The sequence below is a fragment of the Balaenoptera physalus genome (genome assembly GCF_965194825.1).
Source record: "Balaenoptera physalus genome assembly, chromosome: X".
NCBI lineage: Eukaryota > Metazoa > Chordata > Mammalia > Artiodactyla > Balaenopteridae > Balaenoptera > Balaenoptera physalus.
In genome coordinates, this window is record NC_138903.1 from 21,397,905 (window position 1) to 21,542,083 (window position 144,179).

At 39.0% G+C, this 144,179-nt stretch overlaps 1 protein-coding gene, 2 long non-coding RNA genes and 4 pseudogenes across 15 annotated transcripts in view; 2 read left to right on the forward strand and 5 right to left on the reverse strand.

The window, feature by feature from the left end:
- Positions 1-18,431: 18,431 nt before the first annotated feature.
- LOC309652951 (glycine cleavage system H protein, mitochondrial pseudogene) lies at positions 18,432-20,126 on the reverse strand (annotated as a pseudogene). Its single transcript has one exon. The product of its transcript is annotated as a glycine cleavage system H protein, mitochondrial pseudogene (transcript).
- Positions 20,127-21,327: 1,201 nt separating this feature from the next.
- On the forward strand, positions 21,328-100,617 carry ZFX (zinc finger protein X-linked). 9 transcript variants are annotated; one of them, XM_082447037.1, is made up of 8 exons: positions 21,328-22,140; positions 64,571-64,659; positions 67,408-67,977; positions 93,923-94,072; positions 94,293-94,436; positions 94,906-95,058; positions 95,600-95,740; positions 96,600-100,617. In XM_082447037.1, exons 2-8 carry the CDS (start codon positions 64,599-64,601, stop codon positions 97,781-97,783), a joined length of 2,403 nt encoding a protein of 800 aa, XP_082303163.1. In that variant the 5' UTR covers positions 21,328-22,140; positions 64,571-64,598; the 3' UTR covers positions 97,784-100,617. The 9 variants fall into 9 exon arrangements, with proteins under 9 accessions (XP_082303163.1, XP_082303170.1, XP_082303168.1 ...); XM_082447036.1 differs by lacking the exon at positions 21,328-22,140 and adding an exon at positions 25,388-29,801; XM_082447038.1 differs by lacking the exon at positions 21,328-22,140 and adding an exon at positions 25,388-29,252.
- Positions 35,773-38,523, reverse strand: LOC309652943 (protein tyrosine phosphatase type IVA 1 pseudogene; annotated as a pseudogene). Its single transcript has one exon. The product of its transcript is annotated as a protein tyrosine phosphatase type IVA 1 pseudogene (transcript).
- On the reverse strand, positions 38,876-39,010 carry LOC309652972 (annotated as a pseudogene). The gene has a single exon. The product of its transcript is annotated as an uncharacterized misc_RNA (transcript).
- Positions 70,837-76,060, forward strand: LOC309653006. Its single transcript, XR_014258971.1, has 2 exons — positions 70,837-71,291; positions 71,323-76,060. It is a non-coding gene; the product is annotated as an uncharacterized lncRNA (long non-coding RNA).
- Positions 100,618-112,411: 11,794 nt separating the features above from the next.
- On the reverse strand, positions 112,412-138,327 carry LOC309652942 (ferritin light chain pseudogene; annotated as a pseudogene). The gene is made up of 2 exons (XR_014268749.1): positions 137,159-138,327; positions 112,412-136,971 (listed from the first exon to the last, which is right to left on the reverse strand). The product of XR_014268749.1 is annotated as a ferritin light chain pseudogene (transcript).
- The window catches only part of LOC309653016, a 633,104-nt gene continuing 601,336 nt past the window's right edge, over positions 112,412-144,179 (reverse strand). The window contains exon 2 of the long non-coding RNA XR_014258981.1: positions 112,412-133,055. This is a non-coding gene — a long non-coding RNA (uncharacterized lncRNA). The remainder of the gene's footprint in view (positions 133,056-144,179) is intronic.

The following is a 144,179-nucleotide window of genomic DNA, read 5'->3' on the forward strand; positions in this document are numbered from 1 at the left end:
AAAAATTTATTAGAGAAACTTATACATGAACAAATTTGTTTTAAACCATGAAGTACTATATTAACAGGAAATATTACAGTTTGTAATAACAATTTAAAGGAATCCTAGGGCTAAAAGTATTATGAAGTGATTTCATAGACTTAGTTTACTTAAATGAGCAAGGCTATAAGAGAAAACAATATGAATGAATAAATGTTCCCATTCAAAGAGAGGAAGAATGGAAAAATAGAAAGGAGAGGAGATCCCTCATTTTCAGTTTTTCATTCACAATTTGGTGTGCAGTCCTCCAGGGGATAGGACCAGTAGTTCCATTATTGGTAAAAATATTAGGATAAAATCCAAGAAACTGAAGAAAACATTGTAATATTAAAATGGAATTGAAAATATTCATGTAAATCCATCATTAAATAGTGTACTAGTTATCTATTGCTACATAGCAATATTTCCACACACTTAGAGGCTTAACACAAGACATTTATTATATCACACTTTCTGTGGGTCAGATGTCTGGGCATAGCTTAACTAGACGCTCTGCTTCAGGGACTAACAAAGCTTCAGTCGAGGTATCAGCCGAGGCTGTGGTCACATCTGCTTCCAAGCTCACATGGTTGTTGGCAGGTTTATTCATTCCTTGCAGGCTGCTGAATTGAAGGCCTCAGTTTCTTGCTGGCTGTCAGCCAGAGGCTGCTCTTAGTTCCTTGCCAAATGGCCTTCTCCATAGGCAGCTTACAACATGGCAGTTGTCTTCTTTAAAGCCAGCAAGGGAGATAGTCTCCTCGTAAGGCTGGCATTAATCATACATACTATAATCATATATATTTGTGTGTGTGTGTGTGTATGTGTGTAATCATGTGCATCCTGTCACCTTTGGCATATACTACTGACTAGAAGAAAGTCATAGTTCTTCCCACTTTCAGGAGGAGGGGAGCACACAAAAGTATGAACACCAGAAGACAGGGCTCATGGGGGCCACCCTAAAGTCTGTCTGCCACAATATGTGTATTTTTTTTTAGCTCTGTCCATTGAAATGACCTAAAAGCAACGTCACCTCAGTAATAACGAACACCCCCTCGTGCTCAGGTTGTGGCTTCTGAAAAGCCATTCTGCCTTAAAGGGAAGCTGGGTGCTTTTGGAGAAATAGTTTATTCCAGGGCTGGAACACGGAAAGTACAAGGAGAGCTAGGGACATTTTGTTGTGCTAGAAATCCATAAAGTTCTTGAAGATCAATGGGGTTATGTTCCACTGGCCACAGCCATGACATTTAGAACATTGTAAAGACTAATGGTGGCAATTAATTGAAACAAACGGATTCTATGAAAACCCGTGATTTGATAATGATGTTCAAAATAGAGAAAGTCTGAAAAATTTTATTTGTCACCATTTGAGGCAGCTATTAAATCAACTGCTTAGTATGAAAATTGGTAGTTAATAGTAAAGAAGTAAGCATCTTATCCTGCCTTTTCAGTAGAATCTGTGTTTCAGGTAACCATATATCTCCAGTTGATGAGGGAAGCTCTACTTCACAGATGAATGCCAATTAGTAAATGTAGACGAGATGATAGATTTTTTTTTTTTTGAGATGATAGGTTTTGAAAAACATCACAAACTTTAATGAAATTATCAGGATCACTATCATCATCATAATGGTTATCAACTGGTGTTAAAATGAATGGATGGCATTGGATGTTTTTAAAATGCAAAAGTGAAATGGTCACTTCCTAGTTTCAGGGCAAAAATATAATTGTAAAATGGAGGGATTACGCAGTCATCACTTTAATCGAGTAATCAATCTTAAGATTATTAATGGATTAACCATATATTATGTGTTTCCTCTGATGCAATTCAATATGAATACCCATCACCTATAAAATATTCTAGCCAAAAATGTTTAATAAGACTGTTACAGAAAATAACAAATAGAAGAACAAACTAAATAGCACCAAGAGGTAGCAACTAAACAAACCCAGAAGGTGGTATATCCTCAGAACAACTGTAGGACCATCTCTCCAATAGTCAACACTATAACAAAAGGTACCTAATAATTATATGCTATGGGTGGTCCTTGAACAGATCATGATTGGACCAAACAACTGATAAGGACATTTTTGTGTTATTTGGGAAATTTTTAATATAGTCTAGGTATTTGATGAAATGGAAAGACAGAGTTTGTTGACTTAAAAAAAGCAGGTTATAAAATAGCATGTACACTGTGATCCATTCTTGTAAAAAATACATACACACACACATATAATAGTATAGGAAAAGATCTCGAAGTACAGGTACTAAGGTGTTAACAATGGTGGATCTCTGTTTTGGTTGGCGGGGGAGGGGTTGTTTATGAATTTCCTATTGTTGCTGAAACAAATTACCACAGATGAGTAGCTTAAAACAATACAAATTTATTCTCTCACAGGTTTGGAGGCCAGAAGTATAAAATGAGTCTTATGGGACTAAAATCAAGGTGTCTGCAAGGCTGGTTCCTTTTGGAGTCTCAAGGGGAGAATCCATTCCTTGCCTCTTCCAGCTTCTAGAGGCTCCTAGAATTCCGTGGCTCTGACTGCACATCACTCAGTATCTGTTTCTATCATCACATCACCTTCTCTGCCTTCTGATCCTCCTGCTTCCCTTTTATAAGAACCCTTGTGATTACATGGATCATCCAGGATCATCTCTCCATCAAGATCCTTCACTTAGGGACTTCCCTGGTGGCACTCAGTGCGGGGGGCCCGGGTTTGATCCCTGGTCAGGGAAATAGATCCCACATGCATGCTGCAACTAAGAGTTTGCATGCCACATCTAAGGAGCCCACGAGCCACAACTAAGGAGCCCATCTGCTGCAACTAAGATCTGGTGCAACCAAATGATAAATAAATAAATTAATAAATTAATAATAATAATAAAAAAAGATCGGAACTTCCCTGGTGGCGCAGTGGTTAAGAATCCATCTGCCAATGCAGGGGACACAGGTTCGATCCCTGGACCGGGAAGATCCCACATGCCACGGAGCAACTAAGCCCATGTGCCACAACTACTGAGCCTGCGCTCTAGAGCACGCAAGCCACAACTACTGAGGCTGCGTGCCACAACTACTGAAGCCCGTGTGCCCTAGAGCCAATGCACTGCAACTACTGAGCCTGCATGTTGCAACTACTGAAGCCTGCATGTCTAGAGCCCGTGTTCTGCAACAAGAGAAGCCACCACAATGAGAAGCCCGCACACCGGGCTGCACCCAACACAGCGAAAAAGAAAGAAATAAAATATACATAAATTTATTTTAAAAAATTTATAAAAAGATCCTTCACTTAATCACATCTTTAAAGATTTATTGGAGGGAGGAACCAAGATGGCAGAGTAGAAGGACGTGCTCTCACTCCCTCTTGTGAGAACACCAGAATCACAACTAGCTGCTGGACAATCATCGACAGGAAGACACTGGAACTCACCGAAAAAGGTACCCCACATCCAAAGACAAAGGAGAAGCCACAATGAGATGGTAGGAGGGGCGCAGTCACAGTAAAATCAAATCCCATACCTGCTGGGTGGGTGACTCACAGACTGGAGAACACTTATACCACAGAAGTCCACCCACTGGCGTGAAGGTTCTGAGCCCCACATAGGGCTTCCCAACCTGGGGGTCCAGCAATGGGAGGAGGAATTCCTAGAGAATCAGACTTTGAAGGCTAGTGGGATTTGATTGCAGGACTTGGACAGGACTGGGGGAAACAGAGACTCCACTCTTGGAGGGCACACACAAAGTAGTGTGTGCATTGGGACCCAGGGGAAGGAGCGGTGACCCCAGGGGAGACTGAACTAGACCTACCTGCTAGTGTTGGAGGGTCTCCTGCAGAGGTGGGGGGTGGCTCTGTTTCACCATGGGGACAAGGACACTGGCAGCAGAAGTTCTGGGAAGTACTCCTTGGTGTGAGCCCTCCCAGAGTCTGCCATCAGCCTCACCAAAGAGCCCGGGTAGGCTCCAGTGTTGGGTCGCCTCAGGCCAAACAACCAACAGGGAGGGAACGCAGCCCCACCCATCAGCAGACAAGCGGATTAAAGTTTTACTGAGCTCTGCCCACCAGAGCAACACCCAGCTCTACCCACCACCAGTCCCTCCCATCAGGAAACTTACACAAGCCTCTTAGATAGCCTCATCCACCAGAGGGCAGACAGCAGAAGCAAGAAGAACTACAATCTTGCAGCCTGTGGAACAAAAACCACATTCACAGAAAGATAGACAAGATGAAAAGGCAGAGGGCTATGTACCAGATGAAGGAACAAGATAAAACCCCAGAAAAACTAAATGAGGTGGAGATAGGCGATCTTCCAGAAAAAGAATTCAGAATAATGATAGTGAAGATGATCCAGGACCTCGGAAAAAGAATGGAGGCAAAGATCGAGAAGATGCAAGAAATGTTTAACAAAGACCTAGAAGAATTAAAGAACAAACAGAGATGAAAAATACAATAACTGAAATGAAAACTACACTAGAAGGAATCAATAGCAGAATAACTGAGGCAGAAGAACGGATAAGTGACCTGGAAGACAGAATGGTGGAATTCACTGCTGTGGAACAGAATAAAGAAAAAAGAATGAAAAGAAATGAAGACAGCCTAAGAGACCTCTGGGACAACATGAAACGCAACAACATTCGCATTATAGGGGTCCCAGAAGGAGAAGAGAGAGAGAGGACCAGAGAAAATATTTGAAGAGATTATAGTCAAAAACTTCCCTAACACGGGAAAGGAAATAGCCACCCAAGTCCAGGAAGCGCAGCGAGTCCCATACAGGATAAACACAAGGAGAAACATGCCGAGACACATAATCAAATTGGCAAAAATTAAAGACAAAGAAAATTTATTGAAAGCAGCAAGGGAAAAACAACAAATAACATACAAGGAAACTCCCATGAGGTTAACAGCTGATTTCTCAGCAGAAACTCTACAAGCCAGAGGGAGTGTCATGATATACTTAAAGTGATGAAAGGGAAGAACCTACAACCAAGATGACTCTAGCCAGCAAGGATCTCATTCAGATTCGATGGAGAAATCAAAAGCTTTACAGACAAGCAAAAGCTAAGAGAATTCAGCACCACCAAACCAGCTCTACAACAAATGCTAAAGGAACTTCTCTAAGTGGGAAACACAAGAGAAGAAAAGAACCTACAAAAACAAACCCCCAAAAAAAGAAAAAGAAAAAAAAAACCCCAAAAAAACCAAAACAAATACAATTAAGAAAATGGTCATAGGAACATACATATCGATAATTACCTTAAACGTGAATGGATTAAATGCTCCAACCAAAAGACACAGGCTTGCTGAATGGATACAAAAATAAGACCCATATATATGCTGTCTACAAGAGACCCACTTCAGACCTAGGGACACATACAGACTGAAAGTAAGGGGATGGAAAAAGATATTCCATGCAAATGGAAATCAAAAGAAAGCTGGAGTAGCAATACTCATATCAGATAAAATAAACCTTAAAATAAAGAATGTTACAAGGACAAGGAAGGACACTACATAATGATCGAGGGATCAATCCAAGAAGAAGGTATAACAATTATAAATATATATGCACCCAACAGGAGCACCTCAATACATAAGGCAACTGCTAACAGCTATAAAAGAGGAAATCGACAGTATCACAATAATAGTGGGGGACTTTAACACCTCACTTACACCAATGGACAGATCATCCAAACAGAAAATTAATAAGGAAACAGAAGCTTTAAATGACACAATAGACCAGATAGATTTAATTGATATTTATAGGACAATCCATCCAAAAACAGCAGATTACACTTTCTTCTCAAGTGCGCATGGAACATTCTCCAGGATAGATCACATCTTGGGTCACAAATCAAGCCTCAGTAAATTTAAGAAAATTGAAATCATATCAAGCATCTTTTCTGACCACAACACTATGAGATTAGAAATGAATTACAGGGAAAAAAACTTAAAAAACACAAACACATGGAGGCTAAACAATACGTTACTAAATCACCAAGAGGTCACTGAAGAAATCAAAGAGGAAATCAAAAAATACCTAGAGACAAATGACAATGAAAACACGATGATCCAAAACCTATGGGATGCAGCAAAAGGAGTTCTAAGAGGGAAGTTTATAGCTTTACAAGCCTACCTCAAGAAACTAGAAAAATCTCAAACAATCTAACCTTACACCTAAAGGAACTAGAGAAAGAAGAACAAACAAAACCCAAAGTTAGCAGAAGGAAAGAAATCATAACGATCAGAGCAGAAATAAATGAAATAGAAACAAAGAAAACAATAGCAAAGATCAATAAAACTAAAAGCTGGTTCTTTGAGAAGATAAATAAAATTGATAAACCATTAGCTAGACTTGTCAAGAAAAAGAGGGAGAGGACTCAAATCAATAAAATTAGAAAAGAAAAAGGAGAAGTTACAAGAGACACCGCAGAAATACAAAGCATCCTAAGAGACTATACTACAAGCAACTCTATGCCAATAAAATGGACAACCTGGAAGAAATGGACAAATTCTTAGAAAGGTATAACCTTCCAAGACTAAACCAGGAAGAAATAGAAAATATGAACAGAACAATCACAAATAATGAAATTGAAACTGTGATTAAAAATCTTCCAACAAACAAAAGTCCAGGACCAGATGGCTTCACAGGTGAATTCTATCAAACATTTAGAGAAGAGCTAACACCCATCCTTCTCAAACTCTACCAAAAAATTGTAGAGGAAGGAACACTCCCAAACTCATTCTATGAGGCCACCATCACCCTGATACGAAAACCAGACAAAGATACTACATAAAAAGAAAATTACAGACCAATATCACTCATGAATATAGATGCAAAAATCCTCAACAAAATACTAGCAAACAGAATCCAACAACACATTAGGAGGATCATACACCATGATCAAGTGGGATTTATCCCAGGGATGCAAGCATTCTTCAATATACGCAAATCAGTCAATGTGATACACCATATTAACAAATTGAAAAGGAAAAACCATATGATCATCTCAATAGATGCAGAAAAAGCTTTTGACAAAATTCAACACCCATTTATGACAAAAACTCTCCAGAAAGTTGGCATACAGGGAACCTACCTCAACATAATAAAGGCCATATACGACAAACCCACAGCAAACATCATTCTCAATGGTGAAAAACTGAAAGCATTTCCTCTAAGATCAGGAACAAGACAAGGATGTCCACTCTCACCACTATTATTCAACACAGTTTTGGAAGTCCTAGCCACGGCAATCAGAGAAGAAAAAGAAATAAAAGGAATACAAGTTGGAAAAGAAGAAGTAAAACTGTCACTGTTTGCAGATGACATGATACTATACATAGAGAATCCTAAAGATGCCACCAGAAAACTACTAGAGCTAATCAATGAATTTAGTAAAGTTGCAGGATACAAAATTAATGCACAGAAATCTCTTGCATTCCTATACACTAATGATGAAAAATCTGAAAGGGAAATTATGGAGACACTCCCATTTACCATTGCAACAAAAAGAATAAAATACCTAGGAATAAACCTACCTAGGGAGACAAAAGACCTGTATGCAGAAAACTATAAGACACTGATGAAAGAAATTAAAGATGACACAGATGGAGAGATATACCATGTTCTTGGATTGGAAGAATCAATTCTGTGAAAATGACTATACTACCCACAGCAACCTACAGATTCAATGCAATCCCTATCAAATTACCAATGGCACTTTTTACGGAACTAGAACGAAGAATCTTAAAATTTGTATGGAGACACAAAAGACCCCGAATAGCCAAAGCAGTCTTGAAGGAAAAAAACGGAGCTGGAGGAATCAGACTCCCTGACTTCAGAGTATACTACAAAGCTACAGTAGTCAAGGCAATATTGTACTGGCACAGAAACAGAAATATAGATCAATGGAACAGGATAGAAAGCCCAGAGATAAACCCATGCACCTATGGTCAACTAATCTATGACAAAGGAGGCAAGGATATACAATGGAGAAAAGACAGTCTCTTCAATAAGTGGTGCTGGGAAAACTGGACAGCTATATGTAAAAGAATGAAATTAGAACATTTCCTAACACCATACACAAAAATAAGCTCAAAATGGATTCGAGACCTAAATGTAAGACTGGACACTATCAAACTCTTAGAGGAAAACATAGGAAGAACACTCTATGACATAAAGCACAGCAAGATCTTTTTTGATCCACCTCCTAGAGTAATGGAAATAAAAACAAAAATAAACAAATGGGACCTAATGAAACTTCAAAGCTTTTGCACAGCAAAGGAAACCATAAACAAGACGAAAAGACAACCCTCAGAATGGGAGAAAATATTTGCAAACAAATCAACAGACAAAGGATTAATCTCCAAAATATATAAACAGCTCATGCAGCTCAATATTAAAGAAACAAACAACCCAATCAAAAAGTGGGCAGAAGACCTAAATAGACATGTCTCCAAAGAAGACATACAGATGTCCAAGAAACACATGAAAAGCTGCTCAACATCACTAATTATTAGAGAAATGCAAATCAAAACTACAATGAGGTATCACCTCACACCAGTTAGAATGGGCATCATCAGAAAATCTACAAACAACAAATGCTGGAGAGGGTGTGGAGAAAAGGGAACCCTCTTGCACTGTTGGTGGGAATGTAAATTGATACAGCCACTATGGAGACCAGTATGGAGGTTCCTTAAAAAACTAAAAATAGCATTACCATATGATCCAGCAATCCCACTACTGGGCATATGCCCAGAGAAAACCATTATTCAAAAAGACACATGCACCCCAATGTTCATTGCAGCACTATTTACAGTAGCCAGGTCATGGAAGCAACCTAAATGCCCATTGACAGACGAACGGATTAAGAAGATGTGGTACATATATACAATGGAATATTACTCAGCCATAAAAAGGAACGAAATTGGGTCATTTGTTGAGACGTGGATGGATCTAGAGACTGTCATACAGAGTGAAGTAAGTCAGAAAGAGAAAAACAAATATCGTATATTAACGCATGTATGTGGCACCTAGAAAAACGGTACAGATGAACCGGTTTGCAGGGCAGAATTTGAGACACAGATGTAGAGAACAAACGTATGGACATCAAGGGGGGAAAGCCGCGGTGGGTTGGGGTTGGTGGTGTGATGAATTGGGCGATTTGGATTGAGATGTATACACTGATGTGTATAAAATTGAGACTAATAAGAACCTGCTGTATAAAAAAATAAATAAAATTCAAAAAAAAGATTAATTAATTAATTATTTTATTTCTTTTTGGCTGCGTTGGGTCTTTGTTGTGGCGCCCGAGATCTTCGTTGAGGCACGTGGGATCTTTCATTGTGGCACGTGGGCTCTTCGTTGTGGTGTGCGGGCTTCTCTCTAGTTGTGGCATGTGGGATTCTCTCTAGTTGTGGTGTGTGGGCTCTCTAGTTGTGGTGCATGGCTTCCAGAGCGCATGGGCTCTGTAGTTTGCGGCACGCGTGCTCTAGATGAGGCACAAGAGCTCAGTAGTTGTGGCGTGTGGGCTTAGTTGCCCCGCGGCATGTGGGAACTTAGTTTCCTCACCAGGGATAGAACACACATCCCCTGCGTTGGAAGGTGGATTCTTTACCACTGGACCACCGTGGGAGTCCCTAGTCACATCTTTAGAATCCCTTTTGCCATGTAAATGGTTCCAGGGATTAGGTCGTGGACATCTTTGAGGGGGGCCATTATTCTGTCTACCACAGAATATTATGTTTTTACTTTTTATTTTTGTGTCTATTTTATAATTTTATATAATGTGTATGTGTTACCTAAAATGTGTAAGTTAAAACTAGAAAAATGTTATAGTTTAATGTCAAGTGACATGAAATGTGGTTATTTATAAACTTTACCTGGCTCCATGTGAAGCTTGAGCTTCGCATCCAGTTATTTTCTTACTTTTTATTTATATTAAATCATAAAATTCAAATTCACAGTATGTTGCTAGAAATGGCAGCAAGTGTTTGGTAGCTGGGTCAGAGACTTTTGTATATTGGATTGAACAAGGACCCATGAATTGAAAAGTCATTTCTTCCATTTATTGTCTCCCCCAGCCGCTAAGGGGATGAAGTATCAGACTCAAATTCTGTAATGATGAATGTTTCACCTTAGGAGAGTGGGTCTCACTGGGGGCAGTACCACCAAGGGTATGCTTTGAAAACACGTGGGGCTATTTTTGTTGTTACAGTGATTGACAGGAATCCCCTGGCAGGAATCTCCTGGCAGGAATCTCCTGGCAGGAATCTCCTGGCAGTTAGAGGGCAGGGGCCAAGAATGTCATATGTTCTTCAATGCACGTGACATTCACAGGGATGAACTTTTCTACACCTTACATAATTTTCAAATGTCGCTCTAGCCAGTCGTGTGTATCAGAAACCTATCTGTGATTGTCTCAGCCTAAGCCTAACCTCATTTTACATGTAAAGTCAAAGTACTTTTTTCTTTTTCTAAAATTTACTTTTAAAAATATGAGATGCTTCCACAAATGTGCATGTCATTCTGGTTCAGGGGCCATGCTAATCTTCTCTGTATAATTCCAATTTTAGTATATTGCTGCTGAAGCGAGCATAACTCAAAGTATTTTCTGAACAGTTTTAATATCCTGGAATTTTCCAGGAACGGAACTACTGTGTAAATTGAAAGGAGTGTGTGTTGTTTTGTTTGGAATGTTACCAAGAATGGTTTAATGTTTTAGAAAATCACACCAATGACATCAATGCCATTTATGGGCTGTGCTGGATATCTTCCATTTGCCCTTCGAGATTCACTCCGCCCTCTCTACCTCCCCTGGCCCTGGGAAGGGATTGTATCAACAGGTTTCCTAGCCCTCTAGCTTCTGGGTGGGTTCACTCATTGGAAAGCATGAGCAGGAGATCTGGAAGGTAAAAGGAGAGCGAGGTATGCTACTTGAAATGACCGTCAGGAACTAGGTGTTATCTGATCCATGGAAACATAAAGTTGGATGTGACAGCGGTATTCTGTTTGAAAATGATAACGTTATATATACGATTGAGTCCAAGCTAGTCAGAAGGCACAAGTAAACTGCCTGAAGAGGTGTTTTCAACTCCTACGGTACTTGCTCCTACCGATTTACTTCTCACTTAATCCACATTTATGGCTTCCCAGAGAGTTCTCTATGACTGGTTAACAGAGAAAAAGCACAGGCCTGGATTTTGCACAGTTTGCTGGAACCAGCTAAAGGCAGGAGGTAGCTGCATTCTAGCCTCTATTTTACCACTGAAAAATAGTGGTAAAAGAAAATATTCTAGGGACAAAACTTTGGGCAGTACATCTTATTGTTCACTTCATGTGGAAGGAGAGATGGCCTCTTTTCTCTCTGGGTATAATATTATTGGGAGATACAATCTGACACAGCCCAGAGTGTCCCTGCTTGTTCTTGTTTTATATGCCAAGAATGCAAGGCCCTGACCACTTTACCTGGCTCATTTCTCGGGGCTGTGTTTGCAGGGAGCTGTCTTGAGGGATGAGGTGATATTTCCTTCTGGGATAAAGAGCAGGCTTGCTGTAAAAGATGTGAATTTCCCAAGGCCAATATCCTTCGGCTGCGATGCAGACGTGCATTGTGTACACCTGGCCCCTCTGCACGGCCCCCTGTTGGACCTGGGGGTGTGGGGAAGCCACAGAAATATGCTGATGGTGCTCGCACTGCTTACTGTGCTGCTGGCGTCCAGGACATAGTAACAGGCTAACTTGTGAGCTTGTAAGTAGGAGAAAATCCCATACGCTGACAAATATCTGTTACACACTTTGAGGTTGGTTTTACAAGCCTTTTGCATATTACATGACTTGAACCTGATTTCACATTGAGGGGTGCAACTCAGAGTTCTTCCTCTGTAGTTTTGGTCCCTTAAGGAAAAATATTGCCACTTTTATGTTTGAATGGCTTATTTTTTTTCTCTATTCAGGCAAAACTCCCCTGGCAGAAGTGTCACTGCATATCTGTTGGAAAAAACAGGTAAATTTTAATGACTTCATGAAACTATTTGACAAAGTTTCATAGCAAACAATACTAAGGACTAGGGGTGGGTAACATTACATGCTCCTATTCCAGTTGTTTGTAATTCTATTTTGCCCCTTTCCTTTCCATAGTAAGTTTTAATCTTCTTAGAACTGTCCTTATTTCTCACAGTTCTAAATAATGGAATTTCATCATTTAGTCTGAAAAACCACAGGCCCTTCCTAATTGCTGGTGTAAGAAATCCCAGCAACAGAATGAGAAGATGATATTCTGGTTTCTTAAAATGTCCTTGATAATGTTATTTCTAACAAAGGGGACTTGTAAGACATCTGGAACTGAGAACTTATGGCTTGTTCTGTGAATGTAACCTTGGCCTTAAAAAGCCTGTAATTCTTTTTGTTTCTATTATTTAGTAATATGTTTCCCTGGTAATGATATTTAAATCGGCATCTCCATGGCCTAAAAGCTATGAATACCTATGATTTGTCTTTTTAATATTTATTTTATTTATTTATTTTCCTTATGTTTTTGGCTGCGTCGGGTCTTAGTTGTGGCACACCGGATCTTTTTGTTACCGCGCAGTCTCTTCGTTGCAGTGCGCGGTCTTCTCTCTAGTTGTGGCGTGCAGGTTTTCTCTGTCTAGTGGCGAACGGGCTCCAGGGCGCATGGGCTCTATAGTTTGCGACACGCGGGCTCTCCCGTTGAGGCGTGCGACCTCAATAGTTGTGGCGCGCGGGCTTAGTTGCCCCGCGGCATGTGGGATCTTAGTTCTCCGGCCAGGGATCGAACCCACGTCCCTTGCGTTGGAAGGCGGATTCTTTACCACTGAACTACCAGGGAAGTCCCTTATGAGTTGTCTTTCATAGCCAAGTGAAATGAAAATTTATGTACACACAAAAACTTGTATGCAAATGTTTATAGAATCTTTATCAAAAACTGGAAACAACCAGATGTCCTTCAACAGGTGAGTGGATAAACAAACTGGTACATGCATACAATGGAATACTAGTCAGTCATAAGAAGGAAAGATCTATTGATTCACTCAATAACATGAATGAATCATTTTTTCAAGTAGTAAAATATGCATAACATAAGCATGGACGAATCTTAAATGCATTTTGCCAAGCGAAAAAAGCCAGACCCCAAAGACTCAAAAGTATTGTATGATTCTATTCATATGGCATTTTGAAAAAGGCAAGACTAAAGATATGTGTATTAGTTTCCTATTGCTGCTATTAAAAATTACCACAAGTTTATTCTCTTACAATTCTGGAGGCCAGAAATCTGAAATCAGTTTAACTAGGCCAAATAAAGTCAAGGTAGGGCTGGTTTCTTCTTGAACCTCTAGGGGAGAATTTATTTTCCATGACTTTTCTACCTTCTGGAGGCCACCTGTATTCCTTAGCTTGTGACTCCTTCCTCACATCACTCCAACCTCTTGCTTCCATCCTCATGTCTCGTACTACTTCCTTTGACTTTCTTGCTGCCCTCTTTAAGGACCCTTGTGATTACATTTAGGACCCACCTGGATAATCACATCTGCAAAATCCCCTTTGCCATATGATATAATATTCAACCGTTGTGGGGATTAGGACATGGCTATCTTTCCATATCACTATTTAGTTTACAACAGGACTAGGAAAGCAGATCAGTGGCTGCCAGGGATTGGGGGAGAGGGAAGGATTGAGTATGTAATGGGCTGCACAAGGGGTAGTGGATACATGACTCTACAATTGTCAAAACCTGTAGAATGGTACGCCACCAAGAATGAACTTTACTGTATGCAAATTTTTAAAAATCACTTTGGTTGTTAATGATCTCAGAGTGTGACAAAATAATTTAATTTTATTAAAAATGTATGACAACTTCACTAAAGAGGGTAGGGGGAAAAGTTGCTAAGAAACTGAAAAACAGTGTTTTCAAGCTCACGGATACAGAGGACAGACTGGTGGTTCCCAGAGGCGAGGGGTGAGGGAGGAGTGGGTGAAATGGGTGAAGGGGGTCAAAAGGTATAAACTTCCAGTTACAAATAAACAAGTCATGGAGATATAATGTACAGCATGGTGACATTTTTTTAAATTTCAAATTCTAGTAATGTATTTTCATCTTCGATTTCTTTTAATTTGCATTTGTTTTATATATTTCCACTTCATTTACATGAATCTTTTTGTTTCATTTTGTGCTTCATTTAATAATAGTTAATACTACTATATTGCATATTTGAAAGTTGCTAAGAGAGTAGATCTTAAAAGTTCTCATAACAAGAAAAAAATCTGTAACTTTGTATGGTGATGGATGTTAACTAGACTTATTGTGGGAATCATTTTGTAATATATACATATATCGAGTCATTATGTTATATACCTGAAACTAGTATAATGCTCTTTGTCTATTATACCCCAGTATATTAAAAAAAAAAAGAAAGAAAAGAAAGCCTGTGTTTTGACTAGGTAATGTAAGGCTACCAACAAAAAGAACTGTACATAAATACTGTACTCTAGTTGGTAAATAGATACAGAAATATAGGTATGTCTGTATATGTAGGGTGGTATACTTAGATATATTTCCAGCTCTGACTGCTGAAATGGCCTAGAAACAGTGGCACTCCAGCAGCAGTAAGCACACCTAGCATCCAAATCTTTGTTTCTAAATACCTTTCTCCCATAAATGGAATCAGGGCTCCTTGAAGAAATGGCTAATTCTAGCACTGGGGCAGGAAGATACAAGATGAGTACAGAATATCTTGTGGGACCAGAGGAAAAAAAACAATAGGCGCCTACACTTGGCCTTTCTAGACCCCTGCTATGAATCATATGCTGTGATGTATATTCTGACTTTCATACTCTTGCTATAGTGTGTCCTTTCCCTGTAATAAACTGTACATTTGTAAGTTTTGTCATTTTGGGTCCTGTGAGTCTTCTTTAGTAATTGAACCCTGTTTAAGTGCCACTGTTAGTGCAGTTGTATCCATGTATTCAATTTTTGTAAAGGTTGCATGGGCACTGAGGGGGAAAAAAAGGTATATTGTCTAGTATACATGTTTCTTTCCAGGGAGCTATTAAATAGCAAGACTTATTAATGATATTATTATTTTTTATTGAAGTATAGTTGATTTATAATATTGTGTTAGTTTCAGGTGTACAACAAAGTGACTCAGTTATTTTTTTTTCTGATTGTATTCCGTTATAAGTTATTACAAGGTATGGAATATGATTCCCTGTGCTATACAGTAAATCCTTGTTGTTTAGCTATTTTATGTATAGTAGTTTGTATCTGTTAATCTCATACCCCTATTTTGTCCCTCCCTCCCTCCCTCTCCCCTTTGGTAACCATAAGTTTGTTTTCTATGTCTGTGAGTCTGTTTCTGTTTTGTATATAGATTCATTTGTATTATTTTTAGATTCCACATATAAGTGATATCATATAGTGTTTGTCTTTTTCTGTCTGACTTACTCCACTGAATACAATATTCTCTAGGTACATCCATGTTGCTGCAAGTGGCAATATTTCATTCTTTTTTATGGCTGAGTTATATTCCATTGTCTATAAATACCACATCTTCTTAATCCAGTTGTCTGTTGGTGGGCACTTGGGTTGTTTCCATGTCTTGTATATTATAAATTGTGCTGCTGTGAACATTGGGGTGCATGTATCTTTTTGACTTAGAGTTTTCATTTTTTCCAGATATATACTCAGGAGTGGGATTGCTGGATCATATGGTAGCTCTATTTTTAGTTTTTTTAAGGAAACTCCATACTATTTTCTGTAGTGACTGCACCAGTTTACATTCCCACCAACAGTGTAGGAGGGTTCCTTTTTCTCTACACCCTCTCCAGCATTTATTATTTGTAGACTTTTTGATGATGGCTATTCTGACTGGTGTGAGGTGGTACCTCATTGTAGTTTTGATTTGCATTTCTCTAATGATTAGCGATGTTGAGCATCTTTTCATGTGCCCATTGGCCATCTCTATGTCTTTTTTGGAGAAATGTCTATTTAGGTCTTCTGCCCATTTTTTGATTGGGTTGATTTTTTTTTGATATTGAGATGTATGAGCTGTTTGTATATTTTAGATAGTTACCCCTTGTCAGATGCATTGTTTGCAAATATTTTCTCCCATTCCACAGGTTGCCTTTTCATTTTGTTGATGGTTTCCTTTGCTGTGCTAAAGCTTTTAAGTTTGATTAGGTCCCATTTGTTTATTTTTGCTTTTATTTCTTTTGCCTTGGGAGACAGATCTAAAAAAATACTGCTGTGATTTATGTCAGAGAATGTTTTGCCTATGTTCTCTTCTAGAAGTTTTGTGGAGTCATGTCTTATAGGTAGGTTTTTTTTTTAAAATAAATTTATTTTATTTATTTATTTTTGGCTGTGTTGGGTCTTTGTTGCTGCATGTGGGCTTTCTCTACTTGCAGCGAGTGGGGGCTACTCTTTGTTGGGGTGTGCAGGCTTCTCATTGCAGTGGCTTCTCTTGTTGCGAAGCACAGGCTCTAGGCGTGCGGGCTTCAGTAGTTGTGGCGCATGGGCTCAGTAGTTGTGGCTTGCAGGCTTAGTAGTTGTGGCTCACGGGCTTAGTTGCTCCGTGGCATGTGGGATCTTCCTGGGCCAGGGCTTGAACCTGTGTCCCCTGCATTGGCAGGCGGATTCTTAACCACTGCGCCACTAGGGAAACCCTTATATGTAGGTCTTTAAACCATTTTGAGTTTATATTTGTATATGGTATGAGGGAGTGCTCTAATTTCATTATTTACATGTAGCTGTCCAGCTTTCCCAACACCATTTGTTGAAGAGACTGTCTTTTCTCCATTGTATAGTCTTGCCTTCTTTGTCATAGATTAATTGACTGTAGGTGTGTAGGTTTATTTCTGGGCTCCCTATTCTATTCCATTGATTTACACGTCTGTTTTTGTTCCAAAACCACACTGTTTGATTACTGTAGCTTTGTAATATAGTCTGAAGTCTGGGAGGGTTATCCCTCCAGCTGTGTTCTTTTTCCTCAGGATTGCTTTGGCAATTCTGGGCCTTTTGTGGTTCTGTATAAATTTTAGGATTGTTTGTTCTAGTTCTGTGAAAAATGTCATGGGTATTTTGATAGGGATTGCATTAAATCTGTTAATTGCTTGGGGTAGTATGGCCATTTTAACAGTATTAATTCTTCCAATCCAAGAGCATGGGATATCTTTCCATTTCTTTGAATCACCTTCAATTTCCTTTATTAGTGTTTTATAGTTTTCAGTGTATAGGTCTTTCACCTCCTTGGTTAAGTTTATTCCTAGGTATTTTATTTTTTTGATGTGATTTTAAATGGGATTGTTTTTTACTTTCTCTTTGACATTTAATTATTAGTGTAAAGAAATGCAGCAGGTTTCTGTGTATTAATTTTGTGTCCTGCTGTCTTGCTGAATTCATTTATTAGTTCTAATAAATTTTGTGTGGAGACTTTAGGGTTCTCTCTGTGTATAGAGTATCATGAAATCTGCAAATAATGATAGTTTTACCTCTTCCCTTCCAATTTGGATAGGTTTAGTTTCTTTTTCTTGTCCTATTGTTGTGGCTAGGACTTCCAATACTATGTTGAATAGAAGCGGTAAGAGTGGGCATCCTTGTCTTGTTCCTGAACTTAGCAGGAAGGCTTTCAGCTTTTCACCATTGATTATTATGTTGGCTGTGGATTTGTCGTAAATGGCTTTTTTTATGTTGAGCTATGTTCCCTCTATACCCATTTTGGTGAGAGTTTTTATCATGAATGGATGCTGAATTTTGTCAAATGCTTTTTCTGCATCTATTGAGCTGATTATGTGGTTTTTGTCTTTCTTTTTGTTAATGTGCTGTATCACATTGACTGAGTTGCATATGTTGAACCATCCTTGTGATCCTGGAATGAATCCAACTTGATCATGGTGTGTGATTTTTTTTTTAAGAAGTTGAATATTTTATTATTAAACTGTTTCTTATTTTCCTGCAAGGCTGTTGCTTCACTGTATAAAAATAGCACCAGCAAACACAGTATATTGCAAAATTAAGATAGTAATGTTCTTCACTGGACACTATACAACTAACAAACTTTTCTCCACTGTCATTTCTTTCCAGTGGCAAGTTCATTGAGTATTTTGACCCAATTCCAGGGATGGCTGTAAGCAAGTTACAATATTATATAAGGTTAAAATAGCAATGTTATCCTTGAATTACATAATTTTTATAACTAGTTTTACCACAGATAATTTCAGGAATTCTGAGTATTATAACTGGAGACTAGCCTAAAAATCACAGGGTGTTGTGAAAAAGATGCATAGTGTTTATCTGAAATCATTAGGAAGTTAAGGGGTATTTTCTTCAGGCAACATTGTTTCAAGTAGTTTCTTTTGCTAAAAGTTGCTTTTTAAAAATCTATCCACCACTAATTTAAGACAACTATGCTAGATTAAGTTGTTTCAAACTAGTTTATTTAGGGGTTCCATTTTCACTCCTCAATAGATTTTATGTATTTCTCATATGCTTCTTCACTCATTAGTTCATCTAGTTCTGAAGGGTTGCTGAGTGTCATCTTGATCAGCCAACCATCTTCATAACAGGATTTGTTGACAAGTCCTGGATTTTCTGCTAGACCTTCATTAATTTCAGTTACTTCTCCTGATAGAGGAGAATAGAGTTCACTAGCAGCTTTCACACTTTCCAAAGCACCAAATTCCTCTTGTTTGTTCAATTTTGTCCCAACTTCAGGCAGACTACAGTAAACAACATCTCCCAAAGCTTCCTGTGCAAAATTGCTGATTCCCACTGTTCCAACACCGTTTTCTGTTGTTACCCATTCATGTTTGTCTGTGAATTTACGACCGGACAGCAGAGCGGGGCCGGTGCGCAGCGCTCGTACGGCGCCCGCCCGCAGTCCCCAGGGCCGCGGCGGGCAGAGCGCGTTGGGCGCAGAGACGGCGCGCAGGCTGCAGATCGCGGCCCGCACGCTGCACGCCACTTGCAGCGCCATGTTCCCAGGGGTGCAAAGGGTCTCCGCCTGTGTGATCCTTTTTATGTATTGTTGGATTCGTTTTGCTAATATTTGTGAGGAGTTTTGCATCTGTATTCATCAAAGATATTGGCCTGTAATTTTCTTTTTTTGTAGTGTCTTTGGTTTTGGTATCAGGGTAATAGTATCTTCATAGAATGAATTTGGGAGTGTTCCCTCCTCTTCAATTTTTTGGACTAGTTTAAGAAGGATAGGTATAAGTCATTCTTTGTATGTTTGGTAGAATTCTTCAATGAAGCTGTCTGGTCCTGGACTTTTATTTGCAGGGTATTAATCATAGTGTTAAGCGTTTTTCTATCCTTCTATGTATAAATTTCTTTATAAATTTCAATGTCTTTTTTTAATGTCAAACTCTACTAATGTAAGTATTTTCATATTTGATTTCTCTTAATTTGTATTTGTTTTATATGTTTCCTCTTCCTTTACATTAATCTTTTTGTTTCATTTTGTGCTTCATTTAAATAATATAAAATTGAATTTTAATCCAATTTGTGAATCTTAATTTTTAATAAGGGAGTAGATTCCATTTTTATTTATCATGATCACTAATACATTTGTTTTATTATTCATGTCATATTTTTCTATGCTATTTTAATGTTTCCTTATTTTTTATGTGCGTTATGATTTTTAAATTTATTTTTCTCTTTTGAGTATTTGATTTTATCTTCTTTGTTTCTTTGGAAGGCCTACATATTCCTTTTGATGCTGGTAACTATGACTTCTTTTTTTTTTTTAGCCACACTGCACAGCTGTGGGATCTTAGTTCCCCGACCAGGGAGTGAACCCCAGCCCTTGGCAGTGAGAGCATGGAGTTCTAACCGCTGGACCACCAGGGAGTTCCCTGGTAACTATGACTTTTAAGTTTTTCAAAAGCATTCTGTGGGTCTGTGGAAGGTCACATACATAGTATTTTATTTTATTTTTATAATTTATTTTATTTTTATTTATTTTTGGCTGTGTTGGGTCTTCGTTGCTGTGCATGGGGCTTTCTCTAGTTGCGGTGAGTGGGGGCTACTCTTCGTTGCAGTGCACGGGCTACTCATTGCGGTGGCTTCTCTTGTTGCGGAGCACGGGCTCTAGGTGTGCGGGCTTCAGTAGTTGTGGCTCGCGGGGTCTAGAGCGTAAGCTCAGTAGTTGTGACGCATGGGCTTAGATGCTCCGCGGCATGTGGGATCTTCCCAGACCAGGGCTCGAACCCGTGTCCCCTGCATTGGCAGGTGGATTCTTAACCACTGCGCCACCAGGGAAGCCCCATAGTATTTTAGTAGCAAGAAAGTTGTCCGTTACTGTTAGGGTCACTTCAGAAGGACTCTGGAGGCAACTTAAAGAAGTTCCCACTAGCCACAGTTGGGATAATTTGAACATCAATAAAAATAACTGCATTGGGGAATTCCCTGGCGGTCCAGTGATTAGGACTGCAAGCTTTCACTGCTGGGCCCAAGTTCAATCCCTGGTCAGGGAACTAAGATCCCGCAAGCCGCACAGCGCAGCCCCCCCCCAAAAAAAATTGCAGTGGGTCGAAACACATTGAATATGTTTGAATCATGAGTTTATAATACTACCAAACAAACTTATTTTTTGCCTTAAAAAAAAACCTGATTAAGGTAGCAGACTTTCAAAATGGTGGGGTAAGGAGGTTGGGAGATACTCTCCCCAGTGAAATAACCATTTAACTAGTGAAAATTATTCTAAAAACCCAATCATTTAAAGTCTCTGGAATTTGTTCTAAGGACATACAGTGAATAGAGAAACATGTATTCAAGAAAATCTACTACAAACCTTAGTAAGAACCATGGGAGTCTGTGGCATTTGAGCCAAGAACTGCTTTCCATCCCCAGCTCAGTGTGATGGAAGCTCTATTCTTGGAAAATGCAGTCAGAAAGGTGCGGCCCCGTTTCCTCACAGCTCCCGGTCTAGAGCTATGGTTTCACTCCGGGAAGGGCAGGCCATTACCATCTCTCATCACAGCCAGCTCTGTGTTGCAGAAGGTATATCCAGGCAGGTGCAGGGCAGAGGGCTGGAGCTCTCTCCCCCTGCCCAGCCTCCACTGTAGGACAGAAGTTCTACTACACGTGCGGGAGGCTGTGTAGTACTGGGCTGTGATCACTCCTGCTCCAGCTTGCTCACAGGGCAAAGGTTCCATAACAGGAGGAGCAAGATGAGAAGACCACGGGCTACTATCCCTGCCCACTTACCCTCTTCTAGAGCAGATGTGTCACTCTGGGAGAAGTGGGCCACCATCCTCCCCTCCCCCCAGCTCAGGTATAGTAGTGCAGAGGTCCCCTTAGAACTTAGACCTGTGCCTGCCACACAGGGTGTGTTTAATATCTGTTCCGTATTATTGTGAAAGACAATTTGGCAGAGCACGCAAATCTTTGGTTACAATCTTTTTCTCCACAAAGTCTAGCTGTTGCTCCATTTTCTTCTGAAAGCTGATGTTGCAGAGAAGCCTGAAACCAAACTGGTGTTGTTGCCTTATAGCAGAGTGGTTAAGAGCTCTGGTCAGACTGCCTCGGTTTGTGTCCTGGCTCTTCAACTTACCCTGGATGTGCGACCTTGGGCAAGTTACTCGACCTCTCTAATCCTTACTGTCGTCATCTGTAAAGTGGGGCAGCTCCTAGACCTCCCTGTCGTGGACCCGTTGGATTTGTTAGCCAAACCATCCTTCCTCTCTTTTATTTGTCTATTTTTTCTCACTCTAACCTGTTAGTTCTGGGACTTCTAATCAGAGTGCCCTCAGCCCCTGGCCAAGTATCTTCCTCCCTCCTCTTGGCCACCGTGGTGGATCCAAGGGCAAGCACAGAACATAAAGACAACCGGTGTCCTTCTGTGGTGAAACCAGAAGAGGGACCCTGCCTTTCTTCTGGGGTAACTGAGCTGGGACAACGTGAGCCCGGAGCTGCGTGTGCCGCTCTGGGGGAAGCCTGCCTGCTCCCACGCGGAATGAGAGAGCTGAGGCAGCTGGAGAGCACAGGGGTCCTGACAAGATCGTCCGAGTTTCTGAACCCAGTCCCCTTAAAGGCCAGCACCGCCACTTTCCTGGAACGCTATGAGGGTTAAACGAGAGCGTTCACGGAAAGCACCAAGTGGCGTGTGGAACTCAAGGTAAGCCCTCAATTAATGATGACTTGTTTTCTCCTGCCGTAATGATCGCAGGGTTTTTTCCCCCTTGTTAAAAGTTGTCGCCAAATGTGTCTGTGTGTAGGTAGTTCATTTTCCCTGAAGTGTGGCAAGTTCTTGCAGTCTGCAGATACAGATCTTCCTCAAGCTTAGGAAGCCCTTTTTCTCAAAGATCTTTCATCGCATGTCTTGGCTGGGAACAGCGAGTACCTGGGTGCTGGTGTTCCCTCTCTGTTCTCCGTGTCCATCGACCGTCTCTCTCGTCGTTCTCTCCTCCACCTGTGCCTGATGAGTTCCTGGGGGCGTGCACGTGGGTGACAGTGTGAATCCCAATAGCGCTTGACTCCTTCCTTGTTCTACCCCCAACCCTCCTGGGCCACAGAAGGCCTGGGAGGACGAAGCCCCTGGCTGCCATGAGGCAGCCCCTTTATCCGGAGGGGTCCCGGGGGGATGGGCTTCGGCCATTTCCCGGGCCAGGGCCTCTGTCTTTCTAGCAGCAGTGCTGGCAGGTACCTGCCATACACGACTTCTCAGTGACAGACTTCAGGCAGAGTCGGGGGAAGAGCGGCAGCTCTGCAGGATCCCACAGACCACTGCTGCACAGGCCTAGCCTGGGCGCTCAGAGGAAATGCAGAATCTCAGGCCCCATTCAGGACCCACTGCATCACAAGGAGCGTTTCTCACAACATCCCCAGGCGATTTGTGTGCCCGTTAACCTTTGAGAAGCTCTGCTCCAGAGCACAGGCCACTTTAACCCTTTTGTTCATAATCCTTTTTTTTTTTTTTTTTGGGTCTACTCACAAAGTCATTCTTTACAGCAAAAACCTTCCCAGACTTTATCACCAGACCAGATCATGTCATGTCCTCTTTATTGCTTACTTCAGCTTCATGTGAATTTTCCCTTAATGTAATGTTATTATCATAAAGTGGGGGCTCCATTGCCAGAGACTAGGAGTCTTACATGCACAGTCCACACTTCACTGAAACTTTAACTTTACTAGGTCAGATTCCTGCTGTGTCCTTGGCTCGCCTCACCTTTTGGAGAATTATGAAACTTTCCACATTTCTGCCAGATGCTTCTTCCTGTTTTGTTCTCAATTTGGGCTGTTTGTTTCTATTTGCTTGATGTCTGTATGCAAAAAACAATCAAAAAACATTTGTGGTTCATGTAAACACAGAGCACAATTCAAATTTGTTCCATATGAGATTCTCTAAAGAAGAATTCTTATGTCTGTAGTTGGTGAGAATATTTTTGCTTTAAACTTAAGGTTGAATGATCATTTCTTTTAGCATATTTATTTAATGTATTTTGGGGTGAAAAGTCATTATGTCATTAAAAAGGAGTCTTTGTTCAAAATGTGGAAGGTTTTTCAAGAGCTGCTTTAACAAACGTTGCTAGCTGAAAGGTCATCCTGTAAGATAGTTATGTTCTTGGCAAAAATTTAAAAGCATTAGCACATCAAGAGTTGGCGAAGGAATGGGGAACTGGGAATTCTCTTCTGCTGGAGGGAATGTATATTAGTACAGTCATTTTGGAAAGTAATATTGAAAATGTACCATATCCAGAAATTTTACTTCTTTATACTCAAAGAGAAAGTCTTATAAATGTGAGCAAAGAGGCATTTACCAGGATGTACTAGTATTTCTTAAAGCACTGTTGGTGTGTGGGCTTGGTTAAATTGCAGATTCCTCAGCCCTATACTGTACCTACTAAAAATCAGAATTTCTAGGAATTGAGGCCCAGGAATCTGCATCTTTAGCAAGGTGTTGTTCCCTTCCAAATTTGAAAAACATTGCTGTTTTCCTAATGTTGTTCTAATTTTATTTATTTTATTGCTTAATTATGCTAACTGTTTTGAAAATAAGTGGTGTTATATGGTCCACAGAAAAGTGAGAAAGGAAGCAACTAATATCTGTAATGCTCGCCTTACTCCAAAGATTCTTTGAAATTTGAAGATAATCTTTTCTTTGTATGTTTATTTGTGTTTGGTTTTTAAACTTGCTATGGAAAATTTCAAATATATACACAAAGAGAATAATGCATCAAGCCCCCATGTGCCCATCCTACAGCATCAACAACTGTCTGCTCAAGGGCAATCTTCTTTCATTTATATCCCCCACCCACTTAACCCTCAACCTCTTTCCCGCCCCCAGCCTCCCAGATTAGCTTGAAGGCCATCTCTCATAGCGTATCATTTTATCTGTAAATATTTTGATAATGTATCTCTAAAAGATAAGGGCTCAAAGATATAATCACACCATCTTTACACTTAAACCAGATTAACAATAATTTGTTTATATCAGCGTTTATCCAGTTAGTGTTGATAGCAATCCAGTCAGTGTTCCCATTTCTCTGATTGTCTCATATTTTTATACTTATCTGTTTGACTCAAGTTTAAAATAAAGTTCATATACTTCAATTGATTGATATATTTTTTATGTCTTTTCTCATCTGTTGGTTTTCCCTCCAGTGTTTTTTTCCTTATAATTTATTTGTTGAAGAAAGAAGATCCCATAGTGTTTCCCACCATCTAGATGTTGTCAATTACATTCCCTGTTGTTTCATTGATAAGTTTCTCTGTCCTTACATTTCTTGTAAATTGGCAAAGAGCTAGGGGGTTGATCAGGTTCAGGTTTGATTTTTTTGGCCAGTGCGTTGTGTACTTCAATTATGAGGCATATGTCTGGTTGTCACTCTGGTTAGCAGCTATTGATGATTGTTGCTTAGATCTGTTGATTTATTAGTGGTTGCAAAATGGTGATATTCTAATTCTATCCAGCCTTCTTCATGTATTAGTAGGAATACTTCTATTAAAAGAATATTCTTTTCATCAACTATTTGTTTAACCTGAGGTATAGTTCATACAGGATAAGTACTACTTGATCTTTTCCTTTACTAGTTTTCAAAATAATGGTTGGTTCTTTAGTATTCTCCAAAGGTGATCATTTTTTAGATATCAAGATATAATGCGGGGAGGTAGGGAGGTGGGAAGGGGGGCAAAAAAAAAAGATATAATGCACATGCTATAAAATTCACCCTTTTGAAGTATATGATTCACTAGTTTCTTGTATACTCACAAAGCCGTGCTACCATCACCACTAGTTGATCATTTTTATTTACTTATTTTTAAATTTTTATTATAGTTTTAAAATATTTATTTATTTAGGCTGCTCCAGGTCTTAGTTGTGGCACGCGTGAGGGATCTTTAGTTGCAGCCTGCATGCGGGATCTAGTTCCCCAACCAGGGATCAAACCTGGGCCCTCTGCACTGGGAGCGCAGAGTCTTATCCACTGTGCCACCAGGGAAGTCCCTAGTTGATCATTTTTAAAAGCCTCATTATAAACTCAGGAGCATACTTAATGTGTTTTGATCCATAGCAATTATTCTTTTAACATTCAAATTTTTTTCATCCTTAGCCAACTGGAGCCTCTTTAAACTGGCTCCTGAGACCTTTTGACACTTTTTCTTTTCTTTCTTTCTTTCTGTTATGAGGAGATATTCCTGGTTCATCTTGTACTTTTCTGCTCCAGCCCAGGAATCACAGGAACCCTGATTCCTTTAGTGGAAAATTGTGTATAGAGGTCCCAATCTGGGTGCCTGGGGTGCTCATTATTACTGGTTATTCTAGACCTCATATATTGATTTTCACCTCTTTAGTGGAGCTAATTTGTTTGCTGTGTCCTGTGATTTATAATCCATGAGGTAGAATTCAGCTATTGGTGATTTTCAGGAATTAAACAATGTCTTATTCAACTGATGATTCGTGTGAAAAGTACTGTTCAAAAACCACCTAATTGTCAGTCATTGTTTATTTTAAAATTATTTCCCTTGGGGAGTGTGTGTGGTTTAAAGACTCAGAGTAAAAATTCTTACTTGGCATTAATTATAGTCAGCTGAATTCCAACATGATGCAACTTGCTCATGTTAAGATAAGTATCAAGTACCAGATAAATGGTAAATTTTTATAGGGCATGCTTAGTTCAATAAAACTATGGTCTCTCTAGGGGAAAGTAAATATTTTTTTAACCTTTGGGATATAATGTAATGAATTACCACAACTTTATTCAAGAAGGTCTATATTTCTCATAAGCTAATAATTTATTGTTTCTTATTTGGATTTCCATCAGTCAGTGATGAGGAATGAAAAGCAACAGCTTCTTTTATTCTTTTTTTAACAGCTTCTTTTCTGAATAATCTTTTTCTGGAAAGATGATTGAAAGGTCTTGTATTATTCCTGGCTCAAGGACCTATAAACATGTCAGGGATTTTTAGTTAAGTTATTAAAACACTGTCAAAACCTTGAGTAGTTGCTTTTAACTATCTAATATACATTATCAGCTCTGAAGGAACAAATAAATTTTAGCACATAGCCAAAATCCCTTTGACTGCTTTGAAACCATCTATTTTGTATTCACAGCATATGCCTTTGAAATGTTCTGCTCTCAATCTCCCTAAATAAAATTTCACTTTATTGTGTGTTTATTTAGGTGACAAAATGAAAGCACTTAAGAATGCTTGTATTCAGCCATACACAGCCTCCTTATTCTGAGTTCCCCAAGGGCAAGCACCACATCTTTTTACTCCCTGTGCCCAGAATTTTCTAGGTCCCTAATACTAAAACAAGGAAGAAAAGTATCAATTCAAGAGAGGCTGCAGTAGGTCCTTTAAGTGCAAGGTGTCAGGTGCTTAACCACTTAGTGCTTGATTACCAAATGCTTTCAGTGATTTTAGGTGTCTTCAAGGTCCTACTGTGAATATTTTCACAACCTATATTGTGTTTTATTACATCGAACAATTCCTGATCTCTGCTGTTCACACTTCCTTTGAGCCTTCACTTTTATCACACGAGAATTTTATATTAAATGTAATTCCAGTAAAATGATTTTTATCATACTGTTTTTTACAGCCTTCCATAAATGGATTTGAAGTACAAATTATTTTCCCTTTTTTAAAAACGCAAAAAAAAAGTATAGCTGACCTCATCTGTACAGTCATCTATAGAATAATCTTTGTTGGACTCCAGTAATGGTTTATTTAATATAATTAGTAGAACTAGGCCATCCTTTCCTTTTTTCCCGTCAAAGTTAAGTCTCTTTATGGATGAAAAGTAATGGCAAGAGGCTCTTTAAAAGTATCGATACCTAAACTACTTCTGGTTTTGTAAATTGAGCAAACATCTTTTTCGTTTATGTTCCTTGACACTTTTTTCTTAAGTGCTGGTGGACTTAGAAGTATTTGATGGTAATTATGGAAGAACTAACAAGAATGCTGACATTAGGTTGTGTTCATGTTGCTTACAGTTACATGGTTGATGAGACCCCGTTCTTGACATGCCATAGCATTCAAAGGAGGCCCTTAGAAAGTACTTAAACGCTGGTTATCAATATTTTGAAATCACATTAGTGTAGGTATACAAGCTATTTCTCACTTTTTTTTTACTTGAAAAAAACATTAGTTTTATTTACCTTTCTGTGAATAGTCTATATCACAGCCCAGTGGAATTTTCTATAAATGATGAAGACATGTCAGTTATCATTTAATTGCTTGAAAAAAATCAAGGTTAAAGCCTTGAGAGGAAATTTACCATCAAGTACATTCTCAGAGATTACTTCTTTTTTACTACATTTTAAATTTTATTTATTTCTTTATTTTTGGCTGCATTGGGTCTTCGTTGCTGCGCGTGGGCATTCTTTAGTTGCGGCGAGCGGGGGCTACTCTTCGTTGTGGTGCGCGGGCTTCTCATTGCGGTGGCTTCTCTTGTTGTGGAGCACGGGCTCTAGGCGCGTGGGCTTCAGTAGTTGTGGCTCGCGGGCTTTAGAGCGCAGGCTCAGTAGTGGTGGCGCACGGGCCTAGTTGCTCCGCGGCATGTGGGATCTTCCCGGACCAGGGCTCAAACCCGTGTCCCCTGCATTGGCAGGCGGATTTTTAACCACTGCGCCACCAGGGAAGTCCCTCAGAGATTATCTTACTGTACCTTTGCTATTCCTTTTTGAAAGCAATTTTATAATTGTAAGAGGTCTGAGGGAAAGGACAACTTGCATTCTGGTAGTTTTAAAAAGTTATGACAGGAAAATAAAATACAAGGCCTCTGTATTTGAAGAGATTTCACACCAGTATGCTATTTGCCTTATAACTTTTGTTTTATTTACTGTTTAGAAGTATACTTAGTGGACTTCCCTGGCGGTCCAGTGGTTAAGACTCCGAGCTTCCAATGCAGGGGGTGTGGGTTTGATCCCTGATCGGGGAACTAAGATCCCACATGCCGCGCAGTGCGGCCAAAGAATTAAAAAAAAAAAATCAAAAAAATCTTTATCTAACATTTAGTGAATTGAACGAAGAAATAAAGCATATCAGATTCGGATTAATGTAAAAGCTACATCATTTAGCGTTTAACTAGTAAGTCTTAAACATAATTTGGGTTCCAAGTTCAGTATGGAAAGAGTATAAAAATTTCAGTAACGAAAATGCAAAATACACATTTTTGGAGTTGATAAATGTTTTATTTACTCAAATACATATTTTTCTTTCTCTCCTAATTCTTTTTAAACTTTGAAAGACTTAAGTAGTTTGTAAAAAACACCCAAATCCCAATTCTGCTCCTCTCTCTGTATTTTTTAAAGAATCTGAAAAATTCATTATTTATGAAACAATCACACGACATATTTCATAGACTCCCCAACTTTGAAACACGGATAGAGAGAAAATATACATTAAAAATTCATGTTCATTGCAATGTGCGAAACCAGTTTCAAAACGTAACCCTTATTTTTTCCGCCATAAACTAATAAAATCAATTAGATTCTCTGATTGAACGCTTATTTAGAAAAAAAATTAAACGGTTTGGTAGGTGCTCTAGGATAACCCTTCTCCCCCTCCTTTTGCCCACGCACCCATTTAGACTGGCAAGCCTATTTTCATTTTATTTCAAAGATTTTTTTTTTTTTTTAAAGCGAAGGCAGGGGACGGCGGGGGTTGCTACATTTATCTTCTTCTCCAGCCATGGGGATGAAGAAAACACATTTACTGCGGGCGGGGGTCTGAGGGCCTGCAAACAACTCGAGCAGGCGCTTCGGCCAGGACCGGCGCGGAGAGGCGGTAGGTCTCCGGGGAGGGCCCGGGGGGCGGCCGCGGCCCACAGGAGATGGTGGGGGGCGGCCGGGCCGGGTGCGGGCCGCCTGCCTCTCCGTGGGGTCGGCGGACCACGGCCCCGCGCGGGCTTTACGGCCGAGGCGGCGGCAGCGGCGCGTGTGTAGCGGCGGCGGCGGGCGGGAGCGCGGAGGAGGTGGAAAGAAGGGGGGCGCTGTCACGGAGACTTCGGCCGCCGGAGACCCCGCCGCAGCGAGGCCACTGGGCTCCCCGGTCGCAGGGCGTGAGCGCGCCAACCGGGACACCAGGGAGACACACCGGGCGAAGGAGGGGGCCTATGTACCCTTCCGCATTTTCCTGGGTCTCTCTCCCGGGCGGTGACGTGACGTGCTGACGGCGGGCCCGTGCCGGGGAGCTGGGCCGCTTTTTGTCAGCTCGGAGCTCGGCCCCTCCTCCCTCCCTCCGCCCGCCCCACCAGCCGGAGCCCGGCCCAGTGCTCCAGAGAAAGGCCGGCCTGCAGCACCCGCCACCGTCGCCGACCGCCCGCACGCCCGTCCGGTGAGTTCCGGGCGCCGGCGCGGCCGCGGGGCCTAGCACGCGCGCAGGGGCCTGGTCCCGGCCTGGTCGGCGGCCCGCGTGGCGCCCTTCCGCGCTAGGCCGGGCGGTGTGGCGCGCGGCGCCGAGCAGGCCCCAAGGAGGCCGCAGTTAGGCCCGGGGAGGAGCCCGGCTGCCCCGAGCGGCGGCGAAGCTGCGCTCCGCAAACGGGCGGGGGTTGGGGGAGGGTCGGCCGGTGGCCCGGGACGCGGCCGATGGGCCCCGGGTCGGTGCCGCGTCCGGCCCGGGGCACTGCGCGGGGGCGAGGCCTGGCAAGGAGGCGAAGGCTGCAGGCGTGAGGTGAAGGCCGCAGGCCGGCCGGGCCGATTTTCGCTATGTAAATATCGGTGAGGGGGGGAGGGATGGGGGACAAGATGGCGGCGGCTCGGCGCCTGCTGCAGGGGACGATTGAGGGGGTTGCTGGGAGGGGGAGCCGCCATCTTGAAGGCGGCGTCTGAAGAGAAAATTCCGCTACAGCCCGTAAGGGGGGGTCGGAGAGCGGGCGGCGGCGGTGGCGGCGGCTCCGGTGACGGGTCCCGGAGGCCCGGCACGGCAGCGTGTGCGCGCGGAGGGGGCGTGCTCGCTCCCCACAGCGGCCATTGCCCTCGCCGCCATGATGTGCGCTCGGGCTCTAGGCGCTCGGCGGCAGCGCCACCTTCCTGCCCTGCCTACCGCAGCCCCCGTGACTAGCTGCTGCTTCCGCTGCATTTTAGCCGAGCTGCCGCAGGCGGTCTTCGTCGGCGCCCAGGCGCTGGGGCCATCTCGTTCCTCAGCGTCCCCGGCCCCGCGCCTTTCCCCCGCCCTTGTACAGGTCACTTGAGGGTCCGCCCAGGCATGTGGACTCACCACGGCAAGTGGGACCCCAAGACATTTTATTTTTACCCCAGTGAAGTCACACGTGAATTAGAGTGCCTTAGATGCGGTTGTTTTCTAACAGTCACTGCCTTTTCGAGTAAAGAAAGAAAGGAATAAAATTTTTTAAAAAAATTGATAGGAAAGAAGTTCTCAGTCTTTCATGTAGTAAGGGGAAAAGTGCAAATTGCACAGCACGGAAACGGAGAAATAAAAATTTTACGGAGTCGTTTGAATTTCATTAATTTGGAAACAACTTTCTAGAAAAGGTGCATTTAAGCTATTAGCGATCTGTTGGTAGTATTTACTTTTTTTCAGGAGTAAGAGAAGGGCAGAAGGTTTTATTTTCTTATTGAAGGACAACGTAATGTGATGCAGTATTTATTGCTCCTGTACCTGGTATGGTATTTAGTTTCTCTGTTTGATTTGAAAAATTCTAAGGTGGAATTCCACTCCTTAAAGTAGTTTTGATTGCATACTACACTACTGTGAACTCGGTGCTAGGTGCTCTGAAAGATTCAAAAGGTTCTTTTAATGCAGACGGTGGCTCCAAGAAGTTCGTTGTTCAGAGGCAGATGAGATGAGGTGAAATGCACTGAAGTGCTGCCGGGAAGGTACAGCCAATTATTGGGGTTTCAGAGGAAAACGAGGTTAGGTGACATTTCTAGAAGGTTACTGAAGGATGGGTAGGACTTTGTTAGACTGAGGTGGGGGTGGGGAAAGGGCATTTCAAGGGTGAAGCTTCTTCAGAAAACAGCAAGTATGTGTAATTTGGCTGGAGTAGACGGTGTAGGTAGGGGAGTGGTGGCTAAATAAGGTAGATGGAGCTTGCTTTCCAGGTGGAGGGGCTTATACTCAATGGGGGAGGCCAGGGAGCCCTCAAGTAGTAGAGTGATGACGCACCTGAGCCCGGCTTTATAGTCACTTAGCCCTTCCATTGGCCTAGGAAGTTTCGAAGTTGAGAAATAGAGTAACAACCAGTGTTTCACTGCAGGAATGATTATCAAGAATGTTCAGAAGTTCAGATAATTTTGCTACTTTTTCAACAATTCATCTGTGGTAGGCAGCTGCTCCTTTTTTCTGTCCTAATTTCTCACTCCAAGTAACTTTTTGCTCAAGAGTTATTATAATCTCTGTAGTAAACAAATGGGGAGGGGTTTCTAGCTTTTCATTTACCGTGGTTGAAAATTACAGGACCAGTGCTGTGGGTTACTTTACGAAACTGAGGAATGAACCTGTAAGTATCCCCATGGTAATTTTTAAACAAGTCACAGTTTTGAAAAGTAGAAGAGCGATGATTAAAAAGGCAGCAGCCTTCAGGTGGTCTTTTTGGAATCCCTGTTCTTCCATCTGGTAAGAGGAGCCACTTTTTTGATTAAGAGGGTAATAACTAAGGCTGTTTGCTAAGCTAAGCCTTCTCATGTTTTGATTAATATTTGAACTATTCTCGATGCACATTTTGGGAATGTGTTTCCTAGAATTTTGATACGTAAATTTATAGGTAGCATAAGTATTCACCAGAAAGTTGTTTCAGTTTTTCCATTTTTCCTAAACTGCGACAGGTCAGAACAGTGATTGCTCCATGAGAGGAAGGGAAGGAACTGAATATTCTCATGTTTATCTTAGAGGGCTATGGTTTAGAAAAGTTTGAGACACAGTGCGTTCTAGGAGGCTGACTAGAAGCAAGTTGCTAAAGCAGTCTGTGGTCGTTGAGATGGTAAAGGTAAACATAAACTTGAAAGAACCAGTTGCTTTATATCTTGACAGCTGGGAAAGACATAGAATTCTGAAAGAGAATCATATTGCTGCACACGCAGTGCAGCAGCAGTACATGTTCCAGTACAGCAAGAGTGGATGATTAAGATTAAGAGCTGGACTTCAGTCATATAGTTAAGACAGGAGTGTAAGGTTTGGAAGGATTTCTGTCGGAAACAGTTAAAGTGCTTTTTGCCTGAAAGGGTGGTCTGGAAAACTGGTGGAACAACAACTATCTTGGATAAATGAGGTGTTGGTTTTTAATTTGTGTATCTTTCAGATAGATGCAAGTTTCCTTTTTTAAAAGCATGCTCACAATGCATTGAAGAAAAACTTTTTTCCACATTGCTTTTTGTAAATGCTTTGTCTCTCAACCTACCTGGACTTGTATCGCCACTTATGACCTTGTTTGTACTATTTGTGTTTATGCACACTGGCAGTTCCAGAGTTTTTCTTTTTTACTCTTAAACTCCTCAACCTGTCCTTGAAACCCCTCAGCCTCAGCAGAGATTACCTAATCTTTTACTTAAGCCAGAAAGATAGACAGCCATCTGATCTAAGCAATTGAATTTTCTTCCTTCCACTTCATATTCTTCCTTTGTCTCTCCCTAGGCTGTCCTCCTGTTCTTCACTTGTGGCAAGAATTGGCCTCCTTCAGGCCCAGATGCTCTGCCTGTGGGATCCACTGGTCCCAAAGGATGGAGCTCTGTCAGTGTGATTCTGCCACTTGCATCATTGCCCTCTAACTCTGCTGATGCCTTTCCCTCTCCTTATAAACATTCCTAGGTTTGCTCATCTTACAAAAACCTCAGCTGTCTTATCTCTCCTTTCACCAGCATTTTCATTTCTTTGCATTCCACTATTCCTAGATCCACTGTTTCCCAAATTGGGAAACTTCTACAGCATGTCAGTCAGCAGGTGTGTTATATAAAAGTGTTCTTTGTTTCAGAAACTCTATACCTTCTCTGCCTTCTGTTATGGGATTTTCCTCAAGGTCAGTTGTCTACCCTGTTCTCTTGAATCTTCTTGCGTGGTTTTGGTGCCCTTTACCATGCCCATCCTCTAGTTTCTCTAGCATTGCCTACTGACCACCTCCTTTCAGGTGTCTTACTGTCTCAACATGGCTGAAACCAAATTTATCTGGAACATAGTAGATGCCCAGTACTATTTATTGGGAAAAAAACTTTTTTTTAAACGCAGAGCCCCTAAAACAACTCCTGCTTCTAGCTTTCTTTCTGTTTATGGCACCATCATTTTTCCAGGCTCATTCTTCTGTGTCATATAGCAATGAATAGGTATGTTTTAATTTAGCATTTAACCTTTTATATTTTAGATCTGTATTTATATTTTTGTTATCTTTTCTAAACTCTGGATGTAGAGACAGGTTCTCATTTATCCTTGTCCCAGAGCATTACCTGGTACATGGTAATGACAGTTACCTAAAAGCAATTCTCTCAATTTTGGGGTGCAGAGAATTTTGTGTAGTTGAATCGTTTTCAACTATTCAAGCATCTGTCTAGTCACTGTATCCTTTGAGCAAGGGGTGTGCGCAGTAAGGCGTATGCCACATAAGCTGAGTAGCCCCCGCCCGCAGCACTTAAGCTTGGGGTTAGTATGGCCAGTGTATACTTAGTCCTGTCAAATTAGTTTTCCAAAGAAATTTTTATAAAATCCAGGAATCTTGTAACTATATTTTACTCAAAGGGAGGTAACATTTTAAGGAAGCTACGTGGCCTTGAAGAATACAGCCATTAGGATTGAAAAAATATTTAAAATTTTAAAATTATGAAATATTTCAGAATTACTGAAAGGCAGGTATCGCCTAGATTTAACAGATCTTAATATTTTATTACATATTTGCTTCATAACTTTTTGTGTGTTTAAAGAAAGAAAACCTCACAGATTGAAGAGTGCCTCCCTATCCCATTCCTGTCTTTTCTTTGCCAGAAATAACCACTGTCCTAATATGTATGTACCACAAACAATGTCAAGTACTGCTTTATGTGTTTTAACTTTACATAAATGGTATCATACTGTGTTTATCATTTTATATATATATTTTTTCACTTAGCAATGTGTTTTTGAGATTTATTTATGTTGTATGTAGATCTAGTTTAGCGGTTCTCAAGAGTGTGCTCCAGGAATTCCCAGGGATCCCTGAGATTCTTCCAGCCTCATTCTTTTGTACACTGCACAAGTACTGTACAGAGCCTCCACGAAACGTGATGTCATGATAGATTGAACACAGACGCAGTTATGGGAATCCAGCTGTCCTCTATTAAGCCTGTCCTTGAAGAGATTTGCAGACATGTAAAACAGTGCTACTCCTTTCACAATTTTTTGTTTTGAAAAATAGTTATTTAAAAATGTTCATGTTTATATACAGTGGGTTTATTTTTTATGAATACTTTTATGGTGTCTCAGATTTAATTTCTAATATAAACATCTCTAGATAGAACCCACATAAACAAAAACTCTTTGAGGTCCTCAGTTTTTGAGTGTAAAGAGGTCCTGAGTCCAAGAAGTTTGAAAACTACTGATCTGGTTCATTCATTTTACTTGTATTTTAATGTATAAATATACTGTGGTTTATTTATCTATTCTTAGGGAGGGGCCATTAGGTTGTTAGCAGTTTTCTGCAATCTCAAACAATGTTGTTGTGAGCATCCTTATATGGGGTTCTTCTCTCTTGGGATTATAGAAGTAGAGTTGCTACATTCAAGAGTCTGTGCATTTGTCAACTTTACTGGGAATTGCCAAATGTCAAATTGTGTTCCATTCGACACGCCCATCAGCTATGTATGAGCCTCTGTTTCTCCAGACCACTGCCAAAAGATTAGACTTTGCAGTTTTTTCCAATCTTTGAGGTATAAATGGTATCTCATTGCTGTTTTCATTTTGCATTTCTTAGATTACTCGTGTTGTTGAGCCTTTTTTTCCCACGTATTATTAGCCATTTGAGTTTTCTGTGACTTGCTTGTGCCTATCCTTGGTCCATTTTTTATTGGATTGTTGCCTTTTTCTCATTGGTTTATGGTTATTCTTTTTATATTCTGAATACTAATGGCTTGTAGTTTTATACACTGAAAATACCATTTCCTAGTCTGTGGCTTATTCTTTAGCTTTGTTTATGGAATATTTTTTTGTGTAGGACTTTTTAATGTGAAAGTAGTCAGTTTCCTCAGTTCTTTTTCATTTATGGTTTATGTTTTCTTGTATCTGCAAGAAATTCTTTCCCTGCCCCAAGGTCATAATGATACTGTGCTTTTTCATATTTAGGTCATTAATTCATCTGGAATTTTTTTCTCTATTGTGTGATATAGGGATCTGATTTTATCTTTTTAATATGAATTTGCCAAGTAGTTCAGCCTTTCTCCTCACTAATTTGTAATGCAACTTGTGAAGTTTATCGTATTCTCACATATATACATCTGTTTCTACTTTCTTCTGATTTCATGGGTCTGTTTGACTATATACCTATACCACTCTGATTTAACAATGATGGCTTTATAGTTAAATCTTAATAAGTGTTCTTTTTCTTCAGAGTTTTAAAGCTATTTTCCTTCCTTTGTTTATTTTTGGGTCAGTTTGTTGGTTTCTATGAAAAACTGTTGGATTTTTATTGTATTTGCATCAAATTTACAGAATAATATATAGATACATATAGATGTATGCTAAGTAGTGGAGCTGGGGTCTGAATCTGGGCATAGTCTACTGCTTTTCATAAAGCTCTTGCACAACTTTTGTTAGATTTTTTGCTAGAAAAAAATTTTGTATAATTTTTGTTATTGTGAATAGGATTTTCTTTTAGATACTGTTTCTGTATTGATCATGTAACCTTGCTGAACTTTCGTATTACCATATTTCATAGATTCTGAAGTACATCTCGCCCCCATTTTAATATGTCAGAGATTCATATAGATCTTCATTTGATGGTGTCCTATAATCACTGTTGTCCAGGTAGCAGTCATGATGTAGTTATTGTTTTTACATGCACATACTTGGTCAAGACTCTTCATTTTGTCATCACTTAAATGAGTATGTGCATTGTTGTGTTTTAATTTCACACCCAACAATACAACTGAAGGCAGAAGGAATTGTGAGGTGGGTGTCTTACTGGAAAGAAAATCACATAGATAATTATGGAGCATTTTAAGAAATGCTGCATCACCAGCACTCTTGTTGGTAGAGGACAATATTGTTAGGAAAGATTGAATAGCTATGAGTAGAAAAGCATTCCATAGTAGGACCCTGAATGTGAAGTTTTAGGAGTACTCTACCAATTTCTTTTTTTTTTTTTGCGTTTCATCATTTATTTAATGTTTAAGCTCTCACACTAGATTTTTACATGCTGGTGACCACTGACAAATTATTTCTCCCACAGAACTATAACCACATGTTCGCGGACAGTATAAATATATGGTTGAGCTAATGTTAATACACATCACCATTTTATTAATTATATAATAAAACAAATTGTCAAATATCCAAATATTAAGTTACACAGCTCAAAAAGCATATAAAATATTAAATGTCTGCTCAATTCATTAGCAGAAGCCCTTTTTTTTTTTTTCAAGAGAGGTTGGGAATCACACTTCAAACAAAAATAAAATGGTAAACAACTTCAGATAAGTTTGAAAAAAAATTACAAGAATTTCAGAAATTTTATGATTAAGAATTGTTTTAGCTACAATAAAGTATTTCCACCTTTTAAAAAATATTTACTAAATTAAAGCACATATTCTACATGTTCTGCACAAGACAAAGACAACATTTTACTAAAAATATTTAATAGCTCCCTCCCATTCTTTTTTCAGGCCCTCCCTGTAGGTTGTACCCCAAAGTGCAAACATTAAAATTAACTGTAAGGCTTTTTTGTCTGGAGACATTAAAGACATGTGCTTCTTTTACAATGTAGATTTTCAAAATGGAGGTCTTCTATAACAGCACAAAATGAGATTTATAGAAAGACATTAAATAATCACTGTAAGACTTGGTTAATTAAAAAAAACCAAAATGAGCAAATCTGATGTATACTGGTATGAATGTGGAAGACGTAAGCATATTGTGAGCAAATAACATTATAGGCCCTACTTTCTATGTTTGAAATGATGGAAGGAATAAACCACATAAGGTCCAGAGTTTTCTTAGTTCCTGGGATTTTAGTTCTATGTGATACTAAAAATATACAAGTATTGTGCTGGGTATTTTGGCACCTAGTCTTTCTAAATTTCTTATATATTGGTAAGATTCTGGCATGGAAACAGATTTAAAGACATGACTCAATACTGCATGATTTCAGGAAAGGTCAATTGGTACAAACGATAATAAGCACATTTTAAATGCTGAACAGCAAGAATCCTTTGCTAAGTGTCCAAGGAGGTTGATCATAACCCAGACATAGAAGTTGCAATTCTGCCAGGCTTGTGGCCTGGTAAAACTGCTTTTCGACACTCCTATGGAAGCTTCATCAGACTTCACGAAGCCAACGTGCTGGCTAACATGTACAACAAATTCCGTCCTGTCTAGGTTCCACTTCCAAGCAATGGCGTCAGGCACCCCAGTTTTATTGAAAGCAACAGTTGTTCCTATGACCATTGGAGTTTTTGAAGCACAGCCGCATTTTAGGACGATACTCCTCCAAATACAAAAGTTGCTTGCTGTTGAAAGCTCCACGCTGCTTTTGTCTTAGCAACTGTACTGCATCTTCATGTTTCATTCCACCTTCAATTAATGCTAGGGCGACAAGCACTGGACCTCTCCCAAGGCCTGCAACACAATGAACGGCAATACAACAACCAGGGTCTTCATGGAAGTTAATTTTCAGGAGACTTAACCAATCATCAACTGTCTGGTTAGATGGTGGTGTGCCATCATCAAAAGGCCAATTGAGAACATGGATGCTTTCTTTCTCCACAAGAGTAGTGTCATAAGTTGCTTCACATATTCTTGCTATTGTGGTAAATCCATGCTTCTTAAGTTCCTCTATAAATTTGTTTAAGGTCGCATTGGTTGGATTAAGAAATCTCATGTTCTTATAAGTGACTTCCACAGGAGCTGGGCGGTTCATTCGAGCCATGTTAATTTAGTTAAAAAAAATACCCAATAGGTTTATGAAAGAATTTAAAAACTTGAATACAGAAATGATGCAAAGAAACTGAGTCTACTTCAGTACACTCCACTTGAAATTCTCAGTGCTTTTGAGTATGAAGTTGAGAGTAATGGGAAATGAAATGAACCTCCTAACAAGGAGCAGCAATTCTTCAATTCAGTGATACTGAGGCAAGAGAAAGGAAGTGCACTGAGCTTTACCCCATCCAGGTCAGAACTCTTGTAAAAAATGCTCTGTGGATTTCAGTTCAACACTTCTGTGTCCAGGTTAACCACTCATATGGGAGCTTCTTGGTAGAGTAGTAATGAATTTCTACAGTTCATTTGTCTGCACAGAAGTTGTGCTGTGCCTGGCAGTAATCTCCACTGCCCCTCAGAAACTCCATAAATGTATGACCAAGAACACCACAGAACTGAGGAATATGTCTACTCATTCAAGATTGAGGCCTAATCATACAGCTGGTCCTGAGGTGGCGGTGGTGGCAGGGCCAGGGCGGCGGCTTTGCGGGTATCGGCAGGGTCACCGGACTCCCAATTTCTTTTGCTGCTATTTTTTCTTCTATATATCCACAGGATATAATGAAAATATGTCTAAATAAGTCTAAAAGAATTGTCTTGATAAATCTAAAATGAAATTTCTAGGTAATAAAGTATAGCATCAGTTTAACTGGCAGGATATTTTTCTTAGATGTAGGTAAAACAAGGATGCATCTTAAAATAGGCGATATTTTTAGATTCAATGAAATGTGGGAGTAATAACAGTTTATTACAGTTTATAATTCTTGTATTTTCTGAATACATAGGTATGTGTGAGTAAAGATGTTTTATTTTCCATTCCTTTTTGCCTCCTCTTTCTTTTTTGATTGTTTTCTTTTTCTTCTACTTCACTGACTAATGCCTCTAGCACAGAGTTGCATGAAAGCATTGATAACAGACATCATTGTCCACGTGCTTTAATGGAGTGCTTCTAATATTTTATCATTAAGTATGATATTTTCGTGGTTTTTTTTGGAGGGAGGAGATATTTATTAGTTTATGTTCTCTTTTACTTAGCATTTTAGAGTTTTCGTTGATTTTTTAAAATGTTTTTGCAGCCTCTATTCGTGTGATGAATTGTATTCATAGATTTTGTATTTTAAACTGTCTTTGGAGTTCCTGGATATTTGCATCCTTTTGTTATTGCCATGTACTTTTTCTTTTTATGCTAACTTCTTAAGATGTGTTGCGGAATAATTCTTCTCCTTTGAAACAAGTTGTATTTCATAGAGATGATCTGTTTCTGGAAACTTAGAAGTCATCTGTGAAACTGTCTTTGCCTGGTGTCTTTTTTTGTGAGTTGTTTTTTGATTAATAGTTTGTTTCATGGTGATAAGTGTTTTTGGCTTTTCTTAAGTTGCTGTTATTTATACAAAATGAACTGTATTCTAGAAAAATATAAAATTTCAAATATATTGGTATAAAATATAGGCTACTCTAATGACTTTAAAATGTCTAATTTCATTAATTTGTTCCTTTTTTTTCTGATGAGTACTGCCAATAACTTGCCTATATTAAGGCTTTTCAAATAGTTCTTTTTATTGACCATTTCTCTTTCTGCTCCATGTGGTTAATATTTCTTTCTTTCTATTTTATTTGCATTTATTCTGACATTTAAAAAATTTAAGTTGGAAGTTTAGCTCATTAGTTTTAACATCTTTATTGGAGTATAATTGCTTTACAATGGTGTGTTAGTTTCTGCTGTATAACAAAGTGAATCAGCTATATGTATACATATATCCCCATATCCCCTCCCTCTTGCATCTCCCTCCCACCCTCCTTATCCCACCCCTCTAGGTGGTCACAAAGCACCGAGCTGATCTCCCTGTGCTACGCGGCTGCTTCCCACTAGCTATCTATTTTACATTTGGTAGTATATATATGTCCATGCCACTCTCTCACTTCGTCCCAGCTTACCCTTCCCCCTCCCTGTGTCCTCAAGTCCATTCTCTACGTCTGCATCTTTATTCCTGTCCTGCCCCTATGTTCTTCAGAACCAATTTTTTTCTTTTTAGATTCCATATATATGTGTTAGCATGCGGTATTTGTTTTTCTAACTTCACTCTGTATGACAGACTCTAGGTCCATCCACCTCACTACAAATAACTCAGTTTCATTTCTTTTTATGGCTGGGTAATATTCCATTGTATATATGTGCCACATCTTCTTTATCCATTCATCTGTCAATGGACACTTAGGTTGCTTCCATGTCCTGGCTATTGTAAATAGTTTAGCTCATTAGTTTTTAATCTCTACTCTTATATGCTTTTAAAACTATAAAATTTCCTCTGAACTGTAACTGGTACTGTGAATTTTATGTGAATTGATTTTTTATTATTTAGTTCTAAATATATTGTGGTTTTTATAATTTTCCTATTGCTCATTGAATTATTGAGACTCTTCAAATTTAAGGGAATTTTTTTTGGGAGGTGTTATTACCTCAGTGACATTTATTTCTAATTTTACTATATTATAGTTGGGGGACATTGATTAATAATTTGTATTTCTCTATACTAACAACAAACAACTTGAAAATAAAACTTAAAAGCCAGTACATTTGATTGATTGTTTTATATTTTGTTTTAAAAGCTAGTAGTACAATTTATAGTAAGATCAGAGAACATCCAGTACCTTGAAATAAACCCAACAAAGCTTATTAAGACCTTTAGTGAAAGCATTACTGAGAGAAATGAAAGAAGAACTCATAAATGGGGAGAGATACGATGTTCATGGATAAGAAGTATCAATGTTATAAACATGTCAGTTTTCAACGAAGTCCCAATCAAAACCCCAACCGGCTTTTTTTTTTTTTTTTTTTTTTTTTTAAATAGACCAGTTCTCAGATTTATATGGAAATGCAAAGGGCCTGGAATAGCAAAGGCAGTCTTGAAAAAAAAAGTTGGAAAACTTACACTACCATATATTAAAGCTTATTATAAAGATGCAGTGATTAAAATAGTGGGTGCAAGGCCAGATTGATCAATGAAACAGAATAGTGTCCGAGAGTAGACCTACATATATAAGGTCAATTGATTTACAACAAAAGTGTGTTGGGATTTTGATTGAATGTAGAGGTTAATTAAGAGAGAAGTAATACTACTGATCCAGTATATTCAAGAGCAAGATTGATTTCTCTGTATATTTGTATTTAAAAAATCCCACTTAGAGTTTTCAGTTACTCTTATTAATGATATTTTACATTTTTAAGTGTTACATAAGAAAGCTTTTGTCTTTAAAATGAAAAGCTTTTGCCATCAAGTATATTAATTTTATACCAGCACATTTTATGAATTCATTCTGATATTAAGATTTTAGTTGATTCTCTTGAATTTCTTGGATAAGTCATATATAAATAAATATAATTTCTTTCAATTAATAATTATATCTTGCATTTCATTATCTTATCTAATTGCATTGCTTATCAGTTCCCATACAATCTTAAATAATAATAGTGTTAGTGGGCATCCTTGTCTTAAGTTTGACTTTAAAAGAAATACTTTTAGTGTTTCACCTTAGTTTTAATACATGTCTTTTTGTTATAAAGTGATACTGATATCATTCTCCTATCTAAAAATACATGTTGTAACATGAACTAGTTTAAGATTTGCATGTGTGTTTTTTAAACCAGCTTTATTGAGAGGAAGTTGTTACAAAATTCACCCTTCAAAAGTGTACAATTCAGTGGGGTTTTTTTTGGTAGATTCAGAGTTGTGCTACCATCACCAGTAATTTTAGAACATTTTTATCCCTCCAGAAGGAAACTCTGTACCCAATTAGCAATCACCTCCCACCCCCAGCCCCTGACAGTCTACTTTCTGTCTGTATGGATTTGCCTATTCTTCATGTTTCATATTTATGGAATCCTGTAATATGTGGCTTTTTGCATCTGGCTTCTTAGCATAAGGTTTTCAAGGGTCATCTACGTGATAGCATGTACTAAGATTTCACTCCTATTTATTGTATTTTTTCTAACTGTTAAAAAAAATGTCTTTCTCTTCCAATTTGACTAGTTTAAGTAAAAAAATAGATGTTGAATCTCAACTTTTCAGCATCTATTGAGGCACATCAGGATTTTCCTTTTTTGACCTCTTAATTTGGGCCATTATTTGGTTGCATCCTTGAATTCTAGAATAACCATACTTTGTCAAGGTGTCTGTGTGTGTATGCACGTGCACGTGTGTGCACGTGTGTGTCTATATATATTATATGATGGATCACATTTGCAAAAACTTGACTTGGGATTCGTAATTAACCATGTTTGTAGTTTGGTTACATTATTTTTGTTAGGTTTTCTAAAAAACGGTAAATTAGTTTTATTTTAAGTTATGAATTTTATTTTATTTTGTTTTTATACAGCACGTTCTTATTAGTTATCTGTTTTATACATATTCATGTATATATGTCAATCCCAATCTCCCAATTCATCCCACCACTACCACCACCCCCCTGCCACTTTCCCCCCTTAGTGTCCATACGTTTGTTCTCTACATCTGTGTCTCTATTTCTGCCCTGCAAACCGGTTCATCTGTACCATTTTTCTAGGTTCCACATATATGTGTTAATATACGATATTTGTTTTTCTCTTTCTGACTTTCACTCTGTATGACAGTCTCTAGATCCATCCACGTTTCTACAAATGACCCAATTTCGTTTCTTTCTATGGCTGGGTAATTTTCCATTGTATATATGTACCACATCTTCTTTATCCATTCGTCTGTCGATGGGCATTTAGGTTGCTTCCATGACCTGGCTATTGTAAATAGTGCTGCAGTGAACATTGGGGTGCATGTGTCTTTGTGAATTATGGTTTTCTCTGGGTATGTGCCCAGTAGTGGGATTGCTGCATCATATGGTAATTCTATTCTTAGTTTTTTAAGGAACCTCTATAGTGTTCTCCATAGTGGCTGTATCAATTTACATTCCCACCAACAGTGCAAGAGGGTTCCCTTTTCTCCACACCCTCTCCAGCATTTGTTGTTTGTAGATTTTCTGATGATGCCCATTCTACTTGGTGTGAGGTTTAATTACTATTATTATTCTTGTAATTTATTTTTAATGTGTTTATTTATTTTTGGCTGCATTTGTCTTCGTTGCTGCGCGCGGGTTTCTCACTGTGGTGGCTTCTCTTGTGGCGGAGCATGGGCTCTAGGCATGCAGGCTTCAGTAATTGTGGCTCTCAGGCTCTAGAGCACAGGCTCAGTAGTTGTGGCACACAGGCTTAGTTACTCTGTGGCATGTGGGATCTTCCCGGACCAGGGATCGAACCTGTGTCCCCTGCATTGGCAGGCGGATTCTTAACAACTGCGCCACCAGGGAAGCCCCCTCATTGTAATTTAGATTTGCATTTCTCTAATAATTAGTGATGTTGAGCAGCTTTTCATGTGCTTCTTGGCCATCTGTATGTCTTCTATGGAGAAATGTCTACTTAGGTCTTCTGCCCATTTTTGGATTGGCTTGTTAGTTTTTTTAATATTGAGTTGCATGAGCTGTTTATATATTTTGGAAATTAATCCTTTGTCCGTTGATTCATTTGCAAATATTTTCTCCCATTCTGAGGGTTGTCTTTTTGTCTTGTTTGTAGTTTCCTTTGCTTTACAGAAGCTTTGAAGTTTCATTAGGTCCCATTTGTTTATTTTTGTTCTTATTTCCATTACTCTAGGAGGTGGATCAAAAAAGATCTTGCTGTGATATATGTCAAAGAGTGTTCTTCCTGTGTTTTCCTCTAAGAGTTTTACAGTGTCCGGTCTTACATTTAGGTCTCTAATCCATTTGGAGTTTTTGTGTATGGTGTTAGGGAGTGTTCTAATTTCATTCTTTTACACGTAGCTGTCCAGTTTTCCCAGCACCACTTATTGAAGAGACTGTCTTTTCTCCATTGTATATCCTTGCCTCCTTTTTCGTAGATTAGTTGACCATAGGTGCGTGGGTTTATCTCTGGGCTTTCTATCCTGTTCCATTGATCTATATTTCTGTTTTTGTGCCAGTACAATATTGTCTTGATTACTGTAGCTTTGTAGTATAGTCTGAAGTCAGGAAGTCTGATTCCTCCAGCTCCGTTTTTTTTCCCTCAAGACTGCTTTGGCTATTCGGGGTCTTTTGTGTCTCCATACAGATTTTAAGATTTTTTGTTCTACTTCTGTAAAAAATGCCATTGGTAATTTGATAGGGATTGCATTGAATCTGTAGATTGATCTGGGTAGTATAGTCATTTTCACAAGATTGATTCTTCCAGTCCAAGAACATGGTATATCTCTCCATCTGTTTGTATCAGCTTTGATTTCTTTCCTCAGTGTTATAGTTTTCTGAGTACAGGTCTTTTACCTCCTTAGGTAGGTTTATTCCTAGGTATTTTATTCTTCTTGTTGCAATGGTGAATGGGATTGTTTCCTTAATTTCTCTTTCTGGTCTTTTGTTGTTAGTGTGTAGGATTGCAAGATTTCTGTGCATTAATTTTGTATCCTGCAACTTTACCAAATTCATTGATTAGCTCTAGTAGTTTTCTGGTAGCATCTTTAGGATTCTCTACGTATAGTATCATGTCATCTGCAAACACTGATAGTTTTACTTTTTCTTTCCCAATTTGTTTTCCTTTTATTTCTTTTTCTTCTCTGATTGCCATGGCTGGGACTTCCAAAAATATGTTGAATAATAGTGGCGAGAGTGGACATCCTTGTCTTGTTCCTGATCTTAGAGGAAATGCTTTCAGTTTTTCACCATTGAGAATGATGTTTGCTGTGGGTTTGTCATATATGGCCTTTATTATGTTGAGGTAGGTTCCCTGTATGCCCACTTTCTGGAGAGTTTTTGTCATAAATGGGTGTTGAATTGTGTCAAAAGCTTTTTCTGCATCTATTGAGATGATCATATGGTTTTTCCTTTTCAATTTGTTAATATGGTGTATCACATTGATTGATTTGCGTATACTGAAGAATGCTTGCATCCCTGGGATAAATCCCACTTGATCATGGTGTATGATCCTTCTAATGTGTTGTTGGATTCTGTTTGCTAGTATTTTGTTGAGGATTTTTGCATCTATATTCATCAGTGATATTGGTCGGTAATTTTCTTTTTATGTAGTATCTTTGTCTGGTTTTGGTATCAGGGTGATGGTGGCCTCATAGAATGAGTTTGGGAGTGTTCCTTCCTCTGCAGTTTTTTGGAAGAGTTTGAGAAGGATGGGTGTTAGCTCTTCTCTAAATGTTTGATAGACTTCACCTGTGAAGCCATCGGGTCCTGGACTTTTGTTTGTTGGAAGATTTTTAATCACAGTTTCAATTGCATTACTTGTGATTGGTCTGTTCATATTTTCTATTTCTTTCTGGTTCAGTCTTGGAAGGTTATACCTTTCTAAGAATTTGTCCATTTCTTCCAGGTTGTCCATTTTATTGGCATAGAGTTGCTTGTAGTAGTCTCTTAGATGCTTTGTATGTCTGCGGTGTCTGTTGTAACTTCTCCTTTTTCATTTCTAATTTTATTGATTTGAGTCCTCTCTTTTTCTTGATGAGTCTGGCTAAAGGTTTATCAATGTTGTTTATCTTCTCAAAGAACCAGCTTTTAGTTTTATTGATGTTTGCTATTGTTTTCTTTGTTTCTATTTTACTTATTTCTGTTCTGATCTTTATGGTTTCATTCCTTCTACTAACTTTGGGTTTTGTTTTTTCTTCTTTCTCTAGTTCCTTTAGGTGTAAGGTTAGATTGTTTATTTGAGATTTTTCTAGTTTCTTGAGGTAGGCTTTTATTGCTATAAACTTCCCTCTTAGAACTGCTTTTGCTGCCTCCCATAGGTTTTGGATCATTGTGTTTTCGAAAAATGGTAAATTAGTTTTGTAAAAAGATTTGAGATGGGTTTCCTCCTGTGTTCAGCTAGCTTTGCGAAAAGCCTAGAGCTTTTTGAAAGGCTAACAGACATCTTTCTCCTCCCCCCCCCATTTTATGGTGATTGGGTTCTCTATCTCTTATTGAGTTAATGCTTGTAAATTAACATTTCTTTTCAGTGTGCTAGCATAGAATTATAGACTGTTTTCTTACAAGTTTTTTACTTTTCCTGTATCTGTTTTTTTCTTTATTTCAAATTATGTATGTTTGTGCTTCCCCCCAGTTTCCTCCTTTCTTTTAGATTATTATCTAGTAGTAGTTTCCTATCTCCCCAAATCCCTGAAAAAAGCAGGCATGGATTTGGGTGGGGAGCGGGGGGGGCGGGGAGTGCAATGTGAATTAGCTGATTCCCTAGCTTTGCTCCAGAGAATGATCATGGAATTAATGCTGCTGATACTCTACCTGGAGCTGATACTCAGTGGAGCATGCCCATTGTTGGTCATGTAAGAAACAGGTGGGGAGGGGAGGGGGGAATAGATGAAGGTAGTCAAAAGGTACAAACTTCCTGTTATAAGATAAATAAATACTAGAGATGTAATGTGCAGTATGATGAAGGTAATTAACACTGCTCTATGTTATATATGAAAGTTGTTAAGAGAGTAAATCTTGAGAGTTCTCATTACAAGGAGAAGAATTTTTTTTTCTGTTTCTTTGATGTTGTATTTATATGAGATGATGGATATTCACTAAACCTATTATAGTAATCATTTCATGGTGTATGTAAGTCAAATCATTATGTTATACATCTTACACTTATAGAATATGGAATGTCAGTTATATCTCAGTAAAGCTGGAAAAAAAAAAAAGATGAGCAAACAAAGAAAAAAAGAAGCAGGTCTGCAGGTGTATTGCAAACCAGCCCTTTCATTGTCCAGCATGTTCTTTTTTTGTTTTATGATTAAAGGATTTATTAAGTTATAGGTACAAAACATACTCCTAATAGTATTAGCAGAGGATCAATGTAAAAATGCTCCATAACTTTGCAAATGTCAATTTAAAAATTTTGTTACAGTTGTTGAAAGGCCTATTATATTCTTGCCAGTATTTAAAATGTACAGAGAACATTGTTAGTGTCAGCATTGAGTTTACAGAGCCTAACAGACCCAAAGTGATGTATTTAAGAAGAGCAATAATAGGAAGCATGTGTGTTCATGTAGGTGAGGGAAAGAGTAGGGTAAGTATTAGTCAGGTTACTGTTTTGGTGCATATATATGGAATCTAAAAAAAAAAAAAAGATTCTGATGAACCTAGGGGCAGGACAGGAATGAAGACACAGACGTAGAGAATGGACTTGAGGACACGGGGAGGGGGAAGTGTAAGCTGAGACGAAGTGAGAGAGTAGCATTGACATATATACACTACCAAATGTAAAATAGCTAGCTAGCTGGAAGCAGCTGCATCGCACAGGGAGATCAGCTCAGTGCTGTGTGACCACTTAGAGGGGTTGGATAAGGAGGGTGGGAGGGAGACGCAAGAGGGAGGGGATATGGGGATATATGTATACATATAGCTGATTCACTTTTATACAGCAGAAACTAACACAACATTGTAAAGCAATTATACTCCCATAAAGATGTTAAAAAAAGAAGTTACTGTGTTGGTCAATTGGCAAAACAGTAATTTTAAGAAGTTTCCGAGTTTAAAAAGATTTAAAATAGTTTAAAAAACTGTAAAGCTGCAGTACATGTTTTTTACAACTGGTTATTAGAAAACTAAGGAAAGCCGTCATTAGCTTGAATAAAGTAACATGAAAGTGAGACTGCTTTAGTTTAGGGGAAAAAACCCCTGAAATTCCAATGCATTATCAGAAAGATTTTCCAATACAAGGAGACATGTTGCTCATTAAGGAGGAGTTCGATAAGAAAAGCACTTTTTTTTTGGCTGCACTGCGCAACATGCGGGATCTTGGTTCCCTGACCAGGGATCGAACCTGTGCCCCCCTGCAGTGGAAGCACAGAGTCTTAAACACTGGACCGCCAGGGAAGTCCCCTGAACAGCACTTAACTAAATTAACAACTGTGGGAATGACCAGTTCAGAGATGAAGTAAATGCCTGATTTTGGGAAGGATGGCAAGTGCAAGAAAAAGATTAAAAAAAGTTTCTGATAATACCAACAATTCTTCATCATGTACTGCATTTGACAGAAATTAACCTTTTTTTTAAAAAAAAAAAATTTATTTATTTATTTATTTAGGGCTGCGTTGGGTCTTCGTTGCTGTGCACGGGCTTTCTCTAGTTGTGGCGAGTGGGGCTTCTCATTGCGGTGGCTTCTCTTGTTGCAGAGCACGGGCTCTAGGCGTGCGGGCTTCAGTAGTTGTGGCACGCGGGCTCAGTGGTTGTGGCTCACGGGCTCTAGAGCACAGGCTCAGTAGTTGTGGTGTACGGGCTTAGTTGCTCCACAGCATGTGGGATCTTCCCGGACCAGGGCTCGAACCCGTGTCCCCTGCACTGCCAGGTGGATTCCTAACCACTGCGCCACCAGGGAAGCCCAGAAATTAACCTTTTAAAAATTTCCCCTGACGGTTTTATTTAGTTTAACTCTTCTGTGTACTGTGTAGTTTAAATTAATCTCCATATTAGGTCAAAACAGTCTCCATCCTTTGATCACATCAAGTGTTTCACAAAGTCCACTCCAGTATACCTCAACTAAAGGTGGTTATTAGAGGAAATCATGTGAGTAGGATTTCTGTTCAGAGTGTCAGGAAAAGCTGATAAACTAAACTATTTTTTTAAAACTTCAAAATCAAAATGAGTCATCTAAAGAGATTTGTTAGACATTATGATATACAGTAGAGTTTTATGTAATGAACATGGATAAATTATTGAGTATATTAAATAGCAATATTTCATGAAGGAGGCTGTACTACTTTATATAACAAAAACTGTGTAGAAAGTGTATGCACTTCCTGGGACCTCCCTGGTGGTGCAGTGGTTAAGAATCCACCTGCCAATGCAGGGGACACGGGGTCAAGCCCTGGTCCGGGAAGATCCCTCATGCCGCGGAGGAACTAAGTCTGTGCGCCACAACTACTGAGCCTGCGCTCTAGAGCCCTCAGGCTACAACTACTGAGCCTGCGTGCCACAACTACTGAAGCCCGCGTGTCTAGAGCCCATGCTCTGTAACGAGAAGCCACTGCAATGAGAAGCCCTCGCACTGCAACGAAGAGTAGCCCCCACTCGCCGCAAGTAGAGAAAGCCCACGTGCAGCAACGAAGACCCAATGCAACCAAAAATTTAAAAAAAAAAAGTATATATAAAGAAAAAAAGGGTATGTACTTCCTAACATCAAGCTACAGTCTTAAAGACAAAGGCATTTAAAAAGTGTAGTGCTTAGAGAGGATTAACCAAGATGGCGGAGTAGAAGGAGGTGCTCTCACTCCCTCTTGCGAGAGCACCAGAATCACAACTGGCTGCTGGACAATCATCGATAGGAAGACACTGGAACTCACCAAGGAGGACACCCCACATCCAAGGACAGAGGAGAAGCCACAGTGAGACGGTAGGAGGGGCGCAATCAGAGTAAAATCAAATCCCATAACTGCTGGGTGGGTGACTCACAGACTGGTGAACACTTATACCACAGAAGTCCACCCACTGGAGTGAAGCTTCTGAGCCCCACGTCAGGCTTCCCAACCTGGGGGTCCGGCAACAGGAGGAGGAATTCCTAGAGAATCAGACTTTGAAGCCTAGTGGGAATTGATTGCAGGACTTTGACAGGACTGGGGGAAACAGAGACCCCACTCTTGGAGGGCACACACAAAGTAGTGTGCGCATCGGGACCCAGGGGAAGGAGCAGTGACCCTGGGGGAGACTGAACCAGACCTACCTGCTGGTGTTGGGGGGTCTCCTGCAGAGGCGGGGGTGGCTGTGTTTCACCGTGGGGACAAGGACACTGGCAGCAGAGGTTCTGGGAAGTGCTCCTTGGCGTGAGCCCTCCCAGAGTCTGCCATTAACCCCATCAAAGAGCCCAGGTAGGCTCCAGTGTTGGGTTGCCTCAGGCAAAACAACCAACAGGGAGGGAACCCAGCTCCACCCATCAACAGTCAAGTGGATTAAAGTTTTAAGGAGCTCTGTCCGCCACGGCAACAGTCAGCTCTACCCACCACCAGAGCCTCCCAGCAAGCCTCTTAGATAGCCTAAACCACCAGAGGACAGACAGCAGAAGCAAGAAAAACTACAATCCTGCAGCCTGTGGACCAAAACCCACAGTTACAGAAAGATAGACAAGATGAAAAGGCAGAGGGCTATATATCAGATGAAGGAACAAGAAAAAAACCCCAGAAAAACAACTAAATGAAGTGGAGATAGGCAACCTTCCAGAAAAAGAATTCAGAATAATGATAGTGAAGATGATCCAGGACCTCGGAATAAGAATGGAGGCAAAGATCGAGAAGATGCAAGAAATGATTAACAAAGACCTAGAAGAATTAAAGAACAAACAAACAGAGATGACCAATACAATAACTGAAATGAAAACTACACTAGAAGGAATCAATAGTAGAATAACTGAGGCAGAAGAACGGATAAGTGACCTGGAAGACAGAATGGTGGAATTCACTGCTGCGGAACAGACTAAAGAAAAAAGAATGAAAAGAAATGAAGACAGCCTAAGAGACCTCTGGGACAACATGAAACGCAACAACATTCGCATTATAGGGGTCCCAGAAGGAGAAGAGAGAGAGAAAGGACCCGAGAAAATATTTGAAGAGATTATAGTCGAAAACTTCCCTAACATGGGAAAGGAAATAGCCACCCAAGTCCAGGAAGCGCAGCGAGTCCCATACAGGATAAACCCAAGGAGAAACACGCCGAGACACATAGTAATCAAAATGGCAAAAATTAAAGACAAAGAAAAATTATTGAAAGCAGCAAGGGAAAAACGACAAATAACATACAAGGGAACTCCCATGAGGTTAACAGCTGATTTCTCAGCAGAAACTCTACAAGCCAGAAGGGAGTGGCATGATATACTTAAAGTGATGAAAGGGAAGAACCTACAACCGAGATTACTCTACCCGGCAAGGATCTCATTTAGATTTGATGGAGAAATCAAAAGCTTTACAGACAAGCAAAAGCTAAGAGAATTCAGCACCACCAAACCAGCTCTACAACAAATGCTAAAGGAACTTCTCTAAGTGGGAAACACAAGAGAAGAAAAGGACCTACAAAAACAAACCCAAAACAATTAAGAAAATGGTCATAGGAACATACATATCGATAATTACCTTAAACGTGAATGGATTAAATGCTCCAACCAAAAGACACAGGCTTGCTGAATGGATACAAAAACAAGACCCATATATATGCTGTCTACAAGAGACCCACTTCAGACCTAGGGACACATACAGACTGAAAGTGAGGGGATGGAAAAAGATATTCCATGCAAATGGAAATCAAAAGAAAGCTGGAGTAGCAATACTCATATCAGATAAAATAGACTTTAAAATAAAGAATGTTACAAGAGACAAGGAAGGACACTACATAATGATCAAGGGATCAATCCAAGAAGAAGATATAACAATTATAAATATATATGCACCCAACATAGGAGCACCTCAATACATAAGGCAACTGCTAACAGCCATAAGAGAGGAAATTGACAGTAACACAATAATAGTGGGGGACTTTAACACCTCACTTACACCAATGGACAGATCATCCAAAATGAAAATAAATAAGGAAACAGAAGCTTTAAATGACACAATAGACCAGATAGATTTAATTGATATTTATAGGACATTCCATCCAAAAACAGCAGATTACACGTTCTTCTCAAGTGCGCACGGAACATTCTCCGGGATAGATCACATCTTGGGTCACAAATCAAGCCTCAGTAAATTTAGGAAAATTGAAATCATATCAAGCATCTTTTCTGACCACAACGCTATGAGATTAGAAATGAATTACAGGGAAAAAAACGTAAAAAAGACAAACACATGGAGACTAAACAATACGTTACTAAATAACCAAGAGATCACTGAAGAAATCAAAGAAGAAATCAAAAAATACCTAGAGACAAATGACAATGAAAACACGACGACCCAAAACCTATGGGATGCAGCAAAAGCAGTTCTAAGAGGGAAGTTTATAGCTATACAAGCCTACCTAAAGAAACAAGAAAAATCTCAAGTAAACAATCTAACCTTACACCTAAAGAAACTAGAGAAAGAAGAACAAACAAAACCCAAAGTTAGCAGAAGGAAAGAAATCATAAAGATCAGAGCAGAAATAAATGAAATAGAAACAAAGAAAACAATAGCAAAGATCAATAAAACTAAAAGCTGGTTCTTTGAGAAGATAAACAAAATTGATAAGCCATTAGCCAGACTCATCAAGAAAAAGAGGGAGAGGACTCAAATCAATAAAATCAGAAATGAAAAAGGAGAAGTTACAACAGACACTGCAGAAACACAAAGCATCCTAAGAGACTACTACAAGCAACTTTATGCCAATAAAATGGACAACCTGGAAGAAATGGACAAATTCTTAGAAAGGTATAACCTTCCAAGACTAAACCAGGAAGAAATAGAAAATATGAACAGAACAATCACAAATAATGAAATTGAAACTGTGATTAAAAATCTTCCAACAAACAAAAGTCCAGGACCAGATGGCTTCACAGGTGAATTCTATCAAACATTTAGAGAAGAGCTAACACCCATCCTTCTCAAACTCTTCCAAAAAATTGTAGAGGAAGGAACACTCCCAAACTCATTCTATGAGGCCACCATCACCCTGACACCAAAACCAGACAAAGACACTACAAAGAAAGAAAATTACAGACCGATATCACTGATGAATATAGATGCAAATATCCTCAACAAAATACTAGCAAACAGAATCCAACAACACATTAAAAGGATCATACACCAAGATCAAGTGGGATTTATTCCAGGGATGCAGGGATTCTTCAATATACGCAAATCAATCAATGTGATACACCATATTAACAAATTGAAGAAAAAAAACCATATGATCATCTCAATAGATGCAGAAAAAGCTTTTGACAAAATTCAACACCCATTTATGATAAAAACTCTCCAGAAAGTGGGCATAGAGGGAACCTACCTCAACATAATAAAGGCCATATATGACAAACCCACAGCAAACATCATTCTCAATGGTGAAAAACTGAAAGCATTTCCTCTAAGATCAGGAACGAGACAAGGATGTCCACTCTCACCACTATTATTCAACATAGTTCTGGAAGTCTTAGCCACGGCAATCAGAGAAGAAAAAGAAATAAAAGGAATACAAATTGGAAAAGAAGAAGTAAAACTGTCACTGTTTGCAGATGACATGATATTATACATAGAGAATCCTAAAACTGCCACCAGAAAACTGCTAGAGCTAATTAATGAATATGGTAAAGTTGCAGGATACAAAATTAATGCACAGAAATCTCTTGCATTCCTATACACTAATGATGAAAAATCTGAAAGAGAAATTATGGAAACACTCCCATTTACCATTGCAACAAAAAGAATAAAATACCTAGGAATAAACCTACCTAGGGAGACAAAGGACCTGTATGCAGAAAACTATAAGACACTGATGAAAGAAATTAAAGATGATACCAACAGATGGAGAGATATACCATGTTCTTGGATTGGAAGAATCAACATTGTGAAAATGACTATACTACCCAAAGCAATCTACAGATTCAATGCAATCCCTATCAAATTACCAATGGCATTTTTTACAGAACTAGAACAAATCATCTTAAAATTTGTATGGAGACACAAAAGACCCCGAATAGCCAAAGCAGTCTTGAGGGAAAAAAACGGAGCTGGAGGAATCAGACTCCCTGACTTCAGACTATACTACAAAGCTACAGTAATCAAGACAATATGGTACTGGCACAAAAACAGAAACATAGATCGATGGAACAAGATAGAAAGCCCAGAGATAAACCCATGCACCTATGGTCAACTAATCTATGACAAAGGAGGCAAAGATATACAATGGAGAAAAGACAGTCTCTTCAATAAGTGGTGCTGGGAAAACTGGACAGCTACATGTAAAAGAATGAAATTAGAATACTCCCTAACACCATACACAAAAATAAACTCAAAATGGATTCGAGACCTAAATGTAAGACTGGACACTATAAAACTCTTAGAGGAAAACATAGGAAGAACACTCTTTGACATAAATCACAGCAAGATCTTTTTTGATCCACCTCCTAGAGTAATGGAAATAAAAGCAAAAATAAACAAATGGGACCTAATGAAACTTCAAAGCTTTTGCACAGCAAAGGAAACCATAAACAAGACGAAAAGACAACCCTCAGAATGGAAGAAAATATTTGCAAACGAATCAACGGACAAAGGATTAATCTCCAAAATATATAAACAGCTCATGCAGCTCAATATTAAAGAAACAAACACCCCAATCCAAAAATGGGCAGAAGACCTAAATAGACATTTCTCCAAAGAAGACATACAGTCGGCCACGAAGCACATGAAAAGATGCTCAACATCACTAATTATTAGAGAAATGCAAATCAAAACTACAATGAGGTATCACCTCACACCAGTTAGAATGGGCATCATCAGAAAATCTACAAACAACAAATGCTGGAGAGGGTGTGGAGAAAAGGGAACCCTCTTGCACTGTTGGTGGGAATGTAAATTGATACAGCCACTATGGAGAACAATATGGAGGTTCCTTAAAAAACTAAAAATAGAATTACCATATGACCCAGCAATCCCACTACTGGGCATATACCCAGAGAAAACCGTAATTCAAAAAGACACATGCACCCCAATGTTCATTGCAGCACTATTTACAATAGCCAGGTCATGGAAGCAACCTAAATGCCCATCAACAGACGAATGGATAAAGAAGTTGTGGTACATATATACAATAGAATATTACTCAGCCATAAAAAGGAACGAAATTGAGTCATTTGTTGAGACGTGGATGGATGTAGAGACTGTCATACAGAGTGAAGTAAGTCAGAAAGAGAAAAACAAATATCGTATATTAACGCATGTATGTGGAACCTAGAAAAATGGTACAGATGAGCCAGTTTGCAGGGCAGAGGTTGAGACACAGATGTAGAGAACGGACATATGGACACCAAGGGGGGAAAACTGCGGTGGGGTGGGGATGGTGTTGTGCTGAATTGGGCGATTGGGATTGACATGTATACACTGATGTGTATAAAATTGATGCCTAACCTGTAATATACAAAAACAAACAAACAAAACAACTAATACTAAACTTTCATTGGATTATTTGTATGGAAATATGTTAATATAAATGTTTCAGACATTACATGAAATTTCTAAAAATCTTATATGTTCTGGTATAATGTTATAAGTCATAATCCTAGTTATTACCTTAAAATGTATATCTCAGAAATAACTAATTTTCTTGTCAACTGCATTATTATGAACTTTCATCAAATTTTTAACTGTGGTCACTTTTAAGTCTTTTGTCATTTACAGACAGTTCTGGGTGTACTCTGATGCTTTTGCAAATATGTTCCTATAAAAGGGTTTCATCTTTAAGAAATTCATGGAAAAGACTGACAAGTACAGGTTTCTGGTAACTGACTGTACTGCTGAACTGAATGAATAAGCAGAACTGAATTTTCAGAACTCTAATGAAAAACTGGTGAACTCATAAAAGTGCTAACAAAAGATCAAGATTAAAAAAAATTAATTACATGGGACTGAGTGAACTGATGAGGATGAGTATAATTTTTGTGACTTTGTCTGAATTAAAAAAAAAAAATCCAACAAGGACTCAGAGGCAAAGAATATACAAATCAATTTTCACTGCAAAGTAAAGGAGCTGTTACAGTGGAGGATTACTGGACTGAATGTCAGTATTATGACATAGTATGAGTGTGTTTCATGTTTGGTAATTGCAATCATTGTTGCTTTAAAAAAAAAAAGTGTAGTGCTTAGTGTTTGTAGCACGTCAATGCAACTAACTTCAGAGGGTGTTTTGGCAACTCTTTAAAAATTTTCTTTATATTTTTTATTTTTAAAGCACTTTGTTGAGGTATGATTGACATGTAAAAGCTTTATACATTTAATGTATACATTTGATGAGTTTGGGGATAAGTATACACCTGAGAAATCATCACCACCAGCAAAGCCATAAACATTCATCACCTCACAAAGTTTCTTCCCACCATGTTGTCATCATTGTCTTCTTCTTCCTATTCTTCCTCTTCCCCTCCTTCTCCCTCTCCTTCTCCCTTTCCTTCTCCGTCTTAGTAAGAACACTTAACATAAGATCTACCCTTTTAGCAAATTTTAAGTATACAGCACAGTATTGTTAGCTATAGACACTGTGCCATAAAGAGGATCTCCAGAACTCTGTATCCTTTGAACATTATGTCTCCAACTTCTCTTCCTTTTTAACCCCTGGGAGCCACCATTCTACTCTCTGCTTCTCTGAGTTTGACTGTTTTAGAGTCCACATATAAGTGAGGTCATGCAGAATGTTTTTTTTTTTCTCCTGTATCTGGCTAATTTCACTTAGCATAATGTCCTCTTCCATCCATCTTGTCACAAACAATGGAATTTTAAGGCTGAATAATATCCCACTGTATGTATATATCACATTTTCTTTATCCATTCATCTGTCAGTGGACATTTAGGTATTTTGGCAACTCTTAATCTGAACATGAATAGGGGCTTTGGAAAAATAAGACTTTAAGAAGGCTTGTCATTTTAGGTCCAAATTTTTTATTTCCTATTTAAAAGCTCTTTAAAAAAATTTTTTTTTAATTTGAAGTATAGTTAATTTGCAATGTTGTGTTAGTTTTAGGACCAAATTGTAATAGATTTTGAAAGTTCGAACTCTTAGATTTTAAACAAACAAAACCTTGAAATTACTGATTGGCTCAAATGGTTTTATGGAAAAAACTAATCTGTAACAAAAACTTGGCATTGAATTTTTGAGCAAAGTGTACAAAAGTTCCAAGTAGGACAGGGCAAGGAAGGACGGGGCTCTGACATTTACAACAGGAAGCATTTTCTCTTCCTGTTCTTGACACAGAGGGTGGGCAAGGTTTTTTGAAAATAAAATATTGTATTAGGGAGTAGAATTTGAATTAAAGCTATTAGCTTAATATTATTAATTATATATATCTCTTTCCTTATTTTTTGAATGTTTGATCTGTCAGGTGTTGATAAGAGTTGTAACTTTTCACTACTATTGATTTTTTTTCAGTTTCTATCATAGTTTTTTTGCTTTTACATATTTCCATTCTGTTTTGACACATACAAATTCATAATGACTTCAAATTCAAGATAGAGTAGAGAAGACACACATTTATTTTTACTTCCTTTTGAAATCACATTGAGGAAGAAGTATAAAAATTCAGAGAAAAAAGAAAACCTGAGAGGTATGCCACTTGTAGACCAGAATATGATGAATTTCTGGTTGAATAAAGCAATTGGGAATCAATTAATGGCAAAGCCCTAGAGAGCTTAGTGAACCTGTGGCCCTATTTGGAAAGTTGGAAGGACCATCCCAAAATTGTCATTCTGTGTTTTCCCCAGTGTCAAAAGTGGGGACATCCGAGGAGAAAGAGCAAGCCATGGGCACAGCCAGATAATTAAAGTTATGGAAAGCGAAGCCTTTTACTTATCAGTATAGATATCTCTAGTGGTTTTCCTCCTGAGCTAATGCCAAAAATTTGGCTCTCTGAATTGCAAATTCATCCATAGGAAATTCCAAAGTGGGTACTGTGAGGAGAAAGTTAAGGACCGTGCTTTAGGTAGCTTGTAGTATCCTGAGGGATATTGGACCTCCAGTACCTGCAAGATGTGCTACTCATCCACCTTAAAGGAAAGCCTGGCTAGTTACATGGTTCCTTTCTCTCCCTTGGCCTCATTCTAGACGGGACTCCTTTGGTCAGAACTTAGGTTCATTGCTAGGCAAACAGGGTTTCTCACTTGGGCTGAGGAAATACAGCCCAGCTATCAGAATGTAACTCTAGACCCTCATCTACAGATAGGAATGGACAACCTGTAAGAACCATGCTTTTGAGGAAAACCATCAGTCTGAAAGAGAGGCACCAAATTCAACAAACTGAATAATGAAACAGCAGAGGAGACAGGTTAATATAGGGTACAGAATAAACTTTAAATCCTCAGAGATATTTGAGAAGATGCAGTATCCACTGAAAAAAGATTGCTGTGAAAAAGAAACTAAGTTTACTTTGGAATTAAAACATGATCTTTTAAGTAAAAATTCAGTAGATGGAGTGAAGATCAAATTAGCTTAGAAGGAAGAGTTTAGGGATTCTGAGAATGTAATAGAAAGACAAAGATAGAAAATACAGGAGAAAAAGTTAAAGCAATATGGAGGCTAGATTTAGGAGTTCTTACATCCTATAATAGGAATTCTAGTAAGAATGAACAGAGAAAATGGAAGCAAGTATTGAAACAGAAGAAAATTTTTTGAGTTCAAGAAGGGCTCAAATCTTTTGATTGGAAGATTCCCACTGGGTTCTGGAAGTAAGACCACCAGAGCTTGTTAGAGTGGTAGCAGTGAAAATAAAGGGGACATGATGAATTTAAGAGTGGATGACTATGAGACATATAAGGGCTGAATTGGTAAGAGAAGTGAAATAGCATTCCAGATTTGAAAATTAGATATCTGAAGAAATGATAGCTGCATTTCCCACATTGAACAATGTGGGAAAGAACTGGGAAAGAAATTCATAGCTTAAGAGGGAAGATATTAATTAGGCTTTAAGTGTAAATTTTCACCAGTTCCAATTTCCTTCTAAGAAAAATTCTGTTACAGGTGGATCTGCTTTTGCTTCTGTTTCCTGTAGCTTGAGCAATTCCATCTAATCTGTACGATACAGTTTGGTTTTCTGAGCATGGCTTAGGGAGAGGAACTAGAGTCAAGTCATAGAATTAAAAGGCATGGAGTTTTGGGAAGACCAAAAGCAGACAAATGATTCTTGTATGCTTATGACAAAAAGCAAAGTGAAAATATAAGCACCTTCCCCGAGAGGGAGATCATGAAAGTGTCTAGGCATCAAAAGATATATTATCAGCTCGGTGGTTTGTGACCACCTAGAGGGGTGGGATAGGGAGGGTGGGAGGGAGGGAGACGCAAGAGGGAAGAGATATGGGAACATATGTATATGTATAACTGATTCACTTTGTTATAAAACAGAAACTAACACACCATTGTAAAGCAATTATACTCCAATAAAGATGTTAAAAAAAAAAGAAATAAATTATATTCATTATCCCAGATTTAAGACAGATAAAATGCCACTGCTATACCTATTAACTTGGCATGGTATTTTTATTGCTTTATTTTGAAGAATTGAAGAAAATTATTGTGAATTTCCTGAGTTTCTCTCAAACCAATATTTCCCTTAAAATGGTACGTTTTTCTGTTGTGAATTCTTCCATAGCATTTTTAGGATCATGACTCCTGCATCTGGGAAGGGAATATTTTACAGAGCTTAAGGTGAGAGTGACGTCCCGGAAGTATTTTGAGGACATTTGATAATCAGACTGAACATTAGTATGTGTTCGCCCAAAGTGTTAGGTTCTTGGTTCTCTGAACCGTTCTGCTTATTTGTCTTCAAATTCAACTGTTCTCTGGGCTTGGTTCTTGCAGCAAAGGTAGGGGCACTTTGCATTACATCATCAGCCTGCGCTCCCCACCCTTACTTTATCACAATCCTGAGAACTTTCCTGAGTAGGTTCTATCCTAAGAACATTGGTTTCATTCTGGTTGTGAGAGAGATTTACTTCTAACCCCACAGGGGTTACAAAGTTGAAGTATAGTCATCTCTGCTTAGAAGTTCAAAACATGTTTTTTTCCTGATTTGAGTTTTTATAATGACAAAATAGAAGGAAAAATAACCAGTCAAAACTGTTTGTTGAACAACTGTTGCTTACCTGAGTCAAAATAAGGTGAGTGGACACCCTCCATTTGGGCCAGAATATCTGTTAGGAAATGGGTATGATGTGAAATGTTGGGAAATAAGTGTGTTATGGTAGCTTGGGTTAATATTTTAGAGCACCCTGAATTTTGGGGAACTGCTGAAGCTTTCTGAGCAGGGGAGTGCCGTGATCAAAGCAGTACTTCCGAGGATTAGTCTGCCCACAGATTGCAGGAATGCCCTGGCATTTGGCACCAGCCATTACTTGTAGGTTCCTGGTCATTTGTTGTGGGAGTGGCAGAAAGTGAAAGGCCAGTTGAGAGGCTATTTTTGTTCCCTGGGGATCAGGAAATACGAAGCTGAGAGTGAATGGTGACAGTGGGAGTAAAAAGGGACAGATTCCTGAGAAGTTGTGGAGAAGGAAGGGACAGTCTGACAACCTGACCGAATATAAGCAGGGAAGAAGGAAAAGGCCTTAGTGGTCATGTCAGGAGAAAGCAAGGTTTTCTCCTGATGAAAATGTTCAGCATGGGACTTCTCTGGTTGTATAGTGGTTAAGAATCTGCCTGTCAATGCAGGGGACACGGGTTCGATCCCTGGTCCGGGAAGATCCCGTATGCCGTGGAGCAACTAAGTGCGTGCGCTACAACTATTGAGCCTGCGCTCTACAGCCCTTGAGCCACAACTACTGAGCCCACGTGCCACAGCTGCTGAGCCCAGGCGCTGCAACTATTGAAGCCTGCGCGCCTAGAGCCCGTGCTCCACAACAAGAGAAGCCACCGCAATAAGCCCACGCACCGCAACGAAGAGTAGCCCCCACTCGCTGCAACTAGAGAAAGCCCGCGCACAGCAACGAAGACCCAACGCAGCCCCCCCACTGCCCCCCCCCAAAAAAAAGATGTTCAGCAGACAGTGTGGTGGAAGTGTTAGGTACTACCCTGAGTATGTGGATTTGGGGAATCATCTTTGTGTAAATGCTAGTTGAAACCCTGGAATAAAGAAAAAGAAGAGAAGAGGGCTGAGTGTCCCACCCTGGGCGGGGTTGCAGTAGTGGGAGAGGACCAGCAGAGTAAACAGTGGTTGGGAAGATGGGAAGAGGACTAGGATGTCACTTAAACTGAGGTAGGAGAGAATTTCAAAATCGAGGGGATTATCCATCAAACTCTAGTAGAAAAGCTGAGAAAAGGAGTTATTGTGCAGGTGGAGAATTCTTAGAGTTGATGGGTTTGGGTTTATGTAGGGAAATTGGGGAGAGGAGCCTTAACTACCTTAAGGAACCCCATTTATTGCCTTCTAAATTGGCTTGATTTCATGTATACTATGCCATTATGCTTAGAAAATTAGCTTATGTTTATCATTTTGTAATTACATTTTTAAAAGGAGAAAAAGAATTATGGCTAGAGGTGATTTTGATGGGGAGAGAGCAGTGACAGCTTATTCAGAGCATGTACGTTTTCCATTTTTTATAGTTGAAATGTTTTTTGTTTTTTGGTCCTTTTGTTTGAAGCACTTTGAGTAAATAACGTGAAACATGCTCCTTCCTGAAAATGAATAGAATATGCCTCAGAGTTGACAAGCTGAAAATCTGTTTATTATATTAACATTAATTAAATGAGTTTCTCATGGATATTTCATTAAGGAGTATATATATGTATATAAATGCAAGTTTGGCATCTGAAAATAAGACATAAATAATCATAATTTACAGCAAACAAGTAGAGTCAGGGAAAAAGGAAAAAAGATAAAGTGCTATAGAAATTCAGAGGGGGGAGAGATTATTTTCAGCTTTTTCTTTTTTGTGTGTGTGGGGAAGGGGACTTGGGGGAAGATCCAAGCAGAGGTGATAGGGGAAAGGTGTTCTGGGTAGAAGAAACCCTGAGCCAAATATAGAGTTGGGGTCTTATGTGGATATGGGGCATTTTTGTTTGGTTGAAGTGTGTTCATATGGTGGTCGGGCGAGGTGCTTGAAGGAGAGTTAGGGAAGATAATGAGAGAAAGACAGTTTGCAGCTGGAAGTTAGAAGATGGCAGGAGTTTCAACTTTATTTGCAGGCAGCAGGGAGCCATTAAACATTTTTTGAACAGAGGCCTGATATCACCTGGCTGATGCTTTAGAAAAATGATTCTTGTTTTTGTTATTTGAAATTTTAGTAAGCAGCATGCAGCACTTATATCATCAGCAAAAAATGATAAAAGTAAAAGAAAGATGCATCTAATAGAACCATTTAGGTTGGATTAGAAAGTGAGAAAGTAGAGATAAGGAAACCAGTGAGGGAGGCGGTTTATGTAATACTTGCAACATGAGTAAGCCCTAATCCCTGATGTGTGCTCTTTTGAAGCAATGATTAGTACTAAGTAGTATATTATTTGATTGGTTTTTTTTGTTGTAAGTTTTTGGGTTAAGTAAAAAAGGAAGCATTAAGGTCATTGGGGTGACTTGCAAAAACTCAAGGCAGACTGTAGCTGGACCTCAGAAAGGTCTAGAACCAGGAGCTAAAAAGCTATTATTGGTAAGCCTCCCTTCCCTGCTCCCTCTCCTCTATTTCTCAGGGCATTCACTGGATTCTTTTTATTATTTATTTGTAAACTTTATCTCACTAGTCTAAGCTGAAGTTGGAAAATGGCCTTCCTCACCTCCTATGTTCCAGCCACCAGGAGAGGAGAGGGAAGAGAGAGACAGAGACAGAGAGAGAAAGATAGACTAAGTGACCTTTGCTCATGGTTTCGATTCTCAGGGATAGGACTTTGATTTTATTGTGCTCAAAGATGAACTTATTTTTACCGTTTTATAGTTAGTGCCAATCAACTATGGCCAGGAGAGTATAAATACACTGCAGGAGTTTACTTTTCTAGATTGGGGGGTTAGTTTTTTGTGGGTTTTTTTTTTTTTTTGGTGGCTTATTTATTTATTTTTTTTAAAATTTCTTTGTTTTTTAATTTTTGGCTGCACCGGGGCTTCGTTGCTGTGCATGGGCTTTCTCTAGTTGTGGCGAGCGGGGGCTACTCTTCGTTGCTGTGCTTGGACTTCTCATTGCGGTGGCTTCTCTTGTTGCAGAGCACGGGCTCTAGGTGCACGGGATTCAGTAGTTGTGGCATGCGGCCCCAGTAGTTGTGGCCCACGGGCTCTAGAGCGCAGGCTCAGTAGTTGTGGCGCACGGGCTTAGTTGCTCTGCGGCATGTAGGATCTTCCCGGACCAGCACTTGAACCTGTGTCCCCTGCATTGGCAGGCAGATTGTTAACCACTGCGCCACCGGGGAAGCCCGATTGGGGGATTAGTTAAGAGGTCATTGTAAGTTAGGCAGAAATCCCAAAGGGTGTTTACTATAATTTTGCACTTTGAATCTTTAACCGTTGTTTAATGTATTGGTTGAAAGATAGCAGACTACATTAAATTCAGAGAAGTAATATGAAAATGGTGCAGGAATTTCCTCCCGATAAGCTACAGAGTATAAATTGAACCTTAATAAAGCTGGTTACCCTTGTGGGAGTGAGGAGTATACAGAGTGAGAGGAGACCAGAGTGCTGGGGTGCTGGAAATGTTCTCTAGCTTGATCTGGGTAGAGTAGTGATTACACAGATTTATGCATGTGTCAGAATGCATCAAGACGTTTGTAGTATGTATGTATGTACGTATGTATGTATGATGTATGTAAGCAGTATCTCAAAAAGTTGAGGCAAAGCTGACTTATTTGATTTATCCACCTTTCCTTGTCATATAGATGCCCATGTATCATTATGTTTTTGGCAATTTAATTTTAACTTTTCCCTTTTATTTCAGATAGACACATTTTAAAAAATTAATTAATTAATTAATTTATGGCTGTGTTGGGTCTTCGTTTCTGTGCGAGGGCTTTCTCTAGTTGCGGCGAGCAGGGGCCACTCTTCATCGCGGTGCGCGGGCCTCTCACTGTTGTGGCCTCTCTTGTTGCGGAGCACAGGCTCCAGACGCGCAGGCTCAGTAGTTGTGGCTCACGGGCCTAGTTGCTCCGCGGCATGTGGGATCTTCCCAGACCAGGGCTTGAACCCCTGTCCCCTGCATTGGCAGTCAGATTCTCAACCACTGCGCCACCAGGGAAGCCCTCAGATAGACACATTTTTGATAGATGTTCATCTGTCACATAATTTTTGGTGTCTCAGAAATGTAAATAGTATGATGACATTTTTTTAATGCATATATTAAAAAAGAGTAATACTTGGTTTACTTTTTCGCCTAATTTAGGAGCTGTGACTGATGAGAATTAAAGGCCATGGATGAAGATGGACTTGAATTACAACCACAAGAGCCAAACTCATATTTTGATGCAACAGGTATAACTACTTGGGTTGTTCCACTTCCTGCCTACCAGATTTGGAGTTGGTTGTCAAGTGCAAAAATTGCTAGACGCTGTCATTGATATTTACACTTAGGTATCTTGTTATCCTATCAAGCTTACAGATGTTAAAGTGAGTATATTATTATTCCCCTCCTTAAAAATTTGGCTCCCTCATAACCAACACTCATATTCTTGTCAGTAACAGCAACATTATCAAAACCTTAGTGTTTACTTCAGTCCTGTTAAAGTTCTCCCTTTGAAAATATTCCTTGCTTACATCTCTTCATTCTACTTTCTTCCACATAGACCATTATCAGGCAGGTAAAGTATATACCTAAGGCCCTCCATGTTCTGACCCCATCCTACTTTTAAAATCCTCTCTCTCACAAGTTAACAAAAGGAGTCTTACCTCACTCCCCAGACTGTACAAGGAGAATTAAATTTATGAAGTTCTAAAAATGGGAAAAAAGTATTCACAATTTTGGATTACTCATGGTTCCAGTTATATAACAGTGAAGTGATTATGCTAGGTTTTGTAATATAAAATGGTTTTATATCACACTAACTAGCTACCTTATAAATAAAATGTTAATGAGTTTTCCATTGGACTTGAAATGACTGTATTGTATACTAAAGAAATAGCAATTAACTTTATCAGGAAATTAAATATTAGCGATTTTTAATTTTAACTTTTCTTTAATCTCTAAATCTAATGGTGGTTTGTGTATTTTTCTTAACAATTTGGGATAGTCTTTTGACTCACATTTGGTAATTTCAGCTTGATAATGATAAATGCAAAGTTATGATTCTTTCTTCTTTAGAACATGAAGTATAATTAATGTGCTTGAAAGAGAGACTAAGCTCTTCCGAGAAAAACGCACACCATTTACTAGCTTAATGTTGCCACAAGCAACCCTGGATCATGGGCTAAGGGGTAGATTGAAGGGCTGTTGCATTTTAGCCCTGATTGTTAACACTTATGGTGTTTGTTTATCTTTGAGCAAGTCACTTAATCTGCCAGGGCCTCCATTTTCATATGTCCTAATAATAATGAAACCTTTCATTACAGTTTTTCAGAACACTTCCCATATATTCCCATTTGATCATCACAGCAGTCCTGTGAGGTATGCATGGCAGATACTACTGTCCTCATTTCACTGATGAGGAAACCGAAACTCAGAGGTTAAATGACTTGCCCAAGGTCACAAAACTAATAAGTGTCCAAATCCTGCTCTCTGATTTAGATTTTTTTAAGCAGTACTCTTGCCACTAAATGCTTTCATCTTCATGTCTGCAAAATGGAGATTATAGTGATCTATTGCTTGATGTTAATATTGAGAATATTGAAAACAGTATAAAGCATTTTGTAGAAGTTCTATGGGAATTAAAGCAAGCACTCTTTATTAGTTCTAGGTGTAAACAAAATGGATATTAACTGGCTTTAAGATTTCTTACATTTTTTAAAGGTTCTTTGGCCCTTGTTGATTATTTGTGTTTGTTTAAAAAAAAAAAAAGCCATGTGTCTCTCTGAGGGCCTGGCCATTGACACAGAGTCATGGAGTTAGGCAGCTGCTTGGACTCAGCCTGGTCTGAGTCACATCCAGAAGCACTAATCGACTGAATAGCTTTTTAGGTAAGACTTTTATAAAATATTGTTTGCTTTTCTCTGGATCAGGAGCCAAGGTACCAGATTTGTTTTATTTTATCTTACATTATGTTTTTGGCAAGGATATCTGATTTTGATTCTCATTTGTGGCATTTATTCAGAGTAGTATTTACTGAGCACCATAACCTGTGCAAACTGTGTGATCTTGGTGAAGTCATTTAATCTCACTGGGCTTCAATTGATTCAACCCTCTACCTTCATTTGTTAACTGCAGAGTGGACTAGAGTAGGGTTTCTTATGTTCTGAGGAACTGCCAGGGGGATTGGCATATGGGGGGATGGGAGGAAGCTGAACGGAGGCGGACTACCCTGGTGAGGTTGGGGCAGGCCCCACTCCAACTAACCTCACCTTCCATTGCTCCACAGCAACTGCACTTTTATTCATCTTATCTGTCCACAGAGGCTCCTTAACCAGTTGTCTTTCCTCTTTAACTGTGGCCTTCTAGCCCTCTTTTTATTTATGGCCCGATTCTTTTTATATTCTAGATTCGAAGGATAGTTTCTGAATTTCCATAATCATAAATGGAGGATATTGGTGGGATATTGCTCTAGAACAAAGGAGGAGAAAGGGGAAATGAAGGGAAGTAAAAGAAAACATGGGAGAGATGGACAGGAGAAAAAAATATGAGTTGAAAGAGAGATGGAGCAAGAAGGGAAAGAAGTGAAAAACATATAATGAAGGAAAATGGTATATTTGCCACCTGAAGTTGCTTTACTTATTAATTTTTGTAATCATCCCTTAAGTACCTATGCATATGGGTTTAGTTTTAGTCAGCCTAGAATATTACTTTCATGAATATATTTTTGTGTGTGTGACTGCCTCAGTTACTTTGTTTTTCTTTTATTTCCTTACCTGTTAATTGATTTGGGATGAGTATAAAAGTTCTTGTATTAAGAATTTCTATTTCTGATATAATTCAAAAATAGATTCTCTCTTTATTTCTTTAATCTATCTTAATGTTTGAGACAACTGAGGAGCTAGTCTGTTTTCCTGGTAGAAATTAAGTAACCTTTACATTAATTGAGGTAGTCATGCATGTCTACCTGAAATTTGTGATTTTAATTTTTTTTTTTTAAGGAGCTGATGCTACACACATGGATGGTGATCAAATTGTTGTGGAAGTACAAGAAACTGTTTTTGTTTCAGATGTTGTGGATTCAGACATAACTGTGCATAACTTTGTTCCTGATGACCCAGACTCAGTTGTAATCCAAGATGTTATCGAGGACGTTGTTATAGAAGATGTTCAATGTCCAGATATCATGGAAGAAGCAGATGTATCTGAAACGGTCATCATTCCTGAGCAAGTGCTGGACTCAGATGTAACCGAAGAAGTTTCTTTAGCACATTGCACAGTCCCAGATGATGTTTTAGCTTCTGATATTACTTCAGCCTCAATGTCTATGCCAGAACACGTCTTGACGAGTGAATCCATACATGTGTCTGATGTTGGACATGTTGAACACGTTGTTCATGATAGTGTAGTAGAGGCAGAGATCGTCACTGATCCTCTGACAGCTGACGTAGTGTCAGAAGAAGTATTGGTAGCAGATTGTGCCTCTGAAGCAATCATAGATGCCAATGGGATTCCTGTGGACCAGCAAGATGATGACAAAAGCAACTGTGAGGACTACCTTATGATTTCCTGTAAGTCTTGGGGTACAGTGATTGTCGAAGGTGTTTTTTTTTTTAAATTAATTAATTAATTTTATTTTTTTTTTAGCTGTGTTGGGTCTTCGTTTCTGTGCGAGGGCTTTCTCTAGTTGCGGCGAGCGGGGGCCACTCTTCATCACGGTGCGCGGGCCTCTCACTGTCGCGGCCTCGCCCGTTGCGGAGCACAGGCTCCAGACACGCAGCCTCAGTAATTGTGGCGCACGGGCTTAGTTGCTCTGCGGCATGTGGGATCCTCCCAGACCAGGGCTCGAACCCGTGTCCCCTGCATTGGCAGGCGGATTCTGAACCACGGCACCACCAGGGAAGCCCCCTCAAAGGTGTTTTTGAAGGCTGTCTTTCCTAACTTATATCAGGGGTGAAATTTTCTTGACTTCTATAAAATTAAATCTCATAGACCTTCCTTCATTGTTGTTTCAGTTTGGAGCCTGTAAGATAACTCAAAATTAAGAAAAGTGGAATGGTACAGGGTAGAATCATTTCTCTGTAAGGACACAGTAGAAAGATGAGATTTCTTCAGTCTAGAGATCAAAGATTGAAAGGACTAGAACTGAACTTTGTGAAATCATGAGGGATGTGATTAGGCTGTTACCAGCCTTCAATAGAATTAGGAACCCTCTTGAAACTTAAAAGGAGTTCAACTTAGAGAAAAATGTATACCCAAACTACTTATATTCTTGTATATGGATGTACAGTACTACTTATGTAATACTATGTACTTATATAATATGTAAAATGCTCTTTATATAACAGATAGCATGGAAAAGAGCTCTGGCATAGTATTTAAACAAATATTCCAAAACATGATTTCAAGTATGATGGACTCATACTAGGTTATTGAAGAAAAGTAAGGTGTTTTGGAACACACCTCTAACATCTGGGAGAATAGCTATGTCTTCTTACAATTTATTTCTTGGTACCACTTTCAGAGATCCTGAGGATCCTAATCCTCAGTTAGATAGACCACAGTTCTGACCCAGTATGGAAATTCTCATTATGCCTCTAGGAACTAAACTTCAAACAAATAAAGACTCACAGACTATTTGCTTATATAAATGCACGAGACCATTTGCTTTGCTTGAATACCTGTTATAAAACAGGAATTTAATATGAAATATTGGAGTCCACCAGCATTTTAGGAAATACCTTTTAAAAGTTCTTAAGATTCTGGAAATCAGAGAGTTCTTCATGTAAAGAGGAGGAAAATGCCTTCATTCAACACGTGTTTACTGTGCCCCTACTATGTGTCAGACATTTTTTTAGATAGTGCAAATATGGATATGTGCTAAATAAAAATTACACAAAACCATTGTCCTTGGAGAGCTTACAGTCTACAGTGGGAGAGAAAGATAGGTTACACTGTGATGCAGAGGTGTGACTAAATTGCTGGGGAGACAGAATGGAGTTGCTGACCTTTGAACTCAAGGATGAGTTCCTACTTTTGCAGGATGAAGAAGGACATGGATAGGAGGGAGCCATTCTAGGCAAATGGTATATAGTATGTCAAAAAGGTCTTGGCTTCTGCTGGGAATAATGGGAACTTTAGGATGTACTCATATTTTTGTGCACTTTCTGTTTATTTACTTAAAATAAATTTCTAGAAATAATATTGCTGGATCAGAGGGTATACATATTTACAAGTCTGGTTATATTTGCTTCGGTATTTTGCCTAATAGAATTCCACCCACCAAGTTTATGAGAATGTCCCTTTCCCTACACTCTGACCAACATAGGGTATTGTTTTCCCTTTTAATTTTTGCCACTCTGACAAGGAAAAATGTAATATCCTGTTTCAAGTTTGAATTTATTTTAGGAAGGTAATCCTGGTAGTAATAAGGAATAAGAATAGGTGAGAAGAGATTAGTGCTAGAGAGAAGTTGCAATGGTTCCTCCATGAGATAAAGAAGATCCTAAGTACCTTCATAGTAATGGGAGTAGAGCAGGGGAGCTGGATTTAAGAGAGATTAGGAAGTAAAATGAATGCGATTTGGTGATAGATAGAATAGGGGTAAGGATTTGAGGGAGAAAGAATTAAAGGAGGACACTAAGGTTTCTGCCGTGGGAGATTGGGTGCCTGGTTATGCCATTACCTGGGAGGAGGAATAGATTTGGTGGAAAGAAAATGTTTCAGGACCTGTTGAAAGTTTAGGTTGCTTGCTGGGGACAATCTGGTGGATGTTTTCTGTAGGCAGTTGAAAATATGAATTTGGTGCTTTTGAGAGAGTTTGTGACTAGAGGAAGAAATTTGGGACAACAGAATATAGGTAGTACCCTATGTGGAAATGGGTGGTGGTCCCCAGAGAGTGCTTGTCAAATAAGAGTGTCAAGTATGGATCCTTTGGGCATTTAAGAAGTAGGCAGAGAAGAGCTCATGAAAATCAGGAGGTTTTAGGAAGAGGAGGAGGAGAAAAATCTTTAGAATGTTTTTAACACTGTGAAAGATAAGCAGAATTTCTAAGAGTGTTAGTTACTGAGGAGGGAGTGGGCTTTTTCATTAGGCAGTTAGGAGGTCATTGGTATCTTCTTTTTTTTTTTTTTTAATTATCCTTTTTGTTTTATTTTTGTGGAAAGGCAACTTTATTTTTTTTAATTTTTAAATTTTTTATGATTAAAACTATTGGGTGTACTATAGGCTCAAGGATGTATTGTACAACATGGGGAATATAGCCAGTATTTTGTAATAACTATAAATGGAAAGTAACCTTAAAAAATTGTATAAAAAGTTATTGGTATCTTAATTAGAATAGTTTCAATAAAGCATGGGCCAGTGGAGAAGAGATAGAGGAGATAAGCTGTAATGGATTGAGAAGTTGGTGGAAGTGGTGGATTGAGAAGAGATAGAGGAGATAAGCTGTAATGGATTGAGAAGTTGGTGGAAGTGGTGGAGTAGGTGAAGCAGTTTGTATAAATTGCCGTTTTGGTCAGTGAAGGGACAGAAGAAGCAAGAGTACAGCTTTTGATGGTTGAATGGATGGTGGAAGTGTGTTGAGCATATATATAGGTTTACAGGTGCAGGACACAAACAGTTGAACAGAGACTGAAGATATAGGAAGGACTAACAGTTGGAGCAGGTTCCAGAGAAGAGGAACGGAGTAGGGTCCAGGGCAGTGGTGGAAGGCTGGTAGGTGAGTCCTAGAGAGAAAGAGTCCCCTTCTCTGAGACAGGAAGGCAGTTAAGGATCAGGAAAATTGGAGAGCCTGGGACAGTAAGTTTAAAAGGAGTGTTTGAATGTTGGGAGCTATTTTCTTTGTGTAGCAAATTCACCTGCTAATATAGAAGGACTTGCAGAGGTTGGGTGGGAGCTGAAGGGTAGTGGCAGAGGTTGGGTGGGAGCTGAAGGGTAGTGGCAAAGGGTTGAAAAGCCTATGTCGTATGGGGATGGGCCAGGGCAGGAAGCTGAGAACTTACAGATTGCTGAACGAACTGCAGGGGCCAGCTGAGATTGGGAGACTTAAGTTTGTATGTAAGATGCACTATTTAAATGAAAATGCTATTTTTAAATATAACTGCCGGATTTTCTATCCCATGACTAGGCAACCCAGGGGCAAGGCTGGAGAAAGGAGGGAAATGGGTTCATTGTGCTTTATGAGGGAGGAGGATCTGGTGAAATACTTGAGAAACCACTCTCTGTTCTTGATTTCTCTTTCCCTTTTCTGTCCTTTCTGTCTTAAACTTGTTAGCTAAGGAGTAAAGTGCATGGCATTAGTTCGACCTTCAGCTGCACACTGTCTCTTACCTTTATTACTCTTTTAGGAAGTCAACCCTCCAAGAAAGTCATCCAAAAAACCAGACGTTTCGTTAGTAATGGTTGACATAGTGTAGTAGTTTCTTGTATTAGAGCTCAGACTTACAAAATTTTTATTAAAAATTTTATTTATAGTCATCTTTTTTTTTTAGGCCCTGGGTTTGTGCTAATTGATATAGATTTTAATATTCCTGAAAAAGTAAATACAGATAGACACAAACTGCTATTGTACTGTATTTTAGTATATTTTATATATGTACGTAAAATATATATTTTAATAATACAATAATTTCTTCCTTTACTTTTTATTTTCTCCCTCCCTCCCTCCCTTCCTTCCTTTCTTCTTTCTTTTAAAAATGGAATATCACATCCAAGCTCAAAGAATACAAAGAACACATATACAAGTTCTTATCCCCCTATTTCACTATAGTGAAATGGTTGGATTGGTTTTAGGGATGGTGACTTTTGGTAGTATCTTTTGTCTTCTCTATTATACAGACACTTCTTCACTCTTTCCCCCCACTCCATACCATCATCCCCTTTCCCTTCAAAGTAATGATCATGTTTAAACTGTTGGCTTTGGAATCAGACCAGATGAATGCCTTGGAATTAACTAGCTTTTCTCTTGTCTGCTTCCCAGTAAAGATACTTCTTTTATGCTACATTTTAACTTAAAACCTATATTGATTTCAGAAGTTCAGGATTGAGAAGGGCTTTGTAGTAAGCATATAGAGGAACTATGGCCTGATTTTATCTGTGATAGAGAATGCTGAGATGCCATTATTAGCAGTCAACTTTAATGCTCTTCATAATATGATGAGAGATGGTAGTATCTCTGAATTCCTATGATATTTATTCATCACTTTATAGGTCAAAGACAAACATGAACAGATGTGCAAATATTCTCTTTAAAAATTTCAGTAAGTCATTGAAGCGAAGAGTCTACTAAACAGCTTTTATAAAGTTTTTAGAGTCCTTCTTGACAGATTTCTTCCCTCTGAAAGTCTCATTTAAAAAGATGATAAAGTAGCAAGTAGTAGTGTCACGGGTAGTGTACATTGGCACAAACATTCTTTGTCACAGTATAGCTGCCTTTGAGGTCAGAATGACCTCTTCATCTAGTCTTTGCTCTCTAGATGTTGTGATTGCTTCTAAATTGATTGTATGTTTCTTGAGGACAGGAACTGTCTATTGCATCTTAGCTACTTATGTATATTCCCCATCAAATCCTTTGGCATATTAGACGTGAAATATTTGTTGAATAAATGAATGCTATAGCTGAAAGTGTGTGGACATCACGCCTCATCCAAGGTATTAATGACACATTTCTTCCCTACCAGTAGCTGTGGCTGTTACTTGGTTCTGGTCAGGCTAGATATGGTAGCACTGCTTTATGGTACTTAGGAGTTTTCTGGCTCTCTGAAAGGTGGAGTGTTTGAATCGTCCACTTGTTACTCAGATGGTTTCTTAGTTCTCCATGAATCTGAGACAGCTGCCAGGCATCCCTGATTTCTTTGCAGTGGTCTTCACCCTCCTACAGTTTCACTTTTCAGCTGCATAGTCAAGATGCTATTTTGTGAAACATCAGTTTGTACAATAGGAAAAGTTGGAGAAGATCTGGTGATGATGAGTCAGGCACTGCCTTACAACAGCTGCGGGAAACAAAATATTCTTTGGGTGCCTCTGATACTAATATGATCAACGAAATGTCACTCTAGGTCTTGTTGACATCTCTCATGTCTTTTAATTAGGACAGTTAGGTAGGAGATGAATGGGAGTTAGGTGTTCCTTTCTAATCCTAGATTCAATTTAAGTTTTGAAATAAACTTTTTTTTTGGTAATAGCTTTTCATACACATACCATACTGTTCACCCGTTTAAAGTGTGCAATTCAGTGGTTTTTGGTATATTCATAAACTTGTGCAACCATCCTCATGATCAATTTTAGAAATTTTTTCATCTCCCCAAGGAGAAACCCCATATCCTTTAACTATCACTCATATTATCCCTCTCCATCCTCTCCAACTCTAAGCAAGCCCTAATCTACTTTCTGTATTTGCCCACTCTGGACATTTCATATCAGTGGTATCCTGTAATATGTGGTCCTTTGTGTCTGGCTTCTTTCACCTAGCATAATGTTTTCAACATTCGTCTATGTTGTAGCATGTATCAGTACTTCATTCCTTTTTATTACTGAGTAATATTCCATTGTATGGGTATACATTTTAGTCTGTTCATCAGTTAATAAACTTTTGGGTTGTTTCCACTTCTTGGCTGTTAGGACTTCAATATCAACATTTGTGTACAAGTTTTTGTTGGATATATGTTTTCATCTCTTCTGAGTATATATGTGGGAGTGGAATTGCTGGGTCATATGGTAATTCTATGTTTAACCTTTTGAGGAACTGCCAGACTGTTTTCTAAAGCAGCTGCACCATTTTACATTCCCACTAGCAGTGAATGAGGATTCCATTTTCTCCACATCCTCTCCAGTACTTGTTAATACTGTCTTTTTGGTGATAGCCATCCTAGTGGATATGAAGTGTGGTATCCTCTTGTGGTTTTGATATACATTTCCCTGATGGTTAATGATGTTGAGCGTCTTTTCACGTGCTTATTGGCCGTTTGTATATATTCTTTGGAGAAATGTCTGTTCAGATCTTTTGCCCCCCCTTTTTTTAAAAAATAAATTTATTTATTTATTTGGCTTTGTTGGGTCTTCGTTGCTGTGCGCGGGCTTTCTCTAGTTGCGGTGAGCGGGGGCTACTCTTCGTTGCGGTCCGCGGGCTTCTCCTTGCGGTGGCTTCTCTTGTTGCAGAGCACGGGCTCCAGGCACGCAGGCTCAGTAGTTGTGGCGCACGGGCTTAGTTGCTCCGCGGCATGTGGGATCTTCCTGGACCAGGGCTCGAACCCGTGTCCCCTTCATTGGCAGGTGGATTCTTAACCACTGCGCCACCAGGGATGCCCATTTTGCCCATTTTTAAATTGAGTTATTTGTCTTTTTTTTACTGAGTTGAAAGAATTTTTGATATATTCTAGATGCAAATCCCTTATATATGATTTGCAAATATTTTCTCCCATTCTGTTGGTTGTCTTCACTTTTTTGATAGCGTCCTTTGGTGTACAAAAGTTTTAAGTTTTGATGAAATCCAGTTTATTTAAACAGGCATACCTTGGAGATATTGCAGGTTTGATTCCAGACCACTACAGTAAAGCAAATATCGCAGTAAAGCGAGTCACATGAATTTTTTTGGTTTCCCAGTTATGTTAACACTATACTGTAGTTTGTTACATGTGCAATAGCTTTAGGTCTTAAAAAAATGTACATATCTTAATTAAAAATATTTTATTGCTAAAAAACGCTAACCATCATCTGAGCCTTCAGTAGTCGTAGTAGTGACAGTAAAGATTACTGATCACAGTTCACTATAACAAATATAATAATCATGAAAAAATATTAAATATTGTGAGAATTACCAAAATATCACACAGAGACTCGAAAAGAAGCAAAATATATGTAAGCAAATGCAATTGGAAAAATGGCGCCGATAGACTTGCTTGACCCAGGGTTGCCATAAACCTTCAATTTGTAAAAAACACAGTATCTGTGAAGTGCAATAAAATGAGGCTTGCCTGTAATTTTTTTTGTTGCTTATGTGTTTGGTGTCATATATAATAAATTGTTGGCTAACCCAAGGTCATAAGGATTTAACACCGTTTTCTCCTCTAAGAATTATGTAGTTTTAGCCCTTATGTTTAAGCGTTTGGTCTATTTTGAGTTTATTTTTGTACATAGTGTGAGGTAAGGAGCTAACTTTATTCTTTGACATGTGGGTATTCAGTTGTCCTAAGCACTTTTTGTTGAAAAGACTGTTCTTTCCCCATTGAATGTTCTTGGCACCCTTGTTGAAAATAATTGACGGTAAATGGTGAGGGGTTAATTGCTGTACTCTTAATTCTATTCCATTGATCTATATGTCTATCCTTATACTGTTATCATGTTATCAGAAATGGGTAGTGAATTTGCAAAATTTACTACCCTAAATATTAAAGTCTGAATTTTAAAGGCCAGGCAAAAATCCATAAGTGAGTTTTTAAAGGTTTAGCAAAATTAATAAGTTATGGCAACGTAGTGTGTTCTTATGGAAAACCAGGATACTTGGGTATGTGTGCTTACTGTTGATAGTAACATCAAAGAAAACAACTAATATGCCTCTGGAGTATGGGGCTTCTCCTGCCAAAGCCCAATCACTTGGCAGAGAGTCTCTGTTCTAATGTAAACCTTTTATGGTGCTTCATTTCTAATACACATTTTGTTGTTGTTTTTAAATTTTATTTATTTATTTTTGGCTGTGTTGGGTCTTCGTTTCTGTGCGAGGGCTTTCTCTAGTTGCGGCGAGCGGGGGCCACTCTTCATCGCGGTAAGCAGTTTTAAAGAAGACAAACATTAACAAAAATTATAGCAAATAATTTAATCTTGGAACCTTTAAACTAGTTGGGTTAAGTGAAAGTTTATCAACATTTTTAACATGTTTATTGTAAACTTGGAAATTTTACTTGGTGCAGACCATAACTTTAATAAAACTTTTTGATGACAGTGAGTGTGGAGTAATAACATAGCTGTGTTCTCTCCATTTAGTTGTTTTTATATTCTAAGGTCAAAGACCTTTTCACTAAGATAAGATTGTATAAAGATTATAAAAGCTGAATGTTAATATATCATTAGATTGGTTAGTTCTTAACTAATGCTTATTAAACTATTTTGGTGTAGCATATATATATATATATATATATATATATATATATATAATTTAAGTCCATTTGAATTATTATTTCAAGAAAGAGTTCAGGTACTAATGTGTGCAAAATGCTCTCAGACCCATCTTCTAATGGCCCTTGAGACAATGGGAATTTCCATCAGAAGATATAATTAAGTTTGTTTGGTGAGGTTTGTTTTTAATACAGTTCTCTTTTTGGGGAAAAATGTTTAGGATTGTGTTTATGGTTTGATTGTTATCAAGTCAATATGGACAGTTTTTAAAAATTTTTAAAACTTAAGCTTTTTTATCCCAAGAATTATTTAGTTGGAGATTTGTAACAAGTTGGTAACAATAAAAATAGGTAATAGTAAACCTTCAATAAATAATATCTTTGTGCCCGAACTTACTATATAATTTGTTAATTATAGCAACCGTATAACATTGGTGTTACCACTGTTTTACAGATTGGAGAACTGAGGCTCTGTTTAAGTAACTTGTCCAAAGTTACACATCCAACTAGCATTAGGGTGAACATTTGAAATCAAGTGTGTTTTATTCCAAAGTGTCTAGTCCCTACTCTCATATTGACCTTCTTCATATGTGTGTGTATATAAAGTTAATACTACAGAGCAGTAGAGTTTGGGATAAATAGTGCTTATTGGTGGACAGAAGAGGCAAATAGAGTTCCAGTGATTTACTAAAATTTGCAGTATTACTGAATACCCAATTTCAAGGACGTTAGGAAATAATTTAGAGGGGGCATAAACATTTTCTTATTTAACCCATCATAGCAGAATCTACCCAGACAGCCTCCAAACCCTTTTCCATTGTTTTTCTACCTCAGAAATGTTACTTTTTTCAAATTTATGTTTACATGAGAAAAGGGAATTGTATATAAACTATTAGTTTTATACTCTTGCCCATGTTTATTTTTTCTTGTATCTTTTTTTTTTCTTTGACTAATGGTATTTTTATTTTTATTTATTATTTTTTTTTCTGGTTTATTTTTTTTTATTTTTAAACATCTTTATTGAAGTATAATTGCTTCACAATGGTGTGTTAGTTTCTGCTTTATAACAAAGTGAATCAGCTACACATATACACACGTTCCCATATCTCCTCCCTCCTGCATCTCCCTCCCTCCCACCCTCCCCATCCCACCCCCCCAGGCGGTCACAAAGCACTGAGCTGATCTCCCTGTGCTATGCGGCTGCTTCCCACTAGCTATCTATTTTACATTTGGTAGTGTATATATGTCCATGACACTCTCTCACCCTGTCACATCTCACCCCTCCCCCTCCCCATATCCTCAAGTCCATTCTTTGGTAGGTCTGTGTCTTTATTCCCATCTTGCCACTAGGTTCTTCATGACCTTTTTTTTTTTTTTTCCCTTAGATTCCATATATATTGTTAGCATACTGTATTTGTTTTTCTCTTTCTGACTTACTTCACTCTGTATGACAGACTCTAACTCCATCCACCTCACTACAAATAATTCAATTTTGTTCCCTTTTATGGCTGAGTAATATTCCATTGTATATATGTGCCACATCTTCTTTATCCATTCATCTGATGATGGACACTTAGGTTGCTTCCATGTCCTGGCTATTGTAAATAGAGCTGCAATGAACATTTTGGTACATGACTCTTTTTGAATTATGGTTTTCTCAGGGTATATGCCCAGGAGTGGGATTGCTGGGTTGTATGGTAGTTCTATTTTTAGTTTTTTAAGGAACCTCCATACTGTTCTCCATAGTGGCTGTATCCATTTACATTCCCACCAACAGTGCAAGAGTGTTCCCTTTTCTCCACACCCTCTCCAGCATTTATTGTTTGTAGATTTTTTGATGATGGCCATTCTGACCGGTGTGAGATGATACCTCATTGTAGTTTTGATTTGCATTTCTCTAATGATTAATGATGTTGAGCATTCTTTCATGTGTCTGTTGGCAATCTGTATATCTTCTTTGGAGAAATGCCTATTTAGGTCTTCTGCCCATTTTTGGATTGGGTTGTTTGTTTTTTTGTTATTGAGCTGCATGAGCTGCTTGTAAATCTTGGAGATTAATCCTTTGTCAGTTGCTTCATTTGCAAATATTTTCTCCCATTCTGAGGGTCGTCTTTTGGTCTTGTTTATGGTTTCCTTTGCTGTGCAAAAGCTTTGAAGTTTCATTAGGTCCCATTTGTTTATTTGTGTTTTTATTTCCATTTCTCTAGGAGCTGGGTCAAAAAGGATCTTGCTGTGATTTATGTCATAGAGTGTTCTGCCTATGTTTTCCTCTAAGAGTTTGATAGTGTCTGGCTTTACACTTAGGTCTTTAATCCATTTTGAGTTTATTTTTGTGTATGGTGTCAGGGAGTGTTCTAATTTCATACTTTTACATGTACCTGTCCAATTTTCCCAGCACCACTTATTGAAGAGGCTGTCTTTTCTCCACTGTATATGCTTGCCTCCTTTATCAAAGATAAGGTGACCTATGTGTGTGGGTTTATCTCTGGGCTTTCTGTCCTGTTCCATTGATCTATATTTCTGTTTTTGTGCCAGTACCAAACTGTCTTGATTACTATAGCTTTGTAATATAGTCTGAAGTCAGGGAGCCTGATTCCTGCAGCTCCATTTTTCGTTCTCAAGATTGCTTTGGCAATTCGGGGTCTTTTGTGTCTCCATACAAATTGTGAAATTTTTTGTTCTAGTTCTGTGAAAAATGCCAGTGGTAGTTTGATAGGGATTGCATTGAATGTGTAGATTGCTTTGGGTAGTAGAGTCATTTTCACAATGTTGATTCTTCCAATCCAAGAACATGGTATATCTCTCCATCTATTTGTATCATCTTTAATTTCTTTCATCAGTGTCCTATAATTTTCTGCATACAGGTCTTTTGTCTCCTTAGGTAGGTTTATTCCTAGATATTTTATTCTTTTTGTTGCAATGGTAAACGGGAGTGTTTTCTTAATTTCACTTTCAGATTTTTCATTATTAGTATATAGGAATGCAAGAGATTTCTGTGCATTAATTTTGTATCCTGCTACTTTACCAAATTCATTGATTAGCTCTAGTAGTTTTCTGGTGGCAGTTTTAGGATTCTCTATGTATAGTATCATGTCATCTGCAAACAGTGACAGCTTTACTTCTTCTTTTCCGATTTGGATTCCTTTTATTTCTTTTTCTTCTCTGATTGCTGTGGCTAACACTTCCAAAACTATGTTGAATAATAGTGGTGAGAGTGGGCAACCTTGTCTTGTTCCTGATCTTAGTGGAAATGGTTTCAGTTTTTCACCATTGAGGACGATGTTGGCTGTGGGTTTGTCATATATGGCCTTTATTATGTTGAGGAAAGTTCCCTCTATGCCTACTTTCTGCAGGGCTTTTATCATAAATGGGTGTTGAATTTTGTCAAAAGCTTTCTCTGCATCTTTTGAGATGATTATATGGTTTTTCTCCTTCAATTTGTTAATATGATGTATCACGTTGATTGATTTGCCTATATTGAAGAATCCTTGCATTCCTGGAATAAGCCCCACTTGATCATGGTGTATAATCCTTTTAATGTGCTGTTGGATTCTGTTTGCTAGTATTTTGTTGAGGATTTTTGCATCTATGTTCATCAGTGATATTGGCCTGTAGTTTTCTTTCTTTGTGACATCTTTGTCTGGTTTTGGTATCAGGGTGATGGTGGCCTCGTAGAATGAGTTTGGGAGTGTTCCTCCCTCTGCAATATTTTGGAAGAGTTTGAGAAGGATAGGTGTTAGCTCTTCTCTAAATGTTTGATAGAATTCGCCTGTGAAGCCATCTGGTCCTGGGCTTTTGTTTGTTGGAAGATTTTTAATCACACTTTCAATTTCAGTGCTTGTGATTGGTCTGTTCATATTTTCTATTTCTTCCTGGTTCAGTCTCGGTAGGTTGTGCATTTCTAAGAATCTGTCCATTTCTTCCAGGTTGTCCATTTTATTGGCATAGAGTTGCTTGTAGTAATCTCTCGTGATAGTTTGTATTTCTGCAGTGTCAGTGGTTACTTCTCCTTTTTCATTTCTAATTCTATTGATTTGAGTCTTCTCCCTTTTTCTCTTGCTGAGTCTGGCTAATGGTTTATCAATTTTGTTTATCTTCTCGAAGAACCAGCTTTTAGTTTCATTGATTTTTGCTATTGTTTTCTTCATTTCTTTTTCATTTATTTCTGACCTGATCTTTATGATTTCTTTCCTTCTGCTAGCTTTGGGGTGTTTTTGCTCTTCTTTCTCTAATTGCTTTAGGTGCAAGGTTAGGTTGTTTATTCGAGATGTTTCCTGTTTCTTGATGTAGGCTTGTATTGCTATAAACTTCCCTCTTAGAGCTGCTTTTGCTGCATCCCATAGGTTTTGGGTCGTCGTGACTCCATTGTCATTTGTTTCTAGGTATTTTTTGATTTCCCCTTTGATTTCTTCAGTGATCACTTCGTTATTAAGTAGTGTATTGTGTAGCCTCCATGTGTTTGTATTTTTTACAGATCTTTTCCTGTAACTGATATCTAGTCTCATAGCGTTGTGGTCGGAAAAGATACTTGATACGATTTCAATTTTTTTAAATTTACCAAGGCTTGATTTGTGACCCAAGATATGATCTATCCTGGAGAATGTTCCATGAGCACTTGAGAAAAAAGGGTATTCTGTTGTTTTTGGGTGGAATGCCCTATAAATATCAATTAAGTCCATCTTGTTTAATGCATCATTTAAAGCTTGTGTTTCCTTATTTATTTTCATTTTGGATGATCTGTCCATTGGTGAAAGTGGGGAGTTAAAGTCCCCTACTATGATTGTGTTACTGTCGATTTCCCCTTTTATGGCTGTTAGTATTTGCCTTATGTACTGAGGTGCTCCTATGTTGGGTGCATAAATATTTACAATTGTTATATCTTCCTCTTGGATCGATCCCTTGATCATTATATAGTGTCCTTCTTTCTCTCTTGTAATAGTCTTTATTTTAAAGTCTATTTTGTCTGATATGAGAATTGCTACTCCAGCTTTCTTTTGATTTCCATTTGCATGGAATATCTTTTTCCATCCAGTCACTTTCAGTCTGTATGTGTCTCTAGGTCTGAAGTGGGTCTCTTGTAGACAGCATATATATGGATCTTGCTTTTGTATCCATTCAGCCAGTCTGTGTCTTTTGGTGGGAGCATTTAATCCATTTACATTTAAGGTAATTATCGATATGTATGTTCCTATTCCCATTTTCTTAGATATTTTGTGTTTGTTATTGTAGGTGTTTTCCTTCTCTTGTGTTTCTTGTCTAGAGAAGTTCCTTTAGCATTTGTTGTAAAGCTGGTTTGGTGGTGCTTAACTCTCTCAGCTTTTGCTTGTCTGTAAAGGTTTTAATTTCTCTATCAAATCTGAATGAGATCCTTGCTGGGTAGAGTAACCTTGGTTGTAGGTTTTTCTCCTTCATGACTTTAAGTATATCCTGCCACTCCCTTCTGGCTTGCAGAGTTTCTGCTGAAAGATCAGCTGTTAACCTTATGGGGATTCCCTTGTGTGTTATTTGTTGTTTTTCCCTTGCTGCTTTTAATATGTTTTCTTTATATTTAATTTTTGATAGTTTGATTAATATGTGTCTTGGCGTGTTTCTCCTTGGATTTATCCTGTATGGGACTCTCTGTGCTTCCAGGACTTGATTAACTATTTCCTTTCCCATATTAGGGAAGTTTTCAACTATTATCTCTTCAAATATATTCTCAGTCCCTTTCTTTTTCTCTTCTTCTTCTGGGACCCCTATAATTCGAATGTTGGTGCGTTTAATGTTGTCCCAGAGGTCTCTGAGACTGTCCTCAGTTCTTTTCATTCTTTTTTCTTTATTCTGCTCTGCAATAGTTATTTCCACTATTTTATCTTCCAGGTCACTTATCCGTTCTTCTGCCTCAGTTATTCTGCTATTGATCCCGTCTAGAGTATTTTTAATTTCATTTATTGTGTTTTTCATCATTGCTTGGTTCCTCTTTAGTTCTTCTACATCCTTGTTAAATGTTTCTTGCATTTTGTCTATTCTATTTCCAAGATTTTGGATCATCTTTACTATCATTATTCTGAATTCTTTTTCAGGTAGACTGCCTATTTCCTCTTCATTTGTTAGGTCTGGTGTGTTTTGACCCTGCTCCTTCACCTGCTGTGTGTTTTTTTGTCTTCTCATTTTGCTTACCTTACTGTGTTTGGGGTCTCCTTTTCACAGGCTGCAGGTTCGTAGTTCCCGTTGTTTTTGGTATCTGTCCCCATTGGCTAAGGTTGGTTCAGTGGGTTGTGTAGGCTTCCTGGTGGAGGGGACTAGTGCCTGTGTTCTGGTGGATGAGGTTGGATCTTGTCTTTCTGGTTGGCACGTCCACGTCTGGTGGTGTGTTTTGGGGTGTCTGTGGCCTTATTATGATTTTAGGCAGCCTCTCTGCTAATGGATGGGGCTGTTTTCCTATCTTGCTAGTTGTTTGGCATAGGGTGTCCAGCACTGTAGCTTGCTGGTCGTTGAGTGAAGCTGGGTCTTGATGTTGAGATGGAGATCTCTGAGAGATTTTCGCCGTTTGGTATTATGTGGAGCTGGGAGGTCTCTTGTGGACCAGTGTCCTGAAGTTGGCTCTCCCACCTCAGAGGCACAGCCCTGATGCCTGGCTGGAGCACCAAGAGCCTTTCATCCACACGGCTCAGAATAAAAGGGAGAAAAAAATAGAAAGAAAGAAAGAAAGAGGATAAAATAAAGCTATTATAATAAAAAATAAGAAAAAAATTATTAAAAATAAATGTATTCAGAAAAAAATTTTTTTTAATTTTTAAAAATAGATTTATTAATTTTTTATAGTAAAAAATAAGAAAAAAATTAAAAAAATTTATTAAAATTTTTAAAATAAAAAATATGAAAAAACTTATTAAAATTTTTTTTAATTTCTAAAAATAGAAAATAAGGAAAAAATTATTAAGAAAACATTTATTAGGAAAAAAAATTTTTTTTAAGTTAAAAAAAAAAAAAAAACGTGGACGGACCTAACCCTAGGACTAATGGTGAAAGCAAAGCTATACAGACAAAATCTCACCCAGAAGCATACACCTATACACTCACAAAAAAAGGAAAAGGGGAAAAATTAATATATCCTGCTCCCAAAGTCCACCTCTTGAATTTGGGATGATTCGTTGTCTATTCAGGTATTCAGCAGATGCAGGCACATCAAGTTGTTTGTGGAGCTTTAATCCGCTGCTTCTGAGGCTGCTGGGAGAGATTTCCCTTTCTCTTCTTTGTTCGTACAGCTCCCGGGGTTCAGCTTTGGATTGGGACCCGCCTCTGCGTGTAGGTCGCCTGAGGGCGTCTGTTCCCCGCCCAGACAGAACAGGGTTAAAGGAGCAGCTGCTTCGGGGGCTCTGGCTTAAATCAAGCTCTGGCCGGGGGTGGGGGGAGTGGTACGGAGGAGGCGGGGCGAGCCTGCTGCAGCAGAGGCGGCAGAGGCTGGCGTGACATTGCAGCAGCCTGAGGCGCGCCGTGCCTTTTCCTGGCGAAGTTGTCCCTGGATCACGGGACCCTGGCCGTGGCGGGCTGCACTGGCTCCCGGGAGGGGCGGTGTGGAGAGTGACCTGTGCTCGCACACAGGCTTCCTGGTGGCGGCAGCAGCAGCCTTAGCGTCTCCTGCCCGTCTCTGAGGTCTGCGCTGATAACCGCGGCTCTCGCCTGTCTCTGGGGTCCGCGCTGTTAGCCGCGGCTCGCGCCCGCCTCTGGGGTCCTCCTTGATAGCCGCGGCTCGCGCCCATCTCTGGAGTTCGTTTAGGCGGCGCTCTGAATCCCCTCTCCTTGTGCGCCGCGAAACAAAGCGGCAAGAAAAAGTCTCTTGCCTCTTTGGCAGCTGCAGACTTCTTCCCGGGCTCCCTCCCGGCTAGCACCGAAGCCCGAGCCCCAGCTCCCAGCCCCCGCCCGCCCCGGCGGGTGAGCAGACAAGCCTCTCGGGCTGGTGAGCGCTGCTCGGCGCCAAGCCTCTGTGCGGGAATCTCTCCATTTTTCCCTCTGCGCCCCTGTTGCTGTGGAATCCGCGCTGATAGCCGCGGCTCGCGCCCGTCTCTGGAGCTCATTTAGGCGGCGCTCTGAATCCCCTCTCCTCGCGCACCAGGAAATAAAGAGGCAAGACAAAGTCTCTTGCCTCTTCGGCAGCTGCAGACTTTTTCCCGGACTCCCTCCCTGCTAGCTGTGGCGCACTAGCCCCCTTCAGGCCATGTTCACGCAGCCAACCCCAGTCCTCTCCCTGGGATCCGACCTCCGAAGCCCGAGCCTCAGCTCCCAGCCCCGCCCGCCCCGGCGGGTGAGCAGACAAGCCTCTCGGGCTGGTGAGTGCTGGTCAGCACCGGTCCTCCGTGCGGGAATCTCTCCGCTTTGCCCTCCGCACCCCTGTGGCTGCGCTCTCCTCCGTGGCTCCGAAGCTTCCCCCCTCTGCCACCCGCAGTCTCCGCCGTGAAGGGGCTTCCTAGTGTGTGGAAACCTTTCCTCCTTCACAGCTCCCTCCCACTGGTGCACGTCCCGTCCCTGTTCTTTTGTCTCTGTTATTTCTTTTTTCTTTTGCCCTACCCAAGTACGTGGGGATTTTCTTGCCTTTTGGGAGGTCTGATGTCTTCTGCCAGCGTTCAGTGGGTGTTCTGTAGGAGCAGTTCCACGTGTAGATGCATTTCTACTGTATCTGTGGGAAGGAAGGTGATCTCCGCGTCTTACTCTTCCGCCATCTTGCCCCTCCCTCTCTCTTGTATCTTTATTCTCAAACATTTATTGATAAGCCACGATAAGCTAGGAACTGTGCTAGCTGTTAGAGATAAACAGTGGAAGTCTCTGACTTTAAAAGTTCACAGTCCTGGAGAGAAGATAAACAGAAACAGGTAATTACAGTTTAGTGTGAAAAGATATATAACTGGATGTACAAAGCATTTTGGAAGCACTAAGGGAAAAGATGTTGGGAAATTTTGGGTACACTAGGGTGAGCTAAATGCTGTGAAAGTGTTATAAGCCAAAGTTCTGTGGAAGCTTGGTTGAAGACATAACTGAATTTATTTCATCTCTACTCCTGTGCATTTCCTTCCCTCTTATATTGTTTTGAAGCAAATCCCGCACGTCATTTCATTCATAAGTATTTCAGTATATAGTTCTGAAAGATAACGATTAAAAAAAAATGAAACAGTAATACCATTATCACATCTTTAAAAAATAATGTGGGGTGAACTTAATTTGAAGGGGGAATGAAATGTTCAGTGGGCAGCCGAGGAGGGAGGAATGGCAGAGAGGAGAGCATGTTTATTTGGACGGAGCTGGGAAAGATCTGTGAGTGTTCAGAGACTTCTTCTTTGGGGTGCAAATAATGTCCCTGATGAGGTGAATGGAAGAAATGATGAGACGTGAGTGGCAAAATAGGGAAGGGCACAGTCATAAAGGCTCTTGAATATACTAAGAAACCTGCTCTGCCTTTTTGATGTGGGGAGTTGTTAGAGGGTTGTAAGCAGATTAATAGTAACATGCTTAGACTTACAGTTCAGAAAAGTAACCTTAACGGCGCTGTCGAGAGCAGACAAGGTAAGAGTAAAATCAGAAACCAAAAAGGTACACTATGGGAGGAGGTTGTAGTAGTCCAGCTGAGGAACAGATGTGAAATAAGGTTCTATCAGTGGAGTTTGATGGAAACTGCTTCATGACATACTTAGAAAGTAGGATTTGGATTAAATTTAGGGTTGAGGAAGAGGGAGGGTTTGAAGCTCCCTCTCAGGCTTGTGCAGCTGGGCAGATGGTAAAACCATCACTAGAGGTGGAGCACATTAGACAAGCTGAGGGTCTGTATGCATGGTTGCTGCCTGCCGCTGTCCACTGTACAGCCACAGTGCCAGCGGCACCCCGCGGATGCAGTGTGTGGTGGCCCTGGCCTTCTAGTTTAGGTGTTTTGACCAGTTGATCTGATGTTAGCTCCTAATTAAGCACAACTTTTGTCATAGTGTAGACATCCAATAAAAAGTTGTTCGGGGAATGAATGATAAATAAATCCAAATCTCTATATGTTTAATGCATAAACTCTGAGGATTAGTACAATCTAATGACTTGTTTATTGATTCTAGGGGCTATTAGTACAGGAGACATGGTAAAATATTTGTTTATTCCTTTGTTCTGTGGGCTGATTGTTGCATGTGTATGTATCTTACCATTTTTTTTAATATATGCGCTCTATCAGTTTTCGTCCTTAAACCATTTGATAAAGCACAATAAAATTTTAGAATTTAAAAAATACATATCCACATGGGAATATTTCTGAAATGTGAGAAAAGTCTTATTGAACTAAGACTATTTTAGAGAAGATGTCTAGCTTGTTCTGGTAAAATTCACAAAGGTTTGTGTTAATCCATCTAAAATTATTGTCTTTACTGTAGGCATTCTGAAATTTATTTAGAAATCAACACTAAAATTAGTGAATTAAGCTCTCAGTTTAACGTCCAATCAGGATGTCAGATTTATACTAAGAATAAAGTGCTCAAAGAAGGTAAAGATGTTGTAGTCCTTCCCTCTCCCCACGACAAAAAAGATTGTGTTAAAAAGTCTACATCTTGTAAGTCTTAGAAGCAGTTGGAGCTTCAGATTGGCCTTGTGATTCATATTTACTGTTTATCTGCTTGAGACCTAGATAAAAATTGTCTGATAGCTTGCCCTTGGAACAGATCTCTGATTACTTGGTGGGATAATGGAGTTGGTCAGTGGAGAGAGAGGAGGAGAGAGGAGAGAGGGAGAGAGAGAACATGGCTGTCCTTTGATAGGGATCCTAGAGAAGCAACATGGTGTATGGAAATAGCACCTGTAGCTTAGAGTCAGCCAGGCTTCAACTTGGATGCCATTCCTGCTGCTCAGCAAGTTACTGACTTCACTTTGGCCTTAGTTTCCTTATTTGTGAAAAGGCAGTAATACTACCTGACCTAAAGAGTGGTTGTGAGAATTAGAGGTCATGCGCACCAGAGATCCAGCACAAAGCATGCCTGTCAGTAACTACTGGCCATTGGTGTTATCCACAGAGTCTCTCTGTTGGTGGCATCCATTGGGCTAGCAAGACTAACTCTGGACTGGCTTCATTCAAGACCTTCCTGTTGTCCCATCAGGGGATTTTGGGGGTAAAGGCAGGCAGAGGGTGGGATTGTAATAGTCATTCCTTTTCCCCCTGAATTTGTTAAGAAGTCAGTTCTTGCTTAACTAGTTCTTAATCAAGTAGGGGTCTTAGACCAATTCAGTGCAATTTGGCAAATATTTTTCATTAATTATATCTCTGACACCATGCTGGAGATCACTGTAACTTAGGATAGGCACTTGAATGTCTCTGATGCTTTAATTCCCTGTCTACAGAATGAGGCTAATTTCTTTAAGCCTTTGAACCCCTCTAGGAAAGTTTCAACAATTAAAGGAGATCAGATTATAACCAATTCTTTCAAATCTTTTATAGGCTATATAATAAAATTAAGATGAAATTTTAACCTCAGAAGGAGGGTTCTTGAAGAGGAAGGTAAGAGAGGGAGGTCTAAAAGTGAACTTTTAAGTGTGTTTATCTACTAGAGCACTTGCTGCCTTGGCAGAATGCTTCTTGCATGTTAGTCTTTTAGGTGCTCCGGTTTCACATCTGTAAAATGGAGATAAAACACTTAAGTCCTGGGGTTGTTGTCATTGATTTCATGATAAAATATAGCGAGACTACCCACCACAATGTCTGGGACATAACAGATGATCGTGAGCTTAGGTATCCTTCTAGGAGGAACTACCCATCCACGGTGTCTTCACTATCCAATACCACACGCCCACACCGGAACCCTAAGGATGTCGAATACCAAGTTTTTATTCTATAGTTTTTTTTTTGATTGGATTTTGGTTTAGAGGTTTAAAAAAAATTGAAGTGATTAGGTAGTAAGATGACTGTTGGACTCATCAGAGTAAGTTAGAATAGGCTCTTGGTTCAGAGAACCAAATTCTCTCTTCAGCAGCAGTACTGAGGTACGGTTTTATGAAAAGGCTTGGTTTCCCACCTAGGCATCCTAACATTTATAACCTGGCACTCTTGTTAAACCTTTAGAAAAGATGTGTGTATTCAGGCTGTCCCTTGAAGTAACTTATTTACGAAGTAAAATCATCTTTATTTTTCTTTCAAATTAAGAAAATAATCTGTTTCAAGATCTCTCAGGTAGCTTCCGGTTCTGAAAGGCTGGGGTTTACTGACTGATCCATGTCCTCCTTGTGGGTACTGGTCATATAAAGACTTCAAGCTTAATTAGACTTTGTCGTTGAGACTGATTATGCCCTTATAGCACGGGTTTTCTTTCTTAATTGTTTGTGCCTTCTAAGAAATACACTATCAAGTTTGACTTACTTCTCTGTCCAGTTTTTTTTCTTTGAGTTCTTCTTTTTCCAGTGACTCCCCTCTTGAAGCTTTCTGTCTCTCTGACCCATTCTGGATTAGTTGCTTTTTAGGCTTACTATAATGCAGACATTTTTCTAAAATTTTCCTTTTCTCATTTCCTGAGACTAATCCACTGTTTTCTGGATCCCTATACCACTTTCTTCCTTGATTTACTCCCTTATTTTACTGGACCACATATCGAAATAACTTCCTAAGGAGTCTAGATTTGTATACTAAAAGTATTTTTTCTACCCTTTATAGTTGATTGATAACTTGGTTAGGTACGGAGGTCTAGGTTGAAGTGAATTTTCCCTGAGAATTTGTGATGGCATGTTTCATTGTCATCCAGCATTTGGTTTAGAAGCCTGATGCCATTTTGATTCTCATTGCTTTGTAGATGTTTCTTTTTCTTCTGGAAGTTTTAAAGATCATCTCTTTATCCCTGTTGGTCTGAAATATCATAGGGTTTTGTTTAGTTAGGTTTAGTTAGGTGTGGGTCTTTTTTCTTTTCTTTTCTTTTTTTAATATTTATTTATTTATTTGGCTGCGCCGGGTCTTAGTTGCAGCACACGGGATCTTCGTTGCGGCATGTGGGATCTAGTTCCCAGACCAGGGATCGAACCCAGGCCCCCTGCATTGGGAGCGTGGAGTCTTACCCACTGGACCACCAGGGAAGTCCTGTGGGTCTTTTTTCATGTGTTGTGTTATCATGCATAGTGAGCCCTTTGAAGATTCATGTTCTTCAGCTTTCGGAAATATTATTTTATTTAATATCAATATATTGCAAGATGAATTAAATATATAGTTTCTAAATTGCGCCAACCACATTTCAAGTGCTCAGTAGTCACATGTGGCTAGTGCAGATATATGGAACATTTCCATCATCGCAGAAAGTTCTCTTGGTTAGCACTGACCTGAAGCCTCAGTGAAATTGCAAACATGATCTCTTAAAACTCAGAGAAGAGATACAAAGGTTCAAAAAATGTATTACAAGACAATAGAGGCAGAAAACAAACTGACAGAATTCAGAAAGAAATTGAAAAGTAAAAATATGATCAAATAAAAGCTACCACAGAAACAACTATAAGCATAAATATGCCTCAGTATATAACCAGGGGCAGAGGGACACCTGGCTTTAGAAAATCACAAAAATGAAATGGTTAAAAAAAAAAAAAGATATAAATGATTATGGAGAAGATGGATAGATATGGGAGACAGATAAAGGAGACAAATGCATATAAGTGAAATTCCAGAAGAAGGGAATAACTGATGAATTAGAAAAATATTTATAATGGAAGAAATTTTTCTGAAATAAAGATTGGACTCTTCAAGGAACTTTCCTGAAATAAAGATTGAATCTTTCTTTCAGGAAGTTGACAGAATGATAAAACCACTAAGTCATAATCACAGTGATGTTTAGTGAACTTTGGGGATAAAGTATTATAGGGACATCCACACAGAAATACTCAGTGCTAGAAGACAGTGGAACAGTCTCTACAAAGTTCTGAGAAAATGTAACCTAAGAATACGGTACGCCTGTATTTTGCTATAGTTTTGCTATTGATAATGAGATCGTTGATAAGCCAAATTTTTCTTCAGCTTTAAAGTTTAAAATACCAGATGAGATGTAAAGATGATTATTACATAAGGCTTGAGGAAACTGTGATGCCAATTTTTTTTTTTTATAGAAAAAACTGGGAAGAAAATTTACTAACTAATGATGCAATATCTGGTTAGTGAGACTATTGGTGATTTTTTTTAATACTAAATTTTATACAGTAAACATATATTTCTTCAAAAATCAAAAGATGAAAATAGAGGTCTGAGTTCTAAAGACAGGTACCTCTTCACTCTCTCTCCCACCCCTCTCTTATTTACTGACTGGGCAAATCATGTATCATCTCAGAGCTTTCCTTTCTTTATCTGGAAAAGGTAAGAATCAAATGAAATAAAAGTACATAGAAATGCTAAGGAAATTGAAAAGTACATAGAAATGCTAAGGAAATTGCAAAATGCTATGCAAATGGTAGTTATTATTAGAAGTGGTCTTAATTTCCAGAAATTATGCTCTTCTATTTTGGAGAGGCCTTATTCTGAAGCTTTAGTCCTTCATTACAGCATTGGAAGAAGGCACTTATGCAGAAATCATACGTATGATGACTCAGTTTTATCAAAGCCTTCTTTGTCTGTTTTTAGAAATTCATTTTTAATGGAACTTTAAAATCACAGTGAAATTTTTAGTACTTAACAGGACCACCAAAATGTTTTTTTTTTAAATCACTTCTGTAGTATTTCATATTCAGAATAATTTCATAGGTTGAGTTAGTGGGACACATTCTCAAGGTGAAAATCTGAAGGTGAATTCTACTTTTGTCTAATAATAGAATAGCTTTGCTAGGCTTTGGTAAGTCTGTATATTTCAGATGTGTTTCCCACACATGTATGAAAGCAAACAGAAATGTCTTACTCTAAGTTACAGGTAAATGCATGACATTTTGCAAGCTCCAAAATGGTTGGATTTTGGTCATCAGAGGTTTTATCTTATGAGTACCAACAAACTTAACATATGCAAAAACAGCTAGCCTGACTTTGTTCTTTGTAAACACAGGGACATTTGATTTTCCAGTACATGTTAGAATCAGTTTTGACAAACCTTGCCAAAAGAGGCCAAGCTTCATCAACAATATCAAACTATTCAGAGATGAGTTCTCTGAAGACGTACAGATTTATTCAGGACTCTCCTGCTAGTTTGGTGAGATCTTCAGCCTTCTAATGCCATCTCAGTTTGAAGTTCCAAAGCCACCTTTAAGAAAATAACAGTGGCCCTGTCAGCTGGGTATGTCATAGAAATATTTAGCTTTGAAAAAGGGTAAGTACACATCAGGCCAGAAATAAGGGCATAATGTCGATTCTTTCCCTCTACAAATCATTTTTATAAAGCATAGTCAAGATAACTTGAATTTAGGTAGTTATATGCAGTTCAGGGAACCTCTTTTTGTTCTTAAAAACCACAGAGGATTTAACCATCTGGTCTCTTTGAACCTTCATATCGGTAAGCTTGTCCTGGATCAGCTCATTTTCTCTAGCTTCTCAAGCTCTTAACCCATCTGCCATTCTCTTACAGGTGACCAAGGCCCTTGCCTCCTGTTTCATGTCCACAGTTGAAGCCACCAGCCATGAATTCTTCCAACTTTCTGCATTACAGTCTTCCTTTCCCATCTCTAAACACAACATAAGCTTCATTCTCATCCATGTTTACCTTCCCAGGTCTCAGAAGGATAGCGTATTTCTCCTCCTATTTAAGGAAAATTCCTTCATCTTTATGCCTCGTTTCATCTTCTCCCTGTTCTTCTGAGATCTTGATCCCAAAATTTCACCAAGTTCTCTGGCTTCAGCCTCTCACTTTTTATTGTATTTTCTCTCACAGACTGAGCATGCTCGAGTATTTTTAATCAATTAAACAGAAAAGTCCTTGATCCTGTGATGCATTCTAGTTTCTACCCTTTGTTCTCCATTTTTAAATTGGACTTTTTGAAGAAATTCACACCTTCCATTGAATCCTCAACCCACTCTAATCTGACCCCTATATAGCCTTCACTATACTGCTCTTCAGCAGGAACAGCAGTGACTTCCAGGTTACTGTTGTCAGTGCAGACATTCCCCTTTGACTTGTGTGCATGCTGCATTATTGCCATGGGCCTTACTAGGATTCTTGGAACTTCTAACTCCCTAGCTTCCTTTATGACCTTCCACCAACCTGTCCAGCTTTCCCTTCTCAGGTTCCTTTGTGAACTCTTCTTCTTGTCCCTCCCTTAAACCATGACATTCCCTAGGATATCCTCAGCCCACTCTTTCCTCACACTGCAGGTTCTCACTGTGTGATCTCAAGGCTTAGTTAGCACGGAACCGATGGCTCCCAAATCTGTGGGTCAGCCTTCAGCTTTCAGATTTGAGTATCTAGCAACTGGCTTCACATCTCAGTCATTCCTTGAATCATTGATTCATCAGTATTCTGAGTGTCTACTATCACCAGACTCTGTCTTAAAAGACTGAATAATGAAAATACAGATTCTGCTCTATCAGTGGGAAAGACGGGGGCAACACACCCCTAGTGACAACACAGTGAATCGTATACTCTGCGAGAAACAAGCAAAAGGTTCTGTGATCACAGAGGGATAGGGACAGGCACTGGCTCTTAGAGCTTTTAGGGATGTTACCCTTGGACCTTAAGTTAATTAATTAAACATGCAGAAGAGAGATACTTTCTCTAATTTCCTTCCATTTCTTCCCCCAGTCATTCAGTCACCCATATCAGAAACCCCATGGTTATCCTTGGCTCCTTTTGTCATGTTCAGTTTTCAGTTGGGCACCAGGTTCTGCGATTTCAGTCCTAAGATACGACTCAAGTGTAGCCCTCTTCCCCATCCATACTACCTCTGTCCTAATATTTGAGGCCTTGTCATCTGTCACCTGCATTATTGCAGTAGACTCAAAAGTGATATCTCTGCTTTATGTTTTGATCCCTTTGAATCCACCTTTCTCAAGGCCAGCGTGGTGTAGCAGAAATGGTGATCTGACCTTGTCACTGCTCTGCCTATGAGTCTCCCACCACCTATAGCAGAAGTTCTCAAACTGCTGATCAGAATCCCTGGGGCAGGGTTCCTCTAAATCTGTCTATCAGGCCCCACCCCTGCTAATTCTGATTCTGTAGAACTGCTTGGCGAGGGCCTGTGTTTTTAAGTTCCCTGAGAGATTGTGGCACCTGACCAGACTGAAAAACCTCCTGCCTACCAAGGTCAAGCATGAGCCCCTCTGCCTGGTTGTACAAAGCCCTCCGTGACCCGGCTCTAGCTTAGCAGTCAGCCACATTTCTCACCATGTGCTGCGTGTCTACTTGTTTAGGTAAAAATCATCCAATTTTATGTGAATCAAGTTAGAGATTATATTTGTAAAAAGGGCTTTTGAAAATGGTAACTTTTATTTAAATATCTGCTATTATTATTTGTCATGTATTTCCTGCTTTTTTAGTGGATGATGCTGGCAAAATAGAACACGACGGTTCCTCTGGAATGACCATGGATGCAGAGTCGGAAATCGATCCTTGTAAAGTGGATGGCACTTGCCCTGAAGTCATCAAGGTGTACATTTTTAAAGCTGACCCTGGAGAGGATGACTTAGGTAAGAGGAAACCTTCAGCGTAGTATACCTCCTGATCAAACACTTCAACCTAATTATTTTTTGGTGGTTTAGACTGAGAATATTTGTAATCTTTTCTGAAGATAACATTTTAAGCAAGGGTTCCAATATAGCAGTAGAAAAGTATGTAAAATGTAGTAAGTGAAACAGGTGGAAATGAAGTCTTCACATAAATTCTTGGAGCCTTCATCTTCTCTGATAGGTGGCACTGTAGACATTGTGGAGAGTGAGCCTGAGAATGATCATGGAGTTGAACTACTTGATCAAAATAGCAGTATTCGTGTGCCAAGGGAAAAGATGGTTTATATGACTGTCAACGACTCTCAGCAAGAAGATGAAGATTTAAGTAAGTAGGTGGCCTTTTTGTGGGAGAGAATTTTATGTTCCTGTAGCTCTTTTTTTTTTTTTTCTTTTTTTAAAAAATATGGCCAGTATCTGAAGGAAACAAGTAGGATTATTGTAGAGATTATTATTCTGCTGTATTTCAAGGGAAACATCAATGACTTATTATGTGTGCTTAGAATGTTGCTTTAAAAACAAATTAAGGAACTATATTCAGTATCCTATAATGAACCATAATGGAAAAGAATATGGAAAAATAAGATTATTAAAAAAGCACATTATGGTAAAAGCCAAGAAATGTATGATTCATTCAATAAATATTTATTGAGTGCTTACTACGTGAAAGCTATGTTCTAGGTATATAACATGTGAACCTTCTTTCTACTTGTCTATTAACTGAATTCAAGTGAAAATATCTTTTCCTGTGATCTCTGTAAACCTAGTCACACAAGTTTCTATAATTTTCTACTCAGATGTTGCAGAAATTGCAGACGAAGTTTATATGGAAGTGATTGTAGGAGAGGAGGATGCTGCTGCCGCAGCGGCAGCCGCTGCCGCGCATGAACAGCAAATCGATGACAATGAAATCAAAACTTTCATGCCAATAGCATGGGCAGCAGCTTACGGTAAGTCGCGTTGCAGCTCTTGGGATTGAATTGGTTCTTGAACATGAATTCATGATTGAAAACGGTTTCTGTGGTCTTAGGTTTCAGAAATCTGAAATACCAGTACCCTGTAAGGGTTATTTGATTTGCATAAGAGTAGAGGAAGATTATAAAGTCTACTTTTTGTCTTTATTTTTAACAGGAATTTCCTTCATGTGTATATTACGTAGAAGGAAGTACTGCAAGAAGTACACAGGCTTTCAAGCTGAAACTTTTCATCTTGATTATATGTGGCCCATGACTTTACAATTTTGGGAGACAACAAGGGAGTCCATGGCCATGGGGCAAAATGCTGACATGTGTTTTTTAGATTTGGAAGCTAGGCATTTCCTATGGTCTTGCTATATAATAAATGTGGTCATAAAACCCATTACCTAGAATGGGGAATTTCTGTCATTCATGAGTATCATGGCTAACTTTCGTTGTTATAGTTAATAAAGAGTCCCTAATTCTTTATAATTTATAATACTGTATAATTTTGTTTTTTAATGCGCATTGTTAGGTAATAATTCTGATGGAATTGAAAACCGGAATGGCACTGCAAGTGCCCTCTTGCACATAGATGAGTCTGCTGGGCTTGGCAGACTGGCTAAACAAAAACCAAAGAAAAGGAGAAGACCTGATTCCAGGCAGTACCAAACAGGTGAGGGCACATGAGTTCCACAGCGCAGCGTGCTTTGCGAGCTCTCAGATGAAACTCTAGTATGTATCCCCAAAGGTGTTGTGATGACATTTTAGCTGCTAGACCACATAGCGCTTTTGTGTTTTGAATTTGAAAATATAATTTTAAGAATTCAGTGATATTCATGAATGATTTCCTTGGATTAAAAAAAGAAAGAAAGGGGGAGCGGATAAAACATGGATGAAAAAATTCAAAACTCGGGTGATTTTTATGTGGATATGAAAAGAAATCCCTCAAATATGTTGGAAGCATTAACTTTTTTTAAAGACCAAATATATTTAAAGAATCTGATTATGTCAGCATAAAGCAGGAATACTTTACAGAGCAGCAAGGCAAGTACTTCAGTTCTTGTGACATATTCTTGTCTATTCTTGTATGCTGATTTGCATATTAAAATTCTGTAGACATATTTAAGCTTTACTGTAAATTGACATAAGTTATGTTGTTAGAATAACCAAAGCAGAAACTGTGATTATGAAACTTTGTTTTTATCAATAATTTCCCACCAATTTCTCAATTGATACAGCTGCAGTCACTAGTTGGTAGAAGTTACATATTTATTCATTTATTTTTTTTTTAAACTGGAGGGAGTGAGGTTGGTACAGTCATACTGAATGGAGTTTCCAGACCAGGTTCTCTTTTTGATGAGGCTGCTGTATCTCTTATGTTGAAAAATTGTAAAAGGAATGATGCTAAGTAGCAAATAGCCTAACATGGGAGTACTTGCCCAATAATGTTCAGAACACATGCTTTAAATTCTTGAAGAAACCAAAACAGAACTTGGTTTGATCACTCATGCTCCTTTCTTTTCCTTTCTTAGCAATAATTATTGGCCCTGATGGACATCCCTTGACTGTCTATCCTTGCATGATTTGTGGGAAAAAGTTTAAGTCGAGAGGTTTTTTGAAAAGGCACATGAAAAACCATCCTGAACACCTTACCAAGAAGAAGTACCGCTGTACTGACTGTGATTACACTACCAACAAGAAGATAAGTTTACACAACCACCTGGAGAGCCACAAGCTGACCAGCAAGGCAGAGAAGGCCATTGAATGCGACGAATGTGGGAAGCATTTCTCTCACGCTGGGGCTTTGTTTACTCACAAAATGGTGCATAAGGAAAAAGGAGCCAACAAAATGCACAAGTGTAAATTCTGTGAATATGAGACAGCTGAACAAGGGTTGTTGAATCGCCACCTTTTGGCGGTCCACAGCAAGAACTTTCCTCATATATGTGTGGAGTGCGGTAAAGGTTTTCGTCACCCATCAGAGCTCAAAAAGCACATGCGAATCCATACTGGGGAGAAGCCGTACCAATGCCAGTACTGCGAATATAGGTCTGCAGACTCTTCTAACTTGAAAACGCATGTAAAAACTAAGCATAGTAAAGAGATGCCATTCAAGTGTGACATTTGTCTTCTGACTTTCTCAGATACCAAAGAGGTGCAGCAACATGCTCTTATCCACCAAGAAAGCAAAACACACCAGTGTTTGCATTGCGACCACAAGAGTTCGAACTCAAGCGATTTGAAACGACACATAATTTCAGTTCACACAAAGGACTACCCCCATAAGTGTGATATGTGTGATAAAGGCTTTCACAGGCCTTCAGAACTCAAGAAACATGTGGCTGCCCACAAGGGTAAAAAAATGCACCAGTGTAGACATTGTGACTTTAAGATTGCAGATCCGTTCGTTCTAAGTCGCCATATTCTCTCAGTTCACACAAAAGATCTTCCGTTTAGGTGTAAGAGATGTAGAAAGGGATTTAGGCAACAGAATGAGCTTAAAAAGCATATGAAGACACACAGTGGTAGGAAAGTATATCAGTGTGAGTACTGTGAGTATAGCACTACAGATGCCTCAGGCTTTAAACGGCACGTTATCTCCATTCATACGAAAGACTATCCCCACCGTTGTGAGTACTGCAAGAAAGGGTTCCGAAGACCTTCAGAAAAGAACCAGCACATAATGCGACATCATAAAGAAGTTGGCCTGCCCTAACAATACTTCTACAGACTTTTGTAGAGATGTTGGCCTTGAAGCAGAAAATTCATTTTAAAGCCACAGTCTCGTTCACATACAATACTGTATATTGATTTATGCTGTGTACAAATAGAATTATTGCTTCTAGTTGACTTTTTCTTTTTTTTACCATTTGTTCAATAGTGTGTTCTGAATTCTATTCAGTTTGTTTAATAAATGGGGAAAAGCAGCAACAAGCAAGTTGCAGCAACAAGCAAGTTGCAGCAACAAGCTTTTAATAAAGTAATCCCTGATTCTATACTGAGTTTTTCTATCTTAGAAGTTTTATATTTATTTAAATATTTACCTTGCTTACCTTGATGGTACTCTTCTAAGACCATTTAACTTAAAGTTAAGGTAATTTTAGATTGGTAACTCTGAAAGTAATGTTGACTTATTTTTTTTTTTCCCATAAATTTCTCACAATCAAATTGTCAGAGACATCTACTAATATAAATGGGAGATTTTATGGTCAGGTCTAATTATCCTAACATGGGAGTCATTTACTCATCTTGTTTTAATATTTTCAGACCACATGACAATGAAAGTTTCCATTTGAGCTTTTGTGTCCCTGGCATCGCTGAGTAAAGAGCAGTGGCTGGGTTTGTGTTTACCTTTCGTTTTGTTCAGCAGACAGAATATACTTTTGGGGGTGCTTTCTTTGGAGTATTTACGTCTTTTGTCAGCATAGCAAACTTTTAGAAAACTTTATTGAAGAATTTTGCTTGATCCTGTTGTATTTTGTCTGTGCTACTTTGTGTTGGAATGGTTGTGTGCTACAGATGAGACTTACTGAGGACTGCATTTGGAATCTCCTAGAGGTAATTAATTCGTGGCTCGTAGGATCTTTTGCAACTTTATATATGTAAATGTACCCTGAATTATGTATATGCACATATATATAACATGTATCTGTGTGTATTGCTTATTTTACATATTTATACACACAACCCCAAGTAGTAGTTGTTGAAAATCTATAATGAAAAGTATTAAATTTACAATAACATGAAAGACGCAGGGATGCATGAGAGAGCATTTTGTAAATCATGCTCTTTGGAGAGACTACTCAGGTGAAGAATTAGAAGGAAAATAAGGACTAGTATTTTTAAAGAGTAAAGGTATTTTCTTTTAAATATCTTTGGTAACTGAAAAATAGAAGTTAAGATGTTTCTAGATAGAATGTTTTCATATAACTTCAGCTCCATGCCTTTATATTTTTCAGAAAAGCTAATGAGAATCCAGACATAACTCCCTCAGTTCTCTCTGAGAAGCTCATGAAGGGATTCTGTGTCCCCAAGTGAGAGGACTAAGGAAGCAGTTGCTCCATGTACCACAGAATGGGTGCTAATTACGACTTACACTGGGCAAGTTCAGCCTGCTCTGTTACTTTTTCATTACAGCTGGCAACCTTTCAAAAACTTAACACTCAAGCTGGCTTTGATTAGAAGATAAAGGTGTGTTTTAAGTGCATGAGGAAAATCTGAGGCCTTATTTGGAACATCACCAAGTCTTTCACAGTTTCGTTTTTCTTTGAAAGTTAACACTTTTTAACAGAGTTCTGAATCAGAGTCATAAATTCATAAAGTGAACTTGGTTAGTTAGAATTTGGTTATGTTAAGATGAATCTTGGAGAACTGAGAACAGGTTTTGGGATCCCTTAAATTGGCTGTCGGCACATGAGTATCTGGTACAACATGGGAGATTTTGGAGTTTTCTCCCCACTTGTTAGCTGCCTTGCCAGTTCTTTATGGTGTTCCATCCCCTTTGTGCTATTAGGTTTTTAGCTTTCACCTTTCTCTTTGCCGTTGATATTTGTATGCAAGAGTTATATTTATAGGGTTAGAAATCTAATATTTGGTGTTTGGCAAGCCTCTGAAGTGCTAGGTTGATTTAGTCCAGTTCTAAATCAAGTGCTTTAGGCTGGTATAACTCCATCCTGAATGCCAGTCAAAGCCAAGGCATAGGAATGCCTGTGCCCTCTTGGCCCCCGTAACGTGCTTTTTTTTTAAAAGTAACTTAACCATCGTGTGATTCATTGCCCTGCAGTACTATTGAAAGCTCTGTCTGTTTTTTTGTGAGAACCTTTAAAATCTCCCGTAATTTTTATTTTTCCCAGAAATAATATAAAAGAAAACACTTGAATGTGGAAATTTGTTGACTTCTAAACATCCATAAAAATTAATATAAAACATATAAGTAATTGGTCATGTATTTTTTTTAAATAAACTGAAAGATAAAGAACACAACAATTTACACACTTTATATTTCTCTTACATGGATGGTCTGGAATCATACACAGTTCTGTTCTTTTTAAAGCACAATATTGAAACCTTTAAAAGGTATTTAAGGGTTTGGTCAAGTGAATATGGTAAAATGTATTTGTCTGTATAAAGAGAAAAAAAATTGTAGTCACTGTTATGTACTGACATTAGTTACAACCTAGTTTTAATTCTTAAAACAATTTTGATTAGCAAAGCTAAAAAAAAATGGTTGTTTCAGTTAAATGTTTTAAAGAGGTACAGATTTTTACAAGGACATAATATAAGTTATTGTTCTGTAGAAATATCCTTAAATATTGTATGTCCCTCCCTCTGTACACTTTGTAAAAAAGGTAAAATACATAAAAAGAAAATCATATAGGGATGTGTGACATTATTGTAATTGTGTACTTGAGAATAACGTGCAAAAATAAAAATCAGAATATTTTCCTGTTAATGTTTAGTCTATTTGATACCAGTACTAAGTTAATGCTTTTTCTTAAGAAAAAAAAATGTACAGTTTTTGTAAACCTAATAAACATCAAAAGCAGTGGATTATTTTCATTTCCCCATTTCTTAATTCCTTATATGCAGCAGTGGAATGCGAAATGCTTGATCGCTTTGAATTTTGTGACTTGGATTTAAATACTAATAATATTTCAGTTCTGCGAATTTGCAAGTAACATTTCAGAGAAGTTAAGAGGTGATTGGTGAGTCCTTTGATGAGCATGTCCTTGAAATTCATTTTTTCTTTTATCTTCATAAAGGATTTGTTTTATTAGCATCTCTAATTCCCCTGAGATAAATTTTCCCATGCATAAAGTGGTTTTTGAGAGCACTTATTTCAGCATCAGTCCACAGCCCAGCCCCACAGCAGAAGCCGTGCCCTAGAGTTACCCCTTTGTGCCCAGTTTGGAGGGCTTTAGTAGACGCTAACATACTAGAGAATGATCATTGTTATAATAAAAATCGGAAGTTAGGTAAAAGTTATCAGGACTCAGAAGAAAATAAGGAAATAGATTTGAGTCATCTTTGATTTTTAAAGATGAGATCCTGCAGTTATTTAACTGTTGGAACAAGTGTTTCCCTAATAGTTGAAACACTAAATAATCAAAATTTGAGGTAAACGATCAAGAAAACATGGTGAATGTCACTGTCCAGAGGCATAAAAAAGGCAAAACCACACCATGCTGAAAAACTTAACTGTAGTAGAACACCTGACAGATGAACATCTTGCTGGTCTGTGATGCCAACCAGTCAGATAGTGTACTGCTCAGTACTCTGGGAATCTCGGTGTTAACAATTTCCTTTATTTCTCACAAATTCTAGGATTCATGGAAGGAAAAGCTTGACCAGTTGAAATCTTGAAAGGGTGATAGTTCAGGGCAGTGGTTTTCAAAGCCTGGCAGCAGCGGCAACATTATAATCACCTGGACTTTGTTAAAGATGCAAATTCTCAGCCCCACCTCAGACTCACTGAATCAGAAACAGGGTGTGGGACCCAGTGATCTGTGTCTTTACACCTCCTCCAAGTGACTGATGCATGCTCAAGTTTGGGAAGCACTGTTTTAGAGCACTTGAGGAACTTAAAAGATTACTGGTGCATTCATTTTGTGTAGTAGACAAGACACACACACACCCCCAAACCCCAGAAGGAAGCAGTGATGGTGAAATGGGACTCAGTTTATACCTTCACTTTCATATCACTTTACTCCTTTTGAAATGTGAGCCTGTCAGCCAATAAATGTATCTTTTAGTACACATGTAAATAGCCTGTATGTACTTCATAAATCTTGTATGACCTCCCCAAAGTTACATTCCCCAAAGGTAAACAGAATTCAGAGGAAGATTCACCAAGTAAAAAGGAAGGGCTGAAAAGTGTGTGTTGAAGTGGCCCAACATTACTTAAGTAATTCATATCTGAAAAACTATTTTGCCACATTCTGCAGCTGTTTAGATAAGGCCAAAATTAAGTTTGCCCTTTTGGATTTTGTTTTATCTTTTGTGTATGTATTGTTTGCCTTTTTCATAAAACAATTCTTGGATTTGTTATATATCGTTCTTGTTATTTTTGACATCTTTGCTATTGTAAATAAATTCCTATTTTGTTTTAAGTTACCCTAGTGGAGTGTTGGCTATAGACAAGGCATACACACACACACACATACATGGACATGAGGCTTAAATCACACAGTTAATAAATCCCCAACACGGTATAAGCTGGAAGTGATGTGACCCCTTCAGTAGTTCAGCACTTCTAGCACCAATGAAAGTATCACTGTTGCATGTAGATATAGCATCTGCACCTGCTCGGACTTTAAAATCATTTTAATGGCCCCTGAGATGGAAATTCTTAGTCAACCAAGTTTGAAGTCAAAGTAAAAAATCAAGAATTATTTTCCTTTACTTGGTTTTTCCTATTCTCTTGGTCTCTCGTGTTACTTGTGTTGCTGATATTGGTGAACACAAGGGATTTGGCGTTGTAGTGACGTGCTGGTGGAGTAAAGCCACTAGGATAGTTGGCTACAGAAAACCTGCATAGGACTTTCAGATGGCGTTTATTCATTCATGATGTGAATTACCACAGAAATATCTAAACACATTGATGAAAACGGAATAGGTAACTAGACCTATATTATTTTACTTTTCAAGAGAGGCCAATTTCTGCTTTTCCTTCATGCTTGTGTTTGGCTTTAAATGCAGAGCCCATTTCCTTTTGCCTGAACTTTGAAATAAGGGGAGGTATTCCAAAGCCATCTGATGGGGTTTGGAAGGTTCTAATCACATCCGTCCTCCTCTCTGGTTTCTAACCACATTGAAAATAGACATAAGAAACCACCCACTGGGTGTGTGACTTAATATAGTAAAGCTGGCTTGAGAGACCCAGAGGCCGAATTTCCCTAGGAGGGAAATGGATTTCCAGTCTAGGCCCTGACTGATGCAGCCAGTCACGAAAGTGTGGGGCCCACCTTACCCTCTGTGAGCTATCGAGAGACTGCTTGGTCTCCTACCAGAGAAATGGAGCAAACGGGATCGAAGGGCTGCAGCATCCTCCCCAGCCCTCCCGGGGGAGGCAGAGGAGAGGTCCCTTAGGCCATTCTCATAAAAAAAAAACAAGGGTTAGTCCAATTCTGGGTTACCCTCTGGCATTGGCCCACTAGCAGAGATCTTTACCTTTGGCCTTGCATATTCGTGTCCGTTTTCCCCCTCTTGAGGTGGTGGTTGTGACAGACTTTCAAAGGTGTAGTTCCTGTTTCTCCCGGGGTAGTATGCTTCAGTTTTTCTTCAGAAAAAGTAACTTCTAAAGGGCAAATTTATTTAACTATACAAAGATGGAAATCTTGCAAGTTATTTTTATTGCATATTTTCATAACAAAATTTGGAAAAATGATGATCCGCGATGCCACTTTGCTTTATTAAAGGGCTTGTTCATCTTTGTTCTCTTCCAGTCTTAGTGCATACACATAAATCATCTATGTGTCTTGTAACCACAGCATTGATTCTATTCTATGTTCAGCAATTTTCAAACATCAAGTATTTCTGAAACTTGTTTGACTTAAAAATTTTTTTAATTCACATTCTTTTTGGAGAGAATATGGAAAGTTTAGAATGATACAGAGAAGAAAGTAAAATGCCTTCCCCTCTTATCCCATTACCCGGAACATTATTATCCTTTAAAAAATATCTTTACTGAGTTTTATTAGATTTTTCAATTGTAAAATACATGTTATTGTAACATGCTGTACAATACAAAATAAGTATAAAGACAACTTAATTACCTCATCCCTACACTTCCTTCAAGCTGACTTCCTTGAGGTAATCATAGTTAACAGACTGTATGCCTTCCCTTCATGATCATACAAAACTGTACAAAGATAGATGCATAAAGAGAGCAAGAGGACGTTTGGAGGAATGTAAATTTTTTTGACCAAAATGAGATTATGCATCTTTGCAAGTCACTTAATATATCTTATCCATCCCTTTGGGAAAGTAGACCAAACTCTATCTCATTCTCTTTAATAGCTGAAAAACTTGCCAGAGATTGTACGCATCATAATATAGTCAACCTAGATACTGTTAGAGCATAGAGAAATCTATTGATCTTTATATACTTTTCATGGACCCAGCTACTTTACCACGTAATCTTCCCAATTCTAATTCGCTTTAGTAGTCTTTTGAATTTCTGTGTGTGCAGTCATATTGCAAAAAGATGTCAATTATTTCCATTTTCTATTTTAGGTTAGCTAGGACTTCTAAAACAATGCTGAATAATATATATTATAGCAGGCATTTCTGTTACTCCTGCTTTTTTTTTCCTTTTTAAAATTTTTAAATTAAGATAATTGACATATTACATTGTATTAGTTTTAACTCCTGCTTTTAATGGTAATACTTCAGTACTTAACCACTTAGTATAATGTTGGTTTTGGAAAAGTAGTGTTTACCAAGGTTAGTTTCCTTCCACTATTATTTTATTTAGAGATTTTATTAGGAATGACTAATTAATGTTATCAAATGTCTTTTAGCGACCTATTGATATAATTACTTGACTTTCTCTTTGTTGGTGTAATGAAGTATACTGAATTACATGGATGGGTTTTCTAAAGTTAAACCATATTTGCATTTCCAGGATAAAATCATGCTACTTAGGTAATTTTTATTGTTCTTTAAATATATATATATATTTTTAAATTAATTAATTAATTTATTTGACTGCGCCAGGTCTTGGTTGCGGCATGTGGGATCTAGTTCTCTGACCAGGGATCGAACCTGGGCCCCCTGCACTGGGAGCATGGAGTCTTATCCACTGGACCACCAGGGAAATCCCAGTTCTTTAAATATATTGTTGCTTAAATAGGCTAGTATTTTATTTAGAATTTTTGTATCTATGTTTATAATTCTGGTGTTTTCTTGTTTTGTACTATTGTCATCAGGTTTGACTATTAATGTAAAGCTAAATCCATAAGATAAACTTGGAAACTTTTCCATAATCTGGAATGGTTTAAAAACCAGAGGCATTATCTGACTTTTGAGGATTAGATAGAACTCAGTTGTGAAAGCATTCGGGTCTGATGCCTCTTTGTAAATGGTAAGTTTTTACTTTAACGACCTCTTCTACATTAATTGGTCCACCAGCTTTCCTTCTTAAATAAATTTTCGTATCTATATTTCCCTTGGAAATCATCCATTTCTTCTAGATCAGTACTTCTCAAACATTAATGTGCATTCACATCACCTAGGGGAGGTTGTGAAAATGCTAATTCTGATTCCGTGGGCTTGATGTGGGGTCCAAGATTCTGCATTTCTTGCAAGCTCCCTGGAGATGGTGATGCTGGTTCATGGACCATATGGTCCAAGCCCTCTAAGAATTCAGTGGTTCTCAATTTTGATCGAACATCAGAATCACGTGAGGCAGCCTTTGACCTGCCCAGTGCCCAGGCCACACCCCAGACCAACTAAATTAGAATCTCTGGGAGGGACTTAGGCATCAGTAATTTTCCAAGTTGCTCAAGTGATGACAATGTGTGGCCAAGGTTGAGAACCACTTTTCTAGATCTTCTATTTATTGCCATAAAGATGCACAAAATATTCTCTTATAATTATTTTATTCTCTTGCATTTCTGGTGATATCTCCTTTCTCATCCTGAATGTTGTATATTCTTTCTCTCATTTTTCTTTAAACAGGCTTCCATAGGTTTGGCTGTTTCATAGATAATATCAAAGAAACAGCTCTTAATTTTATTTATTCTTTATATTATTTGGTTTTCTATTTAATCAATTTCCTCTTGCATTGTTATTAACTTTTTCCTATTTTCTTGTTTATTTTGTTATCTAGTTAAAATGTCTTATGTTTTATACTTCATTTATTGTCATTTCTTTTCAAACGAACTCCTTGAAAGCTGTGCATTTCTTCTGGTGTACAATCTTAGCTATGTCTGTTACATATGAATTTTTCTTTTTCATAGCTTTCGAGATAGTTCTACATATCACTTTTTATTTCTTCTTTACAATAGTGTTTAACTTCCGAGTAGTAAAAGTTTTTTTTATTAATCTCTTTAGTGTTTATCTCTAGTTTTATTGGTTTGGGTTCATAGTATGGCCTGTATATCCTCTACATTTTTTGGAATTTTATAGTTTTCTTTTTGGACAAGGCATAATAAGATTTTGTGGGGGGGGAATAGAATACAGGCATATTAGTATAATGTATATTTTTCCATTACTGATATAAATTTATAGATAAAATTGAGCTTATAGGTTATATTTTCAAATCTATATTCTTGCTACTTTTTGACTACCTGGTTTTTATTTTTTATTTACTTTTTTTGAATTTTATTTTATTCATTTGTTTTTTATACAGCAGGTTCTTATTAGTTATCTATTTTATACATATTAGTGTATACATGTCAATCCCAATCTCCCAATTCATCCCACCATCCCCCCTGCCGCTTTCCCCCCTTGGTGTCCATGCGTTTGTTCTCTACATCTGTATCTCCGTTTCTGCCTTGCAAACCAGTTCATCTGTACCATTTTTCTAGATTCCACATATATGCATTAATATACGATATTTGTTTTTCTCTTTCTGACTTACTTCACTCTGTATGACAGTCACTAGGTCCATCCACGTCTCTACAAATGATCCAGTTTCATTCCTTTTTATGGCTGAGTAATATTCCATTGTATATATACGCCACATCTTCTTTATCCATTCGTCTGTCAGTGGGCATTTAGGTTGCTTCCATGACCTGGCTATTGTAAATAGTGCTGCAATGAACATTGGGGTGCATGTGTCTTTGTGAATTATGGTTTTCTCTGGGTATATGCCCAGTAGTGGGATTGCTGGGTCATGTGGTGATTCTATTTTTAGTTTTTTAAGGAACCTCCATACTGTTCTCCATAGTGGCTGTATCAATTTACATTCCTACCAACAGTGCAAGAGGGTTCCCTTTTCTCCACACGCTCTCCAGCATTAGTTGTTTGTAGATTTTCTGATGATCCCCATTCTAACCAGTGTGAGGTGATACCTCATTGTAGTTTTGATTTGCATTTCTCTAATAATTAGTGATATTGAGCAGCTTTTTATGTGCTTCTTGGCCATCTGTATGTCTTCTTTGGACTTTTCTTTCGGTGACCTGCTTATTTATATCCTTTTTAAATTTTTGAAAAAATATTAAAATCTCCCATCATATTGGTGTTTTATTCAGTTTCCTTGTATTTCAAGTTTTGCATTACGTATTTGGCATCTGTACATTTTTGTTACATAGATATATGACATTTCTTCATGACTGTACAGAGCATCGATTTTTGTCCTCTTTAACGTTTGATCTTGAATTCTGTTTTGTCTGATACGTGTTTCCTATTTCAACAATCCTTTCTTATCGCTTATATTACAAATCCTCAGTCATGCTATCATAATCTGTTTATATGTAAGCGTACATTGCAGGAGTCATTGCTACTGTTGTTTCTTATTCATCTTATCTTTCCCCATTTGACATCTCTGTGCTGAATAAATTGTCGTTTGATTGGCACATACCAAATGTTTGTTCCCTCATGTCTGGTATGTGGGTGTATTATATTCTTTCTGAGTCCTTGACTACCCCAAAATATCTACTTTTGCCTTCCCAACTAAGACAAATGCTATCTTAGTTGGGAGGTATAAACTTTTCACAGTTGGTAGATGTTGTTTCACTCGTTCTCTTTTGTGTATGTTGCCTCTTCCTTTGTTTCCTAAAGTTTATATGGTTTTTAAAAAATCTGTGGAATTCAGAAATTTCATTACAATATATATATATATAGAGTGTGTGTGTGTGTGTGTGTGTGGTGTTTTAATCACGTCTGGAAGTTATTTGTTGAGCCTTTTCTTGCTGATGGGTCAAGTCTTTCTTTAGCTGAAGGAAATTTCCATACATTATGTGTGTAATTATTACTTCTCTGACTGGCATTTTGCTTCTTTGAGTATTCGTATCATTCACATATAAGATCTTCTGGATTTGTCTTATGGTCATAAAATGGCACCTAGAAGAAAGAATCTCTTTAATTCCACATCCCACCATGTGATTATTATTGTACTGAAAAATTTAAATGTTTGAAACCTATGTCTCTTGAAGAAAGAAGCTAGAGAGTGGTAATGTTTGTAAATGTGTAGCTTGTCCTCATGGACTAACAGTGCTTCTGAGTTATTTTTATCTAGTAGAAGGAACTTCAGTCAGAAGTTTCCTGCCATAGAATAACAGCAGTCTGGGTACCCCTTTTGCCTCAACTTTAAATAAAGAAGCATGTGAAAAGATCTTAATTAAATGCTTAGCACATAGTGCTGGATAAGAGTTCCCCATATCCTTTCTCAGTATGTTATAAATCTTGTTAAGCTAGCAAGAATGAGAGCATTTATTGTCACAGACATTGCCATTATTTCTGAATATTTTTTCTCACATTATTCAAATTTAACATGCAATGCCAACCTTTGTTTCAAAATGAACCCATTTACACTCTCACCAGTAAAATATGAAAATACTAAGTTTTGGTGACTATGTGTATGAGAAGTCCCATTGCTACACTTTCTCACCAAAGCATATTTTCAGACTTTTAAGTCTTGCCAACTTTGTGTGTGTAAAAAAATTACATTGGGGCTTTAACATATCCCTAAATATGAATAATATTGAGCATCTTTTCACATGCTTATTGATCATTCATGTTACCTCTTCTGTGGAAGCCTGTATAGATTTTTTTTTGCCCATTTTTCTGTTGGATTGTTTGCCTTTTCCTTGTTGATCCATACACATTCTTTATATATTCTTGATATTAGTCCTTTGTCAGTTATGTGTCATTTAGCAATCCCTGCAAATATCTTCTCTTGCTCTGTGGCTTGCCATTTTACTCTTTCTATTGTTTTGTTTAATGAACATAGGTCTTCATCTTAAAGAACTAAAATTGAAATATTTTCATTTTGTTTAGTGCTTCATGTGTCTTAGGAAAGCCTTCCCTTTCCTACAGTAATGAAGATACTCTCTGACGTTACTTTGAAAAGCTTTAAAGTTTGACTCATCACAACTAAGTCTTTAATCCACAGAATCAGTTTTAGGATATGTATGAGTTAGGCATCCAATTTAAGTTTTTTCAATTTCGAATTGATACAAGTTCAACTCTACTGAAAACCAATACTGTCTCCACTGATTTTCAGAGCCAGCTCTGTAATATGGAAAATATTCCTACATATGTGGGTCTGTTTCTAGGTTCTCTGTTTTGTTCCATTTGTCATTTGTCTTTTTCTGCAACTATACCACACTGTTTGAATTACTATAGTTTTAAAAAACATCTTTATTAAGATATAGTTCACATACTATAAAATCCACCCATTTAAAATATACAATTCTGTGCTTTTAGTATAATCAAAGAGTTGTGCAACCATCACTATGATCTAAGTTTAGAATATTTCATCACCCCAAAAGGAGTCTTGTACCCACTAGCAGTTATTCTCTGGTCCCCCTCGCCTCCCAGCCTCTGGCAACCACTGGTCTATTTTCAGTGTCTATAGATTTGCTATTCTGGTCATTTCAGATAAATGGAATCATATAACATGGGCTCTTTTTGGCTGGCTTCTTTCACTTAGCATAATGTTTTCAAGGGTCATCTGTATTGTGGCATGTATCAGTAATTCATTCTTTTTTATGACAGAATAATATTCCATTGTATGGATATACAACATTCTGTTTATCCATTAATCAGTTAATGGACATTTGAGTTGTTCCACTTTTGGGCTATTATTTTTTTAATTTCATTGAAGTATAGTTGATTTACAATGTGTTACCTTCTGCTGTACAGCAAAATGATTCAGTTATGCATATATATACATTCTTTTTCATATTCTTTTCCATTATATTTTATCACAGGATATTGAATATAGTTCCCTGTGCTATACAGTAGGACCTTGTTGTTTATCCATTCTATATATAACAGTTTGCATCTGTTAATCCCAAACTTGCAATCCATCCCCCCCCACCCTCCCTCCCCCTTGGCAACCACAAGTCTGTTCTCTATGTCTGTGAGTCTGTTTTGTTCATTTATGTTATAGTTTAGATTCCACATATAAGTGATATCATATGGTATTTGTCTTTCTCTTTCTGACTTACTACATTTTGGCTATTATGAATAATGCTGTTATAAGCATTTGTGTACAAGTTTTTGCATGTATGTGTATTTTCATTTCTCTTGGGTATATATACTTAGGAGTGGAATTGCTGGGTCATATGATAATTCTATGTTTAACATTGTGAGCAACTGCCAGACTATTTTCCAAAGCAGCTGCATGAGTTCACATTCCCATCAGTAGCATATGAGGGTGCCAATTTCTCTATATTCTTGCCAACACTTGTTATTGACTGTCTTTTTGATTATAGTCATCCTAATGGATGTGAAATTTTATCTCATTGTGGTTTTGATTTGCGTTTCCCTAATGACTAAGGATGTTGAACATTTTTTCATATGCTTGCTGGCCATTTGTATATCTTCTTTGGAGAAATGTCTATTAAATCCTTTGCCCATTTTAAATTGGGTTATCTGTCTTTTTGTTATTGAGTTGAAAGAGTTCTTTATGTATTCTGGATACCAGTCCCATGACTTATATAGTTTAAGAATAATTCTTATATTTCTTAGGGCAAGTCTACCCATTTTGTTCTTCTTCAAGTGTGTCTTGGCTTTCTTGGTTCTTTGCAATGCCCATATACTATAAAGTTTGGGGGCTTATTATGTGCTTACAAATGTATCATTCCTAACATTTTCCTTTTTAAAAAATATTTTTACTTATAAACTTACGATGTCCTCATGCTTTAAAATGAATCTCTTGTAAGCAGTATATAAGCAAATTTTTAAAAATTCAATACAATTTTAGTCTTGTTAACTGTAATTGTTTTAATGTAATCAGTGATATATATTTGATATTTGTCTAACCTGCTGTATATTTTCTACATTTTTATTATAAAAAATTTCAAGCATAAACAAAAGCAGTCAGAATAGGATAATAGCCCCCCATTATCCAGATTCAATAATTATCAATATTTTGTCAGTCTCCTTTCATCTATCCCTCCCATCCCATTTTATGCTGTATTGTTTTAAAGCAAATCCTAGATATCATGTAGTTTCACTGATAAATACCCAAGTATGCTTCTCAAACAGATGGCATTAAAAAAAATATAACTACTACACCATCATCAGATGTAGAAACATTTACAATAATTGCTTATCATATATTATCCAATCCATATCCAAATTTCCCTAATTGACTCTTTTATTCAAATAACAGAAGTTTGCTGAGTACTGCCTTATCTCCTAACTACTTTGGGACATTAGCCAAGTTAAAATCAATAAGTGCTATAAACCACTTTACGTTGTTCTTGTCAGATTTCACCACCAGGGTCATAGATGATCTGTGTTTCGAATGTATACACAGCTTGTGTAGAAAGGTTTGAATTAGCTTACAGCTTAAACCAATCCAAACAAGCCAAGTGGAGACTGAGTCCAGGTATAGACTCAGGAAGAGTGGATACCTTCATGCTTCGAGAGTCACAGATTACTATCTACAACTTGGCCCTGAACTCATGGCAAACATTCCTGGCAGCAAATGCAAAAACAATAAATGTTGTGTACAACCATTAAAAAAAAAAAAAAAAAGAGTTCTTCACTCACTCACCCACCCGATTTTATGGAATTAATTTTTCAGAGAAATCAGGTCGTTTGTTATATGGAATGTCTCACAGACTACATTTGGCTGGTTGCTTCCTCTTGATGTCATTTAACTTGGTCTTCTGTTGCTCTTATTTCTTGTAAATGGGTAGTTAGATCTGAAGCCTTGATTAGATTCATATTCAGTTTTTTTTGGCAAGAATACTTAATAGGTGGTGCTGTGTGCTTCACATTGCATCACATTCTTAGGCACATAAGATCTGGTTTTCCCACTTTTAGTGATTATTGAGTAAATTTAGATGCATATTTACCTTTCGTCTATTTAATTGCTTTAATTTGGATTTGTTGTTTTTTACTACTCCACTTTTCCCCTTCTGTTGGTCTGCCAATAAAAGAAATTTCTTTTACTGTTTTAATAATGGTTACCCTGGACGTTACAATATGGTTTCTTAACTTATCAAAATCAAATGTTAATTGGTACTTTTATATTCTCTGAGAAAATGTAAGGACTATAGATTAGTCTCCCCAACTTAAATGCTACTGTTGTCATATATTTTAATTCTCTGCCTGTTTTAAACCCTAGATATAGAATACTAGCTTGGCAGTTATTTTCATTATATTGTTTTCTGGATTCCATTGTTCCCATTGAGAAGTCAGCTATTGACCTAACTATTGCTCCTTGGAAGGTAATCAGTTTTTTTCCCTTCTGTGTGCTTTCCCCACCCCTGTAATTCTGCTGTGATATGTCTAGGTGTGAATTTCTTTTCATTTATACTGCTTAGGATTTGTTGGGCTTCTTGAAACCAGAGATTAATGACTTTTGTGATCTCTTCAAATGTTGCTTCTTCTCCATTCTCTCTCTCCTCTCTTCCTGGGAGTCCAGTGAGATATATTTTAGGTCTCTATATTGTATCCCCTGTGTCTCATTCTTTTTAAAATATATTTTCCATCCTTTAAGTCTCTCCATGCTTCATTCTGGATAGTTTCTTTTGACATACCAGTAATTCTATCATTGGCTGCATGTAATCTGCTCTTAACCCTACTATTCTTTTTCTTTTCATTTCTTTTCTCTGTCTTTCTTTTTCTTTTTCTTTTCTTTTTTCTTTTTTGGTCTTGTTTCTTTCACTCAGCATGATTGTTTTGAGTTTCATCCATATTGCAGCATATACCAATAGTTCATTCCTTTTAATTGCTGAGTGTTATTCCATTGTATGGATATACCACTATCTTTTTATACACTCACCTGTTGGTGGACATTTGGATTGTTTACAGTTTTAGGCTATTACAAATAAAACTGCCATGAACATTTATGTATTTGTGCAGACATATGTTTTCATTTCTTTTGGGTAAATGGAGTGATTGGTTTGTATGGTCTATGTTTAACATTTTAGACACAGCCAAACTTTTTTCCCAATGTAGTTGGACCATTTTACAATTCCACTAGCAGTGTTGAGAGTTCTGGTTGTTCCACATCCTCACCAATGCTTGTTGTGGTCATTCTCTTAGAAATTGTAGCCATTTTAGTGGTTATGTATTGATATTAAATTTTTTCTCTTTTTTAAAATTTTATTTTACTTTATTTTAAAATAACACAGTACAATTGACTTTTTGGTGTAAAAGTCTAAGAGCTTTTTAGAAATTAACATATAATAAGAATGATTCTTTTTTATTTTGGTGTACAGTTCCATGAGTTTTAACAAATGTATATATTTGTGTAACCCCTGCCACCAACTGGATGCAGAAAGATTCCATCATCCTAAAAATCTCTCTCAGCCTGCCCCTTTGTAATCCTACCCTCATGCCACCCCTAATCCCTGGCAGCCAATAATCTTCTCTATCACTATAGTTTTCCCTTTTCCAGAATTTCATATAAATGGAAGCATGCAATATATAACCTTTGAAAGTGGCTTCTTTCACTCAGTGTAGTGCCTTTGGAACTCATCCATGTAATAGTTTGTTCCTCCTTATTGCTCAGTAGTATTCCATTGTAAGGCTGTACCACAATTGTTTATTCATTCACCCATTAAAGGCCATTTGGGTTGCAATTATGATTTGAGTTGCTGTAGACATTGATGTTTTTGTGAACATAAGTTTTCATTTATGTAAGGTAAGTTACCTAGGAGTGAGATTCCTGGGTAATGTGGTAAGTGTATGTTTGTTTATAAGAAACTGTCAAAACATTTCCTGGAGTAGCTGTACCATTTTGTATTACCATCAGTGATGTATGAGACTTCCAGTTGCTCTGCATGCTTGTCAGCCCTTGGTATTGTAACTTTTCGTTTTTATTTTTTTTAGCCATTCTATTAGGTGTGTAATGCTATCTCATTGAGGTTTTAATGTGTATTTCCCTAATGACTAGTAACTTTGGCCATCTTTTAATATGGTCATTTACCATCCGTATATCCTCTTTGTTTCAGTGTCTGTTAATGCATTTTGCACATTAAAATTTTTTTTAACTTCTAATTTTTAAAAATTGAAGTATAGTTGATTTACCATATTGTGTTAGTTTCTGGTGTACAGTAAAGTGATTCAGTTATATATATATATATCTTCTTTTTCAGATTCTTTTCCATTATAGCTTATTACAAGATATTGAATATGGTTCCCTGTGCTATACAGTAGGACCTTGTTGTTTAGCTATTTTATATATAGTATTTTGTATCTGCTAATCCCAAACTCCTTATTTATCCCTCTCCCCCTCTCCCCTTTGGTAACCATAAGTTTGTTTTCTATGTCTGTGAGCCTGTTTCTGTTTTGTAAATAAGTTCATTTGTATCATATTTTAGATTCCACATATAAGTGATATCATATGATATTTGTCTTTCTCTGTCTGACTTACTTCACTTAGTATGATAATCTCTAGGTTTATCCATGTTGCTGCAAATGGCATTCCTTTTTTATGGCTGAGTAATATTCCATTGTATATATGTACCACATCTTCTTTATCCATTCCACTGTTGATGGACAGTTAAGTTACTTCCACATCCTGGCTATAGTAAATAGTGCTGCTATGAACATAGGGATGCATGTATCTTTTTGAATTATAGTTTTCATCTTTTCCAGATATATGCCCAGGAGTGGGATTGCTGGATTGTATGGTAGCTCTATTTTTAGTCACCATGCTGTACATTTGATCTCCAGAGCTCATTCATCCTGCATAACTGAAACTTTGTACGCTTTGACTAACATCTCTCTATTTCCCCTACCCTTATCTCTTGGTAACCACCATTCTACTTTCTGCTTTCATGAGTTTGACTTTTTTAGATTCTACATATAAGTGAGATCATGCAGTATTTATTTTTGTGTGTCTGGCTTATTTCACTTAGCATAATGTCCTCCAGGTTCATCCATGTTGTTGCAAATGGCAGGATTTCCTTCGTTTTAAAGTCTGAATAATATTCCATTATATATGCACATATCACATTTTCTTTATCCATTCATCCATTACGGACACTTAAATTGTTTCCATATCTTGGCTATTGTGAATAATGCTGCAATGAACATGGGAGTGCAGATATCTCTTTGAGATACTTATTTTGTTTCCTCTAGATATATACACAGAAGTGGGATTGCTGGGTCGTATGATAGTTCTATCTTTAATTTTTTGAGAAACCTCTATACTGTTTTCCATAATGGCTGCACCAATTTACATTCCCGGCACGAATGTACAAAGGTTCCCTTTTCTCTACATCCTTGCCAACACTTGTTATATTTTGTCTTTTTGGTGATAGCCATCCTAACGTGTGGGGTGATATTTCATTGTGGTTTTGGTTTGCACTTCCCTGATGATTTGTGATGTTGAGCACCTTTTCATGAACCCATTGTTCATTTGTATGTCTTCTTTGGAAAAATGTCTATTCAGATTTTTGTCCATTTTTAAATTGGGTTATTGGTTATTTTGCTATTGAGTTGTATGGGTTCCTTATATATACTGGATATTAACCCTTATCAGGTATATGGTTTGGAAATATTTTCTCCTCTTGCATAGGTAGCAACATTTTGTTGATGGTATTCTTTACTGTACAGAAGCTTTTTAGTTTGATGTAGTCTCACTTGTTTATTTTTGTTCTTTTTGCCTGTGCTTGTGGTGTTGTATCCAAAAAATCATTGCCAAGACCAATGACAAACGGATTTTCCCCTATGTTTTCTTCTCAGAGTTTTATGGTTTCAGGCCTTACATTTAAATCTTTAATACATTTCAAGTTACTTTTTGTGTATGGTGTAAGATACAGGTCCAATTTCATTCTTTTGCATGTGGATATTCAGTTTTCCCAGTACCATTTGTTGAAAAGACTATCCTTTCCACATTGTGTGATGACTTCTTTCAGCTTTTGTAAGTCTGAAGAAGTCTTTATTTCCCTTCATTAAAACAAAAATATTTTATTTTTTAATTTTTTTTATTGGAGTATAATTTCTTTACAATGTTGTGTTAGTTTCTGCTCTACAACGAAGTGAATCAGCTATAAGTATACATTATGTCCCCTCCCTCTTGGACCTCCCTCCCATCCCACACCCATCCCGCCCATCTAGGTCATCACAGAGCACGGAGCTGAGTTCCCTGTGCTATACAGCAGGTTCCCCCTAGCTATCTATTTTACACATGGTAGTGTATTTATGTCAAACCTAATCTCCCAATTCATCCCACCCTCCTCTTCCTGCCCCACCACCCCTGCCCCCGTGTCCACACATCCGTTCTCTATGTCTGCGTCTCTATTCCTGCCCTGGAAATAGGTTCATCTGTACCATTTTTCTAGATTCCACATATATGCATTAATATACGATATTTGTTTTTCTCTTTCTGACTTACTTCACTCTATATGACAGACTCTAGGTCCATCCACGTCTCTACAAATGACCCAATTTCGTTCCTTTTCATGGCTGAGTAATATTCCATTCCCTTCATTTTTTGAAAGACATTTTCACTTGGTATAGAATTCTAGGTTGACTTTTTTTCTTTTAATACTCTAAAGATGTTTCTTCACTGCTTGCATTGTTCCAAAGAGAAATATGATGTTCATCTGTTATAATACATGGGTTTTTTTTTAAATTGTCTGGCTGCTTTTAAGATTTTCTCTTTATCACTGATTTTGAGCAATATGATTATGATGTGCCTTGGTATAGTTTTCTTCATGTTTCTTGTGCTTGGGATTCACTGAGCTTCTTGGATCTGTGAGTATATGGTTTTAATTATATTTGGAAAAATTTTGGCTATTACTGATCTGCTATTAATCCTATCCAGTGTAATTTCATCTCAGACATTGTAATTTTCATCTCTTGAATCTCGATTGAGTCTTTTTTTAAAAAACATGTCTTCCATGTCTTAACTTCTGAGGGCATGAAATACTGTTATAACCCTTTTTAGTGTTCTTGTCTATGAATTCTATCACCTGTGTCATTTTGGGGTTGGTTTCATTGATTGATTTCCCCCCCTCCTCCTTTTGGGTTGTATTTTCCTGCTTCTTTGCATGCCTAGTAATTTTTTTAATTGGACACCAGGCATTGTGCATTTTACCTTGCTGAGCTTTATTCTGTGACACAGTTCCTTGGAAACAATTTGATCCTTTCAGGTCTTGTTTTTAAGATTTGTTAGACAGGATCAGAACAGTGTTTAGTCTAGGGTTAATTATCCCCTCAACTGACCTCAGATTCCTCAGAGTACGCTGCCAAATTCCCTGTGAATTCTGAGGTTGTCCAGTCCGGTTAGTGGGAACAGGCAGTATTCTTGGCCCTGTGTTAACTCTGAGTACTGTTCCCTCTAATCTCTTCATTTGATTCTTTCCCTGGCCTTGGGCAGTTTCCTGACGTGCCTGTGCTGATTAGCACTCTGCTGAACACTCAAGTGAGGCCCTGTGCAGAGAGCTGGAGTTCTCTCTCTTTTTGCAGTTCTCTCCTCTCTGGAATTCATTCCTGAAGATTCTAGCCATTTTGATCTCCCCAGATTTTCAGCCCTGTCTCTTCAACTCGGGGAGGTCACTGGGCTATCTCTGAGTTCCCCTTGCCTGCTCCATGGCGTGGGCACCAAAGGCAGTAACGTGGGGTGCTCCTAGGGCTCACCTTGTTTGTTTTCCAGCTCTCCCCATCACTGTCATTTGTTGCCTAATGTCCAGTGTCTTGTAACCCAGTGTTTCATATAATTTTTCATCTTTTGGTTGTTTCAGATGCGAGGGTAAATTCAATCTTCTTACTCCATCTTGGCCAGAATCCTCCTAATAATTTTTGATGGAATGTTTGACATATATATGAAAAATTATAGAGATAATTTGATTCTCTGTAAAGTGTTATTTTCTTATAGAATTGTTTTAATTTAGCTTTAGGCTGGCAGCTGAAAAAGAGGCAGTTCTCCTTAATATAATCAGGGATTAAACTGATTTGAAGCGGAGAGTAAGTCTTTTTGAGTGTTTATTCATTTCTGATTCATCCTTATTCCTAAGATATGGCCCTTCAGAGACTCCAGCTAAAAACACAGAGTATTTATCAGGGTCCCTTTTCCTTGGTGGACCCTAAACTCTTAACTTCCCCCCATCCCTTTGGGACTATTGGAAGCACTGCTCAGCTCCTCAGACCATGAGTCATTGCTTCTGCTAAGCTTCTCAGCTTTTCAGCTGCTGTTTTTAAAATCAGTAAATGCCTTGAAGGGAAAAGCAGCCAGCAATGAATGCTGGTCTCATCTTTGTGTGTTTCTCATCTTTTATCTTGCTCTCAAGACCTCACTGCATTCGCTCTGATACCTTCAAACAGATTTTTTAAAATATCTTACCTAGTTTTTCCGGTTGTGCTTGGTGAGAGAGTTGGTATGCAACAAGTTAGTCCACTATTGCCAGAAATAGAAAACCTACCTATCATTTTTTTGTTAGTTACTTTACTTCATCAAGGTGTTTGAAATTTGCATTGTATTGTATAATTACAATTTCCACTTGTTTCGTGTTAGTTCTGAATTTACATACATATGATGTTCATCACCAGTCGTTTCACCATTGCAGTGCCATTTTTGAGCTCTTTATTTTGATTCAGCATTAGGTTGTTTGGATTCTATTCCCAAAAGTTTTTCTCTGGAAGCCTCCTTTCCCTGTTTCAACTGGCTTGGTTTCTTTCCAGGTCTATTTGTACAGCTGCTATCCTCGAATTATTTCTACTTACTATTTTCCTGGTTATATGTACTCTTTCTTTATTATTATGTCTTTCTCTTTCTAGGCTTAAAAATTACACAGTCACATGTTCTAAATTCCTGAAAAGTGTTTGGGAAGGTAAACTTTGAGTCCTTGCATGTCTGAATATGTCTTCATTCTGTTCTCAATTTTGATAGTTGGAGCTGTATTATTTCCTTTCATATAGCAGTTAGAGGCAGTGATGAGAATTCTGAGAATAATATTATTCTAGTTGCTTTCAAGGCAATATATTTTTCCTCTTTGGGAATTTGAAGAATTTTTTTCTTTATTCTTGGTGTTCTGAGATTTCACTGCAATAAGTCCAGATAAATATTAAAAAATTTATTGTACTTAGCATTTGACTGGCTCTTTAAATATGAAAACTGTGTCTTTTTTTCACCTCTGGGGAATTTTCATCTCATTTATTTTATTATAGTCTCCCCTCTATTGTCTTCAGCTATGCTGGAACTTTCATTTGATCAAAGCTGATACCTCTGGATCTGTCCTTGTTCTTTTAACTTTTCTTTAACATTTTAATCTCTTTTGTTCCCCATTTGCACTGTGTTCTAAGAAAATCACTCAGGCAAACTTGTTCTTCAGCTAGAGAGTTTTTTCCAGTCTTTAATTGGTTTGTTTTTTAACAGCCAGTTCTTGTTTTATGAATGTGATAGCCTCTCATCTTTCTCCAGATATTAATCATTAATTTAAAGTTATTTTGTGTATGCTGCATCTACTGTTAACAATTTTAATTTAAGTCAGGGCCTTATGTGATCCATTTATTGCAAGGCATCCATCCAAAGAAATCTAGGTCAGCAGCCAACATTCATGATGAGTAATTTACAGCTTTACTTGGTCTTTTGAGAAAAACCAAAGAGGAAATGTATTTTTAATGCCTACCTAACATCTTTTTTTAAAAAAAAAATATTTATTTTTTTGTTTTTGGCTGTGTTGGGTCTTCGATGATGCTTGCGGGCTTTCTCTAGTTGCAGAGAGCGGGGGCTACTCTTCGTTGCGGTGCGTGGGCTTCTCATTGCGGTGGCTTCTCTTTTTGCGGAGCCTGGGCTCTAGGCGCACAGGCTTCAGTAATTGTGGCACATGGGCTCAGTAGTTGTGGCTCGCGGCTTCTAGAGCACAGGCTCAGTAGTCGTGGCGCACCGGCTTAGTTGCTCCACAGCATGTGGGATCATCCTGGACCAGGGCTTGAACCCGTGTCCCCTGCATTGGCAGGCGGATTCTTAACCACTGCGCCACCAGGGAAGTCCCTACCTAACATCTTAAATATGCCTTTTCCCCACTGCTTCTTCCCCAATACACTTTATAGACTGCTGGTAAGAGAGCTCTGAACATCACCTTCCAACTGTCTCAAATCCCCTCCAATATCTGGCCCATACAACTTCTTTTTTGTCCCCCCTCTTTGCTCTTCTTCTTCCAACTTGGAATCTCTATGTTCTCTACTTAAAAAAAAAAAATCTCCTTATGCATTACCTGTGGATTCTCCACAACAAATGAAAACCCAAGAGCTGCAACATGCAGAAGAATCTTTCTCCATTAGAAACTGAACGTAGAGAGGTAAGATTGTGAATACTCATACTCTAAGGCAATTCCCCGGCGGTCCAGTGGTTAGGACTCTGTGCTTTCACTGCCGAGGGCACGGGTTCAATGCCTGGTTGGGGAACTAAGATCCCGCAAGCTGTGCGGCGAGGCCAAAGAAAAAGAAAGAAAAAAAGAAATAAAATAAAATTGTTGTTCCTGTGACAGTTTTCCCGAGGAAGTATTTCAAAGTCTCTGTGAAGAGAATCCTGGTATTTAATAGTGGCACCCAGAGACTACTTCTCTCCCAGTTCAGTCTCCATCCTTCTCTGGGTGGTGGTAGTTTAATTAGTTTTTTGGCTTCCTGGAGACCATGCCAGGCTGAGCCTGATTGAGTACATCATGATTCCTTCTCACAAACCTTAGAGTCAGGGAGTGGCACACTCCACAGTGTAATGTGAAAACGAGGAGACACTCACCAAGTAGATTATGTTTACGTTTGCAGGCTGTTGTTGGATGGCCATCCTCCTTAACAACTTGAAACAAACCCAAGCCATATAGTGATAGAATCTCCCAACGTTTAGAGATAGCACTTTCAATTTCATTTCCATTTGTCTCCATTTCCAAAATGCCATGGTATGGATGGTCCAAAACTCACCGCCATCCCTCTTCTTACTCATCTTTTCAACTAAAGCAAATTAGTGGGTGTAGTCTCCCAACTGAACTCTTGGGAGGGAGCCCTACTCGTGTTTCAGACTCTGCTTTATCCAAACCACTGGGATCTTGCTTATCTTGGGTACAATTTCTTTTGCTTTTAATCTTTATTGGGGTATAATTGATTTACAATATTGTGTTATTTTAGGTGTACAGCAAAGTGAATCAGTTACACATATACATATATCCACTCTTTTCTAGATTCTTTTCCCACATAGGCCATTACAGACTACTGAGTAGAGTTCCCTGTGCTATACAGTAGGTTCTTATTAGTGATCTATTTTATATATCAGTTTCTTTTTTTTTTCTTGGCCACACCGCGCGGCTTGCGGGATCTTAGTTCCCCAACCAGGGATTGAACCCAGGCCCTCGGCAGTGAAAACACGGAGGCCTGACCACTGGACCACCAGGGAATTACCACAATTTCGTATTTTTGAATCATTTCTCTCCCCCAGAGCTACACTAGAATCTTTAGCCTGAGCTTTATTGTTTAATCTTGCTTTTGGTGAACATGTACGGTAACCTTTTTCTCTTCCTCAGATTAGCTTCACCAACAATGAGAATTCTGAAGTTTAATGAAATCTAAGATGGCTTAATAAATCTTGACTATAATTTAGGATTACAAGCCCTTAATTCGGGTCAGAGGTTCTCAACCCTAGTTGCATATTAGACTCACCTGGGATCGTTTAACGAGTTCCCCTGCACAGGACTCAGGCCAGGCCAATTGAACGGTGTACCTCTGGGGGAGGCGCCAAGGCATCAGGATTTTTAAAAAGCTCCCAGGTGACTCCACGTGCTGCTACGGTTGAGAACCTCTGCTCCTGGTGCCCCTGGCCCTTCTAGCCTTGCTGTCTTTCCCAGGAGACGCCTGCTGCAAAGAGGTGTTCCAGTCTGAAGAAGTAAGTAGTGCCTTTCCCCCTTCTCACTAATAGATTGGGCCTATGAATTGAGGCCGTTTTCCATTCTGCTGTTCTCTCTAGGGCTGTGAGGCAGCTCTCAAACACAAACAAGCAGACAAACAAACGATTTGGTGACCTAGGGTCCATGAACAGCCCTAACGTGGGAGTCATTTCCCTGATGCTCCGTTCTTGCAGCTTCTGCCCAGGTTCCATTTCATCAGTATCTCTAATCACAGATCAGTCTTTTGATCTGGTACCTTAAGAGGTACTTCTCACCAGCTGATCATGTTTCTGGTAGCAAGTACTCCATCCACATCAGTGATGTCAAAGCCTACATCATGACCAGCCTCAGAGGCTGCTAAGTCCCAGGGGCTGATGGCGTGAGTGGAACCTAGGGCCCTGAGCGAATACACTGCAAATGTGTCAGTCACAAGACCCCTGCCCCCATCCAGGAACAACTTCCATTTTTTAAGAAACTGGACATCTGTGGAGGTTATTATTTTTTTAATTAATTAATTTATTTATTTATTTTTGGCTGCGTTGGGTCTTCGTTGCTGCGCACGGGCTTCCTCTAGTTGCAGTGAGGGGGGGCTACTCTTGGTTGCGGTGTGCAGGCTTCTCATTGTGGTGGCTACTCTTGTTGCGGAGCACGGGCTCTAGGCGTGCAGGCTTCAGTAGTTGTGGCACGTGGACTCAGTAGTTGTGGCTCCCAGGCTCTAGAGCACAGGCTCAGTAGTTGTGGCACACAGGCTTAGTTGCTCCGTGGCATGTGGGATCTTCCCGGACCAGCGCTCGAACCTGTGTCCCCTGCATTGGCAGGCGGATTCTTAACCACTGTGCCACCAGGGAAGTCCCTGTGGAGGTTATGTTTTAAGTGACATGTCACAACTTCAGACTTTCTCCATTTGGTAGACTTACATAATGCTGCATATGTTTGGGTTTTCGTTCCAGTATACACACTTCTAACAGCATATTCTCCCCCAGATTTGCCACTCCGACTTCAGACCTCACCCTGGCCCTCTTTTGGGCCATCTGGAGTGAATGTCAGGTCTATCATGGCCTTGGTCTGGGTGACTCCTGTTCTTTATCATCCTTGATCTGATAGTCTAATGTTCATGGTGAAAATATTTTCTTGTTAAAGTTTAACACAAAAGTTTCAGTCTGAAGCCCAGCTGGATATCACACCTTAAAACTCAAAGATGACTGATAGCACCCCAAATGTAGTTCAGTCCCTGTACCCCCTGCCATGCTGGGGAAGGGGCAGGACGGTCAATAACTGCCTCATGCATAACCCTTCCCTCTCTTTGTCTTCTCCTTGGGAGAAAGTGAAGTTTTGTAAGTGATCGAAGAGGTGAAAGATGTAGTATACCCACACCCTCAGCCAAGCAGACACGTGAAATCGGTTCTTTACTTCATAATCCAAGCCATCTGGAGTGTAAAGGAGAACTTGGCTGGTTGTCCTCGTCCATTCAACTCATCTCGTGCACCTGTGTCCTGCTGCTGGTAGAGAGCAACCTCCTTGAACCATTTCCAACATCTTCGCCCCTTTCCCATATTCCTTGATCTTTTTAGTACCTCTGTCATGGGTTGTCACGCAGTTCCTCTTTTGGATGGGGGCGGGAAAGAAAACTTTAGGTCCTGAAGGTGGAAATGGACAGTGGAAGAGTTCATTGTGCTGCTGTGAACCGTAGGAGAAATAGTTCCAAAGCAATCAGATGTTCCTGTGGAGGATTACTTCCTGTTGGTGTACGTTTTGAACCGAATTATGCTGGAAGAGTTCATGGCTCCTTCTCAGCTTTTAATTACTTTTTTTTTGCTGTGCCATGCAGCATATGGGATCTTAGTTCCCTGACCAGGGATCAAACCCGTGCCCCCTGTATTGGAAGCGCAGAGTCTTAACCACTGGACCGCCAGAGAAGTCCTTTAATTACATTTTTAAAAAGGCTCCTCCTATTACCTCAGCCTTGAGACGTTTCAGGCTTCTCAAGGTGGAATGGAAATGAAAACACACACACACACACGCGCACACACACACACACACACACACACACACACACACACACACAACTATTCCTCCGTTAATACCAGAGGCAACTCTGGTATCTCTTGTGTTGGTTGAGCTTGGTGCCTGTTTTTTATGGCAATGAATTTCCTCAGATGTTCTGTGATTTTTGCGTGCTCATGTTTTTGTTTGAGAGCTCCTGTTTGTATGGCTGTGATTATGGAGCTTGTTTCGAGTGTTACAGGGCCTCAGTGGAGTAGGGGATGTTTGGCTGTGTCTCTCTCTGTTGGGGATTGCTGGCTTCCTGGGGCAGTTTTAAGGAGAGACTACATGTTGCTGCTGTCCGCTGCTCAGCACAAGCCCTTGGAGAACACAGGATGAGAGAGAGAGAGACAGAGAGAGGAGAAAAACTCTCCATACGTGCACATGTAGTTTTCAGATTAGCCACCCAGAAGATTGTTCAGCCCCATGGGAATGTCCCATCTGATCCACTAATAATTCACACACTATAGGCTGAAAAACACTGATAGATGACCCTTAATTTTTACAACAACCAGAGATTTTAATCTTCATGAAGAAAGATTTAAAAGTCAAGTGATGCATCATGATTGGTATGGCCATTTTCCTGGGAGTATAGTATCTTGTTAGGCACAAATGGCCACATGTTGTTGAATTTATCAGTTGTGATGCTCACTTGAGGTGCTCTTAGTTTAAAATGACTGCTCTCTTAGTAATACTCAGATCCTGGCTTACATGCAAAAACTTTACATGTTGTTATGATATAATTGGCCACCGTATGTGTCAAAATCTGCAACAAAATTTTAAAAAGAAAATCACAGAAATCACTTAGAGTTGTAGAATTGTACTATTTTTGTTGAAAATTAATAATCAATATTGTATATGTGATAATTCCCTATTAACAATATTCAATTGGCTTAAATCTCTTTATTCTCAGGACAGGTTGTGTCAGAAGGCGCTTTTCTCAGGGGAATGGGTATCAGCTCACGGGGAAGTGTGCCATCTACTGGAGTTGCTAATATGCCCTCTAACACCACCAGGAATTCTTTTTCAGGACTCTTTGGGATACTAATATTTCCTCCATTCGTGGGCACTCCCTCCTTCCCCACCAGCAGCCCCATTTTTACACAGGATAAACAGAGCACGGAGTTCCCATGCGGCCGTGTAGCAGCTTCTGAACTGAATCCCAATGATGCTTGTCTCTCTTGAGTGTGCGCTGCACTAGTCACTTGCTTCTAATGAATAGAATATGACAAAGGGGTTGGGACAGCCCTTCTCAAATTAAGTTACAAAAGAGTGTGACCTCTGTCTTGGTCACAAACTGTCTCTCTCTGGTGCCTCTTGCTTGTCATTCTGATGAAGACAGCTGCCATGTGTGAGCTACCTTATGGAGAGGTCCACATGGCAAGGAACCGGGGGCAGCCTCTGGCCAACAACCAGTGAGAAACTGAGGCCCTCAGTGGAACTGAGACCCTTAGTCCAACAGCTCGTGAGAAACACAATCCTGCCAACAATCATGTGAGTGAGCTCGGAAGCAGATCCTTCCTCCATGGAACCTTCAGATGAGGCTGCAGCCCCAGTCACCATCTTGATTGCAACACTGTGAGAGACCCTGGTTCCTGACCCACAGAAACTGTGGTGAAACAAATGTTTTGAACCATTAAGTTTGGGGATGATTTGTTATGCAGCAGTAGTTAACTAATTCAAGGGCTGATACTGACTCAGTAATTTTGATGGATTTTCAAAAGCTTCAGAAAGTTCTTGTTAGAATTGGCTTAATAAGCCTCATAAAGACACGCTCTTGTGCCTGGCTGGTTAGCCTGTTAGACCTTGCGTCTCCAGAGGAGCACTTCTGGAACTTCTGGGGTCACTCGGTCTGTAGTCCTACAAAGAGGATGTCACAAAAGACTGGTCTTTATCATACACCAGGTGAGTGAGCATTTTAAGGTAAGTATACTTTCCAGTGTAACGTGTTGTTTTTATCATTAATTTTCAGTTGTGAGAATAAAACATGAACACATTGTCCTGGTGAAAATAAGTATGTTACGGATAAACTCCTCTTTGACAGTAACCTGATCTAGGTCCCTCTCCTCCCCACCTCTCCACTCTTTATTGTGAGTTTGGAGAAAATCTTTCTAGAACTTAAAAAAATTATATAAACATGCATGTGCTTGTTTTTACAAAAAATAACACTCTCTTGCCATATCATTCACCTTTTTCACTCCTCCTTGCTTTTTTTTCCCACTCAACCATCTCAACCAGTTTTGAAATCCCTGTTGATATATGTGGATCTAGTTCATTCTTAGCTACGAAATGGAAAACACCACATTTTACTTATCCATCTCGTACTGATGACCTTAAGTTGTTTCCAGATTTTCACTGTTATACACAATGCTGCAGTGAACATTTCCTACCTGTCTATGCCAGAGTGTGTTTTTCTGGGCCAGACACCTATGAGGGGAAGAGCTGGATCATATAATATGCACATCTTTAGTCTTAGCAACATTGCCAAATTGCCCAAAAAAAATGGTTGTGTTAATTTACACTTCCTGTAGTAATGAATGTGACTGTTTGCTCTAAATCTTGCCAGAATATCATATTTCCCAGTCTGGTGAGAGAAAAACAACTTCACGTTGTTTTAGTTTGCATTCTCCTAGTTATTAGTGAGGTTGAAAATCTTTTCATATATTTATTGGCAGGTTTTCTCCATTTTTATAGGGTTCTTATGAGAGCAGTTGTGTGTGTGTGTGTCTGTGTGTGTGTGTGTGTGTGTGTGTGTGTGTAGCAGGGTTTGGGGGAAGGGTGTGAATTTGAGCTTGGATGCCAGCTACCCAGGGGAGTTTCATTCCCGTTCTGAGAACATCAGCTGCCCACTGCTGATAGCACTGGGAGAGCTTGTGAGAAATTGAGATCATGTGCAGCCTCTCCCTTTGGGGTGAGATAGAGCCACTGGTTTCAGCTAGGACGTTAATCTAGACAGCCCTGGGGGTTATCTGGTACTAAAACTGCTCATCTCTTCCCAACACTGCTGTGTGAAGGCAAACACAAGGGGGTTATGATGTTGGCTTAATTAATTGCTTCTGATCAGTGCAAAATAGGTTGCTGCCACGCTATGGGGGCAGGGCAGAGGATGAATGGAACTCAGGAAGCTCCCCTCGGTACAAGTTAAAGACTACCGGATGCCTAAACAGGCAAAACTGACAAGGGCAAAGATGCTCAGGAATTAAAGTTTGGGACGCCTCACACCTGCAAGGCAAGAGGAGTTAGGATTGTATGATGGGGGAGGGACACCTCACAACTAGTGGTAAAAACAAAGCCTATTGCTGATCCTCAAGTTTTCTTCCTTGCCAAATATGTGTATTTATATATTTTAAAGAATTTCTCATATCTTTGACTGACTTCTCTCTCAATATAAATAAAGATGGATAAACTTGTGCTATTTAGACCATAGGTTCCAGAATTGTGTTGGAATTAGAAGAGGAACAGATTTGATCCAAAGATCTTTATCTTGCAGCTGGATGCAGAAACTGAGGAGACCTTGGTTTCTCTTTGGGAAGTGTGAGTTCATTTTATGTTGTAAGGGGAAACAATCACATTATTTTAAACAACAGAATTTTTGGAAGCGTATATATGGGAAGATGGGTTATGTGAATAATTGATGACCAAAGGGATGGGCTGTTTTGTGAGGAAGGGGGTACCACCCAACATTCATTCAGCCCTCCCAACGGCAATCATGATTACTTCTGGGCAATTCCCTAGGTGTGTACAATCTTGGTGGAATGATAAATTGAGGATCTGGCAGAACTCCTGCTACAGAGGCCCCTGAAGGCTCCATCTGCCAGATTCTTCCTCTAATTTCTGCAATAGAGCCAAAGTGTCAGCATGTTGCCCAAAGTATGTGAGGGTGACTCAGTCTTCTGGAACTTTTAATCCTTTAATCCTCAACAGAGTGAAGCAAATCAATTCATTCATTCCAGTGACTGTGCTGGGAAAGGTTGTCAACCTAGTTCAGTTACAGAGACTCTCTGGAACTCCCTGGTTCTGTTTTGCTCCATTGCATGAATATACTTCAATTTATATATCTTTTCTCTATCAACATCTGGAGCTATCTCAAATATTGCCGCTGTGAGGATCCTTTTTTTTTTCCCATTAATTTTACTTCAGTAGCTTCAACTTTCTATCCCTAGCTAATGAATGGATAGATTTTTGTCACAATAGTGTTTTATTTATAATACATTTAAATACATACATATTAATTTCTTTTTATTGCTCTTACTAGATACATATATTTCTAGGAATAGACAAAGTAAGCTTAAGAGAAAAGAGAAAATATATCTATAGTTTAAGTAAAATAGAAGAAATACCAAGCTGTAAAAAATGCAAAGTTGGGAAAATTTTCTAATAATCATACCCAACTCCCAAATTGTCTTTCATTGCCAAACACTGCACCTAACTAAAACATTTAAAATTTAGTAATAGCACGATTACTTGATTAGTTTTATTTTGTTTCTGTAATTAATAATCTTAATATTAAGAAAAAGACAAAATTTGTATAAAGACAAAAATTGTAATGAAAATACACAAAGCAGGACTTCCCTGGTGGCACAGTGGTTAAGAATCCGCCTGCCAACGAGGGGATACAGGTTCGAGCCCTGGTCCAGGAAGATCCCACGTGCCATGGTGCAACTAAGCCCGTGCACCACAACTACTGAGCCTGCGCTCTAGAGCCCACGAGCCACAACTACTGAGCCCACGTGCCACAACTACTGAAGCCCGTGCGCCTAGAGCCCCTGCTCTGCAACAAGAGAAGCCACCATAATGAGAAGCCCGCGCACCGCAATGAAGAGTAGCCCCCGCTCGCTCCAACTAGAGAGAGCCCGCACACAGCAACAAAGACCCAACACAGCCAAAAATAATAAATAAATAAATTTTTTTAAAAAAAGGAAGAAAATACACAAAGCAATGTTGGAGTTAGTTTTATAGCTTGTGATAGCATCATAGACAAAAAAAAGAATCAATGTCCTTTGTTTTGTTTAGCGACTCAAAAATTGGGCCAAATGCATTGCCTTTGGAAATGTCTAAACTGTGTCTTTTCTATCTCTTTGCCTGTTAATTCAGGGTAAACTTAATCAGTATGTTTCTGATTTATTGTCACATAGGTCACTGTAAAGTTGTTTCTAAAATGTTAGTTCATAACAAATGAGCTTTTTGAACCATTTAAAAATACTTTCAGGATCTTGTATTTAGAGACCAAAAAAGTCATGTTTCTCTAGATGTCATTGGACGGAAATCCCAGTGAGGAGAGGTTTAACTTCAGAATTCTAAAAGTCAGAATAGATTTTCAACTTGAAAAAGCACGTCTTCTACCACTATTCTCCAGTGTTATCCAGGCTTCTCTCCCATTCCATGGATCTGATATTTAAGAAATTGAACTTTGACTTCAATTTAAAGGCCATCCGAGTGCTTCTCTTTTTTAAAATTGAAGTACAGTTGATTTACAATATGGTGTTAGTTTCAAGTGTGCAGCATAGTGATTCAGGTTTTTTTGCAGATTATATTCCAATGTAGGGTATTATAAGAAAACGCTGTGAAGATTCTTGTGCTTCATTTTTGGTGTACAAGTTCACACATTTCTCTTGGGTATACATCCAGGAATAAAATTGCTGGGTGGTACTTGTAATAGAGATAAAACATGCATCTTTAATAAGTAAAAGTCTAATGTTAAATGATAATTTTGCCTGCTCCCAGGACCATGCAGGGACTGTAGAATGCCCCATTATACCCCCTCCTGGCCTATATGCCATTGTAGTTGTGTCTCTTAAGCCTTTCAAAACATTATTATTATTGTACTGTACAGTCAATATTTTTTTTTGCCTTCTTTTATTTAATTTATTTTTATCTATTTATTGAAGTATAGAGTATTTATAACGTTGTGTTAGTTTCTGGTGTATAGCAAGTGATTCAGTTATACATATACATATTCTTTTTCATATTCTTTTCCATTATATTTTATTGTAAGATATTGACTATAGTTCCCTGTGTTATACAGTAGGACCTTATTGTTTATCTATTTTATACAAAGTAGTTTGTATTTGCTAATCCCAAACTCCTAATTTATCCCTCCCCCACCTTCCCCTTTGGTAACTATAAATTTGTTTTCTATGTCTGTGAGTCTGTTTCTGTTTTGTAAATAAGCTCATTTGTATCATAGTTTAGATTCCACATATAAGTGATATCATATGATGTTTGTCTTTCTTTGTCTTAGTATGATAATCTCTAGGTCCATCCATGTTGCTGCAAATGGCATTATTTCATTCTTTTTTATGGCTGGGTAATATTCCACTGTGTATATGTACCACATCTTCTTTATTCATTCATCTGTTGATGGACATTTAGGCTGCTTCCATGTCTTGGCTATTGTAAATACATTTCATATTTATTCTTGAAGGATACTTTCACTGAGTATAGCTTGTCAGGTTGGCTGTTATTCTCTTTCAGCTCACAGAAATTAACTTCCTATTTTCTTTAGGCCTCTGCTATTTTTGTTGGAAAGTCCACCGTCAGTCTGTTTCTCCTTTGTAGGAAATATATCTTTCTGCAATTTCACTGGCAATGTTGACCTTGATCACCTGGTTGACGTAGTGCTTGCTAGGTTTCTCCACTGTAAAGTTACTTTCCCCCCTTTTGATACAGTACTCTTTAGAAGCAAGACTAAGCACAGCCCACACTTAAGGGGTGAGGAGTTAAGCATCACCTCCTTGAGGGGGAGTATCTACATAAATTATTTGTAATTCTTCAGTATAGGAGATTTGTCTATTCTCCCCCATCAACTTTTTTTTCAGTTGTTTATATCAGTATGGACTCATGTATATTTATTTTATAAATATAACTTTAGGTTGTAGTTCAGTACTACATGATTTGTTTTGTTTCTCTTGCCCAAATTGTTCCAGCTTTGACAGTTGGTAGCTCATTCAGGTTTTCTCCTGTATTCCACTGACATACTCCCATCACTTTTTTTTTTTTTTTTTTTGAGCACTTCCTTACTTTCTGGCACTTCAAGATGCTCCAGGCTCATCTTGTATTTTTCATGCGCCCGTTTTTTGTTTTCTTGTTTTTTTTGCAGATATTTTCAATAATGTATTTTATTTCTTTAAATAATGTAAGCATTTTTTTTCAATTAATCTCTGAAGTTTTGGTAAGTCTGATTCTGCAGTCTGTTGTTTCAACTGGTTCCCACTCATGGTGACTTGTTCTCTTATGTGTTTGGTTAGTTTTACTTTATACTGATTACTGTACTTGAAATTTTATTTTGAAGATTCACTGAAGCCTAGAATGAAGTTGCTTATCTCCAAAAAAAAGTTCTCCATTTGCTTTTTCTTCATGGGGTAGTCCCAGTCTGGAACCACTTTAAATCAGGTACACAGCTCTAATTTCCCAGAACTACTCAGGCAATGTGAACCTAAGCTGTAAGTTCATGGTCACAACTTCGCAGGGAAGGAATTTTTTTCCTGCTCTAAATATCACCAAGCCAGTGGGGTCCCAGCTTAACATAGGAAAGGCCTCCTATTACTTTCTCTACCTTGGGTTGTTTTGCGTCCAAATTTCCCCATTAAGCTGCTAAAACTGAAGCACAAGTGTTCCTTATTAGCAAATCCCTTGGGATAAAAGCGATTCTGGGCTTTGAAACTCTGTTTCTTTCTATAGACTCCTGCTTTCTCTTGGTTTTTGGCCTGGTATTTCCTTGCTTTTTCATTAGCTTTTAAATGCTCTTAAGGTTTAAAAAAATCTATTCATGTGTTTAGTTGTTTGTTAGTTATCCATATTTTAAAAAATCTATTCATGTGTTCAGTTGTTAGTTATCCATATTTTAAAAAATCTATTCATGTGTTCAGTTGTTAGTTATCCATATTTTTAGTTGATTGGTACAAATAATACAGCCCATCTTTCCTAGAAATAACTTTTTCAATCTAGGGACTCTGTCTTTCTTCAGTTCTCTAAAATTCTCAGACATTATCTCCTTAAATATTGCCCCTTCCTGATTTTTTCTAGTTTTACTCTCTGGAACTTTCATTAAATAAGTCCTGGTGCCTCTCAACCTACTCTCTTAGCTCTTAATTACGTCCTCATATTTTAAATCTTTTTATCACTGTGCAGCCTCTGATGAGTGATTCCCTCAGCTGTCCTCTAATTCACAAATTCACTTTTTCCACCCATTATTTTGTTTATCTCAGCATGTTGGGCATTCGTCAGTTTGTTCTCAGATTGATTCCCCATCCTGTGATGCTCTGTTCCCTCTGTATTGCAAGGACCTTCATATCCCATGATCCCTTCTATGTAAGTTTGCGTATTTCTCTCCCTCTGTCTCGGCTTTGGGTAACGTCTCTGGAAGTGACTGTGTCTCCTCTTTGCCTCCATCTCCCGCCAGACAGCCGCACTTTTCAGGGCCGCAGCACCTGCTGTGCTTCTAGTTCCCATCAGCAGGCTCTAAATGCTGGGTTCTGCCAATACAACCTCTTTCTGTTGTCCCTTCAATCATACGGGCGGTAGCAGCTTCCTGCTGTTTTTAATCTCTGGGATGCCTCACCATCCCTCCTTGGCTTCTCCGTTCCACCATCACCTGTGTCATAAATTCCTTGTATAAAGTTCCCTCTGTTGAGGGATTTTTCTTTTCCTGACTGGACCTTGACTAATATGCACACACATAAAAAATATGCACACATCTAAAAATTATTTGTGTATTGTTTTTATTTTTTAATATGTATTTATTTATTTATTTTTGCTGCAAAAAACTTTGTTGTTTCCATTTGGTCCAAGGCTTGGGAGAGGGCTCCAGGGTGGTTAAAAGCTGCCTAGTGGGGCTTCCCTGGTGGCACAGTGGTTAAGAATCCGCCTGCCAATGCAGGGGACACAGGTTTGATCCTTAGTCTGGGAAGATCCTACATGTGGCGGAGCAACTAAGCCCGTGCGCCACAACTACTGAGCCTGCGCTCTAGAGCCCACGTGCCACAACTACTGAGCCCACGTGCCGCCACTACTGAAGCCTGCACGCCTAGAGCCTGTGCTTCGCAACAAGAGAAGCCACCGCAACGAAGAGTAACCCCGCTCGCTGCAACTAGAGAAAGGCCGCGTGCAGCGATGAAGACCCAACGCAGCCAAAAATAAATAAATAAATAAATACATTTTATTATTTAAAAAAAGCTGCCTAGTGGCTGCAGAGAGGGGCTTCAGGCAGGAGCCCTGACGCCAGAGGGGCTCCTCAAAGGCCGCTGGGCTCCGGAGGTTCCTAGTCGTGCTGGAGGGTGAGCCTTTCGACGAGGGACTCGCCCAGCCCCGCCTGGGGACCGGCCGGCCTGCGGAGGTTGGTCAGGTGATCGCGCACCTTCTGGATGAGTTTCACCTGCTCATCTAGGAGGCGGCTCTCCGGGAAGTCCCAGAGGCGGGGGTCTGCGCGGGCAGAGCCCAGGGCGTGCAGGTCCACAGGGGCCTGGTTCAGGTTCTTCTCCACGATAATGGCGGCTTCCACAGCGTCCTGGGTTTCACCCCGCTCATCCTGAGACGCTTCTGCACGTCCTGGAAGAGGGCGCGGCTGCCGCACTGTTTCTGCATTTTCAAGAGGCGCTGGGCGCCCTCACGCTTCCCCTCGGGCACTTCGCGGAGAAAGCGGCCCAGGCCCTCCAGAGCCGCGTCGTGGCGGTGGAAACAGGAGCCCAGAGAGAGGTAGGTGCGCGAGGCCCGCAGGTGCATGTTGACCAGGCGGTTGACGGCGGCCTCCACCTCGGCGGAATCATTCTGACGAATCTGGGAGCTCGTGGTGGATCGGTAATACGGCGTTAAGCTCACAATATGGTGCTGGCGGTCCCGGTGGCCGAGGACAGCTGAGCGGCTGGTTCCGAAGGTTGCGAGTGGAACACAGGTTGGAGGGGGTCGGAGGCGGGAGCGAGGGGCGCCCCTGGGTCTGTTCCGTCCACACACCGCCGTAGCAGGAGACGGAGCCGCGGGACTGCCCAGCGCACTGCCTGTGTGTTGTTTTTTATCCAGAATTCCATCTGGTCTTGATTCGTAGCACATGCTTTTGTTTGTTGATTTTTAAATACACTTATTTTTAAATCCTTTCCAAATTGTTCTATTATTTCGACTTTCTTTTATATGACTCCTCTTAGATGTTGGCTTCCTTTTGCGGTGTTGGGTTTCATTGTGGCCTTTGTAGTTTTTTTTTGAACACTCATCGTCATGGAGGCTTTTTTTCTCTCCCATTCACTGTCCCTGGAAAGTGGTTTTACGATGGGCTTCAGCCCAACATCTTGAGGACCAAAGTCAGTGGCTCAGGGCTTTTGCTCTGTGGGCACATCACGCTTCCGAAGCAGGAGCTCACACAAAATGCATACCTGGTGGCTGACTGCGCAGTCTCTCCGCTTTCTTGCTCTGTCGGGGGCAGTTTGTTTCCAGTGGATAGGTGCGACTTGTTCACCTTCAGCTGTAGCTGGGGGACCGTGAGCGGTGTCCCCACTGGGAATGGGGGGTGTGGGTGTTCCTTACTCCTTGGTTGGATTTGAAATTCCAGACTTGTGGTCAAAAGGTACCAACTTACAGTTATAAGATAAATAAGTACCAGGGAGGTAATGTACAACATCATGACCGTAGTTAACACTGCTGTGTGGTATATTTGAATGTTGATAAGAGAGTAGGTCCTAAAAGTTCTCATGACAAGGAAAAACACGTTTTTCTTCTTTTTTTGTATCTATATGAGCTGATGGATGTTAACTTATTGTAATCATTTCACAATTATGTAGGTCAAGCCATTATGCTGTACACCTTAAACTTATACAGTGCTGTATGTTAGTTATTTCTCAATAAAACTGAAAAATGAAAATTAAACAATAGAACAAAATAAAGCAAAAAAAAAAAAATTCCAGAATTTACCATCTGGGTCAGGTTCTTCCTGGACTCTATGGGCCCACATGTTAAACTTGTCCTGACTGCTGTGGGTTTCCACTTCCCTTCCGGTCCACGATTTAAAAAATCATGTCCCTGAGTGTTTTTTGAAACACTGTATCTATCATTTTTACATTTTTGAAACCGAGTGAGGGAAGTTTAGCATACATTCACCCTGAGTCAACACAGTTTTTAACCACAATGTAGTTTAAAAAGCGTTGCTGCTCAAAGTGCCTTCTGTGGAGTGTGTTTTTTAATTTAATTTATTTTCACTATTTTATTTTATTTTTCTACAATTTTAAATGTTACTTTCCATTTAGTTATTCCAGAATATTGGCTATATTCCCTGTGTTGTACAATACATCCTTTAGCCCATTTTACACCCAATAGTTTGTACCTCTCACACCCCCACCCCATCTTGCCCCTCCCCCCTGCCCCACTGGTAACCACTGGTTTGTTCTCTGTATCTGTGAGTCTGCTTCTTTTATGTTATATTCACTAGTTTGTTGTATTTTTTAGAGTCTGTGGAGTGTATTTTATTTTATTTTTCTGTTTTTTTTAAATTGAAGTGTAGTTCAGTTACAATTTTGTGTTAATTACTGCTGTACAGCAAAGTGATTCAGTTATACATGTATATACATTATTTTTCATATTCTTTTCCATTATAGTTTATCACAGGATATTGAATATAGTTCTCTGCTATACAGGAGGACCTTGTTGTTTATCCATTCTATATATACCAGTTTGCATCTGCTAATCCCAAATCCCCAATCCATCCCTCTCCCATCCACCTCCCCCTTGGCCACCACCGGTCTATTCTCTATGTCAGTGATTCTGTTTCATAGGTAGGTTCATTTGTATCATATTTTAGATTCCACATATAAGTGATATCATATGATATTTGTCTTTCTCTGTCTGACTTCACTTAGTATGATAATCTCTAGGTCCATCCATGTTGCTGCAAATGGCATTATTTCTTTCTTTTTTATGGCTGAGTAATATTCCATTGTATATGTGTACCACATCTTCTTTATCCATTCATCTGTCAGTGGACATTTAGGTTGTTTCCATGTCTTGGCTGTTGCGAATAGTGATTATGTGAACATAGGGGTGCATGTATCTTTTTGAATTAGAGTTTTGTCTGGATATATGTGCAGGAGTGGGATTGCTGGATGATATTGTAGTTCTATTTTTAGTTTTCTGAGGAAACTCCACACTGTTTTCCACAGTGGCTGTACCAACTTACATTCCCACCAACAGTGTAGAGGCTTCTCTTTTCTGTGGAGTGTATTTTAAGTGCAGAATCCCAGGCCCACCTGAGACCTGCTGAATCAGAAATGGCTCTTTAACAAAATGCCCGGATGAGTCGTATACACATTCAAGTTCGAGGAGCGCTCCTCTAAAGGTCAGTTAGTTTCTGTATAACCAACCTGGACAAAATGAGACCCTTAGAAGCTTTTATTTCCCTAAATTTCACCTCTTTCTTCCTGTCCCGCCAATTCCATGTTGATATATCTTGAATTTTTGTTACAGTTTGCTGTTAAGGGACATAATTTTTATAAGCAATAATAGCTTAAATTGAGCACATATTTTACTGATTTCTTTGCTCTCCATTGCTTCTTGTATCCCATCACTTTTTTTTTTTTTTTTGGCGGCACCATGTGGCTTGCGGGATCTTAGTTCCCTGACCAGGGATTAAATAAACCTGGGCCCTCGGCAGTGAAAGCACAGAGTCCTAACCACTGGACCACCTGGGAATTCCCCCATCACTTCTTTTAGTTTCATTTTTCTCCTTGGTGAAGTTCTCTTGGAGCTTCTGGTATGATAGCATTTTTGAGTCCTTGTAATCTGAAAATGGTCTTTATTTTGCCTTCATTCTTTGACAAAATGAATGGATATAGAATTCAAGGTTCAAAGGTATTTTCCCTTGGCACTTTGCCGGTATTACTCTATTGTCTTCTTGCATCCATAAAGAAAAGAAAAACATGGGACTTCCCTCCTGGTCCAGTGGTTACGACTCTGCACTCCCAATGCAGGGGGCCTGGGTTCGATCCCTGGTCAGGGAACTAGATCCTGCATGCTGCAACTAAGACCCGGCACAGCCAAATAAATAAATATTTAATAAAAACAAAAAAAAAAACAACAAAAAAACAAAAAAAAGAAAAGAAAAACAGAGAAGAAACATTTTTATCATAAAAAATAATTTTACAGAAAAGTAGAGGGAATAATGTAGTCAACTCCCATGTATTTATCACTTGACTTCAGCGATTAACAATATTTTTTATTTATTTATTTTTGGCTGTGTTGGGTCTTCGTTTCTGTGCGAGGGCTTTCTCTAGTTGCGGCGAGCGGGGGCCACTCTTCATCGCGGTGCACGGGCCTCTCACTGTCGCGGCCTCTCTTGTTGTGGAGTACAGGCTCCAGACGCGCAGGCTCAGTAGTTGTGGCTCACGGGCCCAGTTGCTCCGCGGCATGTGGGATCTTCCGAGACCAGGGCTCGAACCCGTGTCCCCTGCATTGGCAGGCAGATTCTCAACCACTGCGCCACCAGGAAGCCCAATTAACAATATTTTTGCATCTGTTTTGCTGACAGGAAATCTCACATCAACCGCATTGTCATTTTTTTCAGATCTTTTTGTTCTGGTAGCTTTTAGGGAACTCTTCATCCTTCTGGTTCTGAAAATTTGCTACAGTGTCTAGATGTGCTTTTTATCATTATTACTGATTAGCACTCAGAGGTCTGTCTCAATTGACTTGTGTTTGGGTTCAATCCTGGGAATTTCTTGACTTATCTTTTGGATGTTGCTTCGATTATCTCCTTTTGGAAGTAACTTTTAGAGAACTCTTGTTAACTACTGAATCTTTCTTCCATCTGTCTTTGCAATCCTCTTCATTCTTTTCATCCCTTTATCTCTTTGTGCTGTGTTCTGGGAAAATTTCTCAGTGTAACCTTTCAGCTTCCTAATTTAACCTTCAGCTGTGTGCAGGCAGCTCTTCGCTGGTATAACAGCTACATTTTTTTGGTGCATCAGCTTTTAATATTTTAGGGTTACCATGCTTGGTTGTGGACTTCTGTCCTGTAGGAAAATCCTCCTGGGTACATCCTGAGTGGAGATGGTTTTCCAGTGGGCCTAATTTGCAGAGGGGCTGGCCACGCAGGAGCATGGCGGCGGTAGTGCGACCCTGGCCTTCCAGTGGTGAGGGCCACCATCCTTCTTAGGTGAAGAGGGTCTTAGTTGTAACTGACAGAATGCAATAGCTACTTTAAACAGAAAAGGGCTTTTATTTCTACTTTTTGTTGGGAGATGAAATAAATTATTAAAGGGCACTAATACACTCTATACCTCGATTAATTTTTACATAGGTATACACTTGTGTAATCACCACCCAGATCAAAATATAGATTATCCCCAGCCTTCCAGAAGTTCTTTGTGTCTCTTCTCAGTCAGTATTCATACCATCCTCCCACCAGAGGTAGCCATTTCCTCTGTTTCCATTACCACTGATTAGTTTTTCCTGTTTTTGAATATTACAGAAATGGAATTACACCATGTGTACACGTCTGACCTCCTTTGCTGAGCATAATGCCTATGAAATTCATATTCATATGTTGTTGTATATATAAGTTGTTAGTCCTTTTATATTGCACTGTAACATTCTATTGTATGAAAAGATCACAATTTATATATCCATCCTCCTATTGCTAGACATTTGGTTTTTTTCCCGTTTCTAATTCTGCTGAATAAAGCTTCTATGAACATTCTCGTTTGTGTCTTTGGTGAACATATGCATTTATTTCCTTTGGGTTACAAACCCAGGAAAGAGACTGTTGGGTCATAGACTGGGCATACGTTTAGCTTTAGTCAATGCAAGCAATTTTTTTCAGAGTTGGTTGTGCCAGTTTACATGCCCATCAGCAACGTATGAGAGTTCCAGTTCCCCCACAACCTTCCCAGTACCTGGCATTGTGAGTCTTTTTCTTTTTAGCCATCCTGGTGGGTGTGCTGAGGTGTCTCATTGTGCTTCTAATGTGCATTTCTCTGGTGAGTAATGATGTTGAGCACTGTGGCAGATCAGATTTTCCAAAGTTTCCACAACAACTCCCATCCCACGTGATCTTACAATGGCACCGTGACACTTCCCATCAGAGGCGGAGTCCGTGTACTCCTCTTGAATCCTGTGACTATGGTGGAAGTGGTAACATGTAACTTCTAAGGGTAGTTCATAAAAGGCATTACAGGTGTACCTCTTTATTGCACTTTGTTTTACTGTGCTTTGGAAATTTTTTTTTTTTAACAAATTGAAGGTTTGTGGCAACTCCGCATGGTCAGATGATGGTTAGCATTTTTTATCAATAAAGTATTTTTTAAAATTAATTACTTAATTTATTGGCTGCATTGGGTCTTCATTGCTGCGCGCAAGCTTTCTCTAGTTGCGGCAAGCGGGGGCTACTCTTCGTTGCGGTGTGCAGGCTTCTCATTGTGGTGGCTTCTCTTGTTGTGGAGCATGGGCTCTAGGCACACGGGCTTCAGTAGTTGTGGCATGTGGGCTCAGTAGTTGTGGCACACGGTCTCAGTAGTTGTGGCTCGCGGGCTCTAGAGCGCAGGCTCAGTAGTTGTGGCACATGGGCTTAGTTGCTCCGCGGCATGTGGGATCTTCCTGGACCAGGGCTCAAACCCGTGTCCCCTGCATTGGCAGGCGGATTCTTAACCACTGCGCTATCAGGGAAGCCCTAAAGTATTTTTAAATTAAGGTATGCACATTGTTTTTTTAGACATAATGCTATTGCACACTTAATAGACTACACTATAGTGTAAACATAACTTTTATATGCCCTGGGAAATCAAAAAATTTGTGTGACTAGCTTTATTGTGATCTTTGCTTTATTGTGGTGGTCTGGAACGGAACCCCCAGTATCTCTAGGTATGCCTGTGCCCGGTTCTTTTGGGACACCCTCTTGGAGCCCTGAGCTTCCACATAAGCAGTTCAACTAACCTGAGGTCACCATGTTGTGAAGAAGCCCAAACTAGTCCATACAAAGAGACCATGTGGAGAGGTCCTGAGACTACATGAGAAAGATCCCCAGCCAGCCCCCGGCTCTAACCACCATTTGGCTGCAACCGCATGAGACACCCCAAGCCAGAACCTCCCAGTCAAGATATTCTCCAATATTTGATTGTTGTTCTCAACTGGGGGAGGTTTTGCCCCTAAGGGACATTTGGCAATGTCTGGAGACATTATTTTTGGTTGTCACAACTAGGGGCGGGGGCTGTTCCTGGCATCTAGTGGGTAGAGACCAGATGCTGCTAAACATCCTACAGGACACAGGACAGGCCCCTCCCAAAGAATTACCTGGCCCAAATGTCAACTGTGCTTTGGTTGAGAAACCCTACTTTAAGCCACGTAATCCACTAAGTTTTAAGATGTTTTGTTCTACTGCAAAAGTACTGGAACAAGCACACAAGCAGAAAGGGAATTTATTAAAGAAAGTTAGATAGTTCACAGATCTCTGAGAGGGCCAGAAAGATGGGCTTAAAGGCTATTCAGCCAGCAGTAATGGTCAACCCACACCACCAGGTGAAGACCCCTGGACATGGACCCAGAGTTTGCATCCGTGATGCCGAGGACCAGATACCAGGACCTCTGAATGCTGGAAGCCAGTGCCACCCTCACCAGAAAGTGGATCCCATATGTTTCCTGCTTCTTCACGTTGCTCACTTTTGAATCAAAGTCTTACTTTGGCATGTCTGATGGAAGAACCCTAGGTCACGTGTAAATCTGTCTGCAAGAGAAGCTGACAAAGCAAGTTTTCTGGCTTCTACAATGGAGGCAGGACCAACACAGGAAAGGTGTTCCAAAGATGCTGGGAAGCCACAACCTTGACAAAATTCCCTGATAATTTGTTGTTTTAAGCTTGTTGTAAATATGATTGATGATGGCTGTAGAATAGCACGTGATGACTCTACCATAACTTACCAATTCTTTTGTTAACACATTTGGACTATTTCTAGTTTTTTTGTTAACTTTAAATAATGCTGTGATATTATCAGACATTTGGGCTGGAAATTTTACTTTAGAGATTTCTTTTAATCCCAAAGAAATAACTTAAAAAACCCCAGTTTATTGTACAAAGGTACTTACGGCTTTATTATTTATAACTACTGAAAACTGGAAATAGCTCAAACATCTAAAACCATGGAACAATGGATTAATTTGTGATATGATAACAAACTTCTATGATTTCCTGGGATGGTATTAATTCCAAATATTAGGCCACGTTGTCTCCATCTGCTTGTTTATATGCGGTCAGACCCTGTGTCCAGTTTACTTTGAAAAATGTAGTCACCGTGACTATGTAATTTTGTTATAATGGAATTTTACAATAAAAATAATGACTTTATGTTCTATTGGACTAATACGTAGAAAGTGGGTACAAAATGTTTTATGGAAAAACCAAAATATAAGCGTCTCGATATATTCATTACAGCCATGTAAAATCAGTGTTTGCATAATGTGAAGGGTCATAAGAAGGTTGCCTTTTGTTTTGGGTTTGTAAAGTTAAGTACAGAAAAATAAAAGGAAATTCCCCAGTGTTTGTATTAATCTCTCAGCATCTGAAGAGCTTGCCCAATAGGTGGCACTACTGGATAAGAGCAGATAGAAACTTTTCCAGGCTGCCTTTAAGCAGCGCTTCTCAAACTTCCGTTGGCATGAGAATGACCTGGTTAAAACACAGCTTACTGGGCCCTTCCCTCAGAGGCTCTGATGTAGTAGGTCTCAGACGTGGCCTAAGAATTTGATTTCTAACAATTTCCCAGGTGAAACTGATGCTGCTGGTCCGGGGACCATGGGTGGGAAACGCTGCCTTCACGTGGAGCTCTTTGGAGTGTAGAACAGTTAGAACGGGCTTCTTCCCTCTTTCCTCATAGCAGTCCGCTGGCTCACCTCACTGCCATGGTCACCCCATGTCAACAGAGGAGTAGGGCGGCCACTCAGAGGTGGGGGGGCTCTGCTTGACCCTCTACATCCCATCTTCCATTTGAAGGGAGCAAATGGGCAAGGCCGAGGGAGGGCTCTTCGTCTCTTGCTTTCTGGAGGCACCGACAGACCTCACACTGGGGTCCAACACCGGCCAACGCAGCAAATTCCTGGTAGCCTCAGTTGCTACCCGGTGAGCAGGATGCGGTACCTCCTGTCCTGCAGCAGGCATCTCGGGATCTTTTGCACCCTCCTCTTCCCCGACTTCTGTGAACACTAATCTTACCAAGAACCTAAGCTTTGGGTTAGCTCATTGTAGGCTTTGTGTGTCTTGTGCTCTAACTACCGAATAAAGAACTTGTCCCCCAACTCATAAGCAAAATTCAGCACTGTATTTTTGAAGAACTCCTCAAACTTTCAACCTCTCCTCCCCCTAGTTCCACTCTCTCAGTTGAGCTTGACCTTGCTTCCTACTTCACTAAGAACATGGAAAGAATTAGAACTTCCACGAGTTCCCAGCACCATAGCTACCCACCCCCCTGCATCTGGCCCCACTTACTCTGCTTCCTCTTCGATAAGATAGACGACTTGTTGATGCTCCCGGCCAACAGCAGTCCCTCCACCTGTGCGCTAGATTGCTTTCCTTCTCAAGGTCATGGCTGCTGTCCTCCTCTCTCTACTGCATCACCAATTTACCCCTATTTACTGGACCGGTCTCGCCAGCATACACATGTACTGTTATTTCTTCTGTATTAAATAATAGAGTTGCTTCTGTTCACTGTCTCCAATTTCTCTGCTACTTTTCTCCCATGAGCCCACCCAGTCAGGCTTTGTCCCCACCTCTCTACCAAAACTGCCCTAGTCACAAATGGCCCCCACTCGGCTGAGTCCAGCGGTCACTTCTCAGTCCTCAGCAGCAGCACTTGACAAGATGCTCACTTTCTCGAAACACTTTCTTCCTTGGCTCCCACAATACCCCACTCACCCCTTTGTCTTTTTTTTTTTTTTTCAAACAACTTTTTATTGAAGTATAGTTGATTTACAATGTTATGTTAGTTTCTGGTGTACAGCACAGTGATTCGGTTTTATATATATAACATTATATATATTCTTTTTCAGATTCTTTTTTATTATAGCTTATTACAAGATATTGAATATAGTCTCCTGTGCTATATCGTAGGTCCTTGTTGTTTATCTATTTTATACATAGTAGAGTGTACCTGCTAATCCCAAACTCCTAATTTATCCCTCCCCCCCTTTGGTAACCATAAGTTTGTTTTCTATGTTTGTGAGTCTATTTCTGTTTTGTAAATAAGTTCATTTGTGTCATATTTTAGATTCCACATATAAATGATATCATATGGTATTTGTCTTTCTCTGTCTGACTTAACTTCACTTAGTATGATAATCTCTAGGTCCGTCCATGTTGCTGCAAATGGCATTATTTCATTCTTTTGTATGGCTGAGTAGTATTCCACTGCATATATGTTCCATATCTTTATCTATTCATCTGTTGATGGACATTTATTGTCTTGTCTTTTCGATCACTCTTTCTCATTCTGTTTGCTGGTTTCTCTTTATCTTCCCAACTTCCAAGTGCTGAAGTGCCTAGCAGTTCAATCCTTGGACCTCTTTTGTATCCACTCTCACTTTCTGAGTGATCTCATTTAATGTCTCAGGGCCTTAAATACCATCTATATGCTGATAACTCTCCAATTTCTAGCTCCAGCCTGGACCTCACTCCCAAACTCCAGACCTGTATATCCAACTGCCCACATGGTATCTCCACTTCAATATGTGTTAGGCACCCCCATTATCTGTCCCAAATAGAGTCTTTGATATACACTGACCCTACTCCAAGCTACTCCTGCAAACTTCACCACCTCACAGGCAGCTCTACTAGTTCATAGCCCAAAACCTCAGTGTCATCCTAGATTCCTTTCTTTTTCTCACAACCCATATCCAGTCTGTCAGCAAATCTTCTTGGCTCCGTCTTCAAACTATATCCAGAATTCAGCTGCTTCTCCTTGACCTTTGTCCCTGACCCTAGCTGCTACCATGCTGATCCCAGCCCCCAGCATCTCTCATCTGGATTTTTTTTTTATTTTATTTTTTTGGCTGTGTTGGGTCTTCGTTTCTGTGCGAGGGCTTTCTCTAGTTGCGGCGAGCGGGGGCCACTCTTCATCGCTGTGCGCGGGCCTCTCACTATCGCGGCCTCTCTTGTTG

What these genes read in the sequence shown, in the direction of transcription:
- ZFX (XM_082447037.1), top strand. Translation starts at nt 64,599, where the DNA reads ATGGATGAAGATGGACTTGAATTACAACCACAAGAGCCAAACTCATAT. An exon ending in CTCATATTTTGATGCAACAG is followed by an intron (nt 64,660 to 67,407) that starts GTATAACTACTT and finishes TTTTTTTTTAAG; the next exon opens with GAGCTGATGCTACACACATG. An exon ending in AGCATGGGCAGCAGCTTACG is followed by an intron (nt 95,059 to 95,599) that starts GTAAGTCGCGTT and finishes GCGCATTGTTAG; the next exon opens with GTAATAATTCTGATGGAATT.